The 127,985-nt window shown below is 35.2% G+C and overlaps 1 protein-coding gene across 4 annotated transcripts; it reads left to right on the forward strand.

The window, feature by feature from the left end:
• Nucleotides 1-19,485: 19,485 nt before the first annotated feature.
• Nucleotides 19,486-109,528, forward strand: LOC138710982 (6-phosphofructo-2-kinase/fructose-2,6-bisphosphatase-like). Of its 4 annotated transcripts, none has more exons than XM_069842236.1 (10): nucleotides 19,486-19,621; nucleotides 92,984-93,125; nucleotides 98,064-98,186; nucleotides 98,270-98,430; nucleotides 100,216-100,347; nucleotides 100,921-101,178; nucleotides 102,357-102,575; nucleotides 104,629-104,863; nucleotides 107,451-107,578; nucleotides 109,088-109,528. In XM_069842236.1, exons 2-10 carry the CDS (start codon nucleotides 93,050-93,052, stop codon nucleotides 109,202-109,204), a joined length of 1,449 nt encoding a protein of 482 aa, XP_069698337.1. In that variant the 5' UTR covers nucleotides 19,486-19,621; nucleotides 92,984-93,049; the 3' UTR covers nucleotides 109,205-109,528. The 4 variants fall into 4 exon arrangements, with proteins under 4 accessions (XP_069698337.1, XP_069698336.1, XP_069698335.1 ...); XM_069842235.1 differs by lacking the exon at nucleotides 19,486-19,621 and adding an exon at nucleotides 84,161-84,296; XM_069842234.1 differs by lacking the exon at nucleotides 19,486-19,621 and adding an exon at nucleotides 91,375-91,477.
• The last annotated feature ends 18,457 nt before the right edge of the window (nucleotides 109,529-127,985 follow it).

Consider the following 127,985-nt stretch of genomic DNA (forward strand, 5'->3'; position numbering starts at 1 on the left):
ACACATGTTTGTATGACTTTTTTGTTATTTTTGTATGTTCATAGACCTTGCTTCTCCCCGTGTTATTTTCCGTTCCATGAATTTCCTCTAAATGTGGAGGAATTGGGGCGCGGGACCTCCTTGACACCCCGGCGTTGAAAGCCTGCACCTCCCCACTTTGTCACGTTTCTGGAAGTGTGTCGCGCGTAAAAATAGCTACTGCTGGCCCGCGAGCCGTGGTCGAAGCGACGCGTGCCTCCAATTAGCCGCGCCTGCCTGCTCTTCCCACCTCCTTCACCCCAACGACCTGTTCCTCTCGCGTGCGGACACTCGTTCTATAGCGCCCAGCGTTTCTACTGCCCAATATTTTCTGGGTCTCACTGCTTTCTCTTTAAGGGGACACTCTACTAAACACGACAACTTTTACCTAATCATTTCTTTCAACAAAATTTTGAGAGCATGTTTGCTATATAAAGGACTAACAAAATCCAAATTTTCAACTGCCAAATTTTATTTATTTATTTATTTAACCTGGTAGAGATAAGGCCAACTACAATATTAAGAATACAATTACAATTATAATTACAATTAATATTAAATTTACAGATACAATAAAAATCAAAGTACTAAAAGATTAACTGATTAATAAAAGCTAGACAGTTTATTGTAACAGTTAAGAAGAGAGAAGCATTTATTTTATTGAATAAATACAAATTAAACCTACTCTACGCAGTAAGAAAATGCTTAATAAGCTTGCTTTTGAACGCTACTAAATTCCGACAGTATCTGATGTCACTGGGTAGGGTATTTCACAAGCGCGAGAGCGAGATTGTGTATGATGATGAATACGATGATGTCTTATGTGTTGGTATGGCTAGTATGCGGCTATTTTGCGTGCGAGTGAAGAGATTATGATATGATGACAGGTAACTGAAACGGGAGGCAAGGTAGGTAGGTGTAGAAGTGTGAAGGACTTGGAAAAGGAGAACAAGAGAATGAAAATTTCTACGTTCGTTAAGCCGTAGCCAGTTTAGAGTTTGGAAGGATGGGGTAATGTGGTCAGCGCGACGGACATCGCAGACGAAGCGAACACAAGAATTATGAACACGTTGTAATTTTTGCGACTGGTTGACATTGAGGTCAGTCAGTAGAAAATCACAATAATCGAAGTGGGGCATTACTAGTGTTTCCACCAAATGTGTTTGTCTTTTGATTTTTTTCTATATTTTTAGAAATATTTTCAACCCAACTTTTTAGTAGAACATCTCAATTTCTAAGATTCCTTTTTTTTTTTTTTTTTTTTTTTTTTTTTTTTTTTTTTTTTTTTACAAGACATAGAGAAGCATTTATATTCAATTCATTTTATGAAATATCTCATTTATTCGCTGTCAAAAATGTTTTCAACTTTTGAAGATGTCAATTGTTCTATAATTCATGAAAAAAATATATTAATAAAATTATTCTAGCAGAATTTCCTACAAAATAAATGCATAGAAATATGCAGCTACCTAATAAATATTTGCAGTAAAAATGTAATTCAGAATGATTAATATTTGGCATAAAAAGTTGGTGTTGAATCAAGAAAAATAAAGTTACGGAAAAATGAATTTGAAAGTAAAATGAATATAAAAGTATCACCTATTAAAATTTTCCTCCGCTACATTCATCTAATAACTCTCGTTAAGAAACATAATTGTTTCAGTGTCGTCTTTGTCATATAGGCCTAGTTATCATCATCATCATCATCATTATCATCATCATCATCATCATCACAGTTACAATTTTTGTTATTATTCTTTTATAGTAGTATTTTAAATCGATCTGAGATTTCGATTATTAAATTCATTATTTACTTGATGACATTAAGCTCCTAGAAAGCCATTCTAAATTGAAAGAATGACGAAGATAACATTAAGTTAGTCATGAAGAGACGCTAACACACAATGATAGACAGGGTAAATATATTAAATATATTTTCGGATCACCATGAACTCCAAAGCGCGTCGATAGCTGGGTGCACGGAAGTTTTAAAATATTTTACCGAAAACTTTCCGCTTTGTACAGACATGCGCCTGATAAATTCCTGTTATTGCAAATTACCTCTGCTTGTTGTATTTTATGTATTTAGCATTGCAATCTTCTGACAGAAAGTTGCACCGTGACATTACTTCTCCACTTTTGATCTTTCTTTTAAGTAAGCTACATAACCTCACATAAATTCTTGCAAAATGATTTATGTACAGGACATCTTTTACGACCTGCTACTACTTTTTCTGTTGAAGTCGTATTTTAGACTGCGAGATTTACTACTCTGAAGTAAAGTGTGAACACTCCGTCTTCATTCTTTAGTAATAATATCTGCGTGAAGAAATAATCAAGAAGAACCTCAGTTTTAAGGCGATTGTGAATAAACCGTAATTTTGTGCTGTCATATTTATATTGCATTTAATACATTTTATTTTTATGAGCATATTTACCTCATAAATTTACGTGATCGGAACAAAAGCTGTGAAAACGTGCAAGGAGCACGTCAAACACTGCTGTACTTTGCCAGTTCTCTTGTTCAACCCAAGAAATTTACTGTAAGTTTTATAACCTTGCTGCATTTTTCAGCATCGCCACTAACAAATCATTGATTTATATGCAAGCATTCACACGTCAAGCGTAGCCGATCCATTGTGGTAGTAGTTGGCCGATCCTTGTCACAAGAAGCCATGCAGTATCACATCAAAGTTTTTTTTAAGATACAAGACTGCCTCTTCTTTTAATACATTTATGATAATAATAATTTATAATAATAATAATTTATTTGAACGATCATAAAAATGGTACACTTTTGGTTCGCACTCCCGATGAAGCAAAAGCTTGTGGCCGGGAGGCTGATAATGATTTTTTAATGATTCGTTCAGTATTGTTCCTTAAAGAGCATAACATGTATAATCTTTTCGCTGTAAGAAAAATCCTAATGTAAACAATAGCACGTGACTGAAGTGAAGCTTCATTGGCCGCTGTTTGGCGCCATAGATTCTCAGTACATGTTCCCGCCTACTGTTGTACATTCTGTTTCATGTTAAACATTTTCCGTTACTCGTCAAGTAGACCTAACCTCGCTACTGTGCATCCGTTTGCTTAGGAAACATTTACTTTATAATTACAGTAAAACCTCGATAAGACGCGCCCACTTATTACGCTATCCCGTGTAATACGCCTTTTTTGTCCGGTCCCTCCACATTTCATATATAACGCTTTTATAAAATACCCCGTTTGTTGCGCTCAAGTCCCGCATAATACGCTGTTTTGTGGAATATTTTCGATGTAATTTTCAGCAATGTACTGTAACAGCACTGAAACATCTTGGTCACTGAACTCACTGGTGCCATTAACCTGAAAAGTATTGGTATTCGACCCTTTACCTGCACATTTAAACCTACATACTTCATACCTTAGTATACAGATAACTCAAGCTAGGAAGCTGCCTGGAGAGAAGAGGTAGTGCAGCTAAAGAAGGGGGCCCATCTACGCTCCGATACCCATATATAGTCATATTATCTGAAAAGTTGACTTCCTGGCAATGTATTCAAGTTGCATCCTCCCTATAATATATGAGCAGTGTTGTAATAGATAACTCGTTTAATGTCATTGTTGTTAATGATTTATTTTCTAATTGCAAAGGTATATTCATTAGTATAATATATAACTGACCTAAATGTTCCATCATTATTCTAGTTATATGTGCCCAAATTATACCGTAGATTATAGCGTTTAGCTATGGAGAACTTTGCCCGATGATGTACTATTCATCATAATAGTCCACAGTGCACAGCAGTAGGTGGACAATGGTAGGGAAGATGTGCTCTATGCGCCTGCGCAAACGAGACAGCTTGCTAGTTTGAGGCATCTGTACCTCACCCTCTTGTTACGCCCTCTTATTCGACTCTTTACTTGGGCGCTTTACCTTAGTATACCTCACCCTCTTGCTAACCTTCTCTCTCAAACAGCATTCCTCACTTGGCCGTAATAAAATTCTGGACATTTTTCTAGCCAGTTTGTTGTCCTTTAGTGTATTGAAGTGTCTGTGAATGTGATTACAATGACAATGAGTGTTAAACAAAAAGCGCTTTCTGTGTCGGAAAAACTGGAAATCTTACGAAAGTACGATGAGAACAGTACTCTTACGGTCTTACTAATAAAAACTCTATATACAGACGTTTAACTGTCTTACACTTATACAATGAGTAGCTCGTTTATAAGTCGCGTGTAAATTCCTTACTAATAATCACTACATACGTCGTGTATAACAGTACAACTGTTGCACAGCTACGTCATAGTTTCGTCATTACTTCGTTACGAAAGATAATAGAATATCTGAGGTTCTCTATTGCATCCGGTAGAGCGCTCTAGTGTGGCGTGTTAAGTATCGATAGTACAACTGACTCTAATCCATTACCATACCACAGTCTACTATATACAGTCGCGAAGCTTGAGGTGTTTTTTTGCAAATCTCGTGATAAAGCGCTTCAAGCGGTTAGCAACTAGAAACAATAGACTGTCCATGGTCGACTTTGGACTGTGTCCTACTTCTATCGCGTGCTAGCTCGTTGCGTAGTTCACATTGATGCTTGTGTTCGTTATTGGTTGTAACGAAAATGTTAATGGCTAAAATATAATTATTGGAATAATAATATGGGACAAGGAGGAGACGTTTGTAGTGCTATAAATTGTAGCAACAGTAAGAGAAAGAGGCCAGAGTTATCCTTTTTCCGATTTCCGAAAGATTCAGAAAGGTTCCTGCGTTTCCACAAGAATGCTGTGCAGAAACAAAACTGTTAATTTTGAAGTTCTTTGTGACTGTTAGAATACATTATATCCTTAAATTTCACAATGAAATGTTTCAGTCTAACCGAAAGGACATTAGATACCGGTTAAAGTTCTGTCACTTAGGCTGCTAATTTTGCAGAGAAATAAAGGTTAGGTCTACTTTTTTTTTTTTCAGAGGATATATTTTTAATTGTAGCTATTAATTTTGTTATTATTTTTATGTGTTATTTTACTAAAGACGTAGAAAAATTAAGTTTGTTTTAATGAAATTTATTGATCACGTTTTATTTTCAATTCTGGTGGGATTATTATTGCTTAGGCCTACTTTTTTTGTCAAAGGATATGTTTTTAATTATAGCTGTTAATTTTGTTGTTATTTTTATTTGTTGCTTTACTAGAGACGTAGAAAAAGTTTGTTACAATAAAATTTATTGATCACGTTTTATTTCCAATTCTGGTGTGATTATTATTGCTTAACCTCATCCCTATTTATTAACTACGAAAGCCTACACTGCAAGTACCGGTACACGTAAGTTACTCCATTAATTCATATTTCCATTATTATTGTTGTAAAGAGAAATGCAAATTAATATTTATTGGTTTCATAGTTAATTATCGCTATAATCTTGAATGAGTGAAGCTATTATAGTAAATTTCAGTTCGTTTTGCACAAACAAAAATTATATTAACTTATTTCTTGCAGTTATCTTCGAGTTTATGGTGGAATTTAATATACTTCATTAAAATAATAAATTAACTTTATGCATTTAATATTTCAATAATGGAAGGAAGGTGTTAATTTTTCCAAAATAACACGACAACGAAAGTGTAACATATTTTGTCGTCTGCTAGGAGAGAGATCTGCGATGATGAGGCGATAGTAGCGATCCTAGTGGTGGGCAACTATCCATGTTTGCATTTTTACTACATATTGAGCTTCGTGACTGTATATAGTAGACTGTGACCATACTATATTTTGGTCAAAGAGTACAAGCTACAGTAATATTATTCTAATTTTTCTGTGCTCTTTGGTTTGTTCTTCTGTGGTTACTAGGCAACCATCATCAAAAAATGACAGTCGATACGAACAGCTGTTAGAGGGGCGGCCATTTTTTCTCTATATACATCGCTAAAACAAGGGGTTTCGTGTATATAACTACTGCAAAGCAATTCCCATTGTATAGTTACAGGCTGTTTATACGTCCATCGCTTCTGCATGGTTTATTAGTAACGTTTTCAGTCTCATCTCTGCATAAGTCTCGTATAAAAACTATACACGGTTTATTAGTAAGACCGTTACTCAGAAACTCCCTGATTCATTAGGAATCCCATCATCGATATTAAGAACGATAATGAAAAATCGCGACTCAATCACTACAGTTGCGACGTCGTCAGGAGAATATAATCGCAGAAACTGAAGTGTGGTAAACATGAGGGCTTGGAGTACACGCACACGGCAAACAACTATAAATGACTTTTTTTCCGAAAGAATTGAGTACCGGTACAGTACATATTGTAAATGTATTTGACGTACAGTACTGTAATTACATACTGGAGTAATACTATATTACCTTTCATGAATCTTGTATTTCAATAAAGAAAAATGCCAATAGATACTGTATATAAGTCAAAATTAGCATACCCTTCTAATACGCGGTCCCGGTTAATACGCGGTTTACACGCGGTCCCTTGAACAGCGTCTTATCGGCGTTTTACTGTATTGTAATTAAAACTCTTATGTTTAATAACCACACACTGAGGATGCAGAAGCCATACTTCAGTACTGTTCGTATTCATCCGCGTTCATAGTACATAACAAAATATAAAAGTAGCTTTTCTTTTACATAGCGTTTACATATGACTGAAGTTATATGTTTCATCGTATTAACAAGTAGAATTCAATTTTTTATTTTCAAATAATACAAGATTATGGTTTCCAAATACGAACTATATTCTCCTGCGTCATGTGAGTGTTTCGTCTTGGAGCCAATCACGGATATGACAGCAACGTCCTTGTGATAATAATAATAATAATAATAATAATAATAATAATAATAATAATAATAATAATAGGGCTGTAATGGCTACGGATCATACAAATAATGGAATTCGTTCTGGCTTTATATTAATTGGTTTTATATTAATTCTTGTGGAGATAAAATTAACAGCCCCTAGAATTGAAGATACACCTGCTAGGTGTAATGAGAAGATAGCTAGATCAACTGATGCTCACACATGAGCGATTAGGATTTTTCTTACAGCGAAAACAGTATAGGCTACTCCTATAATCGCAGTTTAAACATTTTCAGACTGTTAAATCTTTACCAGATTATGAGAAACCCCATAAGTCAAACATTTTCACACTTGAATATTAAGTCATATTCTATTTTGAAAACATTCTTTTGCATACAGAAATATTCCTTATGTTTTTACCAACATTTTCCATTTCAAATTTTCCAATTCTAAACTCATGCAACAGTTCTTTGTATTTCCCCAAAACTTTGTATTTCTTCGTGACATAAGTTAAGGGGTTTCTCGAAAACCGATTCAATTCTGAATACAGTAACCGTGAAAGCCTAAAAGCTCAAAGGACGACGATACTTTCACTTCCACGATTGATCACGAAAGCCAACAAATCTAACTGCGTTATAATGGTTGCCCTATTATTATAGGAGACCTAGAAGCAGCGGAATTCATCAGCAAAACTTGATTCCGCACGATTCTAAAACTGCCGATAGGATCGCAGCCTGACTTCCTTGTTCCCAAGGTCCATACCAGGACGTGCGGTTACGATAACATCGATGTGATACCATTGTTTTTATACACAACTAGTATAATAATATGAGTTAAATTTAATGAAAACAGAAAACTATACTACCTACGCTCTACCATTCAGTCCCTTTGTTAAATATCTAGGTGTGTACATGGACGAGTCCACACCTGTGGAGTAACGGTTAGCGCGTCTAGCCGCGAAACCAGGTGGCCCGGGTTCGATTCCCGGTTGGGGCAAGTTATCTTGTTGAGGTTTTTCCGGGGTTTTCCCTCAACCCAATATGAGCAAATGCTGTGTAACTTTCGGTGTTGGACCCCGGACTCATTTCACCGGCATTATCACCTTCATCTCATTCAGACGCTAAATAACCTGAGATGTTGATAAAGCGTCGTAAAATAACCTACTAAAATAAAAAAAAATACATGGACGAGAGTCTCAAGTGGAATGTGCAAGTCACATACACATGCAAAACCGTCTTCTCCGTCCTTCATTCATTAAATCGCCTGAAAAATTGTCTACCCTTTCAATTAAAAAGAATGCTCATACAAACATTTGTGCTGCCACATTTTGACTGTTGCGACATTCTACTAAAAAAGGTAAGGTAAAGGTAAAGGTATCCCCGTAACATGCCATGAAGGCACTTGGGGGGCATGGAGGTAGAGCCCCATGCTTTCCATGACCTCGGCACTAGAATGAGGTGGTGTAGATTTAAATTCTAACTTAGCCCAAAGATTGCAGCGCGTTCATAACGCCTGCATACGTTTCATTTGCAACATCCGCAAATACGACCACATTACACCTTCCCTTGAAACGCTCCAATGGGTAAGATTACAGGACCGAAGATATATCCATTCACTAATTTTCCTATATCGCATCATCAATACTTCTTCGCCTAACTATCTCTCGGTACGTTTTAATTTCTTGTCCTCTTATCACAGCATGGGTACTCGTTCTAAAAATGATCCTTTATTATCTATACCTTGCCATAAAACAGCTCACTATTCTTCTTCTTTCACAGTATCAGCAATTCGTTTCTGGAACTCCCTACCCAGCTCCCTCAGGAACTGTCGAACGATATTGCAATTTAAAAGTACAATGTTTAAACACGTGACCAGTATTCATGATTAATTATCCTTGGTGTGTATGTATGTGTATATATATATATATATATATATATATATATATATATATATATAATTTTCCTCAGTGTTGTATAGTTATAATTTACTTTGAATTTGTTATTCTTGTAATTTGTAATATTGGTTCACTCACCGCTTGCATATTCATTGAATGTAACTTCGATTCTTATATTTTTTTGTAATTATTATTTAGTATGTTTGCATTAATTTACTCAACTTGTGCTTGTATGACTGTATAAATTTTTTATTAGTGTTATTTAAATATTAGTAAAATTGTATCAGCTTCTTTTGTTTCTGGCTAAGTGGAAAGAAGTCCTGATGGCCTTAACTTCGCCAGAATAAATATATTATTATTATTATTATTATTATTATTATTATTATTATTATTATTTCCTGGACTTGTATGTACAGGCACTCGTTGGTAAGTAGTCAGCATGGTCACTGTGGCATAATAATAATAATAATAATAATAATAATAATAATAATAATAATAATAATAATAATAATAATAATAACAACAATAATAATAACAATAATGGTTTATTTTAAATGGCAGAATTAAAGCCATTCGGCCTTCTCTTCCACTCAACCAGTAGATAGAAAATTACTACAATCCTATGAATATAACATAATTAAAACAATACAATTCAAAGCAATACAATACTACAATACAAGACAATATAATACATAATTAATATAATACAATGACAATTCTTTTCATCTTCACAACACCAATAAAATAATTATGTAATAATAATAATAATAATAATAATAATAATAATAATAACAGGAATAGTAATGATAGTCATACCTAAATTAAATTAAATTATTAAACTCGATCACAATTATAACTTCAATTTGACTGCGCCCGTAAGAAATAGTTTAGCCTTTTCTTGAAAGTGGTTATTGTCTGGCAGCCCCTTATCTTCTGAGGTAGAGAATTCCATTCACGGGGGACTGAGACAGTAAAAGAGGATGAATAGTGGGATGTTCTATGGGTAGGAATTGCTAGGATTTGGCTCTCCTGTGACGCACCTTGAAGAAAAATTTTTTAAGAAATACAAGATTTCCTTCTGCTTATGTATGCGGGTTATAACCGGAACTTTATACGAAGGATGCATAATTGCATAATTCCAGCAGTTTGGATTGCTAGTGGGTTGCTGACCCTTGTCTGTTTACCACGCGGCCATGCCGTGCTCGAAGTGTGATATCTTTTGGACTATGAACGGCATGCAGTTCACAGGTTTCGAAAGGAGACAAGATCGCACGAAACGGCGCCAAATTGTCCCGCTGCAACGAGAAATTATATCAGCGCACGTGCTTATGATGAATTGGCCAAATTCTGACGAAATTTAGTATGTAAACGATAGTTCTCAAAGATATAATATCGCTCAAAGTCCAAATTCGTATTTCAGAATACAATCTACAGAGTGGGCGAAAATCTGCACTACACCTGTTCATTTTTCCTGCAAAACCAAATCTGTGCATAAAAATTGTGTTGATATAATCTCTTATGACATCTGACGGGCGTATTTCGAGGTGTGGTCATGGCAGGAGACATCTGGCGAATCTGACGGAATCGATAACACATGGAAATTCCCAAATACTCCAAGAGTGCAAGATGGCGAGGCGAATATAAGAGTTTTCAGTGTGGAGGAGAGACTTGTGGCTTCCTTGCGGATCCACGAACGGCCACATACCGGGAAAACCATGAGCAACATCATGCAGGATTTCAGGGATAGTTTTGCACCGAGCATAGATTATTTGGGGGAGAACGGCTTTCAAAACGGGAAAGACGCAAATCAAAGTGGGAAACTCTCCACTCGGCGAGAAGCAGGTGCTACCGTCGCCAAAACAGTGTATCGATTGCCGATGAAATCAACAAGAAAACATGTCACCGAGTTGCCAAGTGGCGCGACCACATGAAGAAATACTTGGAAATGAAATCTTTTCGATCTGTGGCTGCCAAAGAATTTAGAGACAGGAAAAATAAAGTGAGGCTTTTCGTCCACTCTGTACAATACATTGTCAAAATTTTATTTTAAAGTCATGTAGCTAACAGGAAAAATAAATTGGAAAATACGGTTCCTAAGTTGCGACCGCGCAATATCTGGAAATACTCTACCACGCACACTGAAAATATAGGCTAGACAGGCTCTGCTGGAATTTCATCTTGAAGACCCAGTTGGAACCCGTAAAGTCATCGGAACGTATCGATGTTTTAGCTCAGAGCAGCTAAAGAACAAAATAGAGGGCTCACTGCTCGTTTTCTGCCGAGATTCCTAAAATTATTTTGCAGATTATGTCAAAGCCAATTAATCAGCTCAGACTTATGTATTAAAATAGCTAATAATTACCTGTAAAATAGTATCAAATTTGCATATTTGTTTTACAACCATAAAGCATTTGCATAATAAAATCTATAATTTAATAAAATATCTGCATGATGCTTTTACAGAAATGTTCTAAAGACCTACATCAACAACATAGTTTAGGATCTTTTACCTATTCCTTCACGAAATATATTTTTCTTAATCAAACGTTTTAGAAAATTTAATATTGAAGGTAACGATTAAGAAACAAAAAAATCTTGAAGGAATAGGTAAAATATTCTATACTATGTTGTTGATGTAGCTCTATGAAACATTACAGTACAATAATCATGCAAATATTTATTTAATTGTATATTTTATTATGTAAATGCTTTACGGTTGTAAAAAAATGCAAATTTGATATTATTTTTACAGGTAATGATTAGCTATTTTAATATACTGAACAGTGTTTTATAAAGTTTAATGTATGTATATTAAACATGAAACGTTATATTCATTTAGCCTTTATAGTAGCTGAGATATTAAAAAAATGTATTTCACTAATTTTTGCAGACAAATGATGTATCTCCCCCCCTAAACCCCACTTCTGTCTTTCAAATTGCTAACTCTCCAAAATATTCAAAAGAATACACAGTGTATACCGTTAAATGGTTAATAGTTTCGCTTGGCTTCTCGAGGGCAGAACCCGGGACAGTTGCTTTCCCAGGCTGATAGCATACTGCATCGGACATTCTGTCTCAGACAAGATGGTTTTGTCTGGGACCGTTCGATGCGACGGTGATTATACGGATGAACGATGAAGAGGGCTATTACAGCCCTCTTCTGTCAGATGCAGTATGCTGCAGCTTCATAAGAATGCGCGTAATCACCGTCACATCGAACGGTCCGAGACAAAACCGTCCTCTCCGAGACAGAATGTCTGATGCAGTGTGCTGGAACCTCATATGAATGCATGTAATCACAGTCACATTGATCGGTCCGAGACAAAACCGTCCTCTCCGAGACAGAATGTCTGATGCAGTATGCTGGAACCTCATATGAATGCATGTAATCACAGTCACATTGAACGGTCCGAAACAAAACCGTCCTCTCCGAGACAGAATGTCTGATGCAGTATGCTGGAACCTCATATGAATGCATGTAATCACAGTCACATTGAACGGTCCGAGACAAAACCGTCCTCTCCGAGACAGAATGTCTGATGCAGTATGCTGGAACCTCATATGAATGCATGTAATCACAGTCACATTGAACGGTCCGAGACAAAACCGTCCTCTCTGAGACAGAATGTCTGATGCAGTATGCTGGAACCTCATATGAATGCATGTAATCACAGTCACATTGAACGGTCCGAGACAAAACCGTCCTGTCCGAGACAATGTCTGATGCAGTATGCTGGAACCTCATATGAATGCATGTAATCACAGTCACATTGAACGGTCCGAGACAAAACCGTCCTCTCCGAGACAGAATGTCTGATGCAGTATGCTGGAACCTCATATGAATGCATGTAATCACAGTCACATTGAACGGTCCGTGACAAAACCGTCCTCTCCGAGACAGAATGTCTGATGCAGTATGCTGGAACCTCATATGAATGCATGTAATCACAGTCACATTGAACGGTCCGAGACAAAACCGTCCTCTCCGAGACAGAATGTCTGATGCAGTATGCTGGAACCTCATATGAATGCAAGTAATCACAGTCACATAGAACGGTCCGAGACAAAACCGTCCTCTCTGAAACAGAATGTCTGATGCAGTATGCTGGAACCTCATATGAATGCGTGTAATCACCGCCACATTGAACAGTCCGAGACAAAACCGTCCTGTCCGAGACAGAATGTCTGCTACAATATGCTGGAACTCATACGAATGCGTGTAATCACCGTCACATTGAACTGTCCGAGACAAAACCGTCCTGTCCGAGACAGAATGTCTGCTACAGTATGCTGGAACTCATACGAATGCGTGTAATCACAGTCACATTGAACTGTCCGAGACAAAACCGTCCTGTCCGAGACAGAATGTCTGATGCAGTATGCTGCCGGCCTTAAACTTATTTTAGTCCATTATGCGCCCTATACAGGTTGTTAATGAACAACATCGAAATATTTTCATTGAGTATAGAGGGGTCTGAGATATGGAATCCATCAGCAAATGGTTCCACAGGAATTGTCTACTCCTCTTAATGTTGTTTTCAATACAACAATGGTGTTGTTTTTGTGCAGAAATGTGTTAAACGCGAAATAATGAGAATTTTGAGTACATAATCAATGATTGTATACCTGAAAAACCCGAACTGATGCAAGATTATACTTGTTATTTTTATAATTCAACAGATCGAAATTAATAAGAATTAATTTTGTCTCTGGCACAAAATGGGTATTAACCAGTGTAATTTGAAAGACACAAATAATCGTAGAAGTTAATTTTGTTAAACAGATAAAGGGCCTATTCACTTAATGTTGCACAAATTTGTATAGTGTACATACGCATCCCCACATGTTCTTAGACCACAGGCCTTCGAATTTAACCACTGACCGGAGAAATGCTATGAAGATAATATAAAGGAGAAGGTCGGAATGATGTTGATGTCTTATTTATGAGGAAACAGGAATAACCTTGAGAAAAACCCCAACTGCGACTTTGCCTGCCTCTTCCAGTGTCAGTACTCACAATGGATCTTCAAAATAAAAAATCCCAGACTCGTTCGGGATTCGAGTCTAAGAGGACCTACTATCATTGTTTTCGCGCCTACCCGGGAGTACCCTGTACTGGATCGATTCCCTCTCACCATATTCGAATCAAAACAATGCAAAACATGTCGAAGACCATCTCAACTCGTTCAAATCACGACCTTCTCATCAGTATGCATTCATTATACTGTATTATGATCTCATAGACTCGTCATTCCGCGCCATTTATCAACTTGCTCTTCACTCTTTTCACAGCAGAAAGAAAAAAGCCAGCACGCTTTCTTGTGAATGACAAAGCGTTTCTGAGGTGCCCTTGGGGTTTACTGAGTACCAAGAAAGATTCGATTACAAGGAATACTGAAACAGCTAGAGACCATGAAGTAGGGATGGTGATAAAATGCGAAATGCCTGTAAAGGCGTGTGCTTTTGTATTTTTATTTTTCAAAACGTACAGTAGCTTATATATCCCTTTTTAATGAATTTTGAATATGCGATAAAGTGCGAAATGTACATAAAATAAGAAATTTGTACTAGAATACAACACAAATGCGAAACCGACGATTTTTCAAATAAAATGTATTTTATGTAAAGTTAAATTTACACTTATAGGCCTACATACACCGTGTACCAAAAGTTCTTTGCAATTTTGATGTCGTAAAGCACGACGTATACTGTTTTTTTTTTTTTTTTTTTTTTTTTCATGGAGTGCAGTTTCATAGAAAGCACTTTGCCGACAGACCTTCTACTGCCCACTACTAATAGGCTGTTTCTTACTGTGACGGAAATCTTGTCTTCTCCTGTCAGTAACCAATCACAACCCTTGTTCAGAAGAACTGACAGCCTCCCGTCAAATCCACCTGGAGGCAGAGTTGCTGCATCTTTTCCAAATTCCAAGAATCCCGTCAGTCTCATTTCGAAGGTCACCAGGATTGTGGCAACTGTGCAATGTTGGGACGAGGGGACAGGATGGAATTGTCAGAGGTGTTTGTGTAGGAAGTCATAAATCTGTAAGTAGGTGTTCAAAGGAGCCACCGAACTGCACTCCTTGAAATAAAATACAGTATACAATTATTGACATAGAGCACGTGCTCCCAAACTTTCGATTGTCATGAACCCTTAAACTTCATACTTTTAAGGGAATGCTCGTGGACAAGTTCCTGCACAAAACCGGTCTTTCTCTCGCTCAGTAAAATTGTAAAAAATTCTCAAAAAGAACTATCATAATATTATAAGTATCACAATATTACCAACCTCTGCCCTATCTATTATAACGAAGAAGTACACACATTTTAAGTTTTCGTATTCGTTGTAACAAGCTAATAATAGTACATTATGCAACGAGCCTATAATGGTAGTAATTAAGACGCAAGTAAGTTTATGAAACGAGCGCAAGCGAGTTTCATAATTTTCATACGAGCGTCTTAATTATCATTATAGTCAAGTTTCATACGACTTTTTATGCTCGACAATATTTCTAACTTGAAATTATTCATAAGTATTCATGTTATTCTCATCTGACTGAGGAGCGGAACTGACCTTGTGCAACACCTCATAAATTGTGAGATGTGCGCAGACGCGAAAGTATTGATTTTTTCCGAGAAACAGATGTCGACATTGACCTTGACATTGAAAAACGAGATGATAAATTTAATTTATTTGAATATTATTTACAATTAACGCTAATTATAGCAACAGAACTGACTTTATTTCAAATATAGGCGATTTATTGTTGTCTTTCGATTGCATATCCGAGAATAATCGATAGTTGCGCTCATATTGCTACAATGGTATTTCCTGATTGGTGGAACACCTGAACTTTAATGAATGGGTGTACTTTAATGAGGGCCATTAAAGGACTGCTACCAGGTGTATAATTACTACATTTCGGCATGGTCGAGCATAAAAAAATTTAAGATTACATACTTTGTTATAACGAGTAAGAACAAAAATTGTAAGTTTACATATCAGTGATAAAGAGAGTACAGAAATTGTAAATTTAATTTAAATGATCTTCGGACCAACCTAATATTTTGTCCACTTTGTTTTCAGGGGGTTGACGACACTCGCTTTATTTGTTCCCACGTCGACGAGAATAAGGCATCACACCACACTGTCCACTGATTCAACTTGGACAATAATATCTGAATTGAGTGTCCGCAATTATCTACGACAGGGTCGCTGTTAGGGTAGGGCTGTAGCCGCCGCCGCTCACAGTTCCGGCCGCTGAAGGTCCCTGTACTGACCTTACACAGTGTCAGCCATTTCACCCACAGCACACGTTTTTAAAACTATCAAAAACGTGACAAGAGCGTGATTTTTTTTACATGTTTCAGTATAATCAGAAAGAAATCACAAGGTAAAGAATATCCATTACGAGATTTTGCCGGAAATAAATGTATTCAGCATCACTGTGACATCGAAAAACGGTCTCCCCAATGCTGAATATTTGTCTGTGTGCAACGATTTCTCCTAAACTATTCAATAGATTTTGTTCACATTAAGTACATAGCAGTTAATAGAATTCGGGGTTGTCAGAGCGCGGATCCTTACTGTGAGAGTTCAGGCGTAATCATGAAGTGAAATAGACACCGGGAGGCGCCGAGTCACACTAGTCAGCTTGGTTTAGAGTTTGTTAGGTAAGTTGACGGTGTTACTCAGTTCTATGTTAAAACTGTTATTTTTGTGTCTTTGGTTTAATATTTATTTGTTAGGTGAGTTGACGTGTTACTCAGTTCTGTGTTAAAGTTGTTATCACTGTGCGTTTGGCTTAGAATTTGTTGGGTGAATTGACGTGTTACACAGTTCTGTGTTAAAGTTGTTATCACTGTGCGTTTGGCTTAGAATTTGTTGAGTCAGTTGACGTGTTACTCAGATCTGTGTTAAAGTTGTTATAATTGTGCGTTTGGCTTAGAATTTGTTGGGTGAGTTGATGTGTTACTCAGTTCTGTGTTAAAGTTGTTATCACTGTGCGTTTGGCTTAGAATTTGTTGGGTGAATTGACGTGTTACTCAGTTCTGTGTTAAAGTTGTTATCACTGTGCGTTTGGCTTAGAATTTGTTGAGTCAGTTGACGTGTTACTCAGATCTGTGTTAAAGTTGTTATCACTGTGCGTTTGGCTTAGAATTTGTTGGGTGAATTGACGTGTTACTCAGTTCTGTGTTAAAGTTGTTATCACTGTGCGTTTGGCTTAGAATTTGTTGAGTCAGTTGACGTGTTACTCAGATCTGTGTTAAAGTTGTTATAATTGTGCGTTTGGCTTAGAATTTGTTGGGTGAGTTGATGTGTTACTCAGTTCTGTGTTAAAGTTGTTATAATTGTGCGTTTGGCCTAGAATTTGTTGGGTGAGTTGATGTGTTACTCAGTTCTGTGTTAAAGTTGTTATACTTGTGCGTTTGGCTTAGAATTTGTTGGTTGAGTTGACGTGTTACTCAGTTCTGTGTTAAAGTTATCACTTTGCGTTTGGCTTAGAATTTGTTGGGTGAGTTTACGTGTTACTCAGTTCTGTGTTAAAGTTGTTATCACTGTGGGTTTGGCTTAGAATTTGTTGGGTGAGTTGACGTGTTACTCAGTTCTGTGTTGAAGTTGTTATCACTGTGCGTTTGGCTTAGAATTTGTTGGGTGAGTTGACGTGTTACTCAGTTCTGTGTTAAAGTTGTTATAATTGTGCGTTTGGCTTAGAACTTGTTGGTTGAGTTGACGTGTTACTCAGTTCTGTGTTAAAGTTGTTATCACTGTGCGTTTGGCTTAGAATTTGTTGGGTGAGTTGACGTGTTACTCAGTTCTGTGTTAAAGTTGTTATCACTGTGCGTTTGGCTTAGAATTTGTTGGGTGAGTTGACGTGTTACTCAGTTTTGTGTTAAAGTTGTTATAATTGTGCGTTTGGATTAGAATTTGTTGGGTGAGTTGACGTGTTACTCAGTTCTGTGTTAAAGTTATCACTTTGCGTTTGGCTTAGAATTTGTTGGGTGAGTTGACGTGTTACTCAGTTCTGTGTTAAAGTTGTTATATTTGTGCGTTTGGCTTAGAATTTGTTGGGTGAGTTGATGTGTTATTCAGTTCTGTGTTAAAGTTGTTATAATTGTGCGTTTGGCTTAGAATTTGTTGGGTGAGTTGATGTGTTACTCAGTTCTGTGTTAAAGTTGTTATAATTGTGCGTTTGGCTTAGAATTTGTTGGGTGAGTTGACGTGTTACTCAGTTCTGTGTTAAAGTTGTTATAATTGTGCGTTTGGTTTAGGACTGTTGTGTGAATTAACGTGTTACTTAGTTCTGTGTTAAAGTTGTTGTCGTTGTATGTTTGGTTTAGAATTTGTTGGGTGAGTTGACGTGTTACTCAGTTCTGTGTTAAAGTTGTTATCATTGTGCGTTTGATTTAGGATTTGTTGGGTGAGTTGACATGTTACTTAGTTCTGTGTTGAAGTTGTTATCATCCTACCTCGTTGTCTCCTGGCCTAGTTGCCTCATGAGTGATGCCTTATTGGTGTTATTTATGAGTTTCATGTTGCTGTGTGTTTGGGCCGCCCAAAAATAAAAGAAAAAGGTGGAGCAAGAATGACTCACAGAGACTGTAATAGGCAATAAGCCTTATACTTGTTTAGATGATAGTGATGTTGCTGTGAAAAATCCAATTAAAATCACTCCGCTTGAAACTTACAGTACATACGGAACATTAGTAACAGAATTTGGAGTAATTTCAGTGATTCTTGAATTTTTCACATCAATATGAAACTTTAAGATACAATTTTCTCAAAAATTTAAATTTTGAGTTGTTTCCATTTTGAACTGGTCCGCCGATTTGATTAGCACTTTTACGTATTTCATTTTAAAGTATTTACCGTACATGGTGAACCACGATTTATTTCTAGATCACTAACTCCAGTTCATTAACATAATACATGCGGAGATAAAAACCAACGCAGAAAATAGGAAAAATTGGAGAAAGCTGGGTTTGTAGTGAAAGATCTGCCCTTGGGCAGAAGGCTATGAACACTTGGATCAAACATTGTACTCGTTGATCGTTTCTTGATTGTTGGCATTGAAAGAACATTCACTAAATCGTTAACACTTTGTAACTGAACTGCAGAAGAGAGGTTAGAAAATGCCTTTTTCCATGCCCTGCACTCTTGCACTCGTTCCAGTCTACTCTTTTCCTTTTTGGCACAATTTTCGGCGGTTCATTAGTATTCTTTCTTTCACGCCAGGTTGTCATTCGTTCAGCCCTTTATTTCGGCATATTTTCTAGCGAAAATCTTTTCAACAATGTAATTACACTCTTTGGTTTCGTCTGTATGACGTCACAACACTACACAAAAGACGCACTGCCCGGCAACAACCACACACCCATAAATTTATGCAAATTGGTGCAAACACTAACAACTTTATTTACACGGTAACATAGCAACGAATGTAATCCAGTAGTAACAACACGCAAAGACCTGTTAAAACGTCCATCGCAAAATTTTGTTTCACAGCGTTTGACTCGTAACCTGCCTAAAGAAGTTTCATTTTTATAACTAATGAAGAAACATAAAAACGAAATCCACAGAAATTAAATATACTCAATCACGTTACGTCATGAGAGGCTGAAAGAATGACAATCGGCGATGTTTCAAGTACCGCATGACAATTCGAAATACTTGTAATCAATAAAATGATAGATTGTAGACGGACCTGATAAGTTTTTGTTCTGTTATCTATTATGACAGGTTTGTGAATGAGTATATCATGCGAGTGTTAACGTGATCATTAAATAGTTGAATACAAGACACCAACAGAATAAGACAAGGAATATTTTAGTCTTGAAGAAGTCTGATGTGTTATTAAAATGTAGAAACTTCATCTTTTCATTCCCTCCTGGGGCATCGTGTGGGAACCTTTCCAAGGTCAGCAAATAACTTTAATATTAGAGTGAACTTAGCACTTGAAATAATGTGTTGAATATTTTAAACATTAAGCATCCATATCATACACACAAAATTTAATATACAAGTAATGTTACTTTAAGGTAATATCATTCTCACCTTTAATTGCTCAGTTGTTCGGAAAATAAGATCATTATTCGTGTGACATATTGATGATTTAAGGTAACATACGGTACAATTTTAATCTCAAACTTCTTTTCAGACGATAAAGTTATTTTTACTGGAAGCTAGTAAAGAGATAGGTTTGGAAGTAAATCCCGAAAAGACAAAGTATATGATTATGTCTCGTGACGAGAATATTGTACGAAATGGAAATATAAAAATTGGAAATTTATCTTTTGAAGAGGTGGAGAAGTTCAAATATCTTGGAGCAACAGTAACAAATATAAATTATACTCGGGAGGAAATTAAACACAGAATAAATATGGGAAATGGCTGTTATTATTCGGTTGAGAAGCTTTTATCATCCAGTCTGCTGTCAAAAAATTTGAAAGTTGGAATTCATGAAACAGTTATATTACCGGTTGTTCTTTATGCTTGTGAAACTTGGACTCTCACTTTGAGAGAGGAACATAGGTTAAGGGTGTTTGAGAATAAGATACTTAGGAAAATATTTGGGGCTAAGAGGGATGAAGTTACAGGAGAATGGAGAAAGTTACACAACACAGAACTGCATGCATTTTATTCTTCTCCTGACATAATTAGGAGCATTAGGGGAGAGTCGGGTAGTATCGGACATCGGGTAGTATCGGACAGTGCGTTTCTTTCATGTACCACCATATGGTAGTACCTGAATGACATGGTTACGTTTCTCTATGCGACATCACAGAAACGTAACCATGTCAATCAGGTACTATCATCGTGTGGTAGATGAAAGAAACTCACTGTCCGATATTACCCGCTGTCCGATACCACCCGACTCTCCCCTATATCCAAACGTTTGAGATGCGCAGGGCATGTAGCACGTATGGGCGAATCCAGAAATGCATATAGAGTGTTAGTTGGAAGGCCGGAGGGAAAAAGACCTTTAGGGAGGCCGAGACGTATATGGGAAGATAATACTAAAATGGATTTGAGGGAGGTGGGATATGATGATAGAGAATGGATTGATCTTGCTCAGGATAGGGACCAATGGTGGGCGTATGTGAGGGCGGCAATGAACCTCTGGGTTCCTTAAAAGCCAGTAAGTAAGTAAGTAAGTAAGTAAGTAAAGCTATTTTAGTAGACTACATCAGAAAGATAATTTAGATAGCTGTTACAACTTTCAAAATACTGGAAGACAATATAATCTTAAAATATCACCAAAAAATGCATGAATAGCTAGCAGCTGATCTCTACTGTTTTAATATTCGCGGAATATTTAAGAGCAATACTGCCATTGTTACAAGTTTTCTGTAGAACATATTTTATTTTACATTTATTATTATTAGTGTAAAGTGGCCTGAAAATAAATGTTATGCAGTGTTTTATGTTTTACGTTTGTAAATTATCCTTTGCCATGATTTTAAAATGTATGTATATCTCAAGCCATATACCGGTAACCTCTACGATCAAAGTTAAGGTAGTATGCTTCTCATGCTTCACGTTTGCTCTAATTATCACAAGAGATTTTCATTTCGTCAATAAATTCACGAGCGTGAGCTCAAATTAATTTATCCGAAGAAGTTAAAAACCTCTTGTGATATTTAATAAAACAATTTTGCGAATAAATAAATAAACAAATAAACAAGTAAACAAATAACAAAGTGAAGACACTAACTCAATCATAATGTTATTGGATAAAATGTTCGATTTAAATGCCATCGTATCATATTTCATTCGCTATCACGCCTACTGTATTCGTGAAGAAAGAATGAAAATATTCATTTAGAAATACGGTCTGAGCCATTTCGTGTCAACTATTCTAACTACACGTGTGTGTGTATGTATGTATGTATGTAAAATTATGTACAAGGCCGGCCTTTGGAGTTGTGGGGCCCAATTCGAAAAAAAATATATAGTATATATATATATATATATATATATATATATATATATATATATATATATAGTTGTATCTCTATTAAACAACGGAAATCAATCAACATATGCATTTAGGAAGTGTCTGTGATTTAATGCTAAGAAAGCGTACAAGTAAACAAACAAAACTAATATCTTGATTATCTTTAGATAGTCTAAATGTAGTTAGAAAATCACCTTTTCTATTGACTGCGAAATGATTTATTGAAAATATTAGGCTACATGTGATTTTAATCAAGACGCAAAAACAGCATTATTAGGAAGTAATTTATACCTTTTGTTTGTAATAATTCTAAATATCACAATATGAATGTAAATAAAAAGGTATAAATTAGTGTTATTGCTCGTAATGCAAAAAAAAATATTTTTCCTGCTTTTCTCTTTGAGAAGTCTTTTAGGATTTTATCTAATTTAATGGACATAATACTGTAATTACTGTTCAAACGTCCATGCTACATTGATGCTCTCAATTAAGTTTTTATCAGTTTAAGTTTGGAAAAACGCCTTTACCCTCGTGTCGCAATCAGTGGCAATGTCAGAAAAGTCCGAAGGACAACGCAAACATTTGGAAATTCAGTAGATTTATTGAAGAAACTCAATTATTTTCATGGGGTTTTTAATCTCTGCTGGCAGAATTGGCATCAATGCCTCCATTTCTTCACAAAGAATGTAATCATATAATATAACATCAGTCATGCAATGGCATTTCGTGTACAAAATTCCTGAACAAATAAAGTAGTACGTAGCATTTTTTTTATTGGACATTAATTTCGAGATATTGCAGTGGATATTCTTCTAATACCATATGCAATTTCTATTTATGGGGAACTTAAAAAAATAAATAAAAGAAAGTGTATTGGAATAACTGCACACTTGGAAGAATTGAAAAACAGTATAAGAAGGGAAATTGCAGCAATTTTAGAAGAAGAACTAATGCCTGTTAATGAAAATTTTATTAAAATATGTGACAGAGGTGTGGCGGCACAAGGACATAATTCCAACATATTCTATGACAATGATAGGTGGTTATTGTGATTTGCATGAACAATAAATGCGCTTGACTTAATTGGCTATGAATATTGGACTCTGGCGGCAAACAGCGTGCTTCCAGCCGCCACGCGCCGCCGCATATTACGGATGAACGTCTATTTGAAGACTCTGTATAAAAAGAGAATTTTTATTATACAAGGTGGTTTCAAAGTCGCTTTCCCCAATATTCGTTCTTAGATTTCATACTTATACACGTATACAGACAGGGCCGCCGAGAATGGGGGGGGGGGCAAAGGGGGCGAGTGCATATGGGCCCGTGAGTAGTAAGGGCCCGTCAGATTAAGTGAGTCTGATTACATTTTATTATCATGAATAATTATTCGTAGATACATACTACATTTTGTAAGAATATTTGTTACATAAATTTGACATATTAACTCAACAATAGTAGAATTAATGCAAATTACCATTTTATATGTAGATATTTGACTTTTATATAATAGAATATCAGTTTCCCGCATTAACCTTCACCGACACGACACTTAAGGGCCCCGGCATTTGCCTGAACTATGTTCCCATCGCTTGTACCGAATACATTAAATTATTTATTGGCTTGTGCTTTTCAACTACCATCGCAATATGCTAATGGACGCTCCCAAACCGAAGTCACAGGATCACGTTTCCTTTTCAGTATCTACATTGTATGTTTCGTGTCGAAACTTTCGTCTTTTCGTTGTCGTTTGTAAAGTAAATTCTGTTCATTATTGTTACCGGTTATAGTTTAACTGCATAATGGACAAGTACAGGCATAAGTAGGGAGCTGATAAGCACAAGGAGAGAGAGAGAGAGAGAGAGAGAGAGAGAGAGAGAGAGAAAATGGAAGATATTAATATGGGTGCTAGACTGCGTGAAAGTATTATGAAGACATTAACAAAGAAATAAGTGATGAGCCGAAATATTTAAAATCAATTCATGCCTCTAATTTAGGGCCAACCTCACTGAAACCTATGAATCTCCTAAATAGTCTGAGGGAATTAAAACTGGACAGTTTATTTCCAACTATTTGTATAGTCATCAAAATATTCTATACAATTCCTGTGACAGTTGCTGATGCTGAAAGATCCTTCAGCAAAATGAAGGAAGTAAAAATGTATTCAGATAAGCAATGTGTCAAGAACGACTGAGTAATGTTGGCATCCTTAGTCCGGAGAGCGATCTTGCTAGGTCTTTAAATTTTGGTGATATAATTGATGATTTTGCATCAATGAAGTCAAGAAGAGTTGTTTGTTGATGCTGGACTGCAAGTTAGAAATTACACGTGTTTAGGAATATAATATATTGTGCTAATGTGAAATTTTGCTAAAAGTTTTCAATGTAAGAAAAGTGTATATTTTTAGGTTCGTATCTGTGTATGGGGTTATCTTTTATTTATTTTGCAAATAATTATGTTTAGAATAACTGGTAACTTGTATTGTTGCTTTTTTCAACAGGGGTCCGAGTACAGTATTGCATAGGGACCCATAAATCCTGTCGGCGGCCCTGTATACAGATGTCATAACTTGAATAAACGAATAGCTGTGAATTGTGTATCGAGAAACAGGGCGTAAAGAAATGTGTAATTAAATGTAAGGAAGTGTTTGGGGAAAGCGACTTTTCGCCTACTCTGTAGTAAAGGAAAGGATAATTTTGTCAAAAGTATTGTCCATCACTTCAACAGGGATCTATAAAACTGGCGGAAAAAAATAACCAATTACAGTGTTTGAATGTATTCAGCTGTGCCATCTGCGATGACGTTATACATTTATATTGAACACACAAACTCAGAATATCACACATTGTTGTCACAAGATTTATTAACCTTTCCATTCGTAATCTGTCATTCAACATGTCAGTCTGTGTTCCAACATTAATTTTGTCGCTCATGACGTTAAACGATGACGTCAGTAAGACAATTGAACGTATAATTTTAAAACGCACACCATCGCTAATTGTGAAGATGAGTTTGCTTTGGATGTTGACTTTAGCAAGGCTATGCTGATTATCGGAACAACAGTTTTAAGTGGATTGCTGACAAACTTAACAAGTTTATGCTCTCCATCACCTACACTCACGTTTCAGATACGGCTGGATATCTCTGATAACATTTATTTTCGTAATTGGGCTCAGCACGAATTTATCAGTCCATCGGATATGAAACTTGGAGAATCCCATGTAAACAAGTTAGATGTTTTCCACCAGATATGCAAACATGACTTAATTAATTGATGTATCAACTTAACGACGTTTGAAAATGCAGTTTTGCAGAGTTTTAGATGTCTAGGTGATATGAGTGGGAGAGTGGGAAAGGATTCGTAGAGAAATAAATGTTTTCAATAATAGTCTGATTTTAAATGAAGAGAAAGTAAAATTATCTGCGAAATATAATACATACAGGAAAATCTAAGTTGGACACCTTCTGTTCCACCAAAGTGTATCCGACTTATACAGGTATTAAAGATATAAAGTGTGACAAAAATTCTGAATTTAGTAGTAGAGGCTGGATGTGGATTTGTACAAGGAAACTACACAAGGTATTTTACTGTTATAAATTCTTTAATAGCTGAATTCCTTATTTCAGTTACCTGAATTTAAATTGTGGGAAGTTTTGCTTAAATCGTACATATTTATTATTATTATTATTATTATTATTATTATTATTATTATTATTATTATTATTACCATCATCATCATTAACTTTATTTAATTAATTAATTTGATACTATAATTAAATGTATTTATTTATTCATAAAACTAGTTACAGTACCTATTATATTCTATGTTTGCACAAATATATCTTTTTTATTTCCAACAATTTCAGCTTCATTTGAATTTAAATTGTTCAGACCTCTGGCTCACATAAACTAACAATTTCAGCTTCATATGAATTTAAATTATTCAGACCTCGTGGCTCACATAAACTAACAATTTCAGCTTCATTTGAATTTAAATTGTTCGGACCTCGTGGCTCACATAAACTAGCAATTTCAGCTTCATTTGAATTTAAATTGTTCAGACCTCGTGGCTCACATAAACTAACAATTTCAGCTTCATTTGAATTTAAATTGTTCAGACCTCGTGGCTCACATAAACTAACAATTTCAGCTTCATTTGAATTTAAATTATTCAGATCTCGTGGCTCACATAAACTAACAATTTCAGCTACATTTGAATTTAAATTGTTCAGACCTCGTGACTCACATTAACATATTTTTTCCAAAAAATTCTGTCACTCAAGTCATAAGACACTACCCCTCCATTTGATCCTGGAATTTGCACCATTTCTTTTCAAATCTTTATTGCAGTCCAAAAAATTTCACGGTATGGAATGAAATGGAATTGAATTTACGGGAGGGGGGGCACTATAGCCCAGCACTGCGATCTCTTACGATCTATTGCGCTAACCCTCAAGCTAGGCGCATTCCCAAATCCACACCGGCTGACTAAACTAAGGTTCGCTGCGTACCCAGGTTTCGAGTACCTCCTCGTCTCTAGGTCAGCCTCCTCCGTGCGTCGCCAGCCGACGATCGGGGAATGCTACGGAATGATCACGAAATGGAGAAATGGTGACGGAATGATCTAGATGCCTAATATGGGGAAAAAACTGGAAAACCCCGAGAAAAACGCCAACAGTGACTTTGCCACGAGTGTCACCATGGATTTTGCAATGAAAAATCCCAGACCTGACCGGGACTCGAACCCGGCCGCCTGCGTAACAGGCTGGAAGTCTGACCAGGGGTGATGTTGATTACGAGCGAAGTCGCAATGCTGTATTTCTCGTACTCTCATGCTTAGAAATGGTCGGAAAATGTAAACAGATCACTTGCGCTCCAAGACTACTGTTTGAGACAGAATATCCGCGCGGTTATGTCGATAAGTAAACACGACAGACTCAGTGACGGATTGTAAACCTGACTAATGAAGTAATAATATTAGTGTGCGTATTTTATAAGTAGTCTAGAATGTTTATGAAACAGAATTCAGTCAAACAATAACATTATTTTTCTTTCCAAATACTCTTTAAATTCAAACCCCCAAACACATATGTTTTTACACTTTCTCATATTTTTGCTGCATTTTGTGTCCGAGTTTCAATTTTTTGAAACGAAATTAGGACTATAAAGCCTGATTCACCGAGCGGGCTAGAGGCGTGGTAGAGGGCTGGCCTCGCATTCGGGAGGTCCGGGGTTCGATCCCAGGGGCCGGCAATCCTAACTGAGGTTTTTCATGGTTTCCTCAGTTATTTCCAGGCAAATGCCGGGATTGTACCTCTTGAAAGTCCGGCCATGGACAGCGATCCTTCCCTTAATCCTTTCATATATGTGTGAGTGAATGATGTGTAATGTCTTAAATGTTTGTGTTGTATCGGAGGCGGCCTTGGCATAGAGCTGATCCCTCATCCGGGAAGGCCCTTCATGTCCTTGTGTGGTCAAAAAAGTATGTATGTGATCCATAGCTTAATTCCTCTCCCGACAGGTCGCGGCCCTGAAAGGCCCGGGTCGTGTAAATGTACCTACAAGGGAGAGGTTAAACTGAAAGAAATAAAAAAAGAAAGAAAGAAAGAAAGAAAGAAAGAAAGAAAGAAAGAAAGAAAGAAAAGCCTGATTCTGAAGGTTTAGGACTATTTTGGAAACCTGAATCTGTTTCAAAACTTATGTTGATTTACTGTACATTTCAAAGTGGTGAACTCTATTTCGAACAAATCTGCAATATCCATGTGTATTGCGAGAACCGCCATCTTACACTGTTGAGCCTTGAACTACGGTTTAAACGACAGAGGACTGCCGATCAAGTTAAACTCAAGTTAACTAAAGATTAACTGGTAGTTGAGGTTTATAATACAAAGCAGAATGAAAAACTTCAGTTTAAACTGAACGTAAGGTTTAAGCGGCGTTTATAATACCGGCTCTAATTCAGATAATAAATGAACAACTTCTCTCTGCCAGAACGCCATGTTTTTGTAGCTGTTGGCGCCATATTATTTTCGAATCCCATTGGTCAATTCCTTCAAAGAATTATCAAATATTTCGTCAATTAGAGTATATTCATGTTTACTTTCAAGACAAGCAAAGATTTTAAAGTATTGTAAGTGATTTGACAATAAAAACTTGTAAAATATTGGCAAGACCTGAGAAATTGGCAACAATGCACATTCATACGTCAAACAAGCAGCGAATCTATAAGCTATCGTCCTAAAGGAGAAATCCGGCTCCACAGAGTCTGCGAGAAGTCGCTTGACAGCACTACGGCTGGGACAGGTGAGACCCGAACCCACACCATTAGTAGGCCTTGCGGGAATCTGTGTCGTAAGGGGTGGCGACCTTGCCTCGACTTCCTGCTCTTCAAGGTAAGCGTGAGACCTCGGCATTCAGGGCGTGCCCCCTCGGAGCTTTCATCCCCGGCATATGGGCCTGTTATCAAAGTGGGATCGTTGACGTAAACATACATCCATTAACGCTGAATCTTCCGACATCGAAGTTTCTTCTTACGTAGTAGATATCAGTGACACCTGACGGAATAGCAATTAACCAGCCAAAAGATGAATTAGGAACTCGATGACATTGAGATGTGGAAGGAACCCTGCACCTATGATGAGAAGTTGAATGTCTGTTGAGCATTTTCGTATCTCTAACGGACTTCAGCCTAAGAAGAGATCTTTTCCAAATCTGGTCGAAACACGTTTTGCAGCCACCGGCGCAGCTCAGACGCGGCTTCAATGGCCAGGGCATAGTTGCGCCCCACTGTCAGATAAAATGCAGCAGATAAAAAAGGGTCCCTATTTTGTGGGCATAGTTGCGCCCCGTTCCCACCAGGTAGAGAAAAGGGGATGGCATAGTTGCGCCCCGATGAAATAGGCAGAGAAAAAGACACTACGGAAACTCGAGCCTTGTAATCAACCAACCTTATTGATTTCTTATGCCATTTAATATTCATTATCGATACCGTTAAAATGAACACCATGAAGTTGGCAATATTTTATTAACTGTTTTACTACTGTTTGTGCAGTGATTATCGATAGCCTACCGTTAAAATGAACACCATGAAGTTGGCAGTACTTTATTAACTGTTTTTCTACTGTTTATGCAGTGATGGTTCTAAGTTTCAATTTTCGAAACCCTGTACCATAGGGTTTAAGATATCGATGTACAAACAAAAAATGCAGTTCATTTATTGTGTGTGATCGATAAAAAAGTGCTATTTTAAATAGAAAAATTGATCACATGCTAGGCCTACCTGATTTCAATGCAGCTATCACTGTAATATTTGTAAGTAATTTGTTTAAATTATGACAATCACTTTCGTGTGTACTATGTCCATCGGGGCGCAACTATGCCATGTCCCTTCTGCTACCTGATTTCTTCGGGGCGCAATTATGCCATGCCTAGGCCTCCCAATTGACCGCGGGGCGCAACTATGCCATACCGGCTTCGATTCCTTCTTGAGCTGATTACCTGGATGGGTTTTCTTCTAGGTTTTGACGTAGACTTCATCTTTCCCCGCAACGAGTATGGGAACCCTTACCGGGATCCGTGGTGAACCAAAAAATGACAGAATTTCAAATGCCTACTGTAACAACACTATGGGCCACAGCCGCATGCTAACGTTATTAGTAGTTAGGCCATGAACCAGTGTAACTTGTCTTGCCGTGCCCAATGACGCCACTTTCCCCTCGCTACGGGCATGAGTGCACCGAAGTTTCATATAAAATTAGCCGTGCCGCTCGGCCTCTCTCAGTAATATCTCGGCATTGAGAGCGGCTACAGACCTAGAATACATTTTTTCCCGCTCCCGTTCAATAATCCGCGGTGAAACAAAAAATGACACAATTTTAAATGCTTACTTTAAAAACAGTATGAGCCACAGCCAAATGCTAAATGTTATTAGTAGTTAGGCCATGAACCAATATAACTTGTAACGCCCAATGACAACCATCTCTAGTTGTCATAAGAAATGGATACAGGCGGAGCCATTGTTACATAAAACTTTACTAATGTTTATTTTTTTACTAGTTTGCCCAATGTTCGACGAATTGTTTCATAGAAATAGTTAAAAGTAGGCCTATTTGTTTCAGTTTCCGGCTCTGAATTTTCTTCATTTGAGTCACATTACAATTTAATTATTAAAAAAAAAGTATTTGCTTGTTTTTAAATAGAAGTAAACGAGAAGAGGAAGAAAAAAGAAAATTGATCGAGAAAAAATAGGATCAGGATCTGAAAGATACTAAAATAACCAGAATATACTATAAACTGTTTGCGCATAAGAAATGAAATGTGAATCCATAAACTTCGTGTTCGTGTTTCCTTGAAACCCAGCAAACGCGTCCGTCCTCGAATTGATGGCCTTCTGAAAATAGCGAATACACCGCTTCTGTTTTCGTGACGCAGTCACGTGTTTATTAAACATTAATAACGTGTTATTTTTGAGAGGAAGTAAATTGAACTGACAGAATTCATTATCCAGGACTGAGCTAGAGTAGGCTCTACTAGACATAAAACTAATGAAATTTAATGTAGGCCTATAGGATTATAATTAAGCTGCGGATTTATGCCTATATGCCTATTTTAATCCTTAACCTGAAGGCGGAAGATTTTAGGTTACATATCCATTTTAAGACATTGTGAGTATTATATGCGAATTCTATGATGCCTATAATTGCCTATTTCACTAGTAAATGCCTATGTGCTTATAAATGCCTAAAAGTTGCCTAAATATCCGTATTATATATTATACTTGAATTTACTGACCATTCTATCGATATTTTTTTGAATCTGTAATTTGTTTCTTTTTTATCCAGCAGAGGAAAGTGATATAGAATTATCGATAATTCTATGTGTTACGTTTTACTGCCCTTAGAGCCGGAGAAATAGAATAATTTAAAATCAACCAATAAGAAAAAAATGTATTTCGAAAGCCGCATAAATCATTGTGGTAGTTGACTAGGGTAGTTGTTTTAAACTGTGTATCCGTTTTGTAAGTTTGTGATTTGAGTATGGAGTTAAGTTTTCTGCTGTAATACGTAAAGTATACCGCGGAGATATGCCAAAGCAAAAGTCATCAGAAGCACTGATTGGAAAATACATTGACAGTACTGCGTTCCCACTGGTTTGGTCCCCAGATGAGATTGGATCCCTGAAGTATTGCCCCATCATTTCATGTGAAGTGAAGGGAGTTTCTCCTAATTTAAAAACATTCTTACAGACAATAAGCATCAGTTCTCATTACAACATTTGGACGAATACTTTGTTATTCTCTGCCATAATGACATTCCTATAGAAAGTAGTGTATAATGCTACGCTATGGTTGTGTTAACCATTAAGAATTAGAAATTGTTAGTGCCTTTTTAAATGCCTATTTTAGAATTTTGAATGCCTATTTTGCCTGCCTATTTCAAATGTTTTTAGTGCCTAAAAATCCGCAGCTTGATTATAATAAAGTTAATTAATATAGTTAAAATTGATATAACTGCCAAAAAAAATTGAGGAATGAAGAAGATGTAAACGGCTGTATAATGTCTGAAGAAAAACGGGATTTAGTAGCTATTCCGCGATGTATGCAATGGAGGGGGGGAAAGGAACTGGCCATCTTACCCCATTATCCACTGGCCAAGTTTCTTCATAAGTGGTGCCTTGCTGGTATCACTTGTGAGGTTCAGATCTGTTTTCGTACACTTGACTAAACAAAAAAAAAAAGCCATAATAAAGAATGATTTATGTCTCAAGATATATATATATATATATATATATATATATATATATATATATATAGTTTTTTTTTCGGATATACAGTAGCATATGTTCATAGGAACTTTTTCTTTATTTTGGCCAATACCACTGTGAAAATAAGCCATACTTTTGTTTAAACATCTGGTATTACACATAGTCTTCTTTACTCCAGAAATTAGACTATACTTGTTTTTTTTAAAGATGGGACATGAAAAACAACTGAATGTCACATAGCGTGGTAGGCCTGTTGCTATGGTAACAACGGATGAGTTGCCAAACTTACTATTCCCATGTGACGAGTGCTTAATAGCTCTCTTGGCGACATTCATTGTGCACACAATATTAGCATTGGTATGTTTCGTGTTTGATTCTCTGTCGATTTTTGTATTGTTTTCTTACCTTCACGTCAATTGTCAATGAATGTTTTAACGTCAGCCATCTTAACGTCAATTGCTAGCTTCCATCAGCTGGCAGCATGATAGTCCATATTGGCAACATAGCACTGTAGTTCCAAGATCAGCCGCTTAACTGTCATGTCCCATCTTTAAAAAAAAAAAAACAAGTATATTCAGGCATCCACACTTCACGTTTCCGTCTGTCTCTCTTTTCTATTTTCTGATACTAACCAAGCTATTTTTGGAAGTCTATTGTCTCCCCCCCCCCTATTCTATACATATTCTATGTGTAGGCCACTTCAATTTATTTTCTTTGAATTTTTCTTGAATTCCGGATACCTTTTCGGATCTTATGTCATCATTCCAATTTTTTTTTAATAATAATAATATTTATTAATATTATACACTTGAGCTACATTAGGCATTGCAGCCCGAAAGAGCAGAAGCTCGTGCTCGGGCGCAGTTCAGATCAGTTATACAAAATATATCACAAAATTACGAGAGTTCATTGAGCACAATCACATTAATAAATGGTAAAATACATACAGCATGTAATAATAGGGTCTATATACAAATAGAAAATACAAAAGTACATGAATATTACAGTATCAATTTTTAACTCAATTAGCTTAAACAATTAAATAATTAATCTGATTTGTTTCTTAAATCTATGTGTGTTAAGTGTACTTAGCTCAGGGTAAGCTCTAATTAATGTATTATATATTTTGGGTCCAAAATTTCTGTTCTGTTTTAATCCAGCAGTTGTGTGGCATTTGGGAGTATTTAGAAAGAAACTGTAGTTTTGTCTCGTCTGGTATTCATGAGGATCAAATTTAAATTTATTGTGGTTTTTATGGAAGTAAATCAGCAATTTTTGTTTATAAATTTGTTCTAGATTTGATACGCAAAATTCCTGAAAAATTAATTTTGTTGGGTAATCAAAAGGTTTATATAGACAAATTTTGATAATTCTTTTTTGGAGCAGATTTAAAGGACGGAGAGTCGATCACTTCTTCTGCAGCCTTTAGTTGCTCTTAGGAATATACTGTAATTTCAGCAGCCTGAATGCTTTGTTCTTCTCTTTCCGTCAGAACCCATGTCTGACTGCTATACACTAGGAATTGCAATGGTTTTTATAGAATTTTAATCTGGTATCTTTCCTTGTTAAATTTCTTAAATGTTTATGTATATTTCCGCAAACATATCGAAATTTCTGTGGTTTATTTTTGGTACCGATATATCGTACCAAGATAGTTAAAATGGCAGGCATGTTCTACAGTTTTTCCTTTTATCACTACTTTTATTGTTGCAGGGTATTTTCCACAGAATGTCATTATTTTAGTTTTCACTGCTGTTATCCTTTGAAACCTGCTGGATATTAATTTAACGCTGTGACCATATGTCACTCATTGAAATGCTTATTTGAAGACAACAGCGATTGCTAATTTGGAAGATATGCAGTCATTCTCCTGCGTCACCCGGCATATCCCCCTCCCCCCATTCCATTTTTCAGTTCACGGTTACAATTAATCCCAAGGACCCCAAGCAGCAGGGTACATTTGTTAAATTTCTTCTGACTTAAAATAAATACTTCCACAAGTAAGTGAAACTGTATTTTTGCAAAGTCTTTGAAATGACCAACCTTTAGACTAACATGTGTATTGCCAGAAGTGAAATAACACTTTTGGGGCGTATTTGAAATGAATATAAGCTGGACTAACACGTACACTGTCACAAGTATGAGCAGATATATTTTTTCAATGTCTCTGAAATCAGCATCCGCTAGACTAACACGTGTACTGCCGTAAGTATGAGCAAATATATTTTTGTAATGACTCTGAAAAGCACATCCGCTAGACTAACACGCGTCCTCCCATAAGTAAAAGCAAATATATTTTTGCAACGTCTCTGACATAATCATCTGCGAGACTAACACGTGTACTTACACAAATATGTAACAATATATTTTTGCAACGTATCTGAAATAAGAATCCTCTAGAGCTAAACACGTGTAATTCCACAAATATGTGACAATATATTTTTGCAACGTCTCTGAAATAAGAATCCGCTAGTGCTAAACTAACACATGTACTTCCACAAATATGTGACAATGTATTTTTGCAACGTCTCTGAAATAAGAATCCGCTAGAGCTAAGCTAACACGTGTACTTCCACAAATATGTGACAATATATTTTTGAAACGTCTCTGAAATAAGAATCCGCTAGTGCTAAACTAACACGTGTACTTTCACAAATATGTGGCAATATATTTTTGCAACGTCTCTGAAATAAGAATCCGCTAGTGCTAAACTAACACATGTACTTCCACAAATATGTGACAATATATTTTTGCAGCGTCTCTGAAGTAAGAATCCGCTAGTGCTAAACTAACACATGTACTTCCACAAATATGTGACAGTATATTATTGCAATGTCTCTGAAATAAGAATCCGCTAGAGCTAAACACGTGTAATTCCACAAATATGTGACAATATATTTTTGCAACATCTCTGAAATAAGAATCCGCTAGTGCTAAACTAACACATGTACTTCCACAAATATGTGACAGTATATTATTGCAATGTCTCTGAAATAAGAATCCGCTAGAGCTAAACTAACACGTGTACTTCCACAAATATGTGACAGTATATTATTGCAATGTCTCTGAAATAAGAATCCGCTAGAGCTAAACACGTGTAATTCCACAAATATGTGACAATATATTTTTGCAACGTCTCTGAAATAAGAATCCGCTAGTGCTAAACTAACACATGTACTTCCACAAATATGTGCCAGTATATTATTGCAATGTCTCTGAAATAAGAATCCGCTAGAGCTAAACTAACACATGTACTTCCACAAATATGTGACAATATATTTTTGCAACGTCTCTGAAATAAGAATCCGCTAGTGCTAAACTAACACATGTACTTCCACAAATATGTGCCAGTATATTATTGCAATGTCTCTGAAATAAGAATCCGCTAGAGCTAAACTAACACATGTACTTCCACAAATATGTGACAATATATTTTTGCAACGTCTCTGAAATAAGAATCCGCTAGTGCTAAACTAACACATGTACTTCCACAAATATGTGCCAGTATATTATTGCAATGTCTCTGAAATAAGAATCCGCTAGAGCTAAACTAACACATGTACTTCCACAAATATGTGACAATATATTTTTGCAACGTCTCTGAAATAAGAATCCGCTAGTGCTAAACTAACACATGTACTTCCACAAATATGTGCCAGTATATTATTGCAATGTCTCTGAAATAAGAATCCGCTAGAGCTAAACTAACACATGTACTTCCACAAATATGTGACAATATATTTTTGCAGCGTCTCTGAAGTAAGAATCCGCTAGTGCTAAACTAACACATGTACTTCCACAAATATGTGACAGTATATTATTGCAACGTCTCTGAAATAAGAATCCGCTAGAACTAAACGAACACATGTACTTGCACAAATATGTGACAATGTATTTTTGCAACGTCTCTAAAATAAGAATCCGCTAGTGCTAAACTAACACGTGTACTTCCACAAATATATTTCTGCAACGTTTCTGAAATAAGAATCCGCTAGACTAACATGTGTGTTTCCACAAGTGTATGAAAATATAATTTGCAAGTCTTTAAAATGAGCACCTGTTATACTAACACGTGAAAAAAAATATTTTTGCAAATTCTCTGTATGAGCATCCGCCGGCCTAACGTGTGTTTTCATAAATATGTATTACTGAGCATGCGCAGTATATTATAACTGCAACTTGGAAAATTCAGGTGGTCCAAATTTTGTTTCTGGGTCTATACAAATATATTTTTGCAACGTCCCTGCATTGAGCATTCGTGGGACTAACACGTGTGTTTTCACAAATATGTACAAATAGATTCTGGCAACGTCTCTGAAATACTGTAAGTATCGGCGGTAGTGACACGTATATTTCCCCCACTTATATAAACTATATTTTTGCAACGTCTCTTACACTGGTTAAAGTAAAATGTCAGGGCCTGCTGTGAGAGAGGATTCAGCAGCGGCGGCTCGCAAAGCGACTGCGCGAAAACTTTCCACTTGGCTGATAGCGTCAGAATGATTTATGGCACGCGAATAACAACGTCTGCTGGCAAAACAAGTAAACAGGCCTGCGGTTCTGTTCGTTCACCTGTCCCGCTCTGTATCAGCCACTATTGATGGTGTTAAGTGGAAACAGCGATTCTTCAGTCTTATCGTTGTCAAGTTATAGCTTACATATAGGCTATCCTTCCTATCTATAATTTATAATTAGGAATAGACTGAGAATAATATTAGTTATCTTATTGGAAGAACATGCCGGGTTCACAAAGGGACGATCATGTTTAGATTATATTTGCACCCTGTAACAAATCACCCAGAAACTGCTGCAGCTATGGCGCTACAGCCCAATTTGACCATTGGCCTCTTCAATGCGTCGCTTCCAATATTCTCTATCTCTGGCCTTCGTTTTCCATGCCCTTATCCCTAGAATATTCACGGCGTCCTTTCTGACTTCATCCTCCCATCTTTTCCTGGGCTTTCCAACTATTCTTTTCCCATGCATTTGTTGGGTGAAGGATCTTCTTGCTATCCGCTTCTCGTCCATTCTCACTACATGTCCTGCCCACTGTTATCTTCTACATTTAATAAATCTGGATGCTTCCATATCTTTATATAACTGATATAACTCAGAATTATATCTTATTCTCCATCTTTCTCATCTTGGACTGGGCCAAAAATCCGTCTTAAAATCCTTCTCTCGAAGCTGTTCAATCTTTCCTCCGCCTTACTTTACATGGTCCGTGTCTCACAACCATAGCACAGTATTGGTCTTATTATTGTTTTATACAATCGTATTTTGTTATTCCTATGTATTGTTTGGGGTTTCAACAAGTCGATCATCGAAAAATAGGCTTTGTTAGCCCGAAATATTCTTTCTTTTATCTCCACTAATTCATCATTTTCCTTGTTTACTATGGAACCCAAATATTTAAAGTGTTCTACTATTTCAATATCAGTATTATTCAGTTGGATAACTTTATTTTGTACTGATTTTTTAGTTTGAAAAACCATTTTCGTCTTATTTGTATTAATACATAATCCTATCTCTGCCGCCTTCCCATCTAATTGTGTAAAAACTTCTTCTACCGACTTTTTTGACCTTCCCAAAATGCCAACATCATCAGCATAACCTATCAGTTGTACTGATTTATATACTACCGTTGAGTCTGTTTGTATTTCCATTTGTCTGATTACATATTCCAAGGCTAAATTAAATAAAACTGGGGCCAGCCCGTCCCCTTGTTACAATCCATTCCTTATAGTTAGTTCTTCTGTTAACTCATTCTGAATTTTAACCTGTGCTATGGTGTTTTCCATGGTAGTTTTTATTAATCTTATTAATTTTGATGGGATATTATATGAAATCAGCGCTGCGCACAACTTTTTCCTCACTATGCAATCATAAGCTTGTCTAAAATCGATAAATACTTCATAAAGGTCTATACCGTACTCCCAGACCCAGAAATTGAGAGCGTTTAATTTAAAGACGCATCTGGACTTCGGGGACTATGAAGAGCCTTGGAGAGTATTAACCAAGACAAACTTTGGTCTATCACGGAATGAAGAGGATACCAGAAATATCCAATTGAGTAGACTACCAAACATATAGTGTGATTCAAGAAGAATAGTAAATATTTTAGGTAGTAGTAATATGAACTATTTTGAGTAAAAAATGTCATACATCGGTACCTAAAAACGTGCCCAATTTTCAATGGGTGTGAAGATACAGCATCAGAACTTTTTAAAGATGTACCCTTGCACATAAGGCAGATAATGTGGTTTATACATAATGAGGCACTGTTTCATTTCCAACGAAATGTTCGCTAGGATCTTGATAATGATTTTCCTGGACAATGGATATGTCGTGATGGGCCTATTATGTTGCCTCGCTCACAACATCTTAATCCCTTAGGCCCGGTTTCTTCAACCTTTGTTAAATTATAACAGTGTGTTATTAAATTTTAACTGTAAACTTAACAGTTGAAACATTTCTTCAACTACTGTTAGTAGTAACAGGCTGTTAAAACCTATGTTAATTTAAATGCTCAATTCCATGCAGTTAAATCATTTAACTCTCTGTTAGCATATAAGTATCCAATATGGCTGGCGCGTTAGATGCTGAACTTATATATCTGGATTATTTAGAAAATGATATCCATGGATACATAAACAGAGTGGTTAATTTCAGTGATTTGACAGAACAGAAGTTCATACAAAGGTATAGGCTATTTTCTGCCAAGCCTCACTTTTCGCTTTCAACGTAGATTCGTTTGTTTGTTTATTCTCATTAATTGGTTTATACTGCGAAATAATTTCTAGCAGAAGGCTTCTTTCGAACGAAGAGAAATTAGTCCCACGATTTCTTTTTGTTCCAGTGTTTTCCATTTCATAACAGCAATGCCAATACGCCGCTCCACGCTATTGTGATACAGACGAGGAAAGAAGCAGAAATCAAACCTGAGAGAATAGAAAGACTTCTATCCTCTCTCAATCAAACAACGGAAACAAGCGAGAATCGCAATTGTCAGAGTTCAGAAAACAGAAGTGAGCCTATACTGGTTATAGGTTATGGTTAAACTCTAGAATCTCTGGTCCTAACAGAGAGTTAACAAACAGAATGTTAAAATGTGAAATGTAAAGTTGAAGAAACGCAATATTTTTAACAGCAATTCATACTTTTAACTTACAGTTAATTAACGCTATGTTAGGTGCATTTTAACAAAGGTTGAAGAAACCGGGCCTTAGACTTTTTCTTGTGGGGACATTTAAAATGTTTAATTTATGGTACCCCAGTTAATGATGTAGAAACTTAGCAACAATGTATTTTCAAGCATATGCAACCAACCCGCGGACCTATGTTAAAGCAGCATATTCTGCTTTTTTTTTTTTTTTCAAAGCATTAATATAAAAAAATTTGAGCTCTAGCAATGAGTTAAGTACTGCATCACTGTTTCTGTTACATCCCCAGGCAAGACTCGAACACAGTACTACAATGTAACGGTGCGACCTCGTCTCGAGAAAATAGGCCACTTGTATTTTAAACACGGGCCGGTACGAGAATGAGGGCAAACGTGTCTGTGCTAGAAACCCTGGGGATATTTTCTGTTCTTTATAGTTACATAAACAGTTAATAGCAAATATTCTCGTGCTTTATGATGAGTCAGTTCGTGAAATATGATACTTCAAGTCATCTGCTAAAAATACAAATTGTACACGTACGTAGGTTACCTGTGACTTCAATAAAAGCATTTATATTTGATTTTAGATTCGTAAAGATAGTCTTCTATCTTGGAACAACAGTAATAAATATAAATGACACTCGGGAGGAAATTAAACGCAGAATAAATATGAGAAATGCCTGTTATTATTCGGTTGAGAGTCTGCTCTCAAAAAAGCTGAAAGTTTTATTGAAGGGCCGTATTCATAGACATTTTTAGCGCGGGTTTCCGGTGTATGATCAGCGTTTTTCGTACTCATAAACCAGTGTTAGCGATAGGATATGATTTGAATTCTGTACAAGTAACCAGTCGATAGCCGGGGCTAGCTTAGTACGCTCGTAGCGCGTGCTGCGAAATGTCTATGAATAGCACCCGAAGAGTCCACTGCAAGAATGATGGATGTCATTTGGAATACATTTTGCAGGAGAAGCAATTGAAAGTTTGAAATGCTTAGCGCTCAAAGCTTAACTCTGATTTTCCGATCATTACTGGACAGTGACTATCAGTGTTAATGCCACGTAACTCTCTATGTACATTCTATATGAAGGGTACACGGGAAAAATGATCAAGGTCCATCAAAAATCAAAATTGAGTTAATAATGCCATCTTATAGTGGAAAGGAAGTACTATCATGTGGTCTAGCTAGTAATAAGAAATCACTGTTCTTGACATTCCACTACGTCAGTTTCTATTAAATACACACATAAGAAAGTATTAAGTGCTTAAACTTTAAAAAGTCGTTTTTCTCGAAACTTTCTAAAATTGACCTTGATCGTTATTCCCGTGTACCCTTCATATGTCTTAAGCTATGCATTGACAGTCTTGGTTCATTTTCGACAAGAAAGTGACATCCATCATTTTTGCAGTGGACTCTTCAATTTATAAAACAGTTAATTACCGGTTCTTCTGTATGTGAAACTTGGACTATCACTTTGAGAGAGGAACAGAAGTTAAAGGTGTTTGAGAATAAGGTGCTTAGGAAAATATTTGGGGCTAAGAGGGACGAAGTTACAGGAGAATGGAGAAAGTTACACAACGCAGAACTGCATGCATTATATTCTTCATCTCATATAATAAAATTAGGTACATTAAATTCAGACGTTTGAGATGGACAGGCCATGTAGCACGTATGGGCGAATCCAGAAATTCATATACACTATTAGTTGGGAGCCGAAAGAAAAAAGACCTTCGGGAAGGCCGAGACATAGATGGGAGGATAATATAAAAGTGGATTTGAGGGAGGTGGGATATGATGGTAGAGACTGGATTAATCTTGCTCAGGATAAGGACCGATGGCGGGTTTATGTGAGGGCGACAATGAATCTCCGGGTTGTCTAAAAGTCATAAGTAAGTAAAAATAGTCTTCTGTTTTACTAATACAGTATATTTCTATTATTTTTCAGAGTCTTTTCTTCCACTTGATAGTCTTCTATTTCATTTGAAAGTCTTCCATTCCGTAACTGTCTTTTTCTCCATTTGATAATTTTCTGTTTCATTGATAGTCTTTTGTTTTATTGACATTCTTCGATTAGGCCTATGTCTCAGAATCTTCTGTTTCATTCGATAGTCTACTATTTGATTTCAGAGCCGACCATTCTGCAATAGTACAGTATTCTGTTTCGCTTGACAGTCTCCTGTTCTATTTCATAGCCTTTTATTCCACTTCATTATCGTCTGTTCCATTTGATAGTGTTTTATTAAGTTTTATGAAATCTATTTAATTGTAGGTCTTCGTTCATTTCGCGTTACTGGCCTGCAACAATTTCAAATAGATGACAAAAGATTATCATATGAGCTTCAGAAGAACTACGATTACTATTACTACTATACGCACCACTGGGTACAGTTGACCTCAAACTGATGAGAATGCAGGAAATTCATTAACAGACTCCAGTCATCTGTTAGTATTATGTATTGAGGATAATGGTGACGGTGATGGTGATGATGATAATGATAATAATAATAATAATAATAATAATAATAATAATAATAATAATAATAATACATGTATTATGTATTATTATAAGGGATGGTAGATTTTAGCAATTTAACATTTAAATTTTAACTGCTTGTATACTTTGTGACCTGGTAGAGTGTAAGAGAAGGCCCTATGGCCTTAACTCTGCCAGTATAAATAAAGAATTATTATTATTATTATTATTATTATTATTATTATTATTATTATTATTAAAATTTGTCAGTTTAAAAACCAGATTTAGCATTTTATAGCACTTATGATGTTACAATTTAACATTTTGTAGCATTTTGGAATGGAACTTTTTTTTATGGAAAGTTCGGTGGTAGAAATACAATGTAATCCATGTGTTAACAGGTGTACTTTCAATATTTTTCTGATAAAATTCTCGAAAATAATAAAAAAATTAAAGGAACATATTTATAAAATTAGAGCGAAATTGTCAACATAAAGAAATATGCCGGAAGATATGAACCTGCTAACATAGAGAGGGCGATATGCATTCAAAATATGTATTCAGGACAAGTAGGTCTACACCACCCACCATCACTAGACAGATTAAATGGAAATTCGAGATAACGGTACAGGTAATAACAAAGAGGGTATCAGGAAGGTCACATCATTTTCTGTGCTATTGATACTGTGAAAGTTAACAGGGATCGAGGCCAAACTATTTGAAAAAAATATAAGAACCTCTGTGTGGCGAGGTCTTTAGATGGATCCTGATTATTATTATTATTATTATTATTATTATTATTATTATATATGCATATACGATTATATATATATATATATTTTTTTTTCGGAAGACAAAAATGTCTCATACTCATAAAATGTAATTTCGTTCTTATTTCGTAGAAACACCTACATTTCGCATTTTGTACTTAATTTTGCATTTTATCGCGATTTGAAAACTATGTACTTAGACGCTTCTAAACATAAAATTATTAATGTTGACAGTATTTGAGAACACTTCACATTTATCGTGATTGCGAAAATCTACTATCTTTAATGTTATTATTAGCCTATATCAAGCATCTTGCTTTTTCGGGTGTAACAAAGTTATAATTTTATTTAATACAACTGCAATATCTGTAGTGCTCGGGAAAAGTGACACAAGTCAGTTTCCACAAACCTTTTTTGATGATTTATTGACAACTTACGGAGCATCTGCTCGCTTGGGAAAAAATGCATAAGTATTCCTCCCATTACAATAATTCATACAGAAAAAAAAAAAATCAAATCGACATAAACAAGTGTAAGTTGTCAATAAATTATCAAAAAAGGTTTGTGGAAACTGACTTATGTCACTTTTCCCAAGCACTGCAGATATTATGCATATTGTAATATATTCCAAATATACTGTAGTTTAAACACGATTTGGAACCTTGACAGAAAGGACCTTTCTTTCTTTATGTTATTGTAGTGTCGTGTTTCTGTATTATTTTTATCTTTCATTATATATTTTCGTTTGTATTATTTGAGTTTCAATAAATCTAAATAAATAAATATATTATTATTATTATTAATATATATAAATAAATAAATTATTATTATTATTATTATTAATATTATTATTATTATTATTATTATTATTATTATTATTATTATTATTATTATTATTATTATTATTACAGTGAAACCTGTTCAAGACGGAAGTGACATGGTCCTAATTTTTTTTCCGTTCTGGACAGGTTTCCTTATTATTCAGGTGTGACATTAAAATGGAATATTTTGCCATTCATATACATGAAAAACATAATGGCATGCCGCAAACTGCAAGAAGTACAAAATATTCCATTTAAAACTCATCACATTAAATCAGCTTTCTGTCGTTTATTACGTTGGTGAATCATCTTGATTAAAATCTCATTTTCTGTGTAAATATTATCGTAACTCACTCATTAGTTATTAAACATTACTAAAGTTTACTAATCTCATTCTATTTAATATCTAACACTCTACTCTAATACTGTACTGCATATCACTGCACATTATTAATTAATTGGACTAGGACCCATCTATTAGAAGCCTTGAATTCTGGTTTATTTAATTTCTTTCCCAGTTCAATAGCTTGCTTTGCAGAACAGATCCAGAAATTGGCTTGTTCTTTGAAAGGTCATGAAGAACCCACTCCCACAACAGTTCATTTATTTCCACATAAAGAGTTGCTTTCTGGTTCCTTTTGTGTCACCAATATTGGCCGCACGCCACTCACCCATTATGATCTTTATTTTTTAAAGTGTCACACCTGAGTTTTCCACAACTGTACTTCAATATTATTTCACATAGACTTTGTTTCTAATTTTCCTTTCTGTCGATAACTTTTACGTCATCACTTAATGTAAATTCCACATTTTATGCAACTTTTTTCTTTTACCTGGAATTCACTACACTTGCACTCTGTTTAGCTACGACAGTATTCGGGTGTGAAGCATTGAAAATCTTTGAAGCGATTGGTCTGCCTAGTCAACAGGGTAATAAAATTTATGACCGACAGGCCAACACACCCTCGTACCCTCTACAATTTTGCAAAGAAAACTTGTTTTTATCTTAGTGACCTACATATTTCGTATATTCCTTGAAATTACACGCTGTTTCGAAATACAGTTACAAAATATAGTGTGTGTCCAAAATATTGTTTCCGTTTTGAACAGTAGCAGACAGTTTCCGTTTCCGTTTTATTCAGGAAAAATTACACATAATACACACAAATTTCGCCGGGACCAATAAATTGTTCCGAAATAGACAGGATTCCGGATTATTCAGGTTCCGTTTTGAACAGGTTTTACTGTATTATTATTATTATTATTATTATTATTATTATTATTATTATTATTATTATTATTATTATTATTATTGCACAAATATCTCTGGAACTATTGACTGTAGAACATGTATCAGACTTAAGAAAGAGGACTGCATAATCAAGTCCTTGATGAATTCGTCCTAAATACAAATGCCCGACCTCCCTTGGAGATGGCATGCACAGCGGGAGGTTATCCCCTCCTAGTTACTACCTGCAACATTTCTTCCAAATTAGCTGTAACTTATCTGCAGGCAAACGGTCGTGCAGGGAAACTGGATAACAAAGTAAAAGGTAGGAATCTCCCTCGGCCAGGTAGCAAGCAGTACCTGTTCTGTAACCTTCAAGGTAGCGTCCTGTCTTGCATCCATTCATGTCAAACAATGGACGTCTAAAATTAGGTCGAAGTTTACAAACTAAATTGGGAACTGAATCGGTGTAAGCCAGACAGGTTGTGACACAGCGTTTATCAAGCTATGATCCGCGAACCACAAGCACGCCTTCATGGGCCCCAAAGTAATAATATAATACTGTACTTAGCAAATAATGAATTCGTGTAGTAGTGTTGCCTTCAAACGGACTAGATTGAATTAATTAAAAACAGTAGTGTATGTATTTATTTAAGTAATTATTTACTTATTTTTATCTATTTATTTACCTACTTATCTATTTATTATTTATTTATTCATGTATTATTTATTATTTGAGGAGCTCATATTCAAACGTCTCTTGTTCACCTGATAACGAAAATGAGTTTCCTGTGTTCATGCATTCTTCAAATATAACTTTACATACAACTGTCTTGATTTGGCTTCAAAACCACTAAAATCTTGCGTTAAAAGTGAATACTGAAACCAAACTGTCTCTTGCCAGCAGAAAAATTGCAACAAAATATTAGTTCCAGCTTTGGAATAAAAGTCTTTCATGTCTCCATTTGATTCTAAATGCATCCAACCTCTTTGGTTTCATAATGTCTCTTGCCTAGCAGGTATGATATTTTAGACCTAAAAACTTTTTTCGTGATTTCCCGCAAAGTTATCGAAATGGATAAGGACCGTTTTGAAAATTAGTTTTTCATTCATTCCTTTATTCATTCACTTACGTATTTATTTACTTATTTATTTAGTCACTTTTTTATTAAGTTATTTATTTAGTTACTAATTCACTTATTTACTTATTTATTTACTTACTTGGTTATTTATTTACTTCGTTACTTACTTAGATTATTTACTTATTCATTCTTGTATTATTTATTTATTTACGTAATTATTTGCGTATTCATTCATTCATTCATTCATTCATTCATTCATTCATTCATTCATTCATTCATTCATTCATTCATTCATTCATTCATTCACCTACGTATTTCTTTACTTATTTATTTAGTCACTTTTTTATTTAGTTATTTATTTAATTACTTATTCACTTATTTACTTACTTGGTTATTTACTTACTTAGTTACTTATTTACTTCGTTACTTACTTAGATTATTTACTTATTTATTCATTCATTCTTGTATTATTTACGTAATTATTTGCGTATTTATTTATTTATTTATTCATTCATTCACTTACGTATTTATTTACTTATTTATTTAGTTACTTATTTATTTAGTCACTTTTTAAATTATTTATTTAGTTACTTATTCACTTATTTATTTACTTGCTTGATTATTTACTTACTTAATTACTTATTTACTTCGTTACTTACTTAGATTATTTACTTATTTATTTATTTATTCATTCTTGTATTATTTACTTATTTACGTAACTATTTGCGTATTTATTTATTTATTCATTCATTCACTCATACATACATCCATCCATCCATCCATCCATTTTATATACTTTGGTAGAGTTAAGACCATCAGGGCATAAGAACTATTTTAGGAAACTCTATTGGTATCATCACCGTGTGAATGTATGCAGTATTTTATTCTAACTTGAAACGTTTATGCGGGACTCTATGCGGATAAAATTGCTCCATTTTCTCGTAATACGATGACGCCATTCGTGTACTATGAAAACAGAAATGTAAGTGACTTTCCACGCGGTCCTTCTGCTCTATTCTCTGTTTAATGTGTCTCGATGTGTAATTGAGTATTCGCGAAGTTTCAAGAATGACTGACGACGTGATTTTCTTGGAAATTCTACGAACTCAGGAACAAAATTTGGGCCACCTGAGCTTGGAAAATTCAGGTAGCTCAAATTTTGTTTCTGGGTCTGTACAAGTTTTGCACGGTGTAAAGTTTCGTTAACATTGTCAGTATAAACGAATACTATTGTTACTCTCTAATTGTTGATCAGAGATAACTTCATTTCAGACAATAAACGCACATGACATCCGAACCGAAGGACGTCAGTTCACTTCCACAATACCTTGTAAATACCGCAAAACTGACTGATAAATACAGCTGAAGAAAAGTATTGATATCAGGGTAGTAAATCATTTCTATATACAGTGAAACCTCTCATTTACGGACATCGAAGGGACGTAACAATCTGTCCGCATCTGGGAGGTAGGCTCACCAATCTAACAGTAAATTTATAATATGCATTATGTATCCCTTCACGCTTTAAATAAAATGTATTACTGTAGTTTAATTCTAAATACAGCGTACTGCATTACACTAAATTCTTTGCAACTTTGAACTACAGTATATAAGACCAAAAAGGAAAAAGACAGTTCTGTGCCATGCAATTTTATTCTAGGTATACAGTTATGCAGTACTGTAATTTACAGTTTTCAAATTAACCTTTACGTTCAGGTGCCATGTCTATCGAAACAGAACAACTGATTGAAGTGAAGAGAATAATCCTACTAACCCTATCATGTGTCAAATACAATTTCACGATCGCGCAAACCTTGGTCCCATCACACAGGTTAAATTTTATGACTTTGTTTATCCACCCGCTTCCACCTAACAAGGGGTAGCCGGCTGGGCTAGTGGTACCCTACGAGACCCTTATTGTCTTCTTTCATGTTAAGGAATTTCTGTACTAAATTTTACATTTTTGTAACACATTAGATCTTGAAATCCAAGTTCTGTCCGCAGTCAGGAGGTAAAGCAAGCTTTAGGACTGTGAAACAGCTGTCCGTGTTCGTGTCTGAGAGTGTCCGTAAACGAGAGTTAAATTTATCATTATTTCTATATTATTTCATTTGGGACATAAAAATCTGTCCGTATATGAGTGCCCGTATCTTGGGGGTGTCCGTAAGAAGAGGTTTCACTGTACATTGCTTACAAAATGCGTCTCGTTATCGGGTGTCTCTACTGTCTGAAGGAGCAGAGAGAGTGAACATCCGACACTCCTCAATAGTAGACCTGCTTGAGCGACGTGAGGTTGTATCAGAATGCAGAAACAAAAATCCAACAAAGAACAGATAATAAGAGGACTGAATTCAGAGCACGGGAAAATTGTGTTTAACTTAATTGATAATGATTTTTTTTGTAAATTTAATATTTGTTTCTAGTTAATTAATTTCAAACATAAGTAATCCTGTAAATGTAAATTCTAAGATGAGTTCATTCATACGGAGCGGACTGTACAAGCAGCCGCTACAGTAACTAGTCGTGCGTGAACACAAGCATTTTGTGAACACAGAACTCTACGTACGATGCAGCGTAACGTATAACCAATACTTTTTTTCAGCCCTACTTATAAACATGCCACCTTTTTACCTCCTGGTAGAATGCATTAAAACATCATTAACAAACTTAAACCGATTGTGTTTTATGTATTTATTCAAGAGTAATTTCGTAAGGAAGAAGACGCTCAGTAAGTAATAACTAGGACCCGGATTCTTATATAATTACACAATGCATTCCTTTACTATAGATTACTGAAAATAATAAATGTCGACGATTTGTGGTTCTGATATGATTATAGTTGAGTTTCATTTTACATATTTTTTTTACACATTCCTAGTAATATTAAATATTTTACCTATTACGTAAAGAATGTAACATTTTTGTACATATCTAGGCAATTATTGAGATTTAAAGTTTTTTTTATTAAACTCGTTTTATGTTCTTCAGAGTAAAGTATTGAATTTTCTTTCATATACTATATACGTGGAGATAAATCTTAAAGTTCCTGTCCCATGACACCGCCTGGAGAGCCGTCTTTTGTTCTCACTATAGTACACGATGCTGGTAAAGAGGGAGGGCCCAAAACTGACGTCGTTATGTTCTGTTCACAATTACAGAAAATGCTTCAATTTCTAAAGCTGGCTTAAGGGAATAGTTCTTTTAAAAGTAATAATAAACATAAAACTGGGGATTCCAACCCTTTGTAAAACACAGTACAGTAGTTCGGAGTGTCTCAACTGTATACATTTGCACTAATGCTTTCTCAGAATCTGGGATGGCTTGGCGCGCCGGTCATTTAACTTTGTTACAAATTGAAAGTAGGCTATTAGCGAGAGGTTTGGGTCGGGTGTCAGGTAAGTGAAAATACCATTATATGTGCGACACAAAAATACTTTTCTAGGAAATTTTAAGGCACAAGGAAAAGCATAGCTTGTGGCAGAGACAAGTTGTATTGCAAATGGGATGGAAATGGCAAATCGACTTTCTAGGCTGCATCCTCAAACTTCAACTGACCATATTATGGATTTATTAATTTGTCCTACAGAATAATCTCTGTAATGTTAACAATTAATATCTGAGGGGCCACAAAGGGAAACACTGAAGGAGAAAGATTCGATCCGGTGCTGTGAATTGAATTCGGCGTAGCTCAGTGGTCAGAGGGCTTGGTACGTAGAACCAAGGACCCGAGTTCGATCCCCGGCGCCGGAGCGAATTTTTCTTCTCAAATATTCAACTGACCAGTTAAACTGTGACAACAAGTTATTAATAAATAGTGATTTTAAATTACATATTTTATTAATATTACATATTTCCCTGGCCTTCTATGCCCAAGGTTGCGGGTTCGATCCCGGGCCAGTCGATGGCATTTAAGTGTGCTTAAATTCGACAGGCTCATGTCAGTAGATTTACTGGCATGTAAAAGAACTCCTGCGGGACAAAATTCCGGCACATCCGGCGACGGTGATATAACCTCTGCAGTTGCGAGCGTCGTTAAATAAAACATAACATTACATATTTCCTCGATATTTACTATATTTTTATGTAAATATTTCGCAATTTGATAGTATAGCGTACTCGTATAAAAATCCGGGGCCTAGTAATAACAATAACAATTCATTTCTTTACGCACTCTGAAAAATGTACGGCTGATCGTGTTATGACAGTCACGCCGATATTTCTCTAATTTGTCGTAGGACCAACTACCTTATATCTACATTGACTATAATAATAATCCGTGGCGCTACAGCCCGTGAAGGGCCTAAACCGACCAGCCGGCTGCTGGCCTCACGCCCACATGCCGAAGCAGAGGTGGACGATCATCCAACCAGAATGGAGGTATCGTGTGGTTAGCACGATGATCCCCCCCGCCGTTATAGCTGGTATTCGCAACCGGATTTCGCTACCTATCGTAGCTCCCCAAGTGCATCACGATGCTAGATGGGCACCGGTCCCATACACTGGCCGAAATTTCATGAGAAAATTTCTTCCCCTATGAGGACTCGAACCAGCGCGCATTCCGTAACGCGAGTCCTAAGCGGCATGCCTTAGACCGACATTGACTATACTTTCACATAAATTACAACTGTAGAGAAGATTATGTAACATACTACAGATTTGTACTGGCTTTGTACATTGCTCAAAGTGGTAATTCTTAGTAACGTTAAATTTGAACTTAATTATCTTGTTTATACCATATTTCTTTCTCCTCTATAGGATTTACACGAGGCAAAGTTCAAAACTGTTAGATAATACGAAATTCTGAAGTCAATTCTAGATAAAAAATTAAACCCATGTAATCCACAGCCCTTTATTTTTACCCTAAACAATGAAAAATCACTATGATAAGCAAATTTTCCACTTTTAATACCTTAGTTACGATGTTATATGCGAAAAGAATAGTAGCAAATGTATTTTTATCCAACATCTCTTTGAGCGCTCTGACAAATATCTGTCTGGTGTTATTCTGTGTATTTATATAAATTGCCATTTAGGCCTGTCATAAAACAGAATTAGGACATAAATTGTAAATTACATAATTATGGTATCATGTTTAGTTAATATTTCATTATATTTAAGGTCCTTATTGCTAGATAATAATTTTATATTTAAACTAGTGGCTTCTGCAGCAAATGCTGCAAACTAAGTTCATTAGACGTTCAAATAAACATTTTTCAGATTTATTTTCAATGAAGAATACCAGACATTCTGAAAGTTATTTACTTCCATAATAATGAAAGATACTCCCTCTGAATGGTTTTTTATGCCAAATACTTTTTCTTGAACCTATACACCTTCAGTTCTTGAGTTTCAACGCGAAAACGCAAGTAACAATATCAGGACGATCAGTGAGTTTTTCATGTGGGAGTAAAACAATAGTAATTTCAGGTCACTGTGGATTGTAGGTGAAAGTTTAAAAAAATGTCAGGTTTACTATGCTTTCGAACAATAGACATAGCATCTTGGTATAGCTGCTGCATGTTTCGTGAACTACCTTGAAATGTAATGATCGGGAGACTACAAAATCTTGTAGACCTCTTATTTTATCAGTAACTAAGCTTAATACCTTTTGGTCTTTCCTTAGGAACTCTAATTTTTGCGCTCTCTCTCGCCAATACTGAAGAGAATCACGCATATAAATATCTACACCACACCGCCATTAAATATATGAAAAATACCCAACCCCACTTGATTAAAAGCAATATTATTATCTTACTAAGTTTTATAGCTTTCAGTAACATATACTATATAGCCGCCACTCAGTAAATTATAGAAATGAAGATCTAATTTAAGATATTCTCTACATCTACTTATATAACCCCAAAACGTTTCACTTTCATATCATCAATATAGCATTAATATGTATAATTAACGAAAAATAGTTACAGCACGGCATTAACTATAATATTATTTCATTTCTAATGGTAATAATGTCATCAAACCACCTCAAATTTTGTAGTTTTTAATATCAAATACACAGCTGTACTCAGAAAATTACACACCACAGAATCAAACCTGTAAATTATTTTTAGTAAGCCTTAAAGTTTTTAATAACCAATTTAATTTGAGCTCTAAATATGTCAGCATTCTTGCAGATCATGGCCTTCGTGTAATATTGTTTACTGTAGTGTGTGTTTTGTTTCATTCTGAAATGCAATTAGTTCTCAAAACTGACGACAGATGGATTTTGGAAAATAGGAAAATTATGTTGAAAAATTGACACTTCACTGAAAACTACTATTTTTTTGAAAAGCTTTGGGTTCCAAGCTTCAAAATGAGGGATCATTTATTAAGATCCGTTCAGCCGTTTTCCCGTAATTTCAATTACCAGTTCAAATTATATATATATATATATATATATATATATATATATATATATATATATATATATATAGATATTACTATTAATATACTTGGGGTGCACTATAAACAGTAACATGAGCTGCTGTCAGGAAGTCAAAAGAAGTATAGCAATGGCAAAAGAAGCTTTTAATATAAAAAGGGGCATCTTCTGCGACCTTTGGAAACAGAACTAAGGAAGAGACTGGTGAAGTGCTCTGGTGTAGATTTGGCACTACATTGACCAAAACATGGACATTACGACGAAGTGAAGAGAAACGATTAGAAGTATTTGAAATGTGGATATGGAAAAGAATAGAGCGTGTGAAGTGGAGAAACAGAATTCCTGGAAGAAATAGGTTGGCTTAAATTAGATAAAAGAAGCAATTTACATTCACTTCTCTTTCTTCCCATCATAATCTGCACATAAGTTCTCGCCAGAAAAGAATTCTAACAATACCATCCCATTGCACCTCCTCATACTCATCCTTTTTCACAATAGCTTTGCCAAGACTCTGGAATTCGCTACCTGCTAGCATCAGGGTCTTTCCAAATAAAACTGAATTCAAACGCAAAATTCCTAGGCACTTGGTCAATAATTGAGACTCGTTCAGACACGGCTTCTTGTAATTAGTTCTCTTATAGAATAAAATATTTCAATCTGCGGTAATTTCAACCCTATATAATAGTTCTACGTTTAATGTATACTTCAGTAGGCCTAAATATTTCTTTCTCTGTTCTTAACTTCCACAATAAATTTCTAGTCTTTATTAATCAGGTACCTGTAATGTTTTGGTACTTTCATTTTTATTGTAATTATAATTGTAAATGTAATTTTAATTGTATTCTTAATATTGTAGTTGTAATCCCCTGATAGAGAGGAAGAGAAGGCCTGATGGCTTTATCGCTATCAGGTTAAATAAATACTGTCATCTACCAATTTCTGGAGAAGCCGCGAGGGACATTTGTCATGGCGGATGACCAATTCGGCATCAAGCAACGAAATGCCATATTTTTCGAAACGGAGATAAAATGAAAGGGAATTTATGGGGAGTGGTAGAACGACGAAGGAAAAACGGGAGAACCCCAAGAAAACTCTCACAACTTTGGCTCTGACCACAGCAAATACAACTCCGCCAACACCGAGGATTGAACTCAGGTCCGAGGTCATCGTAAGCCAGCGCGTTGTCACTGAGCTACCAACGCGACCTGCTCAAAGTGATAGAAAATATTTTGTGATGTTAAATTTGAACTTGTCTCTAAGTGAACTTGTTAAGTATCTTGTTTACAACACATTCTTTTCTCACCGTGCGATTTAAGTGGGATAAAGTTTACAATTTGTTGGATGTTATGAATGTCTGGAGTCATGTTTGAATACATATTAAACGGGTTAACCTTCAGTCTCTAAGTTTTAATCGTACACAATAATAAACCGCTATGATAAGCAATTAACTAATTTCTATTACTTCGTTTACATGTTGTTTATTAAAAGAATAATCACAATAGGCTACACTCTTTTCAATACCTCTATGCGCGCGCTGACAAAATGAATACTGATTATCACAATCTCATGGCCGTCTAAATTCAGAATCAATATTATTTATTTATTTCTTCCTGTAACCACTACAGGTTGCCAGTGACAAAGAGTACCATGATGCAATAAATAGAGTAAATGCCTTGGGGCTTAGTGATACATTGTTGTTAAAGTGAAAAATAACAATTTGAATTAAATTCAAACACATGATAATAAACGGAGTAACGTCAAGAAAGGTTCGAATTAAATTCATGGTCCATATGTATGAGTATCCATGGAATGGCAGCCTGTTTTATTCATGTTCACTATTTCATGGCCGTCTGGACTGGCCATATAATCAACAATGCAGTTAGGAACAGTTGAATGATAAAATCTTGTTACAATCAATATTACATGTAAATTCAGAATAATAAAGGTTAAACTGTAATATGAATATTAAATTTATTTATTTATTCATTTAACCTGGTAGAGATAAGGTCATCAGGCCTTCTCTTCCCCTCTACCAGGGGATTACAACTACAATATTAAGAATACAATTACAATTATAATTATAATTAATATTAAATTTACAAATACAATAAAAATCAAAGTACTAAAAGATTAACTGATTAATAAAAGCAGACAGTTTATTGTAAAAGTTAAGAAGAGAGAAGCATTTCTTTTATTGATTAAGTACAAATTTAAATAAATAAATAAATAAATAAATAAATAAATAAATAAATAAATAAATAAATAATAAAAATTAAACCTACTCTACGCAGTAAGAAAATATATTGTGTTACGTGTAATATTTAAGTAATGAAAGATCGAGATAATGAATTAATTTCTTACGAAATGAAGTTTGTATACTGAGTATTACATTTTCTTTGGCAATGCGTAAAATGAATAGCATGCCTAAAATGCAACTTCACGCACTAACGTAGAATAAATAAATAAATAAATGAATCAATGAATAAACGAATGAATGAATAAATAAATAAATAAATAAATAAATAAATAAATAAATAAATAAATAAATAAATAAATAAATAAATAAATAAATAAATAAATAAATAAATAAATAAATAAATAAATAAATAAATAAATAAATAAATAAATACATAAATAAATAAATAAATAAATAAATAAATAAATAAATAAATAAATAAATAAATAAATAAATAAATAAATAAATAAATAGTGTTAAACTAATGGTTCTAGATAGGTTTTTTCACAAGTAGTACAGTTGAACACAAAATTTCACTGTAATACCTTGAAACTGTCTGAGTTATTAAAGAAATCGTTTTAATAAGCACATTTTGCATTGACGGCAATAATTCCACTAAATCTGGAAAAAGTGCATATTTGTAGAAATAGTGTACGGTAAGTTGAGTATGAGATTTCAAGATTGCAGAGTTACTCATTGCTGAGCAAAAACATTGAATTTCACCAATTCTTGAGTACTCAGAGCTGTATCTCTCTCCTCAATGTGGAATAACATTCATCTATGAGCCTGAGCTAGATACAAAATGTAACTTACACAGCATCTAGGCTATGTCGAAGTCCATACCAAGAACTAAAGAGAGGAAATACGAGATTTAGATTCGACTTCTTGAAGCCTTACACTTTGCAACTTCTTCAAGCAGCTCTCCATGCAGCTGGCGAGTATTTTTGGCGAGGTGAGTAAACTGAAGACGCAGCCAAGCAGGAGCTATTTCGAGCTAATGTCAGACCAAATGTCCTCTCACTGCGCTACAAGTTGACACACGGTTGCTTTCTACAAGATCGGGGTACAACACAAACAACGTTAACAGTTCTAAGAAGCGGCATGGAAATTCTATTAAAAGCATACGGCTGCTCCGAAAATTTATGTTCAGAAGATGGAAAAATATATTTCTTGTAAACAAGATTCAAGATGACTCCATAACATAGAGGGAATTAAAAATTCTCAGAAAAAGGTCAAAGTTCAAATGCTTGATTACAAGGAAATGTTATACACGACAAAGTCAAGTATAACAAAAAGCGACAAAAGAACTTACGTATACAAATCTGGCTTTCAGGTAGTAGCTCCCTGTATAGCAGGTTTGAATAATTTTTAAGGAAAAATTGTATCGACCCCGGGACCCTTCGCTTAGCGCGTGAACGCTCTATCGACTGAGCTACCCCAGGAACTATACACGACACCGTCACAATTTTATTACTTAATTACTTACTTATTTACTTACAAATGGCTTTTAGAAAACCTGAAGGTTCATTGCCGCCCTCATATAAGCCACCATTGGTCCCTATCCTGAGCAAGATTAATCCATCCTTTGCATCATATCCCACCTCCCTCAAATCCATTTTAATATTCTCCTCCCATCTACGTCTCGGCCTCTCCAAAGGTATTTCTCCTCAGAGCTTCCAACTAACACTCTATGTTGTATGTTGTATGTTCAACTATGTAAGCAAGTTTTAATCCTGGTTGAGTGTAAGAGAAGGCCTTACGGCCTTAACTCTGCCAGGTTAAATAAAGCCATTATTATTATTATTATTATTATTATTATTATTATTATTATTATTATTATTATTATTATTGTTATTATTATTATTATAGCATCTGGCCGCGAAACCAGGTGGCCCGGGTTCGATTCCCGGCCGGGGCAAGTTACCTGGTTGAGGTTTTTTCCGGGGTTTTCCCTCAACCCAATATGAGCAAATACTGGGTAACTTTAGGTGCTGGACCCCGGACTCATTTCACCGGCATTATCACCTTCATCTCATTCAGACGCTAAATAACCTAAGATATTGATAAAGCGTCGTAAAATAACCTACTAAAATAAAAATATATTATTATATGCATTTCTGGATTCATCCTTTAAATATGCAGAAATTTGCTCTGACAAATATAACATTGTAAAATTCTTTTGTGCGAGATCGTGCGTATTTGCTTGGTTTCCGCACAAAACCAATCCGCGGAAAGTCTAAAATTCCACATTCAGTATTCCCAACCTAACACACATAACAATTTCCCTCTTCTTACCGCTTAAGTGACATATTGATTTTACTCCTTTAGGCTTTTAACATATTATTTTTTAGAGACGTTCAATATAGTAATAATTATAAATTGGAAACTTACCACTGCAATTTCACCTAAATTGCAATGTTAATTATTGTTTTTAAATATTTGCAAAAATTAAGTAAACTCTACAACTCCACTAAAGTTACTGCATTCGTGATGCAAGTAACATTAAGGAAGCCGTGAAAAAATCAACAAACTTGCCGATGTTATTACTGCAATATGTTATATAAATAATATTGTTAAAATATTAAAATGAAAAATAAATTATTACATAACCTTACCGTTTGTTTTAAGTTCGCATTTATAGACTGGGGGAAAAAAAGACAGACGTATATCACGGCCTGCTGGAGTATAGTAAACACAGAAAACATTTTAAAGCAACAATGTTGAAGATAGATATTTTTGTTTTGCAAATTTGCCGTCATTGAACAGAAACCAAGATGGAGATTTCATTGCAACTAATTAGAAATTCCTCTTTCAGGTATGTAATAAACGATCTTCGCACAAAATAATGTATGATACACGAGCGGTAGGCCTATATTTTCTTTCAATTCTCGGAAATTAAAAAAGCTCAACTACGTTTCGCTTTTTAAAACTTTTCCTCGAACTTGAAAACTTCAACATACCGCTCTTGTAACGCATATTACTATTGCAGAACGAAAACTAAAATTCTTTCAATCATTTATTATCACAGTACAGTCTGTCTTAAATTGACTGAGCATACTGGGAATTAAATCAATGACTTTCCCAAAACACGCATGAAATGTTTCATAAAAAAACATTTTTTTATCTCGAAAATGAAGCTAAAACGAAAAAAATTTTATTAAACTTTTCTGTTTGAAATATCTCAAAGAGTAACCCCTGAAATTAGTGATATTACTTACGATTCACTTTGTATATCATCAGGTATATGGCTTTGAAATTTAGCAGAATGATAATTCATAATCTGAACTTATAAATGAAGGGTTCAGAGCCATAGTGGGCCAAGCACCATTTATTAAAAACGGAGAGACCAAGGGTTAAAGTTAAGTGAGTACCATAGTTTAATGAAGATTGACATATCATTTACCTTGAATGTGTATACTTTATATTACTTGCTATATGTTTCCATTGAATTATGGTAATAACTTCATTTTAACCATTGTTTTCTACGGTTTTGGCAATTGGCGTTTGGCCCAAATGGTTCTGAACCCTTCAAATTAAGGTTAGGTTTGCACGAAAGAAATAGATTACCCGCATGCAATCAGAGGATTTTGTTTTCCATACAGAAGGTAAACAAATTACAGACTAAAACCACAGTCCCTTTCAGATAACACCGACGACGAGAAAAAATGGAAAAGTCTCGTTGTCGCGTCAACGGTAATGTTTCTCTGTCGTGATAGTTCCACCTTATAATTTACCATAAAATTATTATGTCTATTTATTTTCATACGTAAGCAGACATATACAACCAAAATACCTGATTACATGGAGTTTCTGTTCGTCACAAACTAACTAATCACTTTATCGGGGAAGTCAATAATTGATTACTTTAACTTATTGGATTATATGGAAGGAACATGGCTCCATAATTACGATCCAGAAACAAAAGAAAAATAAAAAGAATGGAAACACTCTGATTCTACCAGTCCAAAGACATATCTTATATCTTGTTCAAGGTAAAACTGTTCTCAGCTTACATACAGTATAGGAGAAATGATATTGTTCATCACTTTTTAGAACGTTTCTATTGAAAGGAAAACAACGCTCGTTAAAATAACGTACTTCATTCCATTCGTACTTCGAGTTACAAGAGTTAAATAGAGTTTTTTATTGTTTTTATTTAATATTATATGTTGTAGTAAATTACAGTACGGTATTAATTTATTTATATATCACAGTACTCTCTTGTTTCTAGCTGAATGGAAAAAAAGGTCAGAATAAACAAATAAATAAAGATATTACCTCTGGGTTATGATTAGGGCCCGGATTAATTACATATTACATTCTTTTAATTGCAGACTACTGAAAATTACAAATGTCGACGATTTGTGATTCTGATATGGTTAGTCTATAGTTGAGTTTAATTTTACATATTTTTACATATTCTTAGTAATATTACATATTTGACATATTATATAAAGAATGTAACATTTCTGTGCATATCTAGGCAATTATTGAGTTTTATTTTTTTTTATGCTCGACCATGCCGAAATGTAGTAATTATACACCTGGTAGCAGTCCTTTAATGCATGTCATTAAAGTACACCTATTCATTAAAGTTCAGGTTTTCGATTATTCTCGGATATGCAATCGAAAGACGAGGGAAACGTCACGGAGGCTGGAAATCCAATAATGTCGCAGAAGGTTATGTTCTGTTACTATAATAATTAGCGTTAATTGTAAATAATATTCAAATAAATTCAATTTTTCATCTCGTTTTTTAATTCTAAATCAATTTCCAGGTTATACATTCTCTGCATTACATCAAGGTCAATGACATTACTGTTCCTCGGAAAAAATCAATACTTTCGCGTCTGCGCACATCTCACAATTCACGAGCTATCAACAAGGTCACTTCCGATCTTCAGTCCGATACAAATAAAATGTATACTTCTGAATAATTTCAAGTTAGAAATATGGTCGAGCATAAAAAGTCGTATGCAATTGCCTATAATGGTAATTAAGACGCTCGATACTTGCGTCTTAATTACTATCATTATAGGCTCGTTGCATAATGTACTATTATTAAATTCGTTTTATTTTTCAGAATAAAGTACTGAAGTTTCTTTCATACATACTACGTCTTGGAGCTAAATCTTAACGTCCCTATTCCGTAACACCGACTGGAGGGCCGCTTTTTGTTCTCACTATAGTACATGATGCCGGAACTGACGTCGTTACGTTCTGTTCACAACTATAGAAAATACTTCAATTTCTAAAGCTGGCTTACGAGAATAGTTCTTTAAGAAATAAAAATAAATATATAACTGGAGATCCCAACTCTTTGTCTGTAAAACATGTATTGTAGTTCGGAGTGCCTCAACTCTTTACATTTGCACTAATGCTTTCTCAGAATCTGGGATGGCCAGGCGCGCCGGTCATTTAACTTTGTTACAAATTGAAAGTAGGCTAATAGCGAGAGGTTTGGGTCCGGTGTCAGGTAAGTGAAAATACCATTATGTGTGCGACAGAAAAATATTTTTCTAGAAAGTCTTAAAGCACAAGAAAAAGTATAAATTGTGGCAGAGACAAGTTGTATTTGCAAGCTATACAATGAGGTGGAAATGGCAAATCGACTTTCCAGGCTGTATCCTCCCACTTCAACAGACCAGTTAAATTGTGACGACATTTTTGTGAACTTAACGCATTAATATAGTGATATTAAATTACATATTTTATTAATATACATATTTAATTACATATTTCCCCGAGATTTTAATACATGTTATGCTCGACCATGCCGAAATGTAGTAATTATACACCTGGTAGCAGCCCTTTAATGGACCTCATTAAAGTACACCTATCCATTAAAGTTCAGGTGTTCCACCAATCAGAAAATATCATTGTAGCAATATGAAAGCGCAAGTATCGATTATTCTCGGATATGCAATCGAAAGACAACTAGCGCGAGATTAGACAATATTAAACTCAGTCGAAAAAAACAACACAGACATTAACATCAATTCACCGTCATCTTCCAGCCTTTCACAAAGCACATTCCCGCAAATTCATTACATCAATTGCCGGAAAAAATCAATATGGTCAAGCATAAAAAGTCGTATGAAACTTGACTGTAATGGTAATTAAGACGCTCGTATGAAAATTATGAAACGAGCGCAAGCGAGTTTCATAAACATACTCGCGTCTTAATTACTACCATTATAGGCTCATTGCATAATGTACTATTATGTACACATTTCGCTCTTCGATATTACATAAAAATCTAGGACCTAGTCATGATAGTATATTGTGAAAAATGTTCATAATGTTATAGACCTACGTTATGGCACAGGCACGAGTCAATTATTAGGGAACGAGGAAAACGAGTTTCATAATTTTGACGCATACAATAATTGTACAACATTATAAATGTGTTTCATGCGTTATTTTTTGTAAGACAGCATTATAAAACAATTAGTAAAGAAATAACATAACATTTCTAATCATGGGTAGTTTGATATCATGGTCTATGAAAAAGAGGTTGTCATGACAACAATGATGCATTAAATATTATAGCCTGGAAAATCGTTTCATAATGTTAAGTATATGGCACAAATTATGCCGTCATAATAGAAGTCATGACGTTCTAGTTGGCATGGTAATATTTTACGGCTCTGGTACAATAATGTTGCATATTACGCATGATTTTCATTAATGATAAAAATTGTTTATAATACTGGAGTACAAAAACATCTGTTTCGAGATATCGGAAAAGTGTAGCAATAGAACTTCTAGTTCTAGAAAAAAAATTACGCACAAATTATACACATGCCGCCGGTAAATTAAAATTACTTCGTGATATCGAACACTGAAGATACGCGACTGTAATATATTCTTTACAATTTTACATTAATGTAAAAAACTGCACACAACCCTGACGACACAGACATTGATCTCTTCCATTCAGCAGAAAGAGATCAGAGGGCAGCAAGCCGGACCTGTTCCATTTCAGGAACAGAAGAATGCGATTAATGACGTATCGTCTTATCTCGAGCAACAGTTTACACTTCAACCCGGACAGATAGTGACTATTCTTAGACACAATGAACCAAAACAATCACACGTCAATGGCTTTACATAATTCCTTGAACCCTCAAGGACGAGCACTAGCGGGAATATAGTGCTGTCTCCAAGCGATGCGTCCACAGAAGTGTGAAGCAATACTCCGTAAGTCTCGTGTCTAAAACAAATCTTAAAATCTGTGTTCCGTAAAGATTCTTGTAAACTTGTACGTACACTCTAGACCAGCGGTTCCCAAACTTTTTGAAGGCGCGACTCACTTTTGGGTAATAAATTTGTTTGCGATTCCCTCACACCATACTGGTACTTAACCCTATTAGAAAAACAAAAATTCTGTAAAATCGAAAACTATTTTACTCAGCTACCACCCAACTTCTAATATACCGGCATCTGCAAAAGAAAAAATCGGGAAATGCAAATCTATTTCCTAATGGCCCGGTTTCTTCAACCTTTGTTAAAATGCACATAACATAGCGTTAATTAACTGTAAGCTAAAAGTATGAATTGCTGTTAAAAATATTGCGTTTCTTCGACTTTACATTTCACATTTTAACATTCTGTTTGTTAACTCTCTGTTAGGACCAGAGATTCTAGAGTTTAACCATAACCTATAACCAAGTATAGGCTCACTTCTGTTTTCTGAACTCTGACAATTGTGATTCTCGCTTGTTTCCGTTGTTTGATTCAGAGAGGATAGAAGTCTTTCTATTCTCTCAGGTTTGATTTCTGCTTCTTTCCTCGTCTGTATCACAATAGCGTGGAGCGGCGTATTGGTATTGCTGTTATGAAATGGAAAATACTGGAAAAAAAGAAATCTTGGGACTAATTTCTCTTCGTTCGAAAGAAACCTTCTGCTGGAAATTATTTCGCAGTATAAACCAATTGATGAGAATAAACAAACAAACGAATCTAAGTTGAAAGCGAAAAGTGAGGCTGGCAGAAAATAGCCTATATCTTTGTATGAACTTCTGGTCTGTCAAATCACAGAAATCATCCCCTCTGTTTATGTATTCATGGATATCATTTTCTAAATAATCAGGATATATAAGTTCAGCATCTAACGCACTAGCCATATTGGATACTTCTATGCTAACAGAGAGTTAAATGATTTAACTGCATGAAATTGGGCAGTCAAATTAACATAGATTTTAACAGCCTGTTAGTACTAACATTAATTGAAGAAATGCTTCAACTGTTAAGTTTACAGTTAAAATGGAATAACACACTGTTATAATTTAACAAAGGTTGAAGAAACCGAGCCAATAACTCTTTGGCTTCTTACAAGCAAACATTCTCATGGGAGCAGATAAAAAAGTTACTTTTCTTTTCTTCCACCATGTTAATGTCAAAACAAGTGCTTATACAAATTTTGGCCACTCGAGCGCAATTAAGAGGGCCGTCCAAGTAAGCTTCCCTCGGGTCCTTTACAGAAAGGAAACACGATTTCATAGAAAGATTTATTGGAACAGATACAGCAATTGTTGAGCTATTTTTCAATAAATTCCCTACCGGAATTGAGACATATATCATAGCATGGGATCAACTTTTATATCCCTGTGTCGTAGAAATCTGCCGTCAGTGACAGCCGTCTACACTCTGTGTTTTGAGTTAAATAAAAAGTTAACATTGGACCCTCATCTATATCTATACTAATAATAAATCTGTAGCCGAAATTTTTCTGGTAATTTTCGATTTTCCAAAAATAATTGGTCCTAACATACAGTATATAATTAACCTCCCTGAAACCGAAAATCGCTCTTTTGAAATTTTTGTTTGTATGTCTGTCTGTCTGTTACCTTTTCCGCGATAATGGCAGAACCGATTTATATGAAAATTGCAATATAAATTAAGTTCGTTGTAACTTAGAATTTAGACTATATGGCATTCAAAATATTTTATTTAAAAGGGGGGTTGTAAGTGGGCTTGAATTAAATAAATCGAAATATCTTCCTTATTATTAATTTTCATGAAAAATATTACATAACTAAAGTTTCTTTAAAAATAATTTCCGATAAGTTTTATTCCATGCAACATTTTTATAGGGCTGATATTTAATGAGATAAATGAGTTTCAAAGTTACAATAACAACGCCATCTAAGGCGGTGTAATGAAATAAAAAACAAATGACTTCGTCTATAAGGGCCCTTGGACAACAACAATCGAAAGCTATGAAACATACGGTAGCCTACAGAGAATGTTTCTGTGTTTGTATGAAGTAATATCGGAAGCTAAATTAACCGATTTGTATAATTAATTATTAATTCACCATTGGAAAGTATAGTTTCTCTAGATGGACATAATGCTATAATGTTATTACAGTAACTTCTGAGTGAATCGAGGACAGGTAAGATTAAAATAGCTTCTTATGCACAGAAAACTTGATAGGCATTCGTTTCCTGTATTTCCTAAAATAATTTTTATGACCAAATGAGTGGTCTCTGGATCAAAATGATCGCATTTTAATTTTTTTAATACAATTTAAATTAAGTAACATAGTAAACGATTTATCCTTCTATCAAACACGAATGTTCCCTGGATCAAATGTCCTATTTTAATTATGTAATTACTTTATATTTATTTCTAACGGGTGCAGCGGAGCGCATGGGTACGGCTAGTTGCAAATAATTTTCTACACAAATAGAACACATCAAATTTATTCTTTTTTTTTTTTTTTAATACCCACTTGTAGAATTTAACTTGTGTATTCCCTTGGGAAACAAAACTCAGCTTGCACAAAAAATGACTTAACCCCCTTTACCCCAACACTATCGACATAACACTAAAATGATTTTATGATTCTGAATTATTGCTTTCTAATATTTATTTCAGTTCATTAACGCTACACGCGTTAAATCTCACAATTTGAAGCTAAACGTTAGTTTTAAGAAATTATATTTCGTTTCATAACTTTACAAAACTCCAAACTCCCCCCCCCCCTTCCTTCCGACCGACTTCTGTAAAGAAAAGAGGACTACTCCTTCCCCTCCCCCCCAACCGTTTCTTCCTGCCGGTTTACCTGTTTGCGCAGGTAAGTGCCATTTTTTTTTACCTTGGGGATTTAGTTGAAGTGAATTTTTATGGCAGGCAGAGTAACTATCTCATGCCCCCATGTTTTAAATTGCTACCAGTGCACTTCATTTAGAACCAGGTACTCAGCTTCGAAGCCGTTAGCCCTGTGAACTTATACAGTATAATTACTTTCCCCTATTATCATAGTACAGGTTATCTAAGAAATTAGCAAGTTCTTTGTGACAGTAGAAGAGAAAGAGTGGGGGAAGGGAAGTGGTCCGTTTGGAGTTGGCTTATATATATTATCAGTCCTAGTAATTTTACGAAAATCTACAGAACAATTTTCTGGGGACGTGATAAATGATATTGCTGTAAGAGGATTGTTGTTGCATTGAGAAGTTCTGATACTCCAAGAAATGTTCATGCATTGTTGTTTAGTCAACAGTCCGAAAACAGATTTGAACCTCATAAGTGATATCAATAAGGCATCATCCATGAGACAGCTAAATCAGGAGATAATGGGGTAGGGTGACCAGTTGCATACATCGCTGACTAGTAACATATTACACTAATCAGACTTGAGATGTATTATTGTTCTTCGTCTAACACAAATCGTAATATTTTACAAAGATTACAGACAAATTAAGCATTTTACTTAAAACGAATTTCTCACAAATAACAGCAGTAATAGAAACTCCATGTGGCTGAATAAGAATTAAGAACATTCGTTTATATTGTAATCAACTGAAACAACACGAAAGATAATGTATGTATGTATGTATGTATGTATGTATGTATGTATGTATTGCGCTTCTCAACTTCCAAGTACTCCGGTAATGAATGACTGAAAAATTAAATCAGATCTAAAAAACCGATAGTGAAGAAACAAGTAAAACAGTAACACATACTGTACTGTACATTCCATGTTCTAACGTGGCAAGCTCTTCACATTTATTTTTGGCACACCTACAGGGAAACTTGTTTTTCATAACAAATTATTGGTTAGAAAGTTCTTCTTTGCTGTAAGCGTACGGCAAAAACATTGTTACGATTCATTTTTCCCGTGGCTAACGAGAAAAACAGGCTTCGGCACGAATTGGAGTCACGTGATTATCATGGTCCAGTCATGGCCATCTTGACAATAGCCTAATATAAATACATGCTCAAAGTTCTAAAAAAACAAAGGAATTGCTATATTAAACTCATGTGCTTGGACAATGCCCCAAAGGCGAGCTGCTGATCAATGCTAGACATCATCGTGTACGACATGCTTTGGTGATATCGTTAAAAACTTTAAATTGGGAGATTCATGAGGAAGTACATTGTGTATCATCAGATGGTTCTTTTAGACGGGCAGACATTATTGCTATCAACGGACGCTTAAAACGGGCTCTTGTTCTTGACCTTACTATCCGTTTTGAAAGAAACCTAAATCAGGCCACCGAAGTTGATATTGAGAAGAAGTCTATATATGAACCTTGTCTGCCTTACCTTTCTCAAAAGTACAACGTCCCCCTTAAACAATGGTCTGTCATTGGTTTGCTGTTTGGCAGTAGAGGTTCAATCACAAAATTCACGTGGAATTATCTTAAGGAACTTCACATTCCTTTTGATTATGTAATGTCTATTCTTATAAATATTATCAAGGATTCTCTTCAAATATTACATCATCATCTCTATTTCAATTAATCAACTTATATTTGCCTTCAACAATTAACTTTCTTTTTTCTTTAATGTATCACATCACATTATATTGCACGTGTTTATTGTATTCAGGACCCTTGTGGTCACTCAAAATTCTTTGAGCTGATGTCTATAATTTAGAAATTTATTATATGAATGGATAATATATGTAAACTTGTTCAATGTTGGCCATGTTATGACTAAGAATGTGACGTCGCCCCGTAGCCTGTCTTTCTCGATAGCCACGATTTTTCCGTACGAATACCGCAAAGTTGTCATGGTAATATACACAGCTATGACGAAACATCATGAAAACTATCATTTCTCAACGTCAACACTTCGCCAACTGTAAACACAGAAATTGTAAGCAATGCCTCCTAGTCCACTAAAAATGCCAACATAATAATTTTATTTAGCTTTACTTACAAAAACAGAAATAATAATCTACAAATTACTTCATGATGTTATAACTAGACCTACTATAAAGACAATGTAGCACGCTATTAGTAGGCCGTGACTCCTAACATACAAAAATCTTAATTCTCTGTGATTTATTTAATAAGTTAATTAATTCACATAGAATTTTCATGTAGTTGTGCTAAAAAATATTGTACGTAACTAGGATGAAAATGTCTTTCGCGCACTCGTTTCGAAATTCCGGTCTCGGCTAACGTCTCGTCACAAAAGTGTATCACTTTCTGTCCTAGTTACGTAAAAAACTATTAAGATTCTAGGCCTTTATAGTCATCCAATAACCGATGGAGTCAACTTCTCGGTCCTTCTAGTCTAGAGCATTTCTACAGAATAGAACTGCAAGGCATAGCCTTGTTTGTTTCCCTCCCTTACATTCGTCACTTATAAGTCGTAATGTAGTTCTTTCTGGAAACACTAATTGAGAAAATAACTCACGTTCGTCATCATCGGAGATCCTATCAGAGATGTACTTTACGAAGATTTTTTCACTTTGTTTGCAAGCCAATAATGAACAACACTAATTCCCGGGAAAGATTTTTCTTTCCCGACCGCAACTTACAAGACAGTGCCATGCCTTGCGTTGAAGCTCTGTAGCCAGCCGTTGCTTGATTTAAAATCTGAACTCGCAAACAGTGTCGAAATGAAGAGATTTTCTGCAGATCATAAAACCTTTTATAAGAATTTCATTCAGTCTCCACAAAGAACAAAAGATTCCTTAAAAAAAGTTTCATTTTCGAATTTTTTCGCCAACTGTAACGCGAATGTCAGATAATCCGATGACGAATCCTTTTGACTCACCACAAATACCATCTCGCTATCAGCAATCCCACCGACGCTAGACAACATTGTATTTATATAGCGTCGTTAAATGTTCAATTAAAATACACTGCTCCGTCGATATAGGAGAAAGCCAACCCACTTAGATATAACACGCGGAGCAAGTCCCCTGCAATCGGCAAGCATCATGGTTAAGTATAGCATGAAAGTCAAAGAATATTATGGCCAGTAAAAAATTGATCATAGGGAATGGGTATTTTAAGAATTATTCATAATTTATTAAAAATGAATATGATACAACGTTAAAGCAAATTTTATTTCCTAGAATATATCTATAAAATACAATAATAAATAAGTAAATAAACTAAAAAATGAATTAATTAATAAATATTACCTTAAACTCTCCAGCAATATCTTTAATATTTTTTGCCGTTTTCAAGGATTTGAATATTTACTTTGTCAGAAATACTCAGACGTGAACGTGTTTGTGACATGATGCCTTACCGGTATGGAGGAGCTTGGATTCTCGTCACTACAACAACAGACCATGTACTGTTTTTCTGGTTTCTTCAGACTCATGTATTCTACTAAATCGTAGTAAGAAACACGTCACAAGACAGATTAGGCCTAATGCTTATTTCATGGTATGCAGAAAAAATATACAGACAGGCACGAGAGACAAATAAGTAAAAACAAATAATTATTCTAATTTTGAAATTAGATATTTTTACTTCTGATTAATTATACATATATTGTTCACTGAAACGTACAGAAAATTGAAATTTGGACCGTGGCTTCTACGCAGTGTCAGAGTAGTTCCTTAGCTTCTGTGTACACCACGGCCGATAAAGACAAATTACCAGTTTCAAAGATCACAGATTTATTTAATGCTTACCCTGCTCTGATGCACGTAAATGCAACAAATTCAATATTTGGGTACTAAGTTGAAAGTATTTAGGCCTGTTTACAGTTTGATAAGCTGAGGCTAGTTTCAAAGACTAAAGCACAGAAAAGTCTAACTTATTCTACTGGGTAATTCATTGGCATCTCGAATACACTTGGCCTCGGATTTCTATGACCTAAAAACTCTAGAAATATACATGCACTTATGCCCCAAAAAAATATCAAAACATGGCATATATATATACGTATATACACAGAAAAGATATCATAAGTAATTCAGTTATTATAAGACAGATGAGTGGACGGAATCAATAGTAGTACCAATTCACAAAAAAGGAAACCGCAAAGACTGCAATAATTACAGTGGCATCAGTCTTTTAAATTCAGGAAACAAAATATATGCAAAAATAATTACAAACAGATTAAATACAATCACAGAGACATTAATTAGAGAAGAACAAAATGGATTCAGACAAAATCGATCTTGCATAGACGGCGTCTTCACACTAACACAAATTATTGAGACACATAGAGAATTTAATATAACAACGCACTTGGCATTCATTGATTACCATAAGGCATTCGATACACTTGACAGAACAAAACTTTGGGCCGTTTTAGTTGAAATGGGAATACCCCAACATTTAATTTACACAATCAAGAATATGTACAAAAACACAAAAATCAAATTAAAAGTAAATAACACTTTAAGCAACGAAGCTAGAACAATAAATCAAGGAGTAAAGCAAGGCTGCCCAATGTCACCCACCTTATTTAATATTTATATAAATAACATTACTAAAAATTGGGAAGACGAATTGCTCACAAATTTTATGATTGACAACTTCCCACTTAACACATTACTTTACGCAGATGATCAGATAATCTTAGCAAATTCTGAAGACAAAAGAGCAATACACACACTATACAAGATAGAAAATAATCATAATTTGGAAATCCCTATAAATAAAACCAGAATCATGGCCTTCCAAGGAAAGAATCATGTAAGATCCAAAATTGCGATCAATAATAATTGTATAGAACAAGTCAACACATTCAACTATCTTGGCTGCAATCTTTCTTATATAAACTCCAGGGACGTAGATATTAAACTTGCCAAATTTCCGTGACTGTTAAAGACAATCAAATCAACTCTATTAAAGAAAGTTCGACCAGAAACAATTTTGAAATTCTATAAAGTTATGGCAGTCCCGTCATTATTATATGGATCAGAGACATGGTCATTAACGAAAGGACAACTTCGAAGAGTAGAAGCTGCTGAAATGCGATTGCTAAGACCTCTTGCAGGATATACTCTTTACGACCATAAAAGGAACGCTGACACCCGAAAAGAATTGAATATCACCGCCATTACGGATACTATAGAATCTTACCGCAACAACTGGTATGAACATGTAGTATTAAGAATGCCCAACAATAGGTTACCCAAGAGAATATTGGACTATACACCTCATGGAAAACGAGACATCGGAAGACTAAGGAAGAGATGGAAAGATCAACTTTCTTCTGGAAGCGGAACAGGCCAGGAGGCCTAATCCAAGACTGTTATTGATGATGATGATGATGATGATGATGATGATGATGATGATGATGATGATAAGACAGTGTTAAAAGAGTGCATCGAACATTGTATGATAGCTATATGTATTCTGTAATCATTCCTAATATGTACTTACGAAAATCAAAATTAAATGTCAAAAGCATAGGCCTATTAGTGGTTTATTACAAGAACTTTAACAAACTGCTCCCTTTTTATTCTAATTTTTAGATATTCATTCAATGGTTCACCCACGCTCACGAGTATGCCAGGAGGGGGAAGTGTCCCTCATTAGTGATCTTTTCCAAGCGGAACGTGTACCCAACATTCTGATATTGTATAGAAATCACTTTAATCAGTTCTTCCTATCCTCGCCAGGTCATTCTTATTAATAATTTCACAGAGGTTTGTGTAATCATGTACTAATTTCTGTATGTGTGGGGCTGTGTGCACATGCGCGTGTGACAGAGAAAAAAAGAGAAAATTGGTGACGTGGGGAGTAACCTCGGTTCGCTCCTGTGGTCGAAAAACAAGTTACACTGTAATTACTTCTAACAATAAGAGCAAAAAATCATCGCCCAATACTCCGCTCCTCTTCCCTTCTCGTTCTTTTTCGTTCGCGCAATGCAAACGTTACGTAACAAACATTACAATAATGAAAAGAAGTACTAAAATTAAATATTTTCATTTAAATCACAATTTCTCGATATACTGATGTGGGACACCATCATGTAAAACGTATGTCCCATAATTAAAATTTACTCCGTAGTGTGTGTGTGTGTGTGTGCGTGCGTGCGTCACGAAGTTAGTGTTTGAACGGATTGCCCTGCAAATGTTACATCACCGTTTCCGTCCTGATACCCCATGTGACGTATTCACGTCAGAATTTGAGGGCCAGCACTCCAATGCCCACGCGCAAGAACAGTTTTTACAATTGAACAAAAATGTATTTTAACATTGGGATCTCTGGTCACTACTTTCATTTCAAAATAATTTGCAATTATACTACTAATCCAAACAATTATTATATCTATAATAAGAGGATTGTTATCGCAAAGATTTTGATTCTCATATGTTTTATTTCTTAACTTAGTAGGTGGAATACAGTACAGTTATATTACCGGTTGTTCTGTAGACTATGGATGTGAAACTTGGACTCTCACTTTGAGAGAGGAATAGAGGTTAAGGGTGTTCGAAAATAAGGTGCTTAGGAAAATATTTGGGGCTAAGAGGGATGAAGTCACAGGAGAAAGGAGAAAGTTGCACAATGCAGAACTGCACTCATATTCTTCACCTAACATAATTAAACCTGGTAAAGTTTATCTTGTCTCAGTAGCAATAAAACCAAGTCCCTTCAAATGAGGGTCGAGATTGTAGGAGGGTTGTAAATTTTCAGGATTCCTTTCAAAATCTTGTTATTGTACAAGCTGCCGGAACTCAGTTTCTTGAAAGACAAGCTCAGTGACGGAACTACACAGTATGAAGAGAGATATTTTGTTATTTTATTTTGCGCAACAGAATGTATCAACTAGTCCCTTCCGACACTGGATGGATGGACGGCACCGCTCCATTCCCCCATCGCCATAACAACATAAACGAAATAAGACATACCTCCTTTTTCTCTCTTTTCACAGCGAGACAAGATACATCACACAGCCTTTAGGAATATTAAATCCAGACGTATCCTCTGATTGAGGTTCTGGCTGATATGTACATCTATTATTAGGCAGTACATCTCACTTGACGATATGTGTCAGAGGAAGAACAATAATTGTTTGTATGCATCTGAAGTCTGACTAATGTAATATGTAGCTAGTGGGCGATGTATGCAATGGAGGGGGGAAAGGAACTGGCCATCCTACCCCATTATCTCGTGGGATAGTTGCCTCATAAGTGGTGCCTTCTTGGTATCACTTGTGAGGTCCAGACCTGTCTTCGGACAGTTGACTAACAACAACAAATTCAGACGTTTGAGATGGGCATGGCATTTGCACGTAAGGATAAATCCAAAAATACATATAGAGTGCTAGCTGGGAGGCCGGAGGGAAAAAGATCTTTGGGGTGGCCGAGGCGTGGCTGGGAGGATAATATTAAAATATGTTTGAAGAAGTTGCGCTATGATGCTAGGGACTGGATTAATCTTGCTCAGGATAGGGACCGATGGCGAGCTTATGTAAGGGCGGCAATGAACCTCCGAGTTCTCTAAAAGTCATTTGTAAGTAAGTACTCAACTGTAGTATTAATTTCAAAATATATCCAATTCTCTGTAATTAGGTCTACATTATTATTATTATTCATTACAATTTCAAACAAATCATTGGCGTTATATTGATGTGTCAAGCGATTCAACTATCAATTGCATTGTTGTCTAGAGACTAGGCCTCATGGAATTAGGAAGCGATTATGAAGTAATAACCGAGAATGCTCCACCTTGTTAAATTTAAAATGCGGGGAAGAGACAGAACTGATAAGAAATACCAAACAATTTGTCTCAAAGCCCAAACATCTTACAATCCCAATTATACTGGCAAACAGCATAAACGTTTTACGCAATTATAGAGATTCGTTGTATCCTCTGTCACTTTTTCCTCCTTCTTCGATATTATGGATATCTCTAAACGGATTTTGTGCAATCACAATACTACAGAGTTGTAGGCAAAGTTTAGAGGGAACAGGTTCCGTTTCGGATAAAATGGCGCACAGATTAAAAACTACGGAACGTGTTCGGGTATCGCACTATCAGCAGACGACTAATTACTTCTTTTTTTTTCTCCGTATTCAAACATTAGTTTTTATCTGTGAGGTAATTCTGAAATAGGAAGTATAAAGGTAAGCGCTCACTAGCCACAAAGGATTCGTTCGGGTTTTTATTTTTTGCACTATTTTAAATTGAGCATCGCCCACTTGGCCATTACCGCCTCTGCGGAATTCTGGACAGAGAATTCTAGACGGTCATGATCAAAACAAAGGTCATGAAAATATATCGATTGCAAGCTCTCCAAACGCATAAACGAAATGGTTGTGCGAAGCATATTTTGTTAGTCCTACAGCACGAAACATAGACAATTAATAACTAGACCTCGAATTTTTAGGCTCCAATGCGATAGGTTGCAACAATTTTATGTAAAAATCCCTAAATGTATGCAACATGAGAAACTCTCGAGCGATGATATTGCCTAAATCTAAGTGAATTAAAGAACGTATGTTTCAGCCTACACTAAACGAGTCTAAAAATCCGAGGTCTATTAATAACAGAGTATGAAGAGTTTTAGAGTTTATCAAATAGGGACTATAACAATGTAATATGTAAAAAAAAAAAAAAAAAAAAAAAAAACATATGGGATGAGATAGGGAAACTATAGAATCAACCAGGTATGTTTTTCATAGTCTAAGTTACATAACTATTCATTTTATTTCCAGGTTCAATCCAGAACACCACAATGAAATTACGAGCTCTAGCTGTAAATAACAACACTTACAGTATTACATGATTAATTCAATAGTGCAGATAAGTGTGCAATACTATAGGCCTAATATTACACTATCAAAGTTATTTGACAAAGAATATGATAAAATAATATGTTATCAAAGATCTGTGATAAAAGTTAGGATTTGATCTTCTTCTTCTTCTTCTTCTTCTTCTTCTTCCTCTTCCTCTTCATTAGCTCCTTATGCCACTAAGCGTCGGGGCACCTCGTTTTGTCCATTTCATCCACTCCTCTCGATATTAGCTCATTTTCTTCATCTGTCCAATTCGAAGTTTCTGTTTTCCCTTTGAATCAATAATTACTCTGATGTGGGTGATTAGCCAGACTCAAGTTGCTTTGTCTGGGCGTGCTCCCTGTTTTTTCTGGTCTTGAGGTGGAGTTGGGCATTTCCTCCCATTCTCAATCGCTATGGTTTTCCCGCCAATATTCGGGTGGCTGACTGCAGTGGTTTCCCACTGGGCGATGGGGTCGCTACTTCCCTACGCCGAGAGGATTTGAGGTATATCACACTATATAAAATATTTAATCAAAGATAACCTACAATTAAGGAATAAGAATCCTCATCACAGATATGCAAAAATGAGTGAAGAAGAATACTATGCTTGTTTAGCTACAATTAGTTCAAAATATTACAATTATATTGCTGAAAAAGAAACAGAAAATGAAACACCTGTGGGTTAATTAAACTATGTATTGCAAAACGTGACAAGAAAGGTATCCCATCAAAACGCATTAAAAGAACTACAATGCGAGGACTTGAAACGTTACACACATTATTTGAGAATGAATTAAGATAATTTTCAGTTTGTCCGGACTTGTGCATCCTTACAGTACAGCAGGTCTCGTATCACCATTTTGGTCGTAGTAACAGTCCAACAATATTTAGTACGTTCCGTCATATTAATTTAAAGCTAGTCAAATCTTTCATAAAAGACAACAAGATGCATTTACATTTTACAAAAGATCTTTTATCAAAGAAATTTTATAAGAAAAATGATTCATTACGCTGCCATACATTTATAAAATGTTTTATAAAAGAGTGAACCGTAAGTAATGTCATTAATCTCATGAGGTTATTTATTTGACATACTTACTTACTTACTGGCTTTTAAGGAACCAGGAGGTTCATTGCCGCCCTCACATAAGCCCGCCATCGGTCCCTATCCTGAGCAAGATTAATCCAGTCTCTATCATATCCCACCTCCCTCAAATCCATTTTAATATTATCCTCCCATCTACGTCTCGGCCTCCCTAAAGGTCTTTTCCCCTCTGGCCTCCCAACTAACACTCTATATGCATTTCTGGATTCGCCCATATGTGCTACATGCCTTGCCCATCTCAAACGTCTGGATTTAATGTTCCTAATTATATCAGGTGAAGAATACAATGCGTGCAGTTCTGCGTTGTGTAACATTCTCCATTCTCCTGTAACTTCATCCCTTTTAGCCCCAAATATTTTCCTAAGAACTTTATTCTCAAAAACCCTTAATCTCTGTTCCTCTCTCAAAGTGAGAGTCCAAGTTTCACAGCCATACAGAAGAACCGGTAATATAACTGTTTTATAAATTTTAACTTTCAGATTTTTTGACAGCAGACTAGATGACAAAAACTTCTCAACCGAATAATAACAGGCATTTCCCATATTTATTCTGCGTTTAATTTCCTCCCGAGTGTCATTTATATTTGTTACTGTTGCTCCAAGATATTTGAATTTTTCCACCTCTTCGAAGTATAAATCTCCAACTTTTATAGTTCCATTTCGTACAATATTCTGATCACGAGACATAATCATATATTTAGTCTTTTCGGGATTTACTTCCAACCCTATCTTTTTACTTGCTTCAAGTAGAATTCCCGTGTTTTCCCTAATCGTTTGTGGATTTTCCTCTAACATATTCACGTCATATTTCTTTGAGATACTTCAAACAAAAAAGTTTACTACAAATTTGCTCGTTTTTTTCTCTTCTTCGAGATAAAAATGGTTTTATATAAAATATTTCAGAGGGTGTTTTGAGAAAGCCATTGATTTAATTTTATGAAATATCTTAAGGAATAACTTGCAATTACTTATCTTAAGGAATAACCTGCAATTACTTACGGTTTACTCTGTGCATTTCATAGTGTAATACAGGACTTAAACAATCCGCGCCTATTGGGGGCTTGGAAAATGAAATTCGCAGTGGAATTCAGAAAATAACGCAAGACGAACTGCAGCGAGCCTCAGAATTTATTAAGTAAAGGGTGCGTCAGAAAGAACGGATGGATTTCAAACTATCGATACGCAGCGAGGGGAGGGATATAGTGAGGGGGACCACGACTGTTGGGTCAGCCAGAGAATGCAGTTTTAGTTGAGAACATGGTGCTGGTCTGACGTACAACGTGCTTTCATCGTAGAGATATTTTTGAAAAATGAAGAGTCTGTGATCGCCACTCAGGACTCATTTCGACATCGGACGTCACGCTAGGATTCCAACTCGGAATACAATTTTGCGGTGGGTGGCTTCATTTCGTATCACAGGTTCAACATTAAAGAAAAAATCACCTGAATGAACACGGAGCGCGTGTACACCTGCAAATGTGGAGACAGACATTAGGTTTTCCAGCCACCTCAAAGATCAGCCCGCAAACATGCTATTGCACTGAGATTGTCCGAGGCTACGGTAAGATCTCGCGCCCTGCGACTTCTTTCTTTGGGACTATTTGAAGCCGTAAGTTTGTAAACATCGATCACATATACTGGGTGAACTGAAGACGGCGATTCGTGAAGAAATCGTGGCAATTGCACCAGCTATGACTGTGAAAGTGATGGCGAACTTCAGAAAAAGCCTCGATGCCTGTATTGAAAGCCAAGGACATCATATGGATTATGTTGTTTTCCATAAATAAACTGCATGTATTGGTGAATATGTTGATAACAATAAATTTTTGATTTGACGAATCCTTATAATTTTCTTGTCATGTGAAATCCATCCGTTCTTTCTGACGCACCCTGTACAATGATACGTAGTCCGACAGTCTGAATACAGGTCAGGTAGGTATGTTGAGAGACATAATTTTCAAGAACTTGTTTCAACATTCGTAAATAAACTTACTTTAAAGTTTGATAACGCTTTCTTCCCATTGGCCAAATAATCTTATCTAGACTCAACGTGCTGGCTTGACTTCGTTTTCTGTACGAGTCATTCACACACAGTATTTGGCTCTAAACAATATTGACATTTTATAAATAGACTTCTATCATATCACAATGGTCCGGAGAACAAATACTGACGGATCGTACATACGTAATTCGCTTTTACACGCATAGCCCCCAATAATCTTCCATAAACACAGCCAAAAATAAGAAGATGGATACTCAATGCGTCCGAAAATAAGTTAAGTTAGACTTTCTTGGAGATCTTTCTGGTTAGAAAGCGCTATGCTTATTCAAATACAGTTTTTCAATTACTATTTCCTTATGTTCCGTCATCCTACTTTCTATCAATAACGGTAAAGAATGACTCAGATGTGATCCAATTACAGCCGTGATTCTTCAGAAAACTGTCTCAATTTTAGGTTCGCCTTTTGTCTATTTCACGCTTGGGACTTACGAGCTCCAATTTTCCCTGTCCAATGTACAGTACAGGCGTAAACTAAAGATTCAGTGTGCACTGCAACATGACGAATGGCGGGCATTACAAATGTTTTGACCAAACGTCAAATGATGAAAAGATTCAATAATTCAGAATACAAAGCCATAAAACACAGAGAAAAATATAAAATACGCGTGAAATCAGTTTCAACAGTTTTGTAAAGTGCGTGGCTATGGACTGAGATTCCATTATTCACTGCAGCTCTTAAAACATTCAGTAGAAAAGAAATTCTTATTATTTTAAGATAGAAAATTATGAGATGTGGAACAACCCGATCACTGCAAAGGTTACGAAATAATGTACGAGGCGTGTTCTTAAAGTAAGTTCCAAAAGGGTGTAGAAAGTAAACGGGAAAATATTTACAAACAATTTTTGTAGCATGGTATTCCCCACACTTCAATTACTTCTCACCATAATCTCCACCATTATTGAGGCATTTATCGAGTCGTGGCACAAGTCTTTCTATCCCCTCATTGTAGAATTCACCCGCCTGCGAACCACTCCACAACATTTGTGGAAAATTCAAGGAAAGCGAAGAAATTGTGAACCTCCTGTCCTCATGAATTTTTTCATCGACAGCACGCACCAAATCGTCATTGATCAAAGATGGCCGACCGGTATGCTGCTCGTCATGCACAGAGATGCGGCCCTCGTTGAACTTCCTAACCCATCTCCTGACCATTCCATCACTAATGGCATCATCACCATACACCTCACAAAGTTGATGATGAATGTCAGCTGGTTTGATGTTTCTCGCATTCAAAAAACGGATAACAGACCGCATCTCACAGTCGGCGGGGTGCTCGATCACTTTAATCATTTCAACTGATCACAACTAACCACACACACGGACTGAAGCTCTGAAACTGCATGCACAGCTTGCCTGAGGACTGAAGAAGAAAAAACATATGCGCAAAATAACGATTGCAGCGATGCGATAGCTATAATTGAAAATGGAACTTACTTTAAGAACACGCCTCGTATTAAAAGAGTGGAGTATCAACATGAGAGAATCAAAAGTGATACAAGATAAATATTTCAGGGAAAATCAACGAAATTCTGGCGAGTGTTATCAATTCAGCGGTTTTCCCGCTAGATCTGGCGTTTTTCAGTATTATTTATTAATTTATACTGACAGAGTTACGGGCATAGGGCCTTCTTTTACACTCTACCAGGGCACAAAGTACACAGGCAGTAAAATTTAACAAAATTAAGTTTAGCGGGTAAAATATAAGAAGTTTCTATTGCTCATAAAGGAATTTAACGGGTAATTTCAGTACTCACAGCAGTACAATAATCGCATTTTACATTGACAATATAGCAATTCAGCGGTTTCTGCACTGTTTCACAGCGGGATTTTAAGAATCGAGTTGGCAACACTGATTTTGACACGTTTGTAGATCAAGAATTTAATTGCGCTAGACATGCAACAAACGCCAAAAGGAAACAATTATTAGAGAACATGGCAGAGAAAAGAAAGCTCAGTACTGCAGCAATAAAATCGAATGAATATCAGTTGATGATTGATTTGTGTTATGAAAACACTCCTGTGGATTTGTGAAACTGTTTTTTTATTAATTGATTTTGTTCAGTAGACCGATATGTAGGCTTACTTTCTATGTATGATAGTTTTGGCAGTTTATATCATTTACACCCTGTAGGCCTACTTTCTGTGTACAAACGCTGATTATGTTTGTATAAGAGAAACTACCCCTATATATACGGGGTGAATTTAGACAAATTTAATAACTTCTCTTCTATCTAACGCATGAAACATTGTACAGGAGTTATAGGTAGCATATATATATATTTTTTTGTTTACCAACGAGTTAGATACTAACTCGTTGTTTGTTTACAAAGCCTGATTACGTTTGTATGCTACCTGTAACTTCTGTAAAAACTTTTATAAAAATCTCTTAGGAGAGACGTTATTAATTTTGTATAAATGCCTCCCTATAGAAGGGTAGTTCCCCTTACCTTATATAAACGTGATCAGAATTTGTACAGTAGTGGCAAAAAACACCGGACCGACTCTTGTAGCTGATTTTAGAGCCTTGTTCACTTCAGAGCACGATAGACTGGTAACTAAGACTTTTGTGGTTCGAATCCTGTCCGGGAAGGAAATTTGTTTTTGTTCCTTATTCAAATTAATCCCCAATACTTTTCGATTCCAGCGATATTTTACTACTTAATTAACTTATTATTCTCAGAACATGAATTTCACCAGCAAGCTACAAGGGTCGGTCTGTTTTCTTTTTTGCCACTACTGTACAAATTCTGATCACGTTTATATAACGAGAAAGAAGAAATTTGGGGAGGCCCAAAAAAAGTTGACACGAAACCGTAACGAATCCACTACGGTGTAATACTTGAAGGCAGATAGATGATTACTGTTTTAGATCTTATTGGGAATTTACCCATAAGAGCCATCACTTCGTATTTTTCACTGGATATTTTTGTAAGTTATAACAAGTTGTAAGATATTTCTAAGTTATACATCTGTACTCTGTTATGTAACAATAAATGCAACTATAGGTACGTGATTCTTCTGATTTTTTCTAAAATTGTTTAATAGTCTGCAAACATTAATGTATTTAAGACACATTTCCCCAATTTAAAATTAGTTTTAAAAACTTTAACGAATGTTGGCGCAACTGGCCGTTAGAGTGCCTAAAATGTATGAGGTAACTCAGCGAATGTAAATACCATCTTCGGTATTTCCAAGATGTTTGAAAGAAACTATGACCTTGGACTTCGCGACGCTACCTTCACGAGAAGCAAGGTTAGGTCACTACCTCCACATCAAATTAAGACTTTATGGTTCTCTTACACATTAAAAACGACAATTCATCCGTTCTTTTCTGTTTGAGATGTAAGTTGGCAATGCCATGCGAGAAATGCAAAACATCGGTTGTCACAAGGTGACACATAATGCCTCGTTCAACTATTTACGTCTTTCGTAACAATTAAGTTCTTTTGACATCTTGCGAATCATATGTCCATTTATAGTTTTTCTTTAACTGTCCTTCAGAAGGCGGGTAATGAAGTAATTTAATATACTTCTAGGTCAGAAGGTTAATTTTCACTTTCTGGATTGCATACATAAGGAATGATCTTCCTTATTCATAATTCCGAGGAGCAACACATTTAATTTCATTGTAAGGTTTAAGATGATGTGTGCATTTAATTCAAAACAAATTCTCATGAATAGATGTTTAACACTATAATCATTGCTGAATTCTAAGCTTATTCAGTGGTATATCTGTATTTAAAAGTGATAAATTAAAAACTGTCAGAAATCCGTATTTAAAAGTGATAGATTAAAAACGATCACAAATCTGTATTTAAAAGAGAATAAAAACGATTAGAAATTTACATTTAAAAATGAGAGATTAAAAAGATATCAGAAATCTGTATTTAAAAGTGATAAATTAAAAAAAAAATATCAGAAATCTGTTTATAAAAGTGATAGATTAAAAAGATTAGAAATCTGCATTTAAAAGTGAGAGATTAAAAAATATCAGAAATCTCCATTTAAAAGTGATCGACTAATAACTATCACAAATCTGTTTCTAAAAGTGATAGATTAAAAATGATCAGAAATCTGTATTAAAAGTGAAAGATTCAAAACGATCAGAAAATCAAAATAATAGATTGAAAACGATAAGAAATCTGTATTAAAAGTGAAAGATTAAAAACGATAAGACATCAAAGTGATAGATTAAAAACCATCAGAAATCTGTATTTGAAAGTGATACATTAAAAACTATCAGGAATCTGTATTTAAAAGTGATAGATTAAAAAGATTATAAATATGTATTTAAAATTAATAGATTAAACGATCAGAAATCTGTATTTAAAAAGTGATAGATTAAAAAGGGTAAAAAACTTGCATTTAAAAGTGAAAGGTTAAAAACGATCACAAATCTGTTTTTAAAAGTGATAGATTAAAAACGATCTAAAACCTATATTTAAAAGTGAATGATTAAAAACGATCAGAAATCAAAGTAATAGATTGAAAACGATCAGAAACCAGTTTTTAAAAGTGGTAAGATTAAAAACGATCAGTGATTTATGATGACATCCTAATTGTTAAGCGGCACTTTCACAAACCGAAGTTGTGCTACCTGGTTCCGTCATGCAGTTTGCAAGATAGTCGCAAACGAATCTCTTGACAGACACCTATCTACAGCTAAATTGCTATACACTAAAATAAAAACAAAATAAACAGTTTTATTCTAAAACGTTCTACATGAAGTGTTATATAATATTATCGTTGAAGTTTTCCTAGCCAGTGAAGAAAATTTTCCGAAAATTTTAAATTATCGTTTTTGCATGAGTTTTATATTACAATTTACTGATATAATTATACATTTTTTCCTCTACATTTTTCCTTCATTAAGCAATTTTTTTAGCTTATTTATTTTGCTAAGTTTTATAACTATGCTGATATTTATTATTATAAATTTTCCTGAAATAATAATAATAATAATAATAATAATAATAATAATAATAATAATAATAATAATAATAATAATAATAATAATAATAGAAACATAAGAAGTGATGATTGTGATCATTATTAATTGGACACAGAGCAACATTAACTCACACAAAAGTTTAAAAGACCACCAAATAGTACTACGTTACGGTACATTTGAAATGCGGCACGAAAGTGTGATCGCACAGCGATGCTTGGATACTGCAGTTACGATTTGTTTACTGGAGAGCTGGAGCTCTGTCAGCGAGAAGTGACCTACATTATCACTGCCCAGGTGGTGACAGCGTTGCCAAATCTCTTGGCCCTCCCGGAAGTTCGCACAAAACAAAGATACGTACATATTTTAAGATTTAGCTAGCATGCCCAAGCAAATAAGACATTATTTTGGCAACGTTTTACTGTTCCTTACAGTTTACAGAATCCACAAAGCAAGAAATAGAGAACTTACTTCGGACGTCGACTTTCTCCGAACAGAATTAGAATCTCCATAATTATAAACATAGATTAATAATAATAATAATAATAATAATAATAATAATAATAATAATAATAATAATAATAATAATAATATATTAGAGCCGTAGTGTTTTCCATCACTATGCGATACATTAAATTATTTTGTTTTTCTTGTTCTTCTCCCTAATGTCCTTTTAATAGTTCCACATATAGTCTGAAATTTTGATAATTTCATGTTAATGTAATCTTTTCCATAACTTCTATCGCACCCTAAGTATTGAGAGGTCTAACAGGGAACTTCCTTATGAACGACATCACTTTTGTTTTCTGTAGCGATATTTTGCAGTTGTATTTTTCATATACTAGCTGGAATTTATATATTAATATATGCCGATCATTTTAATTATCTGCTAACATGAATATACTATTCCATCTTTAATTAATTAATTAATGTATGCATATTGTGCGTTATTTACCAATATTGTATGGAACCCCTATCAAATTAAATATATTAACAAAATTGAGAGTGTTCAAAAAAGATTCATCAGATTTTTGTTTCTTAAATCATTTGGTTACTATCCCTCCTGGAATAATGAAAGTAGTATCTCGTATTCATCTCTTTTGTCTCTCTTTAATTTTGAAAGTTTGCAACACAGAAGAAATAATATTGATATAAAATGCCTCCAATAATTTATTAACAAGTTCTGTAAATAGTCATCTACTGTCCAGGATAGCAATACATGTACCAAGAAAGAGGACCAGTAAAACATTTAATATAAACTATGCTAGGACATGTTATTATAAGTACTCTTCACTTCTTAGAATCTGTTTCTCCTATAATAAACTGAGCAATATTGACATCTTTCAGGATAGAGCCACACTCTTGAGAGAAATAAATACCGGTAGCGTTCAAAACACTCCATAAGTATTTTGCTAATAAATAGGTCTTACCTGGTTTGCATATTGTATTTTTGGTCTTCTTTCTTAAATTATTTCATATCAATTATCATTACGAACTCACTCCTAATTCTGACTTAACGTAGTCTAGTCCCTCATCAGTTACTGTATTATTGTTACTAATCTGTGACTAGTTATTTGCATTTCATCACTGGCTCTATTACTTTAATATAATCTAAGTTTTCTTCATACTGTAAATACTTTTGTTTTTGTTTACCGAGACTTACATGTAATATTTGATTAATATCTTTTGTTGAGTAGTATTGGATTGTAACTGTTTAAGTTTAAATACCATTATTATATGTATTACTACTGTTATTTTCATTTTATCTACTCTGTAATTACATTGTTGAGTGGAATAAATAAATAAATAAATAAATAAATAAATAAATAAATAAATAAATAAATAAATAAATAAATAAATAAATAAATAAATAAATAAATAAATAAATAAATAAATAAATAAATAAATAAATAAATAAATAAATAAATAAATACATCAATAAATAAATACATAAATAAATAAATAAATACATAAATAAATAAATAAATAAATACATAAATAAATAAATACATAAATAAAAAATTAATACATAAATAAAAAATAAATAAATACATAAATAAATACATAAATAAATAAATACATAAATAAATAAATAAATAAATAAATAAATAAATAAATATTGTTGTTAATTCAAATTAGTAATTTTGAATTAGATAGTTGGTTTAAATATCTATGATGGCATTTAGCGGTTTGATTGGTATCTGTATTTCTTAAATTTAACTATATCAAACTATTTTTTTTACAATTTCGAATGCTATTTCATAATCTGAAAATAAAATATGAGTTTCTAAATTGAATTCACGGGACTTATTACCCTACTCTGGGCTCATAACCCAAAAGGACATCTCAAATACTAGCAAGTGTCAAATAAATATTCTAAAATTCCATATTTCTTTAGAAAAAGTGTTGAAACGATGTAGTAGTAGCATTTGTAAGCCACCGTCTGTAAAATGAATTTCTCTTTTAATATTAATTTCTGGATATCGTCGCTGAGTTCTGGCGGTCAGCGTTTTTACAATTAATAAACCGTCGACGGAGAAATGCGAGAATGCACAAACCTAATTAACATGGGTCATATTTTCTTATAATAGTGCATTATGCAACGAGCCTATAATGATAGTAATTAGGACGCGAGTATGTTTGTTTATGAAACGAGCGCAAGCGAGTTTCATAATTTTCATACGAGCGTCTTAATTACCATTATAGGCAAGTTTCATACGACTTTTTATGCTCGACCATATTTCTAACTTGAAATTATTCAGAAGTATTCATTTTATTCGTATCTGACTGAAGATCGGAAGTGACCTTGTGCATAGCTCGTAAATTGTGAGATGTGCGCAGACGCGAAAGTACTGATTTTTTCCTAGAAACAATAATGTCATTGACCTTGATGTAATGTAGAGAATAACATGAACTAATTTTGATATAACCTGGAAATTGATTTAGAATTGAAAAACGAGATGACAAATTGAATTTATTTGAATATTATTTACAATTAACGCTAATTATTATAGTAACAGAACATAACCTTCTGCGACAGTATTGGATTTCCAGCCTCCGTGACGTTTCGCTAGTTGTCTTTCGATTGCATATCCGAGAATAATCGAAAACCTGAACTTTAATGAATAGGTGTACTTTAATGACATGCATTAAAGTACTGCTAACAGGTGTATAATTACTACATTTCGGCATGGTCGAGCATAAAAGAAGTTACCTGGTTGCCGATGAAAAATTCTACACGAAAGTGAATTCGAGTGCACCTGTCTCCACAATACGGCTTTGTGAATCATATTGGATTCTAGCTTCACTCGGTTACTCGCGTACACGCGCCCGCCTGATGATTCACTCACTTTGTTTTGTTTTGTTGCGGTTTGCGGCTTCCCAGGTGAGTGTTATTCGTAGAAGTCTACTATGCCACGCTTCCGCGGATTTACCGGTCAGTTGCAGAAAATTGTAGCAACCGGCTTCAGAGTAAAGATCGTACCCTACTTTCCTTCAGAGCGCTGAACACAAATGAGCATGCGTAGGGGCTTTACAAGTTTCTTTAGTATAGGGGATAAAAGCAATCAAGTAAAATTCAGCAAACGCATTGTGAAGAAAAACAGCTGCATAACAGGACTGACATTCACTTGTGTCGTTTCTACAAGCAGATACGGACTGCATGGTATGTTAATCAGGAAGAAGCAAAGCAGGCTTTTGAGTAAATGTCTCTTTTGGAAATCAACATATCCCTGAAACAAAGTATAAGATTTCAACTCAGGGGCCAGAAGCTTAAATGCAAATTTTCATTTTCCATAAAAAACATTAATAATTATGTAGAGAAACATTTTCGATAATGCTGTTACAAAAATATTGTACATAATTATCACTTTTGCTCCTGCTTCTTCTATATGTTATAATAAACATGCCAATTTAACATAGTAAAGAATATAAACAATATTCTAATCATATGTGGCAACTATGTCACTGACGTAAGTTTACCTATAGAAAACAGTGTACTTAGTATTTTTTTTTTTTTGTATACACATAGGCGCTTAACTTTGATCCTGCTCTTACTGCTAACACCACTATAAATTATTGTAAATAATTTTGAATCTCTAGGGTTGCTATTCATAGACATTTCGCTGGCCCACGTTACGCGCCACGATTATCGACTGGTTACTTGTACAGGATTCATATCATATCATATCATATCATATCATATCATATCATATCATATCATATCATATCATATCATATCATATCATATCATATATCATATCATATCATATATCATATCATACCATATCACATATCATATCATATAATATATCATATCATACCATATCACATATCATATCATATCATATATCATATCATATCATATCGCCAACACTGGTTTATGATTACGAAAAACATTAATTCGCTGATCATCCACCGGAAGCCCGCGCTAAGAATGTCTATGAATACGGCCCTAAATCTTTCAAATTTTTTGTTTCTAAAATTACTGATATTGAAATTCTTATTTGTTTGTTTGTCTTCTTTGTGGAAAATATTCCATGAATATGCAATGTAGCAGATTTTTTAAAAATAATTTTCGTCTTTCGTGCATTATCCTTGATCCTACGTGTGTTGACATCGGAATAATCCATTCATTTGATCTAAGGTCTCGTATGAGACTTGAGAGAGGTAATTAGTAACGAGTGTGTAAAAAGTTACGCCCGATTTTGAATCCAAGAAATATTATTTATTTGTTTCAACGCCATGGTTACCTGAAACGAAACATAACCACAACCATGACACAGTAACTCACATTTAACAACAGCTTCACAAAATAATAACAATAATACTAATCCTTGTACACAGGATATGCTAGCATGAACACGAATCGGGCATAACTTTGTAGACACCCGAAATATACACTCAACGAGTTGCTAGAATGGTCGTAGTTGGTGAGGTTTCCTGAAATATTCTATATTTGAAGTTAAATTTGCATAAAAAGAGTTAATTGAAAAAGTAGATAAAGAAAAACGGGCGATTTACGAACCAACAATTCCCTACTTACTTATTTTCACATGGATTTTAAAGAACCCGGAGTTCATTGCCGCCCTCACATAACGTCGCCATCGGTCCCTATCCTGTGCAAGATTAATTCAGTCTCTAGCATCATAGCCCTATCTCACCTCCCTCAAATCCATTTTTATATTATCCTACCATCTACATCTCGGCATCCCCAAAGGTCTTTTCCCTCTGACCTCCCTACTAACACTCTATATGCATTTCTGGATTCACTCATACGTGCTACATGCCCTACCCATCTCAAACGTCTGGATTCAATGTTCCTAATTATGTCAGGTGAAGAATACAACGCGTGCAGTACGGCGTTGTGTGACTTTCTCCATTCTCATGTCACTTCATCCCTCTTAGCCCCAAATATTTTCCTAAGCACCTTATTCTCAAACACCCTTAACCTCTGTTCCTCTCTCAAAATGGGAATCCAAGTTTCACAACCATACAGAACAAGCGGTAATATAACTGTTTTATAAATTCTAACTTCCAGCTTTTTTTAAAGCAGACTGTATGACAAAAGCTTCTCTACCGAATAATAACAGCATTTCCCATACTTAAAAGAGGCATAGACACTAATTTCGAAGAAAATGTAAATTGTGATAGATCAAAAGAAAACCCCAAGTCTTAAGAAAACCTATGATGTCACTTCAACTTAGTATTTCAACCCTCTCAAAAGTTATAACAGCAAAAATTAAAAGCTGCGCTAGTCTTAGTAAAACCACAGTCTAGTATATACAGTCGCGAAGCTCAATACGTAGTAAATATGCAAACATTAGGTAGTTGCTCACCACTAGGATCCCTAATATCGCCTCATTACAGGCAATGCAAAATAGAACCGTCACAGTCTATTGTTTCTAGCACCCTCAAAACTCAAGCTTCGTGACTGTATATAGTAGACTGCGGTACAATGCCGAATATGTGACCATTCGAAGGACACTGTATGTAGCGACATCTCCCGGTAAGACAGAAGGAAGAAGGGTTGTTAATGATGTATAAGAAAAATCCTTCCCTAACCTAAGAATTTGCTACTCAATGTTTTTTGTATGTGTCTGTGTGTGTATAACTGTGAAGGCTATATGATGCTGGGAAAGTGCATGGAAGATGAATCTTTATGTGTCCCCACACTAAAAACCTAATAAAAGCTAAAATAAGTTCATTCTTCTAGATGTACTAAACTACATAGGCCTAAATCAATAAAACAGAATAAAAATAAAATGAAGAAAAATAATTTACACACTGAATATACTAAACTATATAGGCCTAAATTAATAAAAACAGAATAAAAACAAAATGAAGAAAAATAATTTACACACTGATGTACTAAAGTACTTATATAGGCCTAAATTAATAAAAGCAGAATAAAAACAAAATGAAGAAAAATAATTTACACACTGATATACTAAACTATATAGGCCTAAATTAATAAAAACAGAATAAAAACAAAATGAAGAAAAATAATTTACACACTGATATACTAAACTATATAGGCCTAAATTAATAAAAACAGAATAAAAACAAAATGAAGAAAAATAATTTAGACACTGATGTACTAAACTATATAGGCCTAAATTAATAAAAACAGAATAAAAACAAAATGAAGAAAAATAATTTACACACTGATGTATTAAACTATATAGGCCTAAATCAATAAAACAGAATAAAAATAAAATGAAGAAAAATAATTTACAAACTGATGTACTAAACTATATAGGCCTAAATCAATAAAACAGAATAAAAATAAAATGAAGAAAAATAATTTACACACTGATATACTAAACTATATAGGCCTAAATTAATAAAAAACAGAATAAAAACAAAATGAAGAAAAATAATTTACACACTGATGTACTAAACTATATAGGCCTAAATTAATAAAAACAGAATAAAAACAAAATGAAGAAAAATAATTTACACACTGATGTACTAAACTATATAGGCCTAAATCAACAAAACAGAATAAAAATAAAATGAAGAAAAATAATTTACACACTGATGTACTAAACTATATAGGCCTAAATCAACAAAACAGAATAAAAATAAAATGAAGAAAAATAATTTACACACTGATGTACTAAACTATAAAGGCCTAAATTAATAAAAACAGAATAAAAACAAAATGAAGAAAAATAATTTACACACTGATGTACTAAACTACACAGGCTTAAATTAATAAAAACAGAATAAAAATAAAATGAAGAAAAATAATTTACACACTGATGTACTAAACTATATAGGCCTAAATCAATAAAACAGAATAGAAACAAAATTAAGAAAAATAACTTACACACTGATGTACTAAACTACTCAGGCTTAAATTAATAAAAACAGAATAAAAATAAAATGAAGAAAAATAATTTACACACTGATGTACTAAACTATATAGGCCTAAATTAATAAAAACAGAATAAAAACAAAATTAAGAAAAATAATTTACACACTGATGTACTAAACTACTCAGGCTTAAATTAATAAAAACAGAATAAAAATAAAATGAAGAAAAATAATTTACACACTGATGTACTAAACTATATAGGCCTAAATTAATAAAAACAGAATAAAAACAAAATTAAGAAAAGTAATTTACACACTGATGTACTAAACTATATAGGCTTAAATTAATAAAAACAGAATAAAAATAAAATGAAGAAAAATAATTTACACACTGATGTACTAAACTATATAGGCCTAAATTAATAAACACAGAATAAAAACAAACTTAAGAAAAATAATTTACACACTGATGTACTAAACTATATAGGCTTAAATTAATAAAAACAGAATAAAAATAAAATGAAGAAAAATAATTTACACACTGATGTACTAAACTATATAGGCCTAAATTAATAAAAACAGAATAAAAACAAAATTAAGAAAAATAATTTACGCAATGAACTGACTCTCCAGCCGTATTAAAACACAAATTCACAAATTTAAGACATTATTATCAAACCTCCAATCACAATTCCTATATGAGTAACTGAAGATTACAGTACGAAATTACGCCTTCAAATCAATTTGGCCAATACAAATTACACCAACCAAGAATTTTCACCACATTCATGGCTGGGACATTTTTTAAACAGTATTACTCGCCGTATTATTAATATTTTTATAGTTATGCATATGTTTTCGCCTCTTCATCACAACAAGCAACCGCAGATCACATAACTTCCCCCTCTTACTGTGAATAACCTAGCTGAATCTCCATTGTTAGCGGACACTGCTTATGTCTTCACACAAGCTATTAGTACACATAACTTTTTGTTCGGCCATGGATTCGATTCCCATTTGGGCTGATTACCTGCTTGGTTTTTTTTCCCCCCCCAAACGTTTACCAACTGTAATTCGAATACCAGGTATTCACATAGCGAATCCTTGACCTAATCTCATCGAATACATTTCGCTATCACCATTTTCATCGACGTTAAAATATAACCTATCTGTTGACACAGCGTCGTTAAAGTATACATCGACTCTAGAAATGTCAGTTTTTTTTTTTCAAAATTTTGATAAACAATATTTTCGCCTCATGTGGAAACTCATTTCTTCTAGTTTTCAAAAAATATATAACTTGCATCCATTATCTCAATAATTTCATAATTATATGGGCATTTATAATATAAGCGCACTAAACTTTCCGTACCTTACTCCATTTTCAGTGTGTGTTTCTCCTACTTCTCATTTTTCGACATTTATTATTCCTCCGACGGACAAAAAGTAGACTTCCAATTGGGTAAAAGACTTCATTGAGGTACCAAATTAAAGTTTTAATAAATTGCTATGTTGTAAACTAAAATTATTATTTTCAATCGATTATAATAATTATTTCTTCCCAAAAATATACAAATATACATATATTTGTTTCCTAAAGTGCTTATATAATAACTTACTTCATGGCATATCTTTTGAATGGTTCAAGATAAAAAAAAATTGTTAAAATATAACATTACCCAAATGTAGGGGATCAGTTTGGTGAAAGAAGTTTTACCCTAGGTCAATTTCTAATGGAGTTAGGTCGGTCCAAAATTGTATTAATTAAAAAAATCTTTGGGCCCCAAATTCGATAAATTGCTTAGTTAACTCCCAAGGATCATGTCATCTAAGTTTGAAAGAAATTAAGGAAAAAAAAAGTCGACATATATTTTAAGTAACCTAGTAAAAAAATAACTTTTCTGTCACACAAAGGAAATGAATTTTACCCGACTAGTACTTCCTTAGGAAAATATTTGGGGCTAAGAGGGATGAAGTTACAGGAGAATGCAGAAAGTTACACAACGCAGAACTGCACGCATTGTATCCTTCATCTGAGGCCGAGTATTCGCCATTGATTACCTGACATTCACCTTACGGTTCGGAAAAACCTCGGAAAAAGCCCAATCAGGTAATCAGCCCAAGCGGGGATCGAACCCTCGCCCAAGCGCAACTTCAAACCGGCAGGCAAGCGCTGACGCCCATTGACCTTTTCTGGGGCTTTATGACAACTGTCGTGTACCAACGTGGTACAGATGACACTTTGGAAGAACTGAGACAATGCATTATAAATGCAGCTGCGCTAATCACACTATAAATGTTATGGAATACTTGGCAGAATACTTTGGATGTCTTCAGGGTAGCTCGAGGCGCACACATCGAATTTCACTGACTATTCTCCGAAACTCGGAGAGTTTTTACATCAAGCTGTAGAAAAATTTATGTTATAAAATCATTATTTATACCGTACTTTAAATTAGCACTTATTTCTCGATCCCACTAAACGGGACACGGTGTATTAATAATGTGTGGAAAAATAAGCTATAGTTACAATCACAGCATATTGCCAACTTCTGAAAAGCACGCTTATTTTCTTGTTTGGGATGAGACGGGATAAGAGTTGGTTCACCTCAATTTCCCGGCGCTGCAAATATTTACACACAAGAATATAATACTGTGACATTGAAATCACGCGTTCTCCGTAATAGATCGTTGGCAGAAAGATTGAAGGTTAACGTTACTTCTGCTGTTCCTGTTTTCAGAAGCTATTTTATACAATTTTATTATTATTATTATTATTATTATTATTATTATTATTATTATTATTATTATTATTATTATAAGGTGCTAAGGAAAATATTTGGGGCTAAGCGGGATGAAGTTACAGGAGAATGGAGAAAGTTACACAACACAGAACTGCACGCATTGTATTCTTCACCTGACATAATTAGGAATATTAAATCCAGACGTTTGAGATGGGCAGGGCATGTAGCAAGTATGGGCGAATCCAGAAATGCATATAGAGTGTTAGTTGGGAGACCGGAGGGAAAAAGACCTTTAGGGAGGCCGAGACGTAGATGGGAGGATAATATTAAAATGGATTTGAGGGAGGTGGGGTATGATGATAGAGACTGGATCAATCTTGCACAGGATAGGGACCGCTGGCGGGCTTATGTGAGGGCGGCAATGAACCTTCGGGTTCCTTAAAAGCCAGTAAGTAAGTAAGTATTATTATTATTTTTAGTTGTTTTTGATAATGAATGAGAAACTGTTCGACATCGAATGTCGAAGCATTGACATGGCGCAGATAGAAGTACACTACACCCATTAAATCCATTCCGTTCATTGAAGGGTTCGAATCTAAAGGAGGCATGTTGTTTTGGCGTGATTGTGCGACAATTAGAGTGTTATGGTTTATTGCATGAAAATAAAGCCATTGGCGTTTCTCAATCAGAGCTGGCTGACGTGGGGCAGCGATAAACGGAGAGTATAAAAGTGAAGGCTGCGCCGAGCCTCCTAAGCTGAACTACACTGATGGAGCAACGGGTACGTAGGCTAAGCTAGACTTGCTGAGAGAGATCAGGGGGCGTGGACTCAATCCGTCAAACACACAAATTTTTGACACATTCGCGTTGGAATAACGAAAGAAGAGGTGTGGTCCGTATGCGTCAGGCATATTTGCTTTAAATTTTACCGTGCAAGTGATATTTTCATTGCCATATTCATGGTTGTTCAGCTATCGCGAAAATAAGAAAAATTATTATTATTATTATTATTATTATTATTATTATTATTATTATTATTATTTAAAGTTGCTGTTATTACATAAAAAATTGTGCCCAGTAATACGTTACATTCTACAGGCAATTTCTTACGAACAATTCCTAGTTCATAACAGATATATTTAAATGCTAATATGTCTTATATGTGAAACTTGGGACGTAGGATTGTTGAATACAAAAAGTTAATCGCTTAAATATTTATAAAGTACAGTTTATCGATAATAATATATCGTATACCATACTGCAGTTCTACGCGTATTGTGTGAAAAATGTATTTTTAAATATTCTGTGAAATAACAGCGTGTGGCAAAATTTACACTTTCCATTTTTTATGTTTAGAAGAAATGTGTGTAAAACCTTGAATTTGGTGAATCTCATGCCACTGCATAAAGTCGCAAAATTAAGTATTATTGCGAAAGCATTGCATTATGTGAAAATTGGCACATTTGACGAGCGCATGATCGTTCACATGGATATTACATTGATTTCTGACCTCAGCATGATTATAAATTATTATCAAGCCAATTAATTCGCTGCTGAAATATTAGAACCGCTGAACATGGGAACTGGCAACGTCGCTGCGTAAGCGACTTGCATAAACTGCCGCCAGGCAGCGCTGCTCTAGCTCTTGCTAGGAATTGATCGAAATAAAAGCTAACGTTTGCACCCGTTCCATAACAGTTTGGGAACAAACCTTGAGCGTTGCAGCGACTGTAGCTGGGAGTGAGAACTTTCTTTTCTAATTCTGTTTTAAGTTCAAGATAATGATATTGTGTAAGTGGCAAATGCTTGGTTGCTGTGAATATAGAGTTCTTGAAGTACTACAGCAGTGCCAACGCTAATTTGTAGCAGCCATTTTCGCGTAAACACTCAGTTTCACTTCTCTTGTGATTGGTGATAGTGTGTAGACATTGTTGTGTTGAGTTCGTTACAGCAGGTGAAACGGCTCGTCACGAACAGAATTTTATCTCGTTGAATCCGTCAGTAACACTGGCACTGAAAATCAAGTCCCCCGTTGGAATGAGGGCTGACCTTCAGCTATCTATACGCCACACTTCTTCAGATCATTTTTCCGAACTGACTTCAGACATTTAGTATAAGTTGCGTGCCTGGAATGCCATTGTTTTGGTACCTGAAAGCAGTTTCGTCTCTAACGTGGAGCTCCGTCGCATCTTTGCGTAAAGTTGTTTTGTTTGGCGGATTCCTCGCCCTAGTGTCGTCTTTCCTGGAACTCCCGCGCCTGGGTCTAACAGGTCATTTGTATTTGAAGCTCGACGATCGGAACTGTCTCGCACCCCGCACCTGGTGTTACCTTCGCTGGCTTCACTTCTCGAACATGGCACCTACAATCGGAGGCAGCGTCTGCTCAAAGGACTGCGACGACATGGTGGTCAAGCAGCGCAAGAAGCCAGGTAAGAGCATCTGGACAAATGTATTTATTCTGTGGTCTCTTAATTTTAGTTAAAATTTAGATTTATTGAGAACACTTCCATTAATGACAGAGACAATAAATTTAACTTTAAACGTCTTGTCTCACGGCCGTCTATTTACAAATGAAGAGTCCACTGCAAGAATGATGGATGTTATTTGGAATACATTTTGCAGGAGAAGCAACTGAAAGTTAGAAATGCTTAGCGCTCAAAGCTTAACTGTGATTTTCCGATCATTACTAGACAATGACTATCAGTGTTAATGCTATATAACTCTGCACATTCTATACGTCTTGAGCTATGCATTGACAGTCTTGGTTCATTTTCGACAAGAAAGTGACATCCATCATTCTTGCAGTGGACTCTTCAAATGTCACTGGACCTGATTTGAAAACTTAATGGTCATTAACGTCTCCAGTCCTGGGGAATCGCTCATGGTATCGGATGTTGTTACAATTAGTATAAATTCCTCTCTCCCTACATCCCCTGATGATGGAGCCGACGTGCAGTTCCGATATGTTGGATTTCTCCACATTCTGGATATGGTACAAGTATTTCGCACCTTATTTAACCTACTTTTGGTTAGTTATATGGTGGACCATGTTACTTTATATACCGGCGTGAATTACGATTTCTTTGACAGCCGGTAACGACCGCTTCGTGAGAGAATCTCTTCACACGTGGGGCCCCCGGGCTGAGAATACACCGATGCCTGTTAAGAGGCTAATGTAAATGTTTTTTATTCCCCCCCCCCCTCCAGTAATGAACTAGAGACATACCTAGGCTTACTCTGTTAGACAATGAACCAAGTATGAGATTCATGACAGGATATTTGATACGATACAGCTATAAATTCACGGTAATGTGTACTTGAACCGTTTTACCGCAAACTTGGTCTACGGTAAAATACTAGTATTTTACGAAAACACTCTTGTTATTCGCTAATTTATAGTGAATCCCGAATCACGCATTTATTGCTGCATGCTAATGTGACATCTTACCTCTTTACCGGTATAAATTATATAGGATAGCCCATTGTTTTCTGCAGCACTTTCGAGAGGAGAGTTTCATTTAAACGGGTTCATAACAACTGAAATATTTAGCGACAGAGTGAAAGTTGGCTCTCGATTCATAATTTTTTTTATTAAGGTAAAATTTATTTGATTTAGAATATCTTAGAGGTACAAGCTAGTGAGATAATTATACATGAAAGAAAGAAAGAAAAAATGAATAAATCGCGCGATTTTCCCGAGTTAGCCTATTCGCAGGTTTTATCAGAAGGATAAGAAAGCTCGAAACTTGAATGCTCGTCTACTCGTGTGTTGTGGTGTGTTATGTCTGGCTAATTCAAACATGGTCCCAACAGAATAAGCGACCCTTCAGGTATAGGGCTTATTACCTGAAGCTGAAATCTTCAAGTAGGGCTAGCTAGTTCCGTTAAATCCCAACATATGGCGGGAAACCCGAAACTCCTCTTTTGAACTTCCATCTCCATGAGGACCTTACATTTTCATATTGTTTGATGTCCTATGAATGCTACAAACTTGTTAAATTGCTTGTGTAGCTTAGTTTTACTCTTCCATCACATCCATCATTACAAATTATTTGAAATCTCCGGGTAAGAAACAAGAGGCACCCATCATTATAGTGTGTTCGATATCTCCGGGTAAAACATAAGGACCAGAAGGATCTTGAATTAATGCAGAATAAATAAACCGAACTCTATTAGCATGCTACAAAATCGTTAAGGGTGCTATTCATAGATATTTCGCTAGCTCGCGCTGCTAGCGTGCTAAACTAGCCCCGACTAAAGGCTGGTTCACAATAAATCGGAAAGGAAACGACGAGAACGAGAACGGAAGTAATGTTAAAATAAATGTATTTAAATGTTAACATTCAGAATAGCCTAGTTAATTGTGAATGCTCACATTTAAACATGTTTATTTTAACAATATTTCCATTCTCGTTGTCGTTCCCGTTCCCGTTTATTTTGAACCAGCCTTAACGACTGGTTACTTGTACAGGATTCATATCATATCACTAACACTGGTTTATGAATACGAAAAACGTTAGTTCGCTGATCATCCACCGGAAGCCCGCACTAAGAATGTATGAATACGGCCCTTAAGTGCTTGTGTAGCATATGTTACCCTTTAACCGCACCCAACATTACAAACTGTTCGAAATTTCGGTAAGAAATAAGAACGAAATTTGAAAAGAGTCTTAAATTGGCGTGGAATAAATAAATCTTTAACTGATAGCATGCGTAAACAACTTGTATATGTACAAAGGAGGTGGGGGAAGATGATAAATGTCACAAGGAATTCTGCTTCTGTCATTGTGATTACTGAAGCGACGTTTAGACCTTCGAATTAGAAATATTCTACGTCCTTTCAGGGTACTGTTGACTGCTAATGTCATGGGCCAGCCTCGGTTGTCAGCTGTCAGAGTCGTAACGGATAATTTTTTTTTTCGGTTTGCTATAATAGTTTTCCTAGTTTAAAGGGATCATTAGATAATTACCACCTGTTTGCAGATATTATATGAAACGTAAACCATGGCTGTCTCAATACAGGCACACGATTCAATTCCCAAAAAGCCCTCGAGATTTAAGAATAAAGTGTTTTGAGAGAAGGATTTTGCAGAATGCTTGCTTCTCCAGTAATTCTCATTGAGGGATCTGTCGCACACATGCTCACAAGATAACAGCATTGCTAGAATGTGCGATGGCGTGGCAAGGACACTGAGAGATGAAGTGTTTGCACTGTCTAACGTATCTCCAAGCCGGTTTCCTGCAAGGTTATCAGTTATTAGTTTGCCAAGATTAGTCTATTCATTTTGTCAACTGGAAACCCGATGTGTCCTTCAGTTGAAAGCAAATTGGAAAAGGGTATTTTCAATGTAGCTAACGTCTAGCCTCAAAATCTATTTGGATGACATATTGTAAGGTCACACAGCTTATGTCATTTCAAGATCGCGGTGGTTTATAGCTGTGAATAATTTTTGTTAGCGTAATACGCAAATATTCAATGTAGACACGTTTAAATTATATGTATATAATCCCTTTGCAAAATATTCAAGGTAGGCATGTTTAAATTACGTCTAATTTGTCAAAACTGTTAAAAAATTGACCAAATGTTATTATTTTTAATTGCTTTTCTATAAGTATCATGATACATTACCGTCATTAATTGCATCTAGTCCTGTAATAGCCTATGTTCATACAATGATTTTCTACGGAGGAAAATCGTATTTCTAAGATGAAGGTATGTTTTGCACACAACTTATTACATAGAAAGTGCATCAGAAACTTTTTTCCCAAACTTTTAAATTAATTTATGGCCAACTTATTAATTTCATTACCGTTACACATAGCTCACAACTTGTAACTCGTTTCACAGCTTCTCTATTACTGTCAATAAAACGATAAAGAAACGTATTATAATTTGATTAAACATTAATTAAATTCTGTCGTCTTGTTCTACGTCTACAATCTGAGATTCTGAACTCGGGTGGCGGGGGGGTGGGTGGGTGCGAAGAGCAATTAATGGAGAGTCAGGAACAAAATAATAATAACAGTAATAATAATAATAATAATAATAATAATAATAATGTTTTAAATTTAAATACTGTATGATTATTTGTATGATTAACAAAAATAGAAATAATAATAATAATAATAATAATAATAATAATAATAATAATAATAATAATAATCCGTAGCGTCACAGCCCTTGAAGGGCCCAGACTGACCAGCCGGCTGCTGGCCTCACGTTCACATGCCGAAGCACAGGTGGACGATCATCCAACCAGAATGGAAGTATCGTGTGGTTAGCACGATAGTCCCCCAGCCCTTTACAAGTTCCAGTAGACCCTATATTCCTGAGCAATATTCTAATGAATATTCCTGATACAGTTAGGTGATTGTAGCCTAATATAGGTATATATTTTTTTAAATTAACCAAATTTCACTGTAATATTTTAAAATTATCCAAATTTCACATTAAGTTACTATTTTCTACATTTTAACCTTAGGCACTGAGGAAAATGGGGGTCTCGTATCAAAAAGGTCTAGATGGTGCGTGAAGAGAAGATGGATTGTATACAAATTACTATACTCAGCAAATTTCGAACTGACGAATCAAGGTCAAGCAATGGACTGCATTTGCCACGTGTGCGTACTCCATTCCTGGACCATTCTCCTCAACTAAAGTCAGCTGGGACAGTCGGGATTACCAGTGCTTCAGTTCTTTCAGTTCAGTGACTGGTGCGTGGTTTGTACGTGGCCTTGATCCGCCATTCGAAATGCGCTGACAATAGTGTTCAAATTAGAAAAAATAGCATCCTCTAATAATAATAGTAATTTAGTCCGGTAAAATTAGAAATAAGAGTTGTCCACCCAAATGCCTCTCCTTCTTTACCACCAAATGAAGAAACTCTTATGGATTTTTAATGGAATGTACAGTGACTTTCTTCCGATATTTTATTTATGGTAAATATAAATAATTCTTGTCGGCCTGGTTGGCGCAGTTGGTATATCGCTGGCCTTCTATGCCCGATGTTGCGGGTTCGATCCCGGGCCAGGTCGATGGCATTTAAGTGTGCTTAAATGCGACAGCTTATGTCAATAGATTTATTGGCATGTAAAAGAACTCTTGCGGGAAAAAATTCCGGCACATCGCTGTTGCGAGCGTCGTTAAATGAAACATAACATTTTAAATAATTCTTGCAACTGTCAAGAGATCGACATGGCTCTCTTCTGAATTACTCTGGCTCCCACAGCACAAAAATGATCAGTATTTGTGACAGTTCCGTAACTTGAAATTTTGGAGGGTAGCTTACATTCATATTCACCCCACATTTGCAATTGCGGCCTTGTTTCCTCGACACATGCTAAAATTCACTTTCATCTGTTTGCAGTTTCTGGTCCCAAACAATTTGGACCGTTGATGGTGGCCCTGGTGGGCATCCCTGCCAGGGGCAAGACCGTGCTGGCTCACAAGCTAGCCCGCTACCTCACCTGGACTGGCGAATTAGCTAAAGGTAAGCATATGTTTACATTAGATGCAGTATAGTGTAGTACTATGTGTGTGTTTGGGGCTTGCTGGCATTGTGCTCTGTTGCAGTGTTTACCGTGAGCGAGTATCGCCGCAAACTGGTGGAACAGTATGATAGCCACGACTTGTTTAGGCCTGACAACTGTGAGGCAATGGAGATCCGCAAGAAGAGTTCGGTGGCCGCTCTAGAGGATGCGGCACAGTGGATCAAAGAGGGCGGTAATGTTGCTGTAAGTATCATCAAAGAAAGAAGGATTGTCAGACGACAGACAAACGTTTTGACCGCTGATACTCCGTTAATTTCGGTTTTTAGAAGTTAAGGCTGGTTCACAATAAACCGGGAATGAAAACGACAACGAGAACGGGAACGGAAATAATGTTGAAATAAGTGTATTTAAATTTGACCGTTCACAATAGTTAATTGTGAATGTTCACATTTAAATACATTTATTTTAACAATATTTCCGTTCCCGTTCTCGTTGTCGTTCCCGGTTTATTGTGAACCAGCCTTTATAACTTCTCAAATATGCAGATACCCGAATAATAAATAAAGTTCCGTAGGTTTCTAATGAAGTTAAAAAATATCTCGACTGCAACAAAAGTAACTAGCATGACACTCGTCTTTGAGGTAAAAGAAGTGAAAGCATTTCAGTGTTAATGTTTGCTTACTGATTAGAAAGAGAGAGAAAGTTTAAAAGATAGAAAATCTGTGCAAATAAGATCGTGTAGGAAGATGAAGGGAGCTGAGGAAGGTGTTCTAATGCTCTTCTCAATATGGTCGCAGAAAAGTTGCTAGCTTCTGTCATTCACTCAGAGACAAATAATCTACAGTTTTTACTATACAAATTTAGGAACAGGTATCCTCATTCTAAAGTATGTAGCTTTCAGCTGTGAAAAAATGTCTTCACAAAACTACAAACAAGTTTAATATGCAGGAAATATCCTTTAGAATGAAAATGTCTGTATTATGGCAGGTTGAGTAATGGTTAGGGATCTTATTTTTTACGGTGAATAAAAATCTTAAATTTCGGTAAAAAATCTGCTTAATTTATGTGTTATTTTACACAAAAAAAGCATAAATTCGATGTTGTTTCACATTAAAAAAATTGTCAACTTTTTTACTCATGTCGTACAAAATACATTAGGGGAGAGTCGGGTAGTATCGGGCATCGGGTAATATTGGACAGTGCGTTTCTTTCATCTACCACCATATGACATGGTTACGTTTCTCTATGCGACATCACAGAAACATAACCATGTCAATCAGGTACTATCATCGTGTGGTAAATGAAAGAAACTCACTGTCCGATATTACCCGATGTCCGATACTACCCGACTCTTCCCTACTGTATATCCGTACAAAGACTAGAAGTCTGTAACATCAAAGGAATCTTGAAGTTCTTTAAGTACATTTAAACTGTACTAGTACTTGTTTTCTATCGGCACTTACATGTTGTGTAGAGAAATTTGCGTAATAATCTCCTATCCTGGGTGTGAATATATAAACTAACAGGCAGTACAAAATATACAGATAAAGTTACTCGAAATCCAGTTTCAATATTGGAATAGGGTTTGAATATTAAATTCAAAATTTTCTACATATCAATTTTTGGTCACTTTAATTTAAAATTTCTGTAAAAAAAATTAAGATATCCTCTTGAAAAACACTAATTTCGAATAACTTCGTTCTAAAACAAAAATTTCGCGTTTACACAAAATTTCGCGCTATTTCGCGACTTTAAACTTACGATATTTTGACCCTAGAAGGACTTAAACATAAATTAAGAATGACACAACCTATATTACTCATAGTGAAACTGTGTGGAAATTAATATGGTAGCTTAAAGAAGCAGAGAAAACGTTTAGGTGACAGCAATTAGGTAACCTGCAGTCATCTAACAGCTCAGAATGATTATGAAGTGAGGAGGGAATTAGCACCAGTGCTTAAGGGGTATAAACTTGTTGGAGAGCAAGCAGATATAATTAATAATGTTTACACATCTGTGTACTTTCAGGTGCTGGATGGCACAAACGCAACACGCTGCCAGCGTGAAAGTGTTCAGGAGTACTGCACCAAGCTCGGCTGCAAACTGCTTTTTATTGAATGCGTTTGTGATGATGATGACATCTTGTCGAGAAACATCAAGGTGAGTTACAGCTTTTAATATATATGTTTGTCACAGACACCTCCATTTTGTGTAGGTTTCTGAACATTGTGATATGATAGATAGTGAAGAAGCTGATGTTTTGGCCCAACGAGGATACATCCTCCACTATTGGATCAGTGCCCTTTATCGACTCCAAGTAATGGAGCAGTGAAGTTCTTACAAAAGACTGAAAAGACTGGAGTGAAACACCTACTACAACATAAGACTAAATTCCCCACTCAGGACCTGTAGCCTAACTTTACGTCAGTGATCAGATTCAAAATATAAACTTGCAAATCATAGCGAATTCAGTGTCACACTATATTGTTTCATTATAGATTTAAACTCTTGGCAGTGACTGCCCCAGACATCATAATGAAATTCTAGCAACACGTGCATTTATGTGGTATCATTCCTAATGTAAACAGAAATTAATCAACTTTTGCAAGTTTATGTTTTTCTTTCGGTTGTCTCTTTAATCTCAATGGGCCACATTAATAGGCATTGAAGTTCTTTGAATCATAAATAAAGAAGAGACATTCACCACATGCTCGATTTGTGTGCTTGTTGCAGGAGGTGCTCCAGAACAGCCCTGACTACAGGGACATGGCCCCCCAGAAGGCTCTGGAAGATTTCCACCACAAGATTCAACACTACCTCGAGCAGTATGAGCCCATCAACCCCAAGCAGGAACCTCGCTTGCGATATATCAAAATCACTAATGAGGGCGAAAATGTTCTGGCTCGACGTGTTACGGGTCAGGTTGAATGCCGGGTGCTGACGTTTGTTTCCAACTTCAAGCCAGCACCAAAGACGTTGTACTTCTCAAGGGTGTGTATCAGCTTCAAACTCAGTTTCATTTGTTTTGAAAACACAATGTAATCTTTCCTTCTAATTCTAAATCGACAATTACTCTTATCTGCGAATAAATTCCATTCACGGCGATAGATTTAGGTTTCTTTGTACTTAGTTACTGGCTTTTAAGGAACCTGGAGGTTCATTGCCGCTCTCACATAAGCCCGCCATTGGTCCCTATCCTGAGCAAGATTAATCCAATCTCTACCATCATATCCCACCTCCCTCAAATCCATTTTAATATTATCTTCCCATCTACGTCTCGACCTCCCCAAAGGTCTTTTCCCCTCTGGTCTCCCAACTAACACTATATGCATTTCTGGATTCGCCCATACGTGCTACATGCCCTGCCCATCTCAAACGTCTGGATTTTATGTTCATAATTATGTCAGGTGAAGGATGCAATGCGTGCAGCTCTGCGTTGTGTAACTTTCTCCATTCTCCTGTAACTTCATCCCTCTTAGCCCCAAATATTTTCCTAAGAACCTTATTCTCAAAAACCCTCAATCTCTGTTCCTCTCTCAAAGTGAGAGTCCAAGTTTCACAGCCATACAGAACAACCGGTAATATAGCTGTTTTATAAATTCTAACTTTCAGAATTTTTGACAGCAGATTAGATGACAAAAGCTTCTCAACCGAATAATAACAGGCATTTCCCATATTTATTCTGCGTTTAATTTCCTCCCGAGTGTCATTTATATTTGTTACTGTTGCTCCAAGATATTTGAATTTTTCCACCTCTTTGAAGGATAAATCTCCAACTTTTATAATTCCATTTCGTACAATATTCTGATCACGCGACATAATCATATACTTAGTCTTTTCGGGATTTACTTCCAACCCTATCTTTTTACTTGCTTCAAGTAGAATTTCCGCGTTTTCCCTAATCGTTTGTGGATTTTCGCCTAACATATTCACATCATCCGCATAGACAAGATGCTGATGTATCCTGTTCAATTCCAAACCCTCTGTGTTATCCTGAACTTTCCTAATGGCATATTCTAGAGCGAAGTTAAAAAGTAAAGGTGAGGTTTCATTGTAGATTTTGTAATTTAAAACTGTATGCCTGCTTTTTTTTTTTCACTGCCATATATTTAATATTTAATTTGACCTTGGTATGACGTTTGAATACTGACTGAGAACTGTATTTACAGCATGGAGAGAGTGAAAACAATGTGCTGGGCCGGATTGGTGGAGACACGAATTTGTCGCCACGTGGCAGAAAATACGCCTTATCCCTGGCTCGCCACATGAACGAGGCCAAGATTGAGGGGCTGCAGGTGTGGACCAGTGAGCTGTGTCGCACTAAACAGACAGCAGAGGGAATCGATGCCCCAGTGGAGAACCTTGCATCACTCAACGAACTGGATGCTGTAAGTAGCAAGGACAATTTTGTTGTTGCCATAGAACATGGATGGGTATCGTGCCTCACTTGAGAAATAATGCCTCACTAACTTTCACAGAGCTTATCGCTCTGAGTGACATCACCTTCACAGTCCCCATCCCTCCCTCACGCAGCTCCTAGGCGTGGGCAGGTTCTATATCAGTTTCATAAGCAATATCAGTGGTGGCATAATGGCATTATCAAAGCAGTGTGTACGCGTTAGAAAACGATTATTTCATGAGAAATGGGAGGAAGAGTTTTTTTTGCTGTTTGGAAGGGGAGAATATACGATGTATGTTATGCTCAAAAATCCTATTAGGCATTAATACATTTAATATACAACGACATTACTCTGTTATTTTTCGTACTATTCCGAAGAAAATTTATGATCTTAACATTTGCGTAGTAAGACTAAATACGACATTATACCTTAAACACGCTGCATTAAAAGGTACGAGGAATTAAATGTTGTTAGTACGTATTATTTTCAAAAGAAATTTATAAAAACAAATATTAAATGTGCGTAGAAAACGAAATATGATTTTCTGAAATTATTTTAGGTCGAGAACGTGCAAATCTATTAAGTAATCTTGATAAACACCAGAATATTCAAGAAAATAAACGTAGACAACATGATGGAATATTATTGGCTAGTTACGCAATTTCTCGCCTGTGATTTAAATCAATTCAGCTACGGAGAAACAGTAAAGAGGTTTATGATTAAAGCTGCCGAATTAATTTGCCAAATTGGATAAAAGTTTTCGAGTCTCTCACGTTAACCAAGCGCTTTCCTAATAATTCGCCACTGACCGCCTGAGCGATTACGATAAGGTGACGCAGGTCACAGCAGTTTATATTTCCCATCCTACTCTGCCATCTCCTCTCCTAGTAAACAAACTATTTCAAATCGAGTGCCTCACGTAACCGAAAATTATGCTCATGTATGCCATAGAACATCAAACATGATGCACCATTATGAATAAATGTTATTTTTATTAAACATTCCTCTTATGCTTCGATATTTAACATCTTTCACTTGACTGCAAAACAGTGATGTATGCATTCATACTAAGTAGAGGAGTGGAGAGGCAATAATAGGTTTCAGACTAACTGATTAGAAAATGTTGTTTGTTAGCTTCTAACAAAGGAAAGTTGGGACAATTTAATGAAACCCAAATCGAATTGTAGGATTTTTTAGGATTTACTCAAGCACCTACGTAGGTTAGAGGCATGGAAAGTCAACCATTTTTCGAGAAAAATATATTTCTTAAAAATATTGTCATAATTTTAAGACTACTTATTAGCTGCAGTTGATTTGTTTTTCATATGTCCAAAGAATTAATGATCAGAAAACATAATGGAAGCTCCAAGACTATACATATAAAAGAAACTTGTAATACAGAATGAAGTATATCGGTATTCATAAAATTTTTATTCGTTCAGTTGTCTGTTGTAATTATGTAACTAAAATTTTCTTTTATACCCATTTTGTTCAACCTAAGTAATTGGTCAGATATGGTTTCCTATTTTGTATGAGAGAAATAACTTTTAATGTTGAAAAAAGTATCCTTAAACAGTAGGAAAAGCTGTCTTTCTTTGCCTGCAGAAAAAAGTCTTGTGTTAAATTGTCACATTAGAGCATCAATAAAAAAAAAAGTTCTGTTACTTCACTGGAATCTCTTCCATTATACCAGTCGGCAGCAATAGTGATGTTAGTTCCATTTGTAGGAAAAGTGTCTGGTAATCTAATAGTTGAATCGGTCGGAGCTAAAAGGAATTAAGTCACTTTTGACAACTTTTCAGGAGAAGCAAAAAATATTCCACTAATAACACAAATATTATATTTTTATGTTATAGAAGACAAAAGAATATTTAAAAGTCTTAGTTCCTTCTTCCACCGTTCGATGCACATGACATCCGTTGTTCAAATTGTTGCATAACCCAAAACTTCATATTTTGACTTAATTCCTTTTAGCTCCGACCGATTCAGTTGCTAAATGAAGAACAAACAACTGATCATGATTCAAATTGTGATGTTGCAGGGAGTATGTGAGGGGTTGAGTTATGAAGAGATGCAGGACAAGTTTCCACAGGAGTTTGCATGGCGTGACCAGGACAAACTGCGATACAGATACCCATGGGGCGAGTCATATGTAGATATCATGGCTCGATTGGAGCCCGTGTTACTTGAACTGGAGCATGAAGACAATGTTCTGGTTGTGAGCCATCAGGCAGTGCTGCGTTGCATCCTGGGTTATTTTCTCAACAAGAATCCAGGTGAGAAAATGTTACGGGAACTGAGCAAGTGGAAGAAAAGATTGTCCATTGTTAATATTGCGGGATCTGCCAGGGTAAAAACTTTAGGCCGTTGGAGAAAAGCTCTAAAATTATTGAAGGTTTCTTGTTTAAATGTATGTAGATTGCAAAAAGAGAACTTTAGTTTAATTTTATACCAGATGCATATGGGGCGTGGTTAAATATATACAAAGTAGCAATACTACCATATATACGCAAATACTCCGCGCATATTTTTTTCGGAATTTAGCGAAAAAAAAACTGGGTTGCGCGCATTATTTGAAACACAAATTACAGCCAAGTTTTATTCATTTATTAATTTTTTTTTAAGTTTCTCTTTTAAGGGCACACTCAACTTAAAAATTGGAGAAAAAGTGTCATAGAAATGAAAAATTAAATTTCTACACTAATTTACGTGACAGAACTAAATTAATAAGCAGAATTCTTCCCTTATTCATTGAGAAGTCACAGTCAAATGCACAAAGCCAAAAAATAAAAAATGATAATTAAAAGTGATATTTCAATTAATGATTGATTAAAAATTGAAATATTTTTTATTTTGAAAAGTACTGGATCTAATGAGCTGAGATTTTGCATGTTACTTTCCATGTGTATATTAAACTTTTTCTCCAAATTTGAAAAAGATTGGTCAAGTAGGAAAAAAGTTCCAAAATATAGTTGAGTGTCCCCTTAAATTACGGTGCACGAATTATTCGATGGCGCGAAGTATTCGCGTATATACGGTACTTTGTAATGCATATACGTTCCGCACCGTGGCGTCGTAGTCTAAGGCACGCTGGTTCGAGTCCTCATGGGGGAAGAAATTTTCTCATGAAATTTCGGCCAGTGTATGGAACTGGTGCCCACCCAGCATCATGATTCACTTGGGGAGCTACGATAGGTAGCGAAATCCAGTTGCGAATACCAGCTACAACGGCTGGGAGATCATCGTGCTAACCACACGATACCTCCATTCTGGTTAGATGATCGTCCACCTCTGCTTCGGCATGTGGGCGTGAGGCTAGCAGCCGGCTGGTCGGTCTAGGTCCTTCACGGGCTGTAGCGCCACGGATTATTATTTATTATTATTATTATTATTATTATTATTATTATGCATATACTTCACATCCCTGGTAATATAATGATGCTGACATGTGAGAAAATGATGGCAAAATGAGTTCTGAGGTCCAACACCGAGAGTTACCCAGTAATTCTGCTTCACTTGATTGAGAGAAAATCTCTGAATAAACCCCAACCAGGATTTGAACCCAGGTCTGCTTGTTTCACAGACAAGCTGTTATTCCACAGTGGTGTACTGTAATTGGTGCTTAAACTGAGACTTTCATTGTTTCGATGTATTGCTTTTCCACTTTCGTGTTTAGCATGTTAAGTATTGCAGTGTGTGAAAATTGCGCAAATTACGTTAGGAAGAACACCACCTAAAATGGTATTACTTTAGTAGATGTAAATACAGTATGCGTGATGTAATACAAAGTTTACAGTTACTGTATAACGAAATTATCATGAACCATGTAACAAGTTCTTCGTAGCTGTCAATGTGTAGGCATGTGCCTGTTTTACTTTTCCATAACAAGATAACATTGCCTTCAGAATTTCCGGATATGAACGAGCTGTTACGTAACATGACAATTGTAAAATGCTTACATAAATGTAACTCTAAGATTACTGTTATCTCTCTAACTGCTAACAACCTTAAGGGGCTGATATAATTTTGAATATCCTGCCTGTATGTGGCAACAACTGATAGTGACAACATGTCACTTGTTTTGAGACTAAGTACTGTACTTTCTGTGAACCCAAACCCGTATGTGCTTGAATTGGCATTGCCGTTCCAAAAATACGCATGTTCAAGGTGGGCAGAAGCAGGGATTATTCCCTTGGCTGACATGAATGATCCAAGGGAACTTTTCGTATATAATATCTCCTAGGAATATGAGAACTACATTTCTACGATTCAATAAAAGAATTGTATTTTAATGGATACCATCCCATTGTGGAATCCTGGGAAACGAGAATGCGGATGCTTTAGCAAAGAAGGGCAGCACTGCTACTTACAGACCTGTTACTAAATCTATGTATTACTCTGTGAAAAGATTTATTAAATCTACATACCTACTTAGACTTCAACAAACGAAATTTGATAACACAATCTCAAGGGAAAAATGGAACTCTCTGCATCAAAATCTACAGTTAATTCCCGATTTACCACGAAAATCGTCTGTAGCTGCATTTAGATTGGCAACAGGCCATGATTGTTTGACCAAACACCTGCATAGAATTGGAATATATCAGTCCCCTAACTGCCCATTGTGCAACTCAAACCAAGAAATGGATTCGGAACACCTCAAAATCTGTGCTTCAGTGGCTGGCCATGATAATATCTTTGAAAAATATTGGAGTGCAAGAGGTCAAATGACTTTATTGTCAAACGCCTGGCATTAGAAAACAACAACATTTCTACGACTTTGAAATTTACTTTTTGTGAACAACACATACCTCTTATAATGATGACATGCTGGGCACTCATAGAATGATTCCTTCTTTACAGATGAACTCCCATATATCAACGTCCCCCTACACACCCTCATCAAGATCACGACCCATGGATACAACTGCCACATGGAGTGTACAAAGTTGAATGTAGAGTGTGTGGACACATACAGGAAGCAGCCCAAGGTAAGAATTAGTCGTCTTGCCTGTAGAAAGAGAAAATTATGCAATTTTGAGAGCACTGCCTACGTTGTCAGAATATTATTTATTATCATCCTGTCCCACTCACTCACTATTGTATGAGGTTGATAATTATTAAAAATTATTTTAAACTACTGAGATTATTTAGAGCTACAACAGTAGACATAAGGTTTTTAGATCCTAAAATTTAGGTTTTACGTGCCTAAAATATATACATATTAAAAAGGAGTCTTTAAAATGTCTTATAGAAGAACTCTGGAAATTATAAAACGTAGCATTCATATATTTTGTATTAAATGAAATTTAAAAATTGCGATAAAAGGAATTGTTGTATAGTTTATGCACTCATTGGATGTGCAATCGGCACACTTTGGTGTAACCCTTGTCCCCTCTGATGGGATGCCTTCAAATTTATGGCCTTCAGAACTCACAAGGTACTTTCTTTGATTCTTTCTCATGTTCATTGTAATGCTCAAACAATAGTTTTCAAATGAATAGATTCCATTAAAATATTTGAATAAATCTACAGCCCTTCTGGTATGATGCCCTCGATCAACTCCAATCTTATGCTCTTTGGTACAGCTTCAATTTTAAATCAGAACTACGAACTGAAGATGACTTGCTAAAAAAGTTTCGTTTCAGAATTTTGTGGAATATATGAAAGTCGTGTTATTTTTTTATAAACCCACGAAATCAGTGTTTTTTCACATCAAAAGTATAGTATTATAGTGTAGTAGTAATTTTTGCGCGAATTTTATACTTTTACTAAAACAAATAGGTACATATTATTAATTTCTCTGACAAATCTTATAGACAGTACTTTTCTGGCAGTATGCATTGTTATGAGGTTCAAAGTTATTGTTTCTTGCAAACTTGTGGAACAGGGAAGGTTTTTCATGAACATTTGTAAGTAATACAATTTGCAGGCAGATGCAAACTCAAAGAGAGTTTTCGACATAAATTGGCTGTCTAATAAGAGAAAACTGTTTGGTCTATTACAAATCCCATAGCATTTATCGAGAGGGAAGAGTTGGTTGAGAGGTCGTGGCTGAACTAGCACAGAGTTACTTCTTTGTACTTTGCTTCGAGTGTTAGAACTTTTTGCTCAGTCATACCATCATAACTTTGGTGACATTACAAAAGTTTCACGCTAATGTACACGCATGCTAAGCCTTGCATAAACGAATCTGTGACAGGTTAGTTTAGGCTTTTATTATGTCTTACATATATGCTGAGCGAAGGCTGGTGATTTTTTTTGTTTTGTGATGTCAGTAATAAGATAGTGTAATGGCGGATTTTTACTTCCGAAATCACGAGAAGTAACTCAGCGCTAGTTTCACCCTCATTTGGTATTAAATATGTAACAAGTTATTTGCAAATAGAAACTAACTTGATACTCCATAGTGTACAATAGCTTGTTAAAGGGTTTTGTAAGTTATGTCTTCTAAACCATCACAAGTGGTTGAAGCATTGTATGGTTCTTGTGTGTTTCAGAATTGCACAGCTGGTCGTACAGCAGATGATGCCCTCCTAACAGTACCTTCTCATTTCGATTCCCTCAACTTTTGGCAGCTGACTGGGCAGCATTCTCCTCTCATCACACAGCATTGAAGAAGCATCAGTCTTCCAATCTCTATTTATTCAGTATCTGCGTGTCAAGTGATTCAGTACTTAAGCTTGTATATATTAGCAATCTTTGCACACTGAGCGACTACTCTTGCCTGGAGTGTTCACAAGTAGAACAGACTGTTTTAATTGCAAGTATTCTATAACCCGCCATATTGGGTGTGTTCATGAATAGATGAGTGCTTCATCTCTCAGCCATGTTTTTATATTATAAGAATAAGAATAGACTGTAACTTTGACAAGTTTTAATTGTAAGATTCTCTGTATTATATAGTTTTATATGAAAATACAAGAATGACATTTGTCTGATCTGTTTGTATCATATCTATTGCCTCCCATGGGACAGACCTCTTCTCCTACTGCTCCAGTACCTTTTTTTTTTTTTTTTTTTTTTTTTTTTTTTTCGTATGAAGAAAATGATAATAGCATCATTGACGCCATTTTCTAGCCTAGGTCAGTTTTCCAAACCTACACAGCCAGCAGTTCAGTTGTTGCGAGGTTTTCAGACACTAGAAAACAAAACGTCATATCGCGAAGAGCCGTGTGGCATCTTATTCTTAGTTAAATGGAAAGCTCTTGTTGTGATGATGTCATTCAATATAAATTTATATTTAAATCGTCTTGAAAAATGTGATTATTCTTGTAAGAGTTCACATACCAGAAATGTACTACTGTCCATGAATGATGTAATTCAATAAGAAAATGACAATAGATAGCCTATTGTATATGTTAAAATTAGAATACCCACCTAATACACAGTCACTGTAAATACACAGTTTTTGAGGAGTGTCTTATCGGGGGTTTATCTAATAGTTACACAATATTATATATTAGAGTAGACGCAAGAAGAGCTTGCCATGGAAAGCTGCGCGAACTTTCAGAAATGTTCGGGTGCACTCGACCTCGCTTCGATTCGATTGGCAAACTGTCGACATTTCTCAGTCTGCTGGCTTGATGTTTTGAGTGAGATTTATCACAGCGCGTGTATGTAATGTAACGTATACCTTGTTGCAGAGTAACTAATAACATAACATTGTTGAAAATACAGAAGCACGAACTTTTTTAGATATAAAATCACTGAATGAAATGACAAAGATGTAAGAAATATGTAATCGTGTAATAATTGATATTTGACGTAATAAAACACTAATACCACAGTCTAGTATATACAGTCACGAAGCTTGAGTTTTGAGGGTGCTAGGAACTGACTGCCGGTACTATTTCACATTGTCTGTAATGAGGCGATATTAGTGGTCCTGGTGTTTAGCAACTATCTATGGATGCATATTTACTACATATTGAGCTTCGTGACTAGTGGGTGTTCAGTTCAAAGTGTGTCATGGCTCGCTGTATGCCGTCATGTGGCTAGCCGATGAGCCTAGAGAATTGAATATTCCTACACTTCCGCAAAGGTGTATTACCTAGGAGGCAGAGAATTTGCCTAGCAAGTACGGCGTTCATTCTGAAGAGTACACACCGATGCGTACAATAACGCTGGTAGTGGCAGGAATGTGAACTGTTTGGAAATACGTACTGTTGGGATATGGGGAGAGGGTTAAGACGATTACAGTACTTACGTATTTGTTGACATTAACTTCGACGGTCAACATGGACACGGAGTATTTGATTTGTGTTGTGGAATGTTACCGTACGCAACCGATGATAACAAATACCCTGCGTACGACTTGCCAGCGCAAAACACAGTTCGAAAGAGGTTATGGTAGCACACAGACAGTACAGACCGCCATCTGTTGCTACAACGTTCAAGTTATACTGTACATGTTCTCAAGTTCAGATTGAAGAACGCATTGAATAATAGGCAACTTCTCTGACATATAAGCTGAAACTCGCTTCAAATCGGTGACTCAACAACAGTGACGTCATGACACACTTTGAAATGAACACCCAGTATATACTAGATTGTGCTAATACTATGTGATTTTATTAAAATGTTCCGATAACTAGGGTACTATGGTTGATTTTAATCTATATATACTCATGTTACGAGCGGAGCCTGTTTGGTTTTTCATAAATTCATAAACGTTATAGTTTGACTGTGTAACTTTTTATTAGCACTTCCTAATTTAGAGCGAAATGGGGAGGGGGCATTGTTAAGTACATAGAATGTTATACAGGAACTCTGTTATGTAACAAGCACACTTTGAACTATATAAAACTCCTGATATTAGGGATAAAACGCAGAATATGTAACGCACACGCTGGCTTCTACCTGCTCTGCACAATACACTTCACGATATGAACAGCTCAAGACCGTGCTTTCGAATGCGCACTGTAATCAGCATTAGGTGATTCATAGCAGCCCTGTAACGAGCATGGCGGCACGAGGACCGAATATCGTTCTCTGCGCATCAGTCAAATGGGCAAGCTTTCTTTGCGCTTCCTCTAATAATAAAAAAACTTCGATTTTATTAATGACCGCACCCCTGCCTACTACCCTGTAAATAATCAATAATTACACATTACCAGCCAATAGTAAGCTATGCACTTCTATTGAGTAGGCGAGGACAGATTGGATATATTTAAACTAGGAATGTAAGTAAAACAGTGGCAGCTCCTGACCAAAATTTTTGGGAGGCGTGGGTGTCAAAAACTGTTTCAATTTAAGGTAACTTACTTATTAAAAGTATTCATTTTGTTGGTGTCTCGTGACCAGAATATTGTACGAATTGGAAATTTATCCTTTGAAGAGGTGCAAAATTCAAACATCTTGAACCAACAGCAACAAATATAAATGACACTCGGGAGGAAATTAAACCAGTCTTCTCTCAAAAAAGCTGAAAGTTAGATTTTGTGAAACTTGGACTCTCACTTTGAGAGAGGAACAGAAGTTAAAGGTGTTTGAGAATAAGGTGCTTCGGAAAATATTTGGGGCTAAGAGGGATGAAGTTACAGGAGAATGGAGAAAGTTACACAACGCAGAACTGCACGCATTGTATTCACCTGACAATTGGGAACATTAAACCCAAACATTTGAGATGGGCAGGACATGTAGTATGCATGGGCGAATCCAGAAATGCATATAGAGTGTTAGTTGGGAGGCTGGAGGGAAAAAGACCTTTGGAGAGGCCAAGACGTAGATGAGAGGATAATATTATAATGGATTTGAGGGAGGTGGGATATGATGATAGAGACTGGATTAATGTTGCTCAGGATAGAGACTGATATCGGCAATGAACCTCTGAGTTCTCTAAAAGCCAAGGTAAGTAAGTATGCATTTTGTTAGTTAAATTATTGTTACTCGTACAGTACATTTGTATCCTATGAAAAAGTACTGCTCAAGCTTACAATCTTCTTCTTCTTTGGTTCTACAGCCGGGTTCCAGCCTTGACCGCCCGCCCCAATGATGCTTTTCCATGTTCTTCGATCTAACACCTTTGTTTTCCATCCTCTAACACCTACTGCTACTATATCCTTCTCCACTTCATCCAGCCATCTTAGCTGAGGTCTCCCTACTTTTCTGGTGCCAAAAGGTATAGTGAGAATCAATTTCTTGCAAGAATCATTTTCATCCTTCCTACAGATATGGCCCAGCCACCTGACTCTCCTAGCTTTAATTTCTCTGCAAACATCTGGTTCTTTAAAAAGTTGGTATAATTCATAGTTATATCTTTTCCTCCAACTGTCCTCATCATTTACTGATCCGTATATCGTCCTCAGAACCTTTCTCTCAAATATGTTGTTTGTTGTTTTCTAATGCCAGGCGTTTGACAATAAAGTCTTTTGATCTCTTGCACTCCAATATTTTTCAAAGATATTACTATGACCAGCCATTGAAGCACAGATTTTGAGGTGTTCCGAATCCATTTCTTGGTTTGAGTTGTACAATGGGCAGCTAGGGGACTGATATATTCCAATTCTATGCAGGTGTTTGGCCAAACAATCATGGCCTGTTGCCAATCTAAATGCAGCTACAGACGATTTTCGTGGTAAATCGGGAATTAACTGTGGATTATGATGCTGAGAGTTCCATTTTTTCCCCTTGGGATTGTATTATCAAATTTTGTTTGTTGAAGTCTAAGTATGTAGATTTAATAAATCTTTTCACAGAGTAATATGTAGATTTAGTAACAGATCTGTAAGTAGCAGTGCTGCCCTTCTTTGCTAAAGCATCCGCATTCTCGTTTCCCAGGATTTCACAATGGGATGGTATTCATTGGAATACAATTCTTTTATTGAGTGATATTAATTGAGAGAGCATTTTAGTTATTTCTGTTGTTTGAGATGAAGGTGTGTGTTTAGAGACTATTGATAGAATAGCTGCTTTGGAATCTGACAATATAACTGCATTCCTAAATTTATTGATGTGGCATAGAAGATTCCTGAGACTTTCACTTATTGCAATGATTTCACCATCAAAACTTGTTGTTCCATATCCAAGAGATCTATAGAGTGAGAAGAGACAGCACGTAACACCTGCACCGGCACCTTGTTCTCTGGAGATCAAGGATCCGTCAGTGTATAAATGAAGCCAAATATACTCAGCCTACAATTGTCGACACTGCCAACTGCCCAGGTTTCAGATCCATAAAGCAAGACTGGTCTTATTAATCATCATCATCATCATCATCTTCATGGTAGGCTCTCATGGCCTGTTCTGACTCAGAGAATCTCTCCATCTGGTTACCGGACGTCCTACGTCACAATAACCTTATTAATGTTTTATATAATTTGCACTTAGTGTTGAGGCTGATATCATGTGATCTTAACTGTTTTTGGAGTCTATGATAGCATCCATTTGCTGTGAGGAGTCTATGTTGGATTTCTGCACTCACATTATTATCTGAGGTAACTAGTGAACCTAGGTACTTAAATTCGGTAACTTTTCCAAACTTGTATCCTCCTATTTGAAGATACTCCATTTCTGAAGTATTGATGGATACCTCCATATACTTGGTTTTACCCTCATTTACTTTGAGGCCCATTTGCTGTGCTGCAGCATCTAGGTTGATGAATACATCTTTGATGGCTCTTTCTGATCCCCCAACAATGTCAATATCATCAGCATAAGCCAATATTTGCACCGATTTGTGGAATATTGTACCCCTCCTTTCAATTCCTGAGCTCCAGATAACCTTTTCCAAAGCAATATTGAACAACAAGCTTACAATATAGATCAAAATAAATTGGTGCAGGAAGTTTAAACACTTTTTCCTGCAAGATGCTTGATTAATACAAGTACAATAGTACAAGAAGCTTCGTTCAGGTAATAAGTAAAATACATGTAGACCTATATGTTATGCGGGATTTTTTTTCCCTACATATTACTGTCAAAAATTGGGATCTGTACATTATGTGATGGCGTTCATTACACGAGTAAACACGGTACATTTCTGTAAAATTCCGAAGAGACAAATATACATGATCCTTTAGGGCCGTATTCATAGACATTTTTAGCGCGGGTTTCTGGTGGATGATCAGCGTTTTTCGTATTCATAAACCAGTGTTAGCGATAGGATATGATATGAATTCTGTACAAGTAACCAGTGGTTAGCCGAGGTTAGCTAAGTACACTCGTAGCACGTGCTGCGAAATGTCTATGAATAGCACCCATAAACTTTAATATAATGGAAGTCTAATCCATTGCTGAAAGAAAAGAGAATCCCTAAAAACTATCTAGTCCTTTCCCCAAAGTATTGATAGCTTTCAATACTCTCAAGTATTGAGGGTATCAAGGATCAAACTCTTAGAAAGACCAAAATGAATAGTGGAGAACTGTAATTTCTTTTTGGGCTTATTCTAACATCTTAATGTCTCATGAAAACTACAGACAGGATGACTGTACATTAACATCATAAGGGGAAACTGTACTTTCGTATCTTACAATGTTAAATTCCTAAATTTTGGGTGCATTTTTCTTAGAAGTTACAAAAGGCACAAATGTAGAAAAAAATACGTAACATACGTTTATTTATACAACCAGTTAAATAAATTTAAAATTCCATTGACGGTTGGCAAAAAAAAAAAAAATTCATTGATAACAGTTTTTGCATTAAGAATTACTATAAATTATTTTTTATTTTTGCTGAAGATACAAATCATCTTAATTTTTTTAACCTACTGTGTAAAATTGATATTGTGTATTAATTTCAGCCTTCTGGATACAATACTACTGAGAAAGGTGCACCAATGTCACAAAAATAAGAAAGTGCAGAAAAATGGTGTCAAAGTTTCCATATCTTGCAGTATTAAATTCCTCAATTTTGGAAGCACTTTTTTCAGAAGTGAAAAAAGATATAAATGTAGAAAAAATAGGGCATATGTAACATATTTTCATATATAGAATCAGCTGAATAAATTTAATATTTCACTGAGTGGTTCGCAAACAATTTTTTTTTTCATTGATAACATTTTTTACATTTACATCTTCACGGGGCTAAAAGCTGACAATTAGAAGAAATAAAATCATATTATCACATATTTAAACTACCGAAAAATGATAAAAACTAAAATTTAATTTTTTTTGTCAAAATTCTGTGTACAGTATATAATTTAACGTAAGTCTGTACTGAAGGTCCACATGTTGCAAGAGGGGTTTATTGATGAAACCTCTGCAGCATCTTGCTATTGGCAAAATATTTTTGAAGCATAAGCAGGGAATTATAAACTCTTATCTTCTGCACACAGACAATATCAGACAGATAAGTGTCGAGTATTTTTTGATCTATAGCAGTTTTAGATAGAGAATCTTCTTTATCTTTACTTGAGATTAAATGCTGTCTTTCTGTTCTAGTAAAATCAATGATGACTTTATCAATGACAGCTACTAAGATTTATTGAAAATTATGTCCTCAGGTGAGGTTGACCACTGGGACTCACAAAATATAAAGAAAAATGATAGGAGTAAAATAATTATTCGAATAATAATATGAATTCGTCAATTTTAAGAGCGGGTGTGGAGTATAGCTAATTGTTTCGAAGTGTAATTTAAAATTTTATATCTTAGTATCCGCTAGTCTTGGTGAAACGAAATTTGGTATACTAACAATACTTTCCTTCTATAGTATTGTGTATTATAATATTTTCAAATAAGTGTTCTAATAATTAATTTTATTTTTAAAAATATGGATGAAAGTTGTGCAATAATCTAATTTCCCACAAATCTATGAATATTTAAATGATTCTTACTTTAATGTTTGTAATAATTACATAAAAAATGAATTAAAATCTTCTAGTTACCGGCATCTCTTAAAAATATTTTTTCTTTAAATTCTTATACAATACATAACTAATTTTACATTTCCTTAACCCATACAATCAAAATAAATAAATATAGTTGAACTTCGATATCTCGAAGTGCTTCCAAAAACAAGTAATGCTTAGAGTTATCGAAAATTCGAGATAGAAAATATGAACAAATTTCCAATACCCTAAATTGAGGGGTAATGGCTAAATGGGATTTCCTGGTCTCAGAACTGATATCTAACTCTTGTGATGACTTTCGGTGAAGTCCAGAAGGCCTAATTGGTCAAATTCACTTTCCTCACCTCCAAGCTGGGGCTCTCTGGGATTTTTTAAGATGTGAAAGAGAGAGTGGTGTGCGGAAAGAACAAAATTTTCTGCATTTATCTTTTCCAAGAAAACTGCAATCATATGAGATTAAGAGGAAGGCAGAAAGATTGGAGAATACTGGATTTGCAGTAGAAGATTTTGTTTGGGCAGAACACTGAATAAATGAACATAAATTATTGCCAACAAAGAGAAGTCGAGGTTGTCCCTAGACACTTTTTGCTTTTCAGGACGACAATTTTAGCAATTGATAACAAAGTCTGAGAAGAATAATATTAAAGACATGCATATCATTATATCCTCGCAGTGGTGCTCATTGTGTTATACTGTTACGGTACAGATAGAGATAAACACGGGTAAAATTAGTAATAATGGGTTGATTCCTGGAGGACATACTCAAAGGATGGAAAGTACTAATGAACGACAAAAAATAAATTTAAAGTAGCAGTTGAAGTGACATGCATATATGTTAAAGGGTATATCTCAGGCACTATTAGAGATAGGCTACCTGAGAAATTTTTCATCATAAGAAAAAGTGTATTCTATATACTACACAAAATAATGATAATAATTTACGCCTATAAAGATGTACCTTCTATCTTAATCCATTGTGAAAGAAGTAATCTTAATCTCACTTGCTCAGGAGAAAATTAGGATGAAGGGATTTTTTTTTTTTTCAAGAAAAGGAATGAAGGGAATGGAGAGGCTATGATATTTCCTTCAGCATATCTTGTCGATATGTAATAGTTACTTTAAACATATAATATTTATACTATTGTACAATATTTTATTATAAATACATTGACATAGAAAGAACAACATTTCAGAGTAGACAAAATGATAATGCAATTGAAAGGGTGCTATAATCGAGAAGTACATCACAGAATACATTACAAATACAGGGTGATTCATAAAGTTCTCCCCTGTTTATGGAGGTGGTTCCTGAGGTTATTTGGAACAAAAAATGTAAATAAACTAACGGGATCACATTCATAATTACGGATTACGGTAATTTAAAAATGACAGAAAAAAACTTTTATTTCAGAATTTCACTAACAAAAATGCAAAAAATAATTTAAAAAAAAAACAAACAATTGATTGTTTATGTATCAGTCTCTTTCATTTAGAGTGGATTTAAATCACATTTTCGAAAATGGTTCCCTAAATCTCAAGGCAAAGGTTTGCATGAATATGAACTGCAAGTGTAGCATTTCACAGCTTCATACGTTTGTTCTTTACTGTTGTCGCATCATCCAGAATGCGCTGAAGCAACTCTTCACATGTTTGTACTTTAACCTGATATACGATGTCTTTCATCCATCCCCAACAACGTGCAGATATTTAAGGCAACAAACATGCCTAGCGCTTCATTCACTGACACATTCAGAAAATGTGTTGTAACTTCGTAATTATGAATGTGATCCCATTAATTTATTTACATTTTTTGTTCCAAATAACCTCAGGAATCACCTCCAATAAACCAGGGGGAGAACTTGGTGAATCACTCTGTATATAAAACACTGATAAGATTCATAGCAATGTTTATCTTTTTATAGCACTTTGGCCTATTTTCAGGCCATGATCTCCCTGATTTCTCTTCCACTCTTCTCTATTTTCTGCAGTTGCCTTCTAGTTGCGAAGAGAGAGCACGCTGGCAGCATAATTCTGAACCATCTCTTCCCATTTATTATGGGGTCTGCTAAAATGTTGGTTCCCTCCAAAATGTCCGCGTACTTTCTTGGAAATGCGTCCCTCTTCCATTCTTACCAAGGATTCCAGCTCATCGTAGTCAAAAAATATTTGATACTCTAACTAAAGAGCTCCAGGCATTACATAATGTGCAGTAATATACGGTATACCTAGCAAAAGTGTGAAATACATTCGAAAAAAAAAAAGTATTATACAATACAGCCTAAAACAGCTACATTTTTTGTATAATGCCTAGATATTCTATACAATGCCTGGATTTCTTACACTGCTGATAACTGAGGCAAGGTTTTTTTTTTTTTTTTTTTTTTTTGGAGACCAATTTCTTTTTAAATGTACGTGAAAAATAAAATATCGTACTTATGGTTAAAAATGTGATTTTTTTTTTTTTCACTATGCAATGTCACAGGAAATTTTGTAGCAATAATAGTTATTTATGCAATAAGTAGATAATCAAGTGAAAGTTTGTCGCACAAATGATTGTGAGTGCAACAATTTTCACCAGTGTCATAATAAGATTATCAGGAGTTGGATACAACACTTTATGACATCTTAGCATTATAAATTGTAGGAAAGAAATTAAATTCCGGATCCATAGCTGACAAATTGTCTTCATGTGTTCGTATCGATTAGTTGTGCCTGGCATTGGCATTGAGTATATAGAAATGGATGACCTTGCAGGTTATGGTACAAATGTTCCTTTGTTTTATTAATACATTTTCTCTGAACCACAGAATTGTTTTATGTGATATTACAAAAGTAATACAAAAATGTTAAAGATTGGAAATAAATTATATGTTACCTTCTGTCCTACATTTCATTTCTTGTTATGTCGCACGTAGAAGTGATAACCAAGATAGCAAGCGTTCCGATATTATGTCATTGCTTTTATTGGCACACGTGCTATAATAAGCCAATTATGCAAGATTTTGGATGTAGTAATAACCTGTTTATAATGCTAGGATGGCATAAACTACTTTATATATATTCATAAACAATATTAATTAGCCAAAATCTTATACACGGCATTGTGTTTGCAACATTCATGGCAAAATTAAGATCTTAATAATAATAATAATAATAATAATAATAATAATAATAATAATAATAAGTATTGTGGGACTTAATCGATCAATTTCTATTGTAAGATTAATCAATCAAAAATATTTAATCGAATAATCTAATCAATTAAAATTAATCGGTTGTACTTGATATTATTTTGTTAATACAAACTCAAGAGTAAAAATACCGACAATATTAGTCTTTCAGAAATTTCTTACTTCAAACACGATAATACTGTTATTTTGTAACTGCACAGCAGGTAGCATAGGACAAATCTCTGCACAAACACTTCAGAAAGAGATTAAGATATGAGAACAGTGACCTGGTCCATCTCTACTGAAAGTTGAAACACAATGCGAAACCCTTATTAAGTTTGTCAGTTCGTCTTCCTAGCATTATAAAATACATAATTTTCTGGAATTCGCCCCCCTCATCCCTTAGCCATGGCTACACTGAGCGCAAGTGAGAGAGTAACTTTCTTCTTCTTTTTCTAAAATTCTGTAACTCAATTACAAAAGGGGCCAATCTGCTGTTCTGTTGCAGTTTCTTTACTGAGCTTCTAGATGAAGCTTGTGTGTTTAGTTCGCCAAAGAAAAAATCAGATTTATGTGGTCTGTGAAAAAAGTGAAAACTCCATTATGTCATAGGTCTATGAGAAGTAAACTCCGTCAAACATTTGGATATAAATTGAACGATTGTAGAGAAGCGCTCGACAGAAAAAAAAATTTTCGTGTTTAGTGATGCAGAAAACATTGTTACTAAATGCAGAACAGCACTTAATTCAGAGCATGTGAATGCACTCATGGATGAAGCAGTATTAATAGGGTGAGTCTTCATACTTTATTTGTTTGTCTCAAAAATCCCCGGAGAATTGACACAATAAATTATAAGCCTACATAATTAATATGTTAGTAAATAACTAAAATAGTATTGTTTTGTAATAAAATGATACAGTATATACATACCACATTTTATACTTATGGTTATCACCAAACACAAATTAGATTTAACAATAATTGTGTATTACAGTACCAGTATATTAACTTGTTTCAAATTGATCAAAGCTCAATTAATCTATAAATTAATGGATTAAATATTTTGATCAATCAACAGCAATAATAATAATAATAATAATAATAATAATAATAATAATAACAACAAATGTCCTTTATAAATCATTCCTATTGTTATGTAATTAAGTTTTATACAAAACATCATCAATGCTTCTGTAGGCCCCCTAATAATTTCTCTTACTGATTATTTATTTTTTTGCAGCTAATGTCTTAAAAATTAGTCCATACTGTACTGTATTCTTCAAAGTAACTTTAAATAGTGCATCTCTCAGTTACATTTCGTGTTTATCGGGCTAAAAGAAAAACCCTGGCCCTGTTAATAACACAGGCATCAAGAACATGGTTTCATCAGGAGAAAGGAAAATACTTACTGGCTTTCAAGGAACCCGGAGGTTCATTGCCGCCCTCACATAAGCCCACCATTGGTCCCTATCCTGAGCAAGATTAATCCAGTCTCTACCAACATATCCCACCTCCCTCAAATCCATTTTAATATTACCTTCCCATCTATGTCTCGGTCTCCCTAAAGGTCTTTTTCCCGCCGGCCTCCCAACTAACACTCTATATGCATTTCTGGATTCGCCCATACGTGCTACATACTCTGCCCATCTCAAATATCTGGATTTAATGTTCCTGATTATGTCAGGTGAAGAATACAATGCGTGCAGTTCTGTGTTGTGTAACTTTCTCCATTCTCCTGTAACTTCATTCCTCTTAGCCCCAAATATTTTCCTAAGCACCTTATTCTCAAACACCCTTAACCTATGTTCCTCTCTCAAAGTGAGAGTCCAAGTTTCACAACCATAAAGAACAACCGGTAATATAACTGTTTTATAAATTCTAACTTTCAGATTTTTTTACAGCAGACTAGATGACAAATACTTCTCAACCGAATAATAACAGGCATTTCCCATATTTATTCTGCGTTTAATTTCCTCCAGAGTGTCATTTATATTTGTTACTGTTGCTCCAAGATATTTGAATTTTTCCACCTCTTCGAAGTATAAATCTCCAACTTTTATAGTTCCATTTCGTACAATATTCTGATCACGAGACATAATCATATATTTAGTCTTTTCGGGATTTACTTCCAACCCTATCTCTTTACTTGCTTCAAGTAAAATTCCCGTGTTTTCCCTAATCGTTTGTGGATTTTCGCCTAACATATTCACGTCATCCGCATAGACAAGCAGCTGATGTAACCCGTTCAATTCCAAGCCCTCTCTGTTATCCTGGATTTTCCTAATGGCATACTCTAGAGCAAAGTTAAAAAGTAAAGGTGATAGCGCATTTCCCTGCTTTAGCCCGCAGTGAATTGGAAAAGCATCAGATAGAAACTGACCTATACGAACTCTGCTGTACGTTTCACTGAGACACATTTTAATTAATTGAACTAGTTTCTTGGGAATACCAAATTCAATAAGAATATCATATAAAACTTCTCTCTTAACTGAGTCATATGCCTTTTTGAAATCTATGAATAACTAATGCACTGTACCCTTATACTCCCATTTTTTCTCCATTATCTGTCGAATAGAAAATCTCTGGTCAATAGTTGATCTATTACGCCTAGGAAAGGAAAATACTGAGAAGAATTATTGTGGTCTACAGAAAGATAATAGGAACAAAGAAGGAATTGACAGAATTATATAATAATTTAGGAATACTTTCAGAAATTATAAGCAAGTGAACAGCTCAGCTTGGACATATCGTAAGAATGGAAGATGAGAAAATTGTTAAGTAACTTTTAAATGAGAAACCAGGGCAAGAAGGAAAGACTGTAGACCAAGACTTAGGCTAGATGATAGAAACGAATTTACAAACTTTGGATATGAACAGATGGAGACTGAAGGCAAAGGGTCTACAAGTGCCATGGAGTAATAGTAGTAAGAGGTCTTATATATTTTTCTTTATTTATTACAATATACAGCAATCAAACTAGAAAACTGTAAATAACTCTACTTATTTTCTAAGAACAGACACTTAATATTTACACTTAGCAGGGCTCTAATGGTGTAATCAACATGATATAAAGCCACTGCTTCAGAAAACATAAGAGATTAATAGTTTTGGTACCGTGAGCTTCTACAGTCTAATTTAGATTTGTACCTTAATACTGATCTCAGTAACACTTACTGTTTGTAGATTCTCTCAACAGCTGCCTCCCTTCACTACTTTTTCAAGAGCAAACCCAAGTAATTTTCTTAGATTCGCTCAGGTTTTGTACAGTGTGTTTGCAGATTCATTTAACAGGTTATGCCTAGCTTTCACTTACACTTCTTAAAAGAAATCCCATGTGAGCATCCTTGTTAGAGTATACTCAGAAAATTACTTCAAGCACTGTCTGACAAACACAATGTACAGCTCTTATTTTTCTGGCGGTATGCATCAGTACGGTATACCAGCAGCTTTTCTGGACAGAAATAAACTATTTATTTGTGGGACACATGAATGATGTCCAGTGGATGAATCACAATTAAGTGAAGTCAATTTTAAAATAAATAAAACAAAAACCTACTAGCAACTTACTTTTTAAGGTGGATGGGAAGCACTGCATACACATTTATATACACATATAATATAAACAGATATAAAAAGGCTAACGTTTGGAAATTATTTACAGTGACACTGTTAATATGCAAAGTTTAAAATTCAGAAACCATAGAAAGATGCTTGGTGTCAAGATGAAGTTCATCACAATTCCAGTAACACCTGCGTAACAATAAAACTTTTACTGAGTATAAAAGAAATTAAATGTGTATTATGAAACATGTTAATGTTATACTTTATGTCATGAGTCAATTTTTAGGGAATGAACGAAGCGAGTTTCCTAACTTTGACAAATGCAATAACTGTGTTTCATACGTTATTTTTTTTTGTACGACAGCATTATAAAACAATTAATAAAGAAATAACATATTTACCCACGTAATGGACTTACTCCAATTTTTCGCGTCAAAAAAATTACCCGCATAATTGATGCATAGAGGAATGTGAATCTGTGACAAATGATGATAGTGATGCTGAACCTGACAGTGAATGAGGTAAGGCTAGTGTTAATAATAACAATAAAGTGTCTTGTCTTATTGTCGCTGTATTCATTGTTACAAGTTATCATCTGTTTATACAACCGCTAATAACTATCGAATGTCTTAAGTGCGACACAATCTATATATAAATTAGTTGCGGCCCATATATGGTTACACATTCTATCGATTACTTCAACATTTGAGCTGGCACACCTTTAATACTTGGTTTTTTTTTACTAAAATTTTTTCCTCGCATAAAGGATGCACCCTAGTTTATATATATATATATATATATATATATATATATATATATATATGAGTCTATTATGCAGGTAAATACAGTAACATCAGATTTGTAATGATGGGTAGTTTGATATCATGGTCTATGAGGAAAAAGGTTGCTATGACAATGATGTATTAAATATTATATGATGGCAAATTGTTTCATAATGTTAACTTTGACGTTTTAGTTGGGATGGTAATATTTTTATGCTCGACCATGCCAAAATGTAGTAATTATAAACCTGATAGCAGCCCTTTAATGGACGTCATTAAAGTACAGCTATTCATTAAAGTTCAGGTGTTCCACCAATCAGAAAATAACATTGTAGCAATATGAAAGCGCAAGTATTGATTATTCTCGGATATGCCATGGAGGCTGGAAACCCAATACTGTCGCAGAAGGTTATGTTGAAGAATCGATCCAAAATAAAATTGAAATCTCAAATACAATATTAAACTCAGTCGAAAAAACCAACACACAAATTATCAATTCGTCATCTTCCAGACTTTCACAAAGCACATTCCCACAAATTCATTTCACCAATTGCACAATAAATCACCTATATTTGAAATAAAGTCAGTTCTGTTACTATAATAATTAGTGTTAATTGTAAATAATATTCAAATAAATTCAATTTGTCATCTCGCTTTTCAATGTCTAATTGAATTTCAAGGTTATATCAAGATTGATGTTTATTTTACTCTCTAGATTATATCAAGGTCAATGTCGACATTTGTTTCTCGGAAAAAATCAATACTTTCGCGTCTGCACATATCTCAAAATTTACGAGGTATTGCACAAGGTCAGTTCCGCTCCTCAGTCAGATAAGACTAACATGAATACTTATGAATAATTTCAAGTTAGAAATATGGTCGAGCATAAAAAGTCGTATGAAACTGGACTATAATGGTAATTAAGACGCTGGTATGAAAATTGCATAATGTACTATTATGACACTACTTTAATAATGTGGCATATTATGCACAATTTTGACTAACGATAAAGGTTGTTTATAATGCTGATGTACAATGAACAGCACCTACAACTTTATTTATTACTATATTCATTACTTTTACTAACTCGAGCTTTTCCCTTTGGAGACCTACAACACTTCCTATGTAAGTAACAAAATTACGCAGTTTCTCTTCTTCTTTCATTCATCGCCATATTGTTTCTTTTGGTACTCTACATCCACTCACTTTAGAGACACCATTTTGAACTTCCTCAATGACTTCAACTTTTCTTCTATGGCATAAGTCTCAGTGCTTGCTGCTGTTAATCAAATTAAACCCCCTGAGTACACCTGTTATGCTTACATGGTCTCTCAGTGGGTAATACCACAATAATGCTTCTTTCACTGATGCATCTGTGCAGTAGACCCATTATCAGTAAGCAAACAGGTAATGCGTGATGACGTCAGACCCAGATGAGGTTAAGAACACACAAAGATATCAGTTTTAAGGCAATGTGCTATTGAAAATAGTCGAATTCTGACAAATTTCATCATTTTATCGGTTTCATGAGGAATATTTTCGCGAAAATTTTATGACATAATATAAATTACTTATAATAATAATAATAATAATAATAATAATAATAATAATAATAATAATCCTTGGTGCTACAGTTTGGAAAACAAAACTAGACTGTATGAACTTAGAAAAATGTAGATACTGTACTATGTACCACAATGTACACCCTTTCAAACGGAAATTGGTCGCTGTTCAGAGATTAAGCCCCACACTGGAATAACTCAGGAATCATTGTGTGCACCTTGTTTACACATGTGCATTTATATAGGTTCGAAACCTGGTGCTCGTAACGAGAAGATCTCTATCGCAAAGCGATAAAGGCATCATAGGGAATATGTCATTTTGTGACGTACAGATATGTTGCTGCTACAACTTGTCTTCATCCTTGAACCTCGTGTGAATCTCGTGTTAACCCGAACCACACTAATACAAATTCACACTACAGCTTGTCCAAGTCAAGTCTGCGAGTGAGGATATCGGGATGGAAGGAATGTAGAGGCAAAACAGTTACCACATAGGTCACTTCACGCTCAGATTTCAACGTGTGCACATCGTTTAAAATACACTACGGAGCGCACGCATTTTTTGTCCTTGTCTTCAGATAAAGGCAACAGTTACACTGTCTCCCAGCCTCCCCCCTCATGTAACTTTCTCTCCTACGCCCACACTTGCCAATCAGAACGCCAAACCTCACTGTCAAGCAGAAGTAGAAGTACAGTCTCTTTCAAAGTGTCTTAAATTGTTACCGCTCTATGAACTGAAGTGCAGTAGGAAAACTTCGCTGTCATATGAGACTGTACTGGTCTCCTCTCGTTACCACCTCCTTTCACTACAGAACTGCCTCCAACTTCCCCTCTCGCAGACTTAACTTGGTCGAGCTGTACAAGACAGCGATCATTTTTTCTGTCAAAGAATGTACAGTACATATATCCCTTAAATACTGGGGAACATGACTGAATCTGCAGTAAGATTCTACAGTATAGTAAAGGTATTATTTAGCATTGAAATTTAATGTGGGTAAGAAATTCCTTCACAATTTTTTTCTGGAGCCCTCACCCAGGGATATATCATAAATCTACAACATGGATCTCCCAGTCTTATCTCCAGAGGAAGTCAGTCTAAGAATTTTATGACCCATTAAAATTCATGACTCTCAGCTAGATGTGAACTCGCAAATCTTGGCTCAAACAGCTAAATGATATCTGCTAGACCACTGACCCATGTCTGTTGGAAACTCTACCAAGACATGGCACAGTTCCCTCTTGCAATTACGTTTGAAAATGCATCGATAATTTTAATAAACATGGGAGTGTAGTGTACAGGTTTGATCTGACAGACGTTTTCAGATGATACAAAGGAGAAGAGTTCGACCGGCACTGTGAATAGGGTCTCGGCATAGCTCAGATGGAAAAAGCGCTCAGCACACAGAGCTGAGAGGTCCCAGGTTCGATTCTCAGTGCCAGAACAAATTTTTCTCAAATTAATAGGTATCCTGTATAACAGTGGCGGCTCCTGCGTATTTCTTAAGAGGAGGAAAGAAGGTAACAGGACGAAATGACACCTTCTTCTACAAATTAGCCAACATGCATACATGTAAGACAGGTAGTGTTGGGGTTGGCCTTCCCTTCTGTATAGCAATAATCTGTTCTTGTAAACTGAGTTTCCTAAATTGTCCAAAATATATAATGTTTTCACTTCCATTCATTGTTGTATAATTACAAAAATTAACAATTACAAGGAAATTCACCTCGCAGCATTTTTCGAGCACACTACAACTGTTGAAAGAGACTATAGCTACTAACACGTAATCGGAAACGCGGAAATGGGAATGGGAAATAATCTGAGGAAAGTGAGAACACTGCACCCACCCACGTGGTCTGTGTTGCCACATGTACATTTTACAAGTTCAGTATCACATGCTTTTGAAGAATATAAATTCTTGTAAAGTCATAATTACTACCATTATTGTTCAAAGTTGCCGGTGGCCAATTTTTTATGTTAAAAATAATGTAGTTTGGAGTACCTACTTTCAATTTCAAATATATTTGTACAAAACTGACAACTTGGCTGTTGACCTGTCTAGTACACAATGAATGGAAGTGAATTTCAGGGGCCAAAAGGATCTGCGATACTAACGTAGAACTACTTCCTCTTTGTTTTATATAAACCCGACTATAACTTTCAAATATCCTTGAAAGTTTCAAACCATGAATAGTAGCCTATATGAAGTGCAATGAATAATATTTTTGATTTTATAATTTTAAAAAAGTTTATATTATGGTGTCTTTCATAGCTTTGCGTTAAAACTGTTTTTATTGTGCCTCCTCCTAGATGTGTTATAGTCTGGTTGAATGCAAGATCGTTAGATGGCAGCGATAGCGAGCTTGCTGCACGACCAGTCAGTTTCTATTTACAACCCATGCGCTGATTCAGAGGAGGATCTCCTCCCTCTCCATTCATTTACTCGCTTTAAACTCTGCTTCTTTCTCTGGCTGCTAGTGCGCTGTTGTCTATGTGTGCTAACCGCAGTAAAGGAGGAATGGATTGACTTTC

This window comes from Periplaneta americana, chromosome 12 (genome assembly GCF_040183065.1).
Source record: "Periplaneta americana isolate PAMFEO1 chromosome 12, P.americana_PAMFEO1_priV1, whole genome shotgun sequence".
NCBI classification, from domain to species: Eukaryota; Metazoa; Arthropoda; class Insecta; order Blattodea; family Blattidae; genus Periplaneta; species Periplaneta americana.

What these genes read in the sequence shown, in the direction of transcription:
- LOC138710982 (XM_069842233.1), top strand. Translation starts at nt 92,828, where the DNA reads ATGCCATTGTTTTGGTACCTGAAAGCAGTTTCGTCTCTAACGTGGAGC. An exon ending in CAAGCAGCGCAAGAAGCCAG is followed by an intron (nt 93,126 to 98,063) that starts GTAAGAGCATCT and finishes ATCTGTTTGCAG; the next exon opens with TTTCTGGTCCCAAACAATTT. An exon ending in TCTTGTCGAGAAACATCAAG is followed by an intron (nt 100,348 to 100,920) that starts GTGAGTTACAGC and finishes TGCTTGTTGCAG; the next exon opens with GAGGTGCTCCAGAACAGCCC.